Raw genomic sequence first — 110,998 nt, forward strand, 5'->3', positions numbered from 1 at the left:
TCGGTTAATTTTACCTATGGTTCCAAGATGGCAGCTCGTCTCTGATTCCAGCAAATAGAAGAAGGGAAACGGGGATGCACGGGTTCTAACCTAACCTATTCTAATAATTTTGTTGGTGGTAATTATGGTAATTTATTAGAATAGGTTAGGTTAGGTTAGAACGTGCGTCCCCACTGTTTCCTTGCTGGAATCAGACAAGCTGCCATCTTGGAACCATAGGTAACATTATCCCAAAATTCAATTCATCACATTTTTATCAACGGTAGAAATTTTGCTACAGTTAAACTATGGTATGCCGTTAGTTTAACTTTCTAGAAACGAAATAAAATCTCAATATATAACTCAAAATCTATAGAAAATCAGAGTTCCTTTAACATGATAATGGTTTTTTTTTTTAAGTAACCAATTAGGATATACAGCAGAAGGAATCTATTTACATTTTAACTGAAAGTAATAGTGTATGGATAGAATAGCTGTTAATCTTTTGTGTATTATGTTAATGTAATAAAAAGAAATATACAATGGACTATATTTGCAGTTTGTAAGAGATTTGAATTCCAAATAATATATATTAGAATAATTTTTTTGATAATTCAGTCGTTTTAGAATTAGCTTTTAAAAAGACAAAAATAGATGATAAAATTGTTTTGTAAATTTTTTTTATTTAATTATTTCACTTCATAAATTATGTTTTCTAAAATAATAAGTTTTTCTTATTTCAAGTTAGGAAACGCTATTGTCATAAAAAATAGAGGCCAAAGAATTGGAGTTTTTGGCTAATAGTCATATAAGCATTTAGAAGGCGTATAATGTGTTCTCGTCTGTAACAATAAAAATTCCGACAAGTTTTGTTTGATATAAAAATCAATATTACCGAAATTAAGTCTCAATAAATATATCACTGCATTTTATGTTAATATTTCTATTTTAAGTAATTAAAACTTCTGATCATTTGGACAAAAATTCCATTTTAAATTAGAAACAATGAAAAATTACTGATGTGTTTGGTGATATTTCTAATAAAAATTTATCAGCAGTTTAAATAATACATAAGTATGATTTATTATAGATTTGAATTTGATAGAATGTTAGTTTATAATATTTTAGTAAAGCTCAAACATATATTTAGGAATGACAAAAAATACAAATGTATTTTAAAGTAAGGAACATCTATTTATCCAAAAAGATTGAGAGTTACTTATGACAAACATAGTAATTTAATTGACATATTTAGAGTACCACCTTTCTAATTTAGTTTTAAAATATTCCCTTAGAATATATGATACTATTAATAGAATTACGTAATGCCACTAACCTATTATTATTATTAGACATCAACACCTGTAAGCAAATTTATTTTACATTTAATTTCTTAGAATACATAAAAATGCGTGGCTTGTAATAAAGAATAAACTAACTTCGTCTTATCAGTGCTGCAGCAGAGAATGAAATACAAGCATAACAAACACAACAATTGTGATGAAAATACATAAATAAAACTTGAAATTAACAGAATATGTAAAAGTTTAAGTCGCACCTTTTACCTTGTGACGGCACACTGAATAAGCAACCAATGAGAAGAGTTTCTTCTCTATTAGGTAACCTTACCTTCTATGATCTTGGGATGAAAGAATTTACGCAGATTTAACAATAAACGTACGAGTGGCATTGCATTCAACAGTAAAAAATCAAAGAAACCACTGTGAGGATGGCATAATATATAGGAGTCCCTGCCCGGTGGAGACTGGGGACTTAACTCCCAACTTATTGACACCAGTGTGAGGTCACCAATGTGGTTTTGCTCTTCCGACCCTATTTAGATGTCGACCTTAGGTGAAGAAGGTTACGACCTTTGCTTTGCTCACAATCTGGATGACACGATGACATGAGAAAGCCTTTTTAATGTATGGAGGTAGTGGTTTGCTGGACGCAGAGGCAGCGTAAGGCGTGGGCGACATGGGCAACCTTTGAGGCGCGAGGCCATAGGCCTCACGCCTCGAAGATTTATGCATTACTTAAAAGCCGTGAACACGACAAAAAAATTTTACTCGTTTATTCTCAATAGAGGAGTGTATTGCTATTCGCTTGTACTCCGGAAGGACAGGAGGGTGATCGCTCAGCGACTGAAGAGCCGGCCAACACGAGAAGGGGGATAGAATGCCTTCTGGGAGGACTTTGATGGGGAGCTGGCCCCTATTCAGGCGTCATCTGCAAGGAGGAAAACCCGGAAAAAGCTCCTGCTGCCAGCCTGTCCGAGCGAGGCGCAAACCCCCAATCGAACTTGTGTTTAGGGTCTGATCACCGCCACTATGAAAAAATTTTACTCGTCATAAAGCGATAAATATATTGACATACCAAATTTGTTTTTATTTAGTCTAGCAACATTTGCTGGCATTGCGTTGCTATCGTGGGGAATTCCTGCCAGCCAGAGCTGGGAATTTTCCATTCTGTTTGTTTACGTTACTTTCACGCTAGATTCGAAAAATGCTTGTCTGACCCTCGTCAATTTATTGAGAATAGCAGTTATTAACTGCCAAAAGGTTTTAAAAATGAAAGGGTAGCTAAAAAGAAAAAGATGTTCGATTATGAAGGCAACGATCAACCTATACAGTCTCCCAAAAGCCGGTATGAAACAGATTTTTTTAACACCATGATTGATTCTATAATAAGCAATATGAATTCGAGATTTATGTCTTTAAATCAACACTTTGAAAATTTTGGTTTTCTCTATGATCTAAGAAAGTTAAAAATATTCCAAAAGAGCAAATATTAAAAAACTGTTGAGATTTGCACTCAGTCTTGCGAGTGGGTGAGAGCAGTGACTCTTCATATAATTCGTAAGGAATTATATGAAGAATTACAAACAATGATCCCAAATTTGTCCAACTTCATTAAAGATGTGAAACAGCTGTTCCAATACATAACAGTTAATAACTTGAAAGAAATTTACCCAAATATTTACATTGTCATTCAAATTTTGTTAACAATACCGGCAAGTACTGCCTATGCTGAAAGCAGCTTTTCAAAATTAAAACTAATAAAAAATTATTTAAGAAATACAATGGGTAGGCCTGGATGCAGAGAGATCCACAGAGACCATATTTACAAATTTTACCGTGTTTATTTAGACAAAGATATGCTTACAGTGATGGCGATTTGCCAATCTGATGAAGTTGATTGTTTAAGGTTCTTTTTAGAGGAGAAGCTTCCTGTAAGACCGAAGAAAGTTCATCCTCGATCTCAGTGGTTGCTGGAGGCAGGGAGAACAGGGATCCACACTGGGAGATAGGTTCAGTCTGGGTAGAGAAGCATTTTTGGGGGAAGTTGAGTTCCTCACTCTTCCGCGCTTATCCAAGTTTTCGGGTCTTCTCCGTAGTCCCAGTTTTAGTTGCTATGTCGGCCTAACTGGGTCTCGATCTCTCTCTTCAACCTCTCCGTGTCCTCGGGATCGCAGGCTTTTATATTATTTTTACTCGAAATCCCGAGGTTTTGGTTGGTAGATGGTCCCCAGTCTGTTGCCAGGGACGCGAGGTTGCCAAACATCCCCGTCTGGAGTCGGGTCAAGCCCTTCCCCGGATGGCGGTCCCGTAAATTTTACTCTAATGTGTATTTTTCTGTCCCAGAGTAGATGTAGCTGTCCAGGCTGCCACAGGAGTGTCAGCCTGGACAGCTACATCTACTCTGGGACAGAAACATCTACTGTGGAGTGACCCTCCACAGGAGTGTCAGCAGGTCCCGCTTTGAACTCTAAGGTGACCATCCAAAGTTACCCGGGCGGACGATCTCTCAGTCGTTCTCACGATGTACGATCGGGGATCTGTCAATTAGGTCGAGAATGCGACAATTAAATCATCTCGCACCCCGTTCCTCGGCCACAACAGTCCTGTTTATGAAATAAGTCACCGATTTAATGGCTCTAACCCGACAGCCAGTTTCCCGACGGGGGGTTGTGAAGCCCTGGCCTTACAACAATAAGACAAAGCGATTTAACGTTTCCTGTATGCACTTATAAATATTTAAACAATTCAATCCAATAACAATTTCTTTAAACTACACTACACTACACTGGAGAACACCGGGATGTGTAAAATACTGCACTCTTAGAACACCGGTTATAGGTTCTAAGAGTGCAACGATTTCTTTGTATAGTATTTAAAATACAAACCATAAAAAATTGTAAATGTATAAAAAAATAAGTATTAAAAATAAATTTTAAATAATGAATAAAGTAAAAAAGTAGGACACTGTCACAAACCAATTTTTTTCAAATAGATAAATTTAAAAAATCGAGGCCATTACCCTGTGGCAAGTGCTGGATTTCCTGAAAACTGCCAATAATAATGCAACCGAACTGTTACACCAAAGACAACCATGAGCAAACCATTCTAAACATGCTATTTTATTAAATTCTAAAGAGAGAATTTAATTTAAAATATTTATAAAAATATATAATTTTTTTTTTGGATAAATCCCTAAAAACAAAAAATGCAATAATTCTACCTTTTTTATAAAAACATCAGGACTTAACACGTTAACTGCCACCTGTAATATGATATTTTGCGTATTTACCGGCCACAATGAGAAAATTTGATATTTAATATAATATAAAACAGATATAAATAATATATATAATATTGATATATATATATAATATTTAATATAATATAAAACAGATATAAAACAGTTTTTATTTAAAAAACACTACGACCGCCGGCCATCGGATCACTTCGTGAGACCATATGACGACCAGAAGTCCGAGCCAACTTTATAGATGTACACGAGAGGCCGCCACTAGGATGTAAAACAACGTCTTACGAAGCCAGGATAATTTGACCTTAAGTGAAACTACATTGGTTATAGTGACGACGGGTGGTCGGATGGCTCTGTACGGTCCTAATTAGTACGACCGCCGGCGCGTCGGATGGCGATTAACGTGTTAAGATAATTTGCTGAATATACATTAAAAAAAAAAAAAAAAACCCTATTCAAGCAAATTAGGAAAACAGATTATCAAAATTTAAATTTTTATTTAAAAATATATTGAAGCAATAAAATGAAAATGAAATATAATACAAAATTATTTACAAATATTGCCATAAAATTATATGACACAAATTTAAAATTTAATCAGGTATTCGTTAAAAATTCTTCATAAACATGAGCGGTATCACTTTGTTCTTCTGGCATTGCACAATACTTCTGTACATTCATATTAAAAAGAGATTACAATGATCTTCAAATTCAATGAATCTGAAAATTTCCTGGTCATAGTTAAAATGTAACACTAATAACATTAACTTATAAGGTACATATTAATTAAAAAAAGTTAACTCAACAATAAATGCATTTTCTGTGAGCAACTGAAAATGATATATGATAAATGATTATATGCGTTATATGATATATATTGATATTATCAATTCAATTATCTTTTCTTAAATGATTATTAAAACATTTTTCGTGGCTATGAACAATAATTTATCTGACTGAATCGTTGTGAACGTCAGGAGTTCCGTCATTTTTGGTATGCAATGTTGGAACAGACTTTCGGGTAACGAAAATATAAAACTTATTTACAAAAATATATTTTAAAACAATAATCTAATTTTACGAAAGTTTCTGCTGTACAAAATAACAATATGAAAGTTACATATAATTTGGAACTACTCCTGATTTCCTAATTTCATGACACTCAACTGTTTGGCAATACCATTCATGTTTTCTTTGCACAGTGACGTATACAAGGTACCGAACGTGCATTTTTGAGGTTGACGTCCTTTCCATTCTAACAACATTTGATAGGCACATTCTCTAAAGCCGGTGGCTTTATAGGCGTGCTCTATATTTAACAAAACACTTTCTTCCAACCCTAAGGTTCTTCCTAAAGCACGCCAATTCATTGTATTCATTAACGATGAAATGTTCCACATATCTGTGTCGTTCAGTTTATTTTCATTTCTCCTGTTTTCTTCGGTTCCGACGGATTCTTCTGAACTGGACATAGTTTCCGAAACGTCCGAAAAACGCCTTCTTCTCTTTTTGGCACTATTCCCGCTAGATCCGCTCGGATTTGATCTTTTGCGAGAACTGACACTAGTTTCTGTCACTATCAATCGTAAAAATAAAATTAAAAATAACTGTAACATAACTAAATAAATGAAAACTAAAATATAATTAAATTACCAGAAGTGTCAGAATCGTCTTTTTCTCTCCATTTAGTAGGACTAAAATTCCATAACCATTTTCTTGAAGTTGAAGCTCCACTGCTACTTCCTCCAGGTGATCCGCTTCCACTTCTAGTCGAAGTCATCTGCATTCTAATTGATCGACTTACTTCGTATAACGATTGAACAAATTCTTCGGGTGTTCCGCCACGAGTCTGGTACAAATTTACCATAGCAAGAAAGGGATCTGCTGAATAAGCTAATTTTGTCTGTATTTCATTTTTTGTAAAACCAATGTGACGAGCAAACTTCTTCCAATTGTTATCTTCGGTGATGTGCAAAGTTCCTAATTAAAAGAGTTATTTGTAATAAAAATGTTTCATATAAAAACTGTGAAAAAAATGTGTATAAATTAATAAATTGTTTTATAGATTATATATATTTGAATATATCTGATAATTTAATTTTAACTTATACTGTATGTACAGTTTACATATAATTTAATAAAATATGACATCAAATGTAAAAATTTAAATATTTCTTCTAAATTCCTTGAAATTTTTTATGAACTTTACAAGCAGATTCATATACAAAATTAAGCATGAAAAAACGATTAAATCAGGATGCAATGTCAAATGTAAGTTATTTAAAATACAATGAGTAGAAAAAAATACAATAAAATAAACTTTAAATTAAATATTTCACATTTCATTTATTTTTCCATTATGACAACAGAACTGAATTACCACAAATGGACTTATTTTAACTGGAATTAAGATCTTAACATCTCAATAAATTTAATACCACTCATTATGGCATTCCATATATTTTACTCGTACGGGTATCATTTTCACAGTCATTGTTTACAATTACATTAGTGATTAAAAATCTCTTACTTAAATGTTTTTCTGAATTTCAGAATAACTTTAACTTTTCAATCTTAAAAATAACCCAAATCTTAATTCAAAAGTTATCAAATACAATTTACCATTCACAACAGTTTTCTAGACGAGGGCTGTCCAACCCACAGCCCAAGGCAAGTTCCAAAGTGGCCCAACGTAAACAAAACTGACAAATTTTTAAATTTCTTTATTTATTTCAACGGCATAAACTCAAAAAAGAAGTTTCACAAAGCTGTAGACCTCTATACATATTTTATTTTTGAGTGAAAAGGAAATATTTTCAAATGTTTGGAAATGTGTGATTGAGGAAGGAAGACTAAATAAAGCTGGAGTTGTGACTCAAAGGATTATAGACCCAAATTCCATGGTTTTGTTCATGTTATCAATTTTATGATACTGATGCCTCACACCAAATTTACATTTATAAGTACATTTGAAAACGCAACAATATTTGAAATGTATTGATTTCAGTGATATTCAAAAAGCATTAATTCAAAACCTTGACTTAAAGATCTGTGGATAAAATTGAAAACGTTAGTCTTACCATCCATGATTAGTTACTGGTATTATTTATGGTTCTTTAAGGCAAATTTTGCTGCTATATACAATCTAGTTTTGTAAAGCAAATTGTATAACATAATTTTGAAGTTATAATTAAAAAATTAATTTAATATAATAGATTCTTCATAAAATAATTTTCAAAACTAGTTTCTGCCAAAACTGAATAAAAAATCGAGTAAAGCAAGTTTTTGCTTTTTAAACGTAAAAGTATTTTCTATCAAAGTGTAGCCAATAGAAGACACTCATTGTCACATTCGCTCTAGTCGCTAGCTCAATCAAAAAATGGAGGATACTCTTTACCAACAAGTGAAAGAATGAAAAATGTTAAAATCTAAATTTGTTGTAAAATTTAATGAACACATTCAAGATTATTTATTCACTTTATCATTCCATGTCAAGTGTATTAACCGTAATTCTATATTGCTATGTTGTTTAACTTAAATGTAGCTATTTTTTTTTTTTGTAGTTTACTCACATTTATGTTTTGTAAATTTATTGCTATTTGAATGTTCTATAATTTAATTTTAACTAGTTTTTTAATACATTTTTTACAACTGTAACCACTTAAATTATTAATAAATGGGTCTTATAACTTGTGTGTAAGGGCAAGAATGAGAACTAGTATGGTAACTATAAGTTACAGTCAATTTTTCCTGTCTTTTTTAGCAAAAATGAGAAACATAAACAGTACGATCATTTATTACATAACACAATTTATGAACTCTTTATTGTCATTTATATTATTATTTAACTACACTGTTTCCAAAATCTATCAGTTTATAAATAAAATAAATATTGATGGCTTTTATTTCATTCCTGATGTTTATAGTTTTTCAATTCAATACTCGAACAAGTTACTGCCTAAAACAGGATCTAATATGAGTGAACTGATTATGTGTGTTTTGAATACAGAGCCCAAACTTGAGAAGATAGTTTCTGAAAAACTAGAACGTTTCACACTAATTTTTGTTGTAAATATAAAATAAATGTATGTTAACCACACTTTGTAAACTACTGGTATAACACATACAGCTTTCCTTCCATGTCTCACATGTCCTCCTTAAAACGTTTTATGGGAAAAATTTGATGGTAATTCAAAACAACTACAAATTTCTGCTTTCTCACATTTTATCATATAACCATTTCAATAAATATTTCCACTAATATTTTTACAAAGATACAGCATGTTGCATAACTGTTATTTTATTTCATACTAGTTGACATCTATTAAACTTATAGTATAAAGTAAATTTTTTTAAAAGTCAAAAATACCTGCTAGTTCTTTAATAGCCACAACAGACCAACGATCAGTTGAATCAGGAGGAAATGTTTCATTTTCAACACCACTCTAACATAAACATAAAAATTTATTAAAATATCAAAAAATTTATCATCATTATATTTAAAAATTATAATAAATTATTAAAAACATACTTTATGTAAATTAAATTCAAAGAGTGGTTCATTTGGTCCTTCTTTGGGTTTCCTTTCAACTATAACTTTCCCAAATGTTCCTCTTTCAACATTAGGCTTCCCTTGTCTAAACCTAAAAGAATATGTATAGTTAAATTAATGTTTTACTTAAATCAAATAATAAAACAAAATAATAAAATTTTCTTATTGAAATTAAATTACAAAAATAGAACGTAAATAATAATTTTTTTTATTAATAACAAGAATTAAATTAATTCTTATAAACTTCTTCAAATCTGTAGAGGTTTAAACTTCATACAAATATATATATTTTCATTTTTTAACCCTTTTCAGCAATGTACAGGAGTGAAAAGGTATGTACTAAATTCTTAAAAATTATGTACTAAAAGTTGTACTAAATTCTTAAAAATTAGTACAAATCACTATAGTTACTGAAGATATTAATATTGCTACTGTAGATCATTTCTTTTACCACCATGATATAAGTATTGTTTTATAATTATTTTTTCAATGCAGTTTTTTAAATGCATTTATATTAAGAGTGTATAAAAAATAACTATAAAACAATATTCCATACTATAATTTCATGAGCAGATAGTCAAGATAGTAATCTGCTACTTTGGGGAACTGAAGTAAATCCAGTTGGATAATAAATCCTAGAAATGTTTCAATATTTTTATATCGCTATATAAATTAGTTGAAAACTGAAGAATAAATTTCATTGCACTGATACTATTAAACAAATGAGGAAAATTAAATTTTTTTCCCCATGTTTTTAATTTGTAAAATATTTTATACAGATAAAATCATAGACAAAAAAAATTCATATAATTTGTTTATTGGATAATATTCCAGTGTTTGTAACTGTCTTAAATTATGTATAGAGCAATTATGTTCTAGTGTGTAACTGTCTTTAGTCCTCTTCGTGCCTTTACCAACTGTCGTCTCCCATAAGTTTTCTCGTCTTTCAGGCAATTTAAACATATTTCAGGAAATTTAAGCATCACTGCTTTCTCTTCATTCTACTGAAATAATGTCTGTCCATTTCTCTATTAGAGTCAATAAAATAACAAATGAAGATTTTGTTAGATTAAACTGATTGTTTATCTAATTTCCTAAAATATTTAATAATAGAATATTCATTATAATTTGAGTAATTTATTTAAAATTATAATTTTAAATCTACCTCACAGTTTCCATTCATGACAATTATTAGATAGAAAACCTTCTTACTTGAACCAAATAACCGGAATAAGTTGTTTCTTAGGTGCAAACGTTTTCGACGCCCCTTCTGGGTTCTTCATCAGGCATTCCAAATCCGTTGCTAGCTGTTCTTTAAATTTTTAAAGCTACTTACTTGTAGTTGAATAATATACAGCAATGCCAGCTAATATTTATCATAAAGCAGTGACGCATTTAACTAGATCCAGAGCTAAGCTAGATTTTTTAATAAATTGTAAGAAAGAAGCTTTAAAAATTTAAACAGCAGCTAGCAACGAATTTGGAATGCCTGATGAAGAGCCCAAAAGGGGCGTCGAAACGTTTGCACCTAAGAAACAATTTACCCTGGTTATATGGTTCAAGTAAGAAGGTTTTCTACATATACAACCCAGTGTATTCAGTAATTGGACAATTGTTAGTTTTTAACTACTAGAAATCTAAAAAATATGCATGTTTTTCTTTCCAAATAATGATTGCATTGAGGTGTAACGATGGTAATATGCGTTACACATATACTGACTATTACTGTAATTTTATTCAAATGAAATAAGCAAATACATGCTTGTTGCTTAATTTAATAGAATTACTTTATTAAAGTATAAGACTATTGACAAACTACAGTGTTTGGAACACTAGCTATCAGCCATAGTGACATAACACTAAAAGAATCTATTTTACATATTTTCGAGTTTTGTCTGTGATCTTATAAGATGTCATATAGTCTTATTGTCTAGAATGAAAAGATTAAAAACATCAGCACTTCTAGTAGTTTTTTAAATCAATTTAAGCTGAATATAAAAATAGATTAACATAGGAAACAAGTTTTATTTTGTGACTTTATATACAGTAGTGTGTTATTTATTCGAAAGCCGATTGACCGAAAGCTTTCCAGTCGAACTGTGTCGTGCTGAATCAAACGTTTTTGATACTAGATTAACTTCTAAAGTATATATTTTTTGTTTTTATATTTTTCAATATATTCATTTTGTTTGTACAAAATAAAGAAATAATTTTTAACGATACAATAGCCTCGATTATTATTATTAAAATTTTCGTTAGGCTTAAAATCGACAAAAATTCAACACGAAGCGACACACAATGGAGAAAAATTTCAACATCGGATAGGTTAATATATTTTTTTGTACATAATTGGTTATCCGAACCACCCCAGTCCCCAATTGATTTGGATAAACAACGCTCTACTGTATTTTTGAAGCATTAAATTTATAATTAAATATAACTATTGATCATGGAACTTAAGCATCAATAAATAGTGATCAATATTTATTTCTCATTCTCCCTTTTCTCTGGTGACTCTGTTTTACATCAGTATACCATACTTTGAAACAATAAAAGATGTATAGCCATTATAAAATTCCAACTACTTGAACTTTCAAACATTTAAATTCTAGAATAATTACTTTTGATCAAAGGAAATATAATTTTTGTTAGAAAGAAATTTGAAAGAGTTAACTCTTTTAAGTTTGTTTCTAACATTTACACCTATAGAATTGTCTTTTCCAGTTTTGATTCTTTATTTATAGTACAGTAGAGAACCGAAAATCGGAATCAATTGGGGACTGGGGTTGTTCAGATTAGTGATTTGTTCCAATTACCGATTATGTACGAAAAAATATATTAACCTGTCCGATGTTCAAATTTTTCTCCGTTGCGTGTCGCTTCATGCCGAATTTTCGTCGATTTTAAGCCTAACGAAAATTTTTATTATAATAATCGAGGCTATTGTATCGTTAAAAATTATTTCTTTATTTTGTACAAACAAAATAAATATATTGAAGAATATAAAAACATGAAAATTATACTTTAGAAGTAAATCTAGTATCAAAAATGTTCGATTCAGCACGACACAGTCCGACTGAAAATTGTTCCGATTACTGGCAATTCCGATTAACAAGTCTCTACTGTATTAACTTATTTTGTAAACATAAGTACAACATATAAAACAACTATTTTATATTTCTACAAAATAAATATTCAGTTCAAGCTTATATGTAACATTACCTGCAAGCAAACTGTTTTTCAAATTCTCTTCCTCGAAAATCTGGCTCAATCTTCAATAGTGATACATCTTCTCCTGCATCCACATTTGCCTCAAACAATTCTGACTTCAATTTTACAGTAATGCATCCTAAAATTAAAAAAAAAAAAAAAAAACCAATTATTTTATCCTTTTCAATTACAGACTTTTTGCATACATTATAGTATATATTGCAGAATATTTTGTGAGGACCAGCAAAAACCGGCCGATCCGTTGTAAATTTTATTGTTCAAACCCCTCGGGAGATAGCGATCAAGATTCAAAGGATGTGCAGCCTTCCACCGTCAAACACACTTCCCTCCTCTCCGGATCCCACCTCTGAGTCACAGAGCTCGACTCATCACCCTCCGTTGCGATTGGTGATCTTAGCGGATGGGACCGGGAGTATATAAAGGGGGGAGATATCTGAGAACGAGGTGGCTGAATGTACGAAGACGACGAACGTCTTGGCGAAACCGAAACCGTATCGAAGGTCAACCCCGCAGACGCCGGAGCTGCCAATTCCAAGCTGCCAAGCCCGATCCTTCCGCCCACCGCCAGAGCCGAAGAACAACCGATCCACCTTCCCAGCGACAATACGTCATACGATTATTGTCACTACTTCAGAAGACGAGGTATGATTCCCCCAACCATTGTGAACTCTCTCTCTCACGCGATTAGGAACGGGATGCGTAGCTTCTCTGTAGTAAATTCTTTATTCAAATAAATCATTATCTGTGTTGTCCTGTTATTATGGATATTGCCTTTTCTTATCGACGACCCCACACACTTCCTCTACTTGACCTGACAATTCATTACCAATCCCGACAAGTTGGGATATCGCGACAAATTTAGCCATCCGTGACAGTGGGGTGGGTCTTACCGACCTGAACGCCGGCAAGAAGGAGATACGACACCGTTCTACCTCCCAGCGTTCCCACAATTTTATAACTAAATAATACTTAATAAATAGGAATACAGTAGAGCAATCGATTATCCGACCCCCGATTAACCGACTGCGTTCTAGCCAGCAAATTCAAATGACCGCTAGTGATGTGGCGCTACAATATTTGGTTATGTCTTGGCTACTTTAATATTATTTTTGTTAAACTTTTGCATGTTTTAGCTGGCAGCACTAGCTCGACCATGAAAGGGAGGTTAGTATTTAAACCAGGCCTAATACACTATACTAATAATGTATTTTTTCATACTTTTCGGTTATCCGACTTTTCAGTTAGCCGACCAACCCCAGTCCCCAATTAAGTCGGATAATCGATGCTCTACTGTATTTATATTTTCCAATAATTTCATTGCTAGAAATTAAAAATCACTTGCAATGTTATTAATTAACATTAACTTTCTTTTCAAAAACAAAAGTACAAAAAAGGAGTTTCATTAAACTAATTAGGCTTCATCAGCTAGATCCTTAAACATTAAGAACATATACAAAAAAACATTGTTTACATTTCATACTCACTCTGGTTAAATTTAAATTTTTTTTCTGTGTAATTTTGGGTTTCTTTATCTTCAGAATTTTAATATTTTACAAAATAAATATCTTTATTTTTGTGAAATTTTTATCTGGTATTCTGGAAATAAAAAAATTCAAAAATACTTAAAAAAAAAAATGTCCTTTCCACCTTGTATCAGACTGACTTCTGAAAGTAGAATGCAAATTGCTGGCTAAGATCATCAGAGAAAAAAGGAAGGAAGGTTGCTTCTTCAGAACTTTCACTTTATCTTGTCTGTATGGCCTTCATCAAAAGATGTAATCCTATGTTTTTGTTTGAGCAATTAACAAAGGTTTATGCTATCTCGTTCAAATGGACACTTATAACATAAGAAAAAACGAACAAGTTTCTCTGGTTTCTATAGTCCTCCAGTTACAAGACAAACCTCCCACACAAGATAGGCTATCATAACTATTTGGATGTCATAGTCCCGGACAATATCCACCAATTTTTAGAATACAAAACTAAATATATGAGCCATTGTTTTTGAAAATGGTATAAGTCCATTTATTCATACATTGAAATATTTAAGAGTTTGCATTTAAATCAACTAAAAAATATTGGCTAACATTAATAAATTTGGGTAATGTTTTTTAAACTATAAACTTGTTAAATTTTATTATGTAATATTAATAAAATCGTTAAAGAAAATAAACAACATTTTTTTGCTACAAATGGACTTATACCACTTACAATAATAACAAATTATGAAAAATATGAACAGCAATTTTAAATTTATATTGTAATTGAAGTTGGGGAAACTGTTGTTGCACCTGAAGAAAAACTCAGGAGTTAGAAAATGTTTGTACAGAGATCATTTTTTGTTTGTTTTCTTCACATTGGTAATTGGTTCTGTGTTTGTTATTACATATTTTCCGGTATGATGTGTTGTAATTCAGTAACACTACCTCCTTTTCTCCTTTTACTTCATCCACTGTCTGAAAATGGGTGTCCTTGAATGCAGATTTCAATTTTGGAAAAAGGTAAAAGTTACATGGAGCAAAGTCCAGCAAGTAAGGTGGATGTCACACCACTGGGATTTTATCAGCTGGATAACGCTTTATAGACAATGCATTGTGGTGTGAAGCACTGTCCTGATGGAGAATCCAAGCATTGTTCTGCCAGAAACTGGGTTTCTTCATCCTCGTTCTTTCAGTTGACTAGAACCACAAGGTAATAATGCTGATTAACTGTCTGACCTGGTACCCATTCAACCATTGCCATGCCATTGATATATATATATAATCAGCATTGCCTTCACTTTTGACTTACTCATTCTTGCTTTTTTCATTCTCAAAATGTGTGAGTTTTCTAATTCATTGATTGTCTCTTTGTTTATAAACTGTAAAAAAAAATCCACGTCTCATCACGTGATGATTTATTCCTGCAAGTCTGGCTCTGCTATCAGCTGTTTCACAATGTCAGTGCAAATTTGTTTCTGACATCTTTCTGCTCCTGACTCAAGTGATCAATTTGGTGCAGACTTTCTTCATGTTCAATTGGTCACACAAAATTTGTCATGCAGTCTCTATACCAATGCGATCATGTCTGTTATTACCTGAATGTTCAATCAGTAATCATTGTGGACAATTTCATTAATTTTTGTAACATTTTATTTGGTTGTTGCCATGACAAAGCAATCTGGCTGTTCATCAATGTTTTCTCAACCTTCAGCAACTTTATTTCTGTCTGGTTAATATGGAGATTCGAGCCAATAAGGCAATTTTCTCCAAAGTGCTGCCACCTGGTGGCTACTAAAAATGGCCTGTTTGTCATATGTATATTTCTAGAGCTGCCACGTGCTGTCTGGGTGGCACAGCAGCGTGCAGCCAGTAGATGGGCATAAGATCACGAGCGTATGCCATTCAAGCACTCACACATGACATTACATTATCACCATACACCTGCAACAGTTTCCACAGCTGGTCAACAATTTCTTCAATTTCACAAGGAATCTCAGATTAACATTAGACACCATTCCATCAAAGCAACAGCATACATGCTTCTTTTATAATTGCCTACAGTCTAACTATGAGTGAAAATAAACAATGCTCACTCAACTGCTTCTAGAAACTTTGGAGTCATTCATGGTGCAAGCATATTGCACTGATATGAGCGCACAACTTACAGCATGACCCATCTTGTTATTTAATACACCTCCTCATATACAACAATGTCTTAAAACCATTCAAAATTTATCAATCATTTTTAGAGATAAATTATAAAATGACCAAAACACAGTTTAAAATGCCTTTTCAAGATGACATTACAATATAGGGTTAAAAAAATTATTTTAAACACAGAAAAGCATAAAAATAGAGCATGGTATCTATAGTGTTTTTCTAATCTGTTGTATGTAATGATACTTAAAAATCTTTCATTCTGTAAAAAAAATCCAGCAACAAGTTGCTTAACTTTTCCGGCACATTTAAAACTGTGTGTGTGATGCCATCTGTTATAATATTTTATTATTAAAAACTTTTTATATTTTTATTTATTATAAAATGACAGAGAGCTTAATTTTGAGAGTAGGGATGGGTTTTATAAAAAATTGTAAATGCTAATAATGAACAAAATCATCATTAAGTTTGACCCTATTTGAGATAATGACACACACTCCTCTTCATCTCCTTACCCCATCAACCTTCAACCTTTAAAATTTAATAGCATCAATCCCCAATATATATCACAAACCTCCCTGAAAAATTTCAGAAATTTTCAACAAAAAGCACAGAAGTTATTAAGCTTCGAAGAAGGTGAATAAAATATTCACCCTCTTTGAAGCCAGTAACTCTTTGAAGCTTAATAACTCCTGTGCTTTTCCCCCACATACACACATTAACGTTCATACATACAGAAAACATTCTCAACATTTCAAGGTCCCTGAGTCTAAAAATGTAAAAATTTTGGGGAATTCTTTTTTGACCAATCACCTTACTTTCCCTGTTATATATAACAGAGTCGAGAAAATTCAATTTCAATAAATCATAGAATATCTTAGAATTGAGAAATATGGTATTTCAATACTCTTAATTTATAACAATTATAAATTACAAAAGATTATTGATAGCACAACTATTTAAATCGATGCTTACCTGGTCTAATAAGTTTTGGTTTTAAACTGCTTCCAACTTTGTGTTTATAGTTTGTAGCTTCTGGTAGTTTCTTATCACTCCTATAGCAAATCACTTCTAATCCAAAGCTTTGGTTATCTTTATTTTCTTCCATCCAAGCCTGACACATCATTGAAAATGAAATATACGGATAAAAATATGCTACACCCAATTTTGCTTCATATAAAGAGGAAGTTAATACATCCCATAATACTTTAAAGAAACTAAAATGATCAACTGGAAAGGAAATAGTCACACAGCCACCATGATTATAATCAATAACAGTTTCTACATCTAACCTTTCCCAGTACAGAGGTTCATTTTCTGATGTGGCACTTCTCCAAACAGTCAATCGAGCTTTCCTCCCAAAATGGCACTTAATCTGGTGATAATGTGGAATTGGTAAACGAACTGTCACTGGATCAAATAAAGTATTAAACTGGCATCCATGTGGTCCAACCATTATAATGGGCGATGCTAAAGCTTTTGTATTAAATTTGAATGAAGTGAATATTGGTTTCGTGGTTCATTATCATATAATACTCGAACAACAACTGTGACATTTTCACCTAAAGCTCCAGGAGGAATGTTTATCTCTACTCCTGGAACGTCATCTATCTGTAACATGCCACCTAATGTAGTAATTCCCACATGAACTTCTGGAAAAGATCTTTCTGCAACTATTGTAAATAAACTGAAATGATGCGCTTTAATAATAACTCTGCCAGATTTGAAAGTAAAATTTTCTTCTGGAATCCTTTCCCATTGTGGTATGGATTCTCGTGATGTATTACTGCAAAGACATATAATTTTATCTTTGTTACTTATCTTTCCTCTCACTGGCAAATAAATAAGTGCAGGATTTTCTTTAAAAAATCTAGCTCCATGAGGTTCAACTGATACTATCTCACTAATATGATCAGTAAAGCAGCTTGTATGAGGAATAAATAAAGGATCATCTATAAATTCTAGATAAAATTCATCTCTTGTATATCCGGAAATATTATGCTCTGGAATTATTACAATAACATTTTTATGTTTTAACATCCGAGTCCTCCTCGTATCTCGTTTTATTTCCTCGTTAGAATCTAAGTCATCTTCTGATTCAAAATTAAGATCTACGTCACTAAGTCTGTCTCTATCACTACAAACTGATTCAGATCTAACAGTACTACATCCAAGACTAGATTCAGATGAACAGGAGCAGGAACTGTAATCACTTGTATTGATATCACAGAATTTCTCATCAAATGGAAGATTTTGCTTATGATGTAAAAACTTTGATAAATTGAAAGATTTTTTCCACGAAAAACTTTTCAATGAGTGAGTTTTCTTTTTTCTACTCAAGGAGTTCTGATAACTCATGTTTTCAGATTAAGCTAAACTTAGATCTGATTTAATTCATTTGTTTAAAAGTATATTATAGAATATATATGTCATGTCATGTTTTTATTTACTCAAAAATTCTGATTCCTATCCTCATACAATTGGAATACACCAGAGTTAACTTCAATTTGATAATTTTTCACATTTTCTGAAAAATAAATAAATAAATTTAGTAAAACTTATAAAAATTGCATATAAAATGAAATTTTATGCATTACAATTTAAGATTAAATATGAATCAATAAACCAGATTTCAAATATTATGTCATATAATACAATGCTTAAATTTTACTGATTATAATTTTTATTTCATTATAGTCTTTTTATTCACATTTAACTTATATTTCATTCTTAAGAAAAAATTTCATATTAAGGCTGCAGACACACACAAGCATATAAAGTACATCAATTAAAAATAACCAGTGTGTGTTGTAGTGTTGTTATGTTTTCTATTACAGATCATACACATTCAATGTGTATACTTTTTAACAGATGTGGAATGGACATACTGTACATTATCTTATTGACATACTCAAGTTAGAATAGATGTCAAGCATTGTCAACACAAACTGTTGCATACAATAGAAGAGAGTGCAGGTGGCCACACAGATACAAAATTTAATGTCCATTTTGTACAAAAATGTCTAACAGTAGTGAAACGTTAAATATGTGAAGTTGAGAAAATATCATTATTGCAGAATACTGTGCTTGAAAATTACAAGGACAAAAACAAAAAATACAGCATGGATTGCTATAGGTTCAGGGTAATAATTCATCAAATGAAATTTTGGACATTCTGGCTTAATGAAAAAAGTTCTCAGCATCTTCTCTAAGATGCACAAATAAAGGATAAAAATGGACTCTCAAATGTTGTTTACTGTTTTATGAGATAAACCTACCATTTCCTTTCTTTACATTTAGATTTTAAATATTTTTCTGCTAAATAAAAAAAAAATACTTTCTTTCAAATACTGCCTAATAACATGATGTCCAAGAACTTTGGCAAAAGAAAGTACTTTTCTACAGTACATACATCATACAGGCATACATTATACAGTCATGTGTTGTCTAGGCAATGTTGTCATAATGAATGTACTTTATATGCTTGCATGTTCCCAGCCTAAAGACAAACAATGTGACCATCTTATAATAAATTTAATGATTACAATTAATCAATTAAGAAATAATTTAGAAACATCTGGAAGAAAACATTTTAGAATGGGAGTCAAACCTGCAACTCTAGCATGCCAAGCAGGTATGCTACCATTAGACATTTGTGGTACTCAACATCAAAAAGTTATAAATAAGAAGAAACTCTGTCTATAATTGTTAATGAGTTTACTAAACATACGTTAAAACAATCTGAAAACTCTACAAGTACTTTTGATAGTTTGCCTATCTGTCATCCTCAGGAGAATACAGAGGGTAATTTGCTAACTGTGACTCACTTTTTCGCTTAGTTTCTTTCACAAAGCACTCGTTGATGAATTGTTTTTGCCTGCTCAATGTGTTCTCCATCTTATTGGCCCACAGCACATCATCGTTTCCACGATTCAAAAACCTTTTTCTAAGTTTTGATTGATACCGACAACCACTCCTGTTGAATTACTTTCCAAAGACCATCTAATGTTGTAGCCTTATGAAAAAAAGAGACATTGCTTCAGGAAGCCAAATCCAAAGAAATCCATGGGGCTGATGTCAGGTGCTTTGGTAAGTATGTGCTCTGCACGAATGTGGTTCGGTCCACCTTCAGCCTTCAACTTCTGGAGATAAGAGGCTGTATATCTATCTGTGTGACTAGACATTTTGTCATGGTAAAGAGTCACTTTGGTTTCTTCTGCAAGATACAGCTTTGGAATTTCATATTCCAAAGATGGTTTCAAAATGTTCTCCACATAGTAATTAGTGTTAACTTTCACAATTTTTGGCACTCTGATAAGTACCAAAAACTGTGTTTCCAGAAGTGAGGAAGTATTTCCTGCCTGTTATTCTTCCAACAATCATAAATCCTTCAAGCCATCTTTTATGACATTTGACAAGCCATTCTTCTGGCACTTCCTGTCTCGGCTGCACGTACAGAATTTTTCGAGTTCTATCACAGTAATCAAGGTATATATACATTTCATCTAGAGTGATCATGTACTCACTTTTTCCTCCAGCCAGATACCTCCCGTAGAGCTTTTTTGTGCTAGTCTTTCGATTCTGTTTGTGTGCAGATGCTTTTTTCTTGGTAGCTGCTTGCAGATCTTCATGTATAATGGTGTTAACTGTGAACTGAAATATATCCAGACATTTTTCTATGGTCCTTTGGTTAGGTGGATTTTTTTTCCTAATTATTTCCTTATCTTCTCTTTACTTTAAGATTTGTGAGCCTTTGGAAATATTGGGTGTAACTCACCAGAAGCACTCGCTTGTCACTTATTCATTTTGTTACCAAGAACTCTGATAACTGTAGACTGAGAATTCCAATTTCATTTTCTTGAGGGTTTTTATGACAGCACAGGATGAAAGTCCTTCTTTGGAAAGAAGCTTGATGCACACGTCAACTTCGCTCGCAACTGCTGCCTCCATTTTTAGAACAATCAAAATCAAACATTCTTAGAATGCAAAGAAAAGCAACATCTACTAGTTTTCAAAATTTGATTTATATTTAACAAGTAGAACAAAAGAAATCCTATCGTGAATTTGAGTCATAATTAGCAATTCACCCTCTGTATTTAATAAATGTTTAGTAAACTCATTAACATTTATAGGGAGAATTGCTTCATATTTATTAAGTATGTTACCAGTTGCTATATTTAAAAAAGGGCTGAAAAGCATGAAAATATACTAGGACTTAACAGAAATTCTTTACAATGTTTTAAAATAAAATATTTCAAATTTTTATATTGTAAGGAAGCTGTTATTGCAATGCAATACTCTGATAATTATTTAAAAAATCATTTTTTCAAATGATTGTCTTAAGATCTAAATAAAAGGAATCTAAATCTAATAGCAATAAATTAATTTCTAATTATTTATTGTGAGATCATCACAATGCTTGGCTGCAATTTTTAATCATATTTTTAATTTATTTCATTTAAAATATATGCTCTCCCCTCAAATTAGTAAGGGTCTGCCTCTGTACATCATTCTTTTCTGTCAGCAACCAAGTCGTGCCAGTCATCTTCCTAACTCCTTTCAGGGGAAAAGTTTTGAATTAAAATAACACAACTTCAAGTTTGCACCAGAAGTTTGTATATAGTTAATTGGGACCTCCTGTCTCTAAGCTTCCCTATCTAGTCTGGACGTTCATCTATCTAACTCCGTTCTCAAGATTAAGGAAAGACATACAGATGAATGAACTGACAGAAGACAGTGGTAATTTATAGGTCTACAATTTTTTCAAATTGCAACCTAATCATGTATAATTATTTAGATAACTTGCTAATTCTGCAGTGACAATAATTATTTACTTTGCTTACTGAAACAGGCAGTAAATAATAAATATTTCAATCAGCAGTTGTGTGTAAATCACATTGAACATGTAGCGAAACATATATATTTTTAATATTGTCATGCAAACATACACACTAATTATTACAAAATTGATTTTCAAGTCATTGTATTAGTGCATTAAAAATTTTTCTTGGCTAATTAATATTCATTTAATTCACTTAGCTTAACAGTACAGTCTGCAGATAGCATTTAATTAGCACAAAAAATGAAAGAATGTTTTTTGCATACATATTACATGATACATGGTTTATTACACTGCCATTATTGTACGTATTACCATCCGCTTATGCATACAGTGAAAAAATTTCCAGATAATCAAAATTCTCTGGACATACTTAATGAAATAGAAATATCAAATTTTAATATTTCTTCAAAACGACAGATATGTTGTTAATAAATAAATCTAGATCGAAGTAAATAAACAAGAATAACAAACCATTTTATAATAATTTACATTAAATTTTAATAAGCAGACTAATCAAAAACTTTCCAAATAAAATCTTATTATTTTTTAATTAATATATTAAATTATTAAAAAATTATGTACGATATAAATAACGGTCATATCTTACTATAAACATTATAAACCAAAATCTTTTTCTACAAATTAAAAGTAATTATTTCTCTAAGGATCTTTATGCGTATAGAAATATCCGAACGGACAGCCAAAACATCTCAGTTATTTGCAGACAGAGAAAAATACACACATTCATGGGGGGAGTGGAGATAGGGGAAAAAAAACATAAGAATATGTCACATATAGTAATTTTGAGGGGTTATATCTGGCGAAGGGTCACGAGTAGAGGTACGGTTCCTTTGACTTTTTTTGCTGATACGAGTATGCTCTATAGCTCTGTTAAGGTCATTCGGAGCTCGAATCGAGCACTTTTACCTACGCTTAGCACCATTATTAATGATATTTCTATTTCATTAAGTTATGTCCAGAGAATTTTAATCGCATCAAAAACATTTAAGTAATTAAGCTACGTCATTTTTCATGTGCACATCAACGCTGCCAATAATTAAACATTTCAGAAGTAAATCGCCCTAATGACAAATTAGGCTAAACAGAGTTAAGTTCGTAGCCAATCATCTAAGGAATTTTCTCCAAGCAAATACTTATTATAAATACAACAGAGTATCGTATATATTTAATAACTACAGAAATGTTCGTTATTGGGCTAGATTTCTACCAAATAGCAAAAAAAAAATAACGTAAATCTCGGTGGATTACTCATGAATAGTAATCAGCCACTTCCTCCTCTTCGCGTGGCCTAACCCCGATCGATACATCTGTTGTAATTTAGTGCAAGTATATTATTTCATTTTTCGTTACCGTTACGCTCGATTTATAATATTAATTAACTCGAGACTGATCGATTAACAAACGTTTCGTTCGAGAATTACGAAAATACAGAACAAAAACTTACCAAAAGTTGTCTAAACTTATCATACCCGACGGGGGACGCCGCTGTTGTAGTTACTATTCGTCCTCCCCGCGTAAGAAAAATTTCAAGCCATTTCTGAATTGATCAATTATCTAATTAAATTTTGTATTTATTAACGAATAATATAGATTAGAATAATTATATAAATTATTTTGATAATTTTCGCACATTTTTAAAAAAGTTTATATATTAAAATCAAGTATGTAACCGTAAGAGGGCGTGACGACGGTAATCTAAACAGCTTTCTTCGTATAAAATCCCGCGCTGGTAGACCTTTAATAACTTGGAATGAATTTTGTTTATAAAATAAATGGCGTTATCCGTGATTCTTTAATGAATTTATAAATATGATAATTGAATGAAGTCTAATTTCGACACCTTTTGATACGAAATCTCGTATAAGTATACCTGCTGTGTGAACAGTGTTAGTTGATCGAACCGACTTGTTCAAACTCGTCACCAAACTTAAATAAGTTAAATAATACACTGTTATAATATTTAATACAATTTTAATTATTTTATGATTTGAATCTACGTTAATATCACGAAAGAAATCAGATCGTAAACAACTTTATGATCACGTGATAAATTTGGATAATCTTATTGGTTCATACCTAATATTCGTATTACGAAACTTTAGAATGTACTGTACAGTACAGTACCATAGATTATTTATAAGCATAATATATGGAGAAAATTATGGAAATTATTATTATTATTAGAAATATGTTGAAGTTCGAGTATTCGAGTAATAAGCATAATTTTTAAACCGTCGAAAAGTAAAATAAATACATACCTGCAGCTATAAAAACACATAATGTGGTGTGTGTGTGTGTGTTTTTATTTTTACACGAGTAGTTTTTTAAATAATATTTCTACTTAATCTTACAGTAAAAATAATTTTATGTAATTTTTGTATTTTAACCAATTTTTTTTTTTCTTTATAAATAAGATTTTATTAAAAATATGTTTAACAAATGAATAACAAGTCTTTATAAATTGAAACTAAAAACGATTTTATTTGGCACGCTAGTTTTAATACGTTCTCTACTTTAAAAAAACGATATTTAATAAAGATTTAAATGTGTTTTAAAGCAGTAAATTATAAGCGGTTTTTAAGCTAATATGTAATAGATATCGAATAAAAGAAAAGAAAATTTTACGAATTTTTTATGACTTTATAAATTAAATAAATGCTAAATTTTATTTGTAAATTTACTTTAATTGAAAAATAAATAAATTTGGAATAAAATCGGTAAAATGTATTAAATGAATTTAATTACCATTAGTTCATTTGACCTCCCAGAGAGGGCGTTCGCAATTGTTATTTTTTTGCAGAAGAGACATATGAAGATTTTAAATAAATATTTCTATAGATATTAAATTATTTATAATATAGAATAGTTTATAAGGTAAGATTTAAAAAACTCATGCAATTAGCTATTTATATAAGGTAATGTTCGTAATACACAATTGAAAGAATGGAATAACATGTATAATTCTGGAATAAAATTTCAATACTTCTATCAGTTTGTTTACATTTATGGGGTAAATTTAATTGTATTTACATTATCAATACGTTTGTTATATGTACCGGTACTTAATACAGAATATGCACATCTATTTATACACATGCACATGCTATAAAGTGATAAAATGAATATAAACACAATTTTTATTCTGATGAATGAATTTTATTCTGATAAATTCTTATATTAAAGTGAAATTATTGCTTTGTTTTATTTAAAAATAACAAGGTTACATGTATATACACACACATAAATGAAATTAAATGATACTAAGCAACGACGAGATGAAATTATAGTCGGCAAGCAATCGTAAACTTTAAATCAAGTTAAAAAAAATGAAGTATAATTATAGTGTGCTATTATAATTAACAAACAATATTCCTAAAGTCATTACAAATTGTTTCGGACGGTAGTTATTATTTATACGAATATAATTTTGAAAGTTATTTCAAGAAACTATTTGTTGTATGCTAAACCTTTAAAGAAGTCGGTCTTTAACGTCGATGAAACGTTTTACGAGACGATCCGGCGTCTTGTCATCGGACTGACAGATGAGCTTTGTTTCAAACTTATAGCTGCCTTGTCGAATAACCGCGGAGCAATTGATAGGCAGCTAAAGATAGGAGCGGAGTTTGGTGTTTGATCCGACGAGATGCCGATTGTCTCGAAAAATATTTTGTCGTCGTCAAAAGCCGACTTAAAGGTATAGTATATGATGGGTGAAATATGGAATATTGAGTCACTCGTAAGTAGAGATTAAGAGGTTCGTAAGAAACCGAAACGTTTTGAAAGCCAAGAAAGGCCTATTAGTTAGATGTAAATTATAAAAAGAATGTTTAATACAAATATGCAATTTTGGTAACAGATCCATTAGTCTGCTTTTTTTTGTAATTAGATGATTTGGAATTTTAATTTAACTTATATATTTTTTCTATGCGTTTTGAATAAACTATTTTTTTTTAAATTATGAAATTTTTAAGTGAATTAATTTACGGTACAGAAAAAAATTTTCAGTATCACTTATTTTTTGAATTAAAAAAAGGTATTAATATTTTCTCAATTTTCATTTTGTTTAATTTTTTTTACTTTATTTTAATTTAACTAAATACATATTTTCTTCATTATTCAGTGAATATAATCCTAATTTAATTTGCTTTTTTATTTGTGTGTAAACTGTACTGATAATAAGTCAAATTAATAAATTTAAGTTATGAATTATAACAATTAGTCAAGAGTTTTATGTTTTGTCGAAAATGTAAAGAATATGACAAAGGTTAAAGTGAAGAAATGAGATAGAATAAAAAATACAATAAATTTTGTATGAGATACCGATGTTATATTGAAGATAGTGATAGATTAAAAAAATTATTTATTCTTTTCTGACTTCATTTTCAAAGTAGTAATAATTATCTGTTAGTTTTTACTCTAATAAATTATTTTAGCATTTTGCAGTGATCAAATAAGTTTGATTTATTATTGGGTTATGTTTTTGCTAATTAAATTATTTAATTAGCCAAAATGTTGCTTATTAAGAAATCTAGCTTAATTATTTGATTAATAATATGAGTTGGGGTTGATTTATTATGATTACTAGTGTTTCAAATAATTAATATTATTTACTTCTGCCAACTAGATGACTGCATGGTAAATCATCATCATAGCATGTAACACAGTTTAGAGATCCTGGTTGAAATCTAATCCAGATCTTTATGGCTTGTTATGAATATATTGGAACAACTTCATAAATAATAGAGATAGTACGTGTAAAAAGCTTAAAGTACCGTAGTGGAAAAATCTGTGGTAACTATTGTAATTTTAAAATATATTCAGGATATCTTTCACTGCATAATATGCACCTATTCTAATAATTTGGTTGCTAGTAATTATGGTAATTTATTAGAATAGGTTAGGTTTAGGTTAGAACGTGCGTCCCACTGTTTCCTTGCTGGAATCAGAGACGAGCCGCCCATCTTGGCACCAAGGGTAACATTAACCGGTAAGTCTTCTACATTTATTTGACAAGAACTGGAGCTGAGATATGACATATTTTATTGTTCAATTAATTTAATAAATCAATAATTTATCGTTTCAATAAATTAATTGAGTAAAGTTATAGATCTCTGGTTGACTTATTTTGGAAATCTTCAATTGTGTTACTATATGGGTTTATTCTTACTAATTTTGAACAATATATGTATTTAAATCTAAGAAAAAGAAAATTAATTTGTTATATTAAAAAGTTTACCTTGAGAAAATTATATTTTTATGAATCTAGTTTTTTAAGAAGTTTTCATAGTGGAAGCATTGAAGTTAAAATTTTTTTATTAAAGCCAGGTGATATATTTTTCATTTAGTGGCACGTTATAAATCACAAAGACAAATTCTCTCACATCTATTGAAGTAATAAGTCAGATTTATTTACAAAAACAAACATTTTTAAAGGTTTGTTTATTTATTTGTATTTTTTACTTCTCTTGAAGACACAAATTTACTAATGCAGTTTTTGAATATAATGTATTTGTGCGACTTTATCTATTTACTTCTGGCTATGTAGAGGATTTGCTTTTATTGTCTCTTAGTGCTCAAAAGGCAGAAGTGTAGGGAAAAAAAAACTTATTTTCTTCTGTTTTCTCCTTATTATGTTATTTTTATTATTTTAATTTTTGAAAGTATAAATTACAAATTAGTTATTACAGTATTTTAACATTTTAATTGTTCAAAATGTTTCGTAATTTAATGGTTTCTATATCATGTTAATTTTGTTCCAGATTGATTGATTGATTGATTTTTACTATAGATTTATCACTGTCATGTAATACAAATAGTAAAAAATTATCAATGAATAAGCTAAATTACACTGCATAAAATAAAGATATAAATTTATTATTCATATCTATAATTGATTTATATGATTTTAATGAACGAACATACTTATAATTAACTTCAAAAACCAATAATTCAGCAAAAAGTTAAAATTTATTACTGCAACAAACATTTTTGACCATATTTAGCAGTCATATTCTATATTCTCTGTTTGTTCAAAAAACCCGAAGATGACCATTAAATACGGTCGAAAGCATTCATTGCAATAATAAATTTTAACTTTTTGCCAAATTACTAGTTTTTTGAAGTTAATTATAGTATTTACATCTAGTTTTTGGTATAGCTATTGAATATATTTATTAATAACTACTATTAAAACAGTATTAAATTATAAATGACTTTTATTTGACAATGTTATCATATAAATCTCTTCAAACATATAAATGTGTATTAATGTATACCTAGTTTTGAATAGTTGAATTCTTTCATATAAATTATATTCACAGCAGTTGACGTCGAGTGAAATAGTGCTGTGAATATAATTTATATGAAAGAATTCAATTACTCAAAACTGAGTGTACATTAATAAACACTGGACATATAACCAATATCAAGCAAGAAGAAATAACAAGAAAGCAAATGTTTTCATCCATGTTTAATGGCATTGTCAAGCTACTGCTTGTTTTAACAGCTGCATTCAATCTCTAAAGATCAGTTAGCCTGATGATGCCTGTTTATTTCTTCTTGCTGGATATTAGTTATATGTGCAGTGTTTATATGAAAGAATTTTTGGAAATATATACCATATTTTAAGTAATTGGTAACTCTGTTTTTATGTTAAAATAATTCATTATATCAATGACATTATCACTATACAAAGATATTTTAGTGAGGTAGATAACAAAAACTATGACAAGATATTTATTAGAAACATCAAGGTTTAATAAAATTCGACAAGTTAACATAAGTTAAACTTATTAAGAATAATATCATCTCATTAAGCATATTTTATCTATTTTGTTAAGTATTGGATGGATTATAATTAAAGTATCCTTATTAAATATTGTATAGAGCTAAGGTCGCCAAACTTTTTTGATCCTCGACCCCCGAAACCTCGCATCGACCCCACCAAAAAGTTTGTGTTACAAGCAAAAAATAAAAGCACTTACTATTTTAATACATTTCTTTTAATTTTGCAATTTTTTTCATTTATTATACATATGTTAATAATAATTTTTGTAACTGACAATCAGTGAGACGGATAAGCTTGATCCTTAGCTCCCACTTATCCTTAGCTTAAGCTTGATAATCGACCCCCCCAATAATGTTATATCGACCCCTGGGGGTCAATATTGACCACTTTGGCGACTCCTGGTCTAGAGAGATATTCGGTAATCTAAATGTAAAAATTTGGTAAGGTGGCATTTCAGGACGAGGAAGACATTTCTATAAAAAAAAAAACGTAGTACCAAAATTTGTCACTATAGAATTTTTGGCACTGCAAGCAACAAAAAAGAAGTTTTATTTATGGAGATGTAAAACATGTGGTTAATTGGGGATATGCTGCAAATTTGGTAGCATTCAAAAACAGTCACACTGCACATCACACTGCATGCGAGAAGTATCACAGAGGATCAGTTATGATCTGCCATTGAACAGGTTGTTCTTCACCTTTAGGTTTTACACCAGAATGGAGACCACATTGAGCAATATTCAAGGTCTATGTATAACACGAGTGTCTTGTACAAGAAATATGGGCTTGCAGTGTCAAAACTGCCATAGTTATGAGTTATGGTACTAATTTCTTCCTTTTTTTATGATAATGTCTTCCACATATCCTGAAATGATGAAATGTCACAATACTAAATGTTGTTGCATTCAGACCACTAAAAATCTTTTTAGATATCATTAAATAGGATATATTGTTATTTATTATGTTTAATTACCTTGTACTGACTTTTATGTATTATTTATTTTTATTGATTAATATCTAATAGTTATTGTTTGCCATATCAACTATGAAATGCTTAGTGGTGAATATAAGTATGAATAATGAACTGAAATGTTCTTGCATTTTAATAGAGATGTTTTTTTGAAGATAGACACAGAAATTTATTATATCATATTATGAAATAGATAAAATAGTTTGTAAATGACTGTCTTTTTTTAAAAAAACTTTCAATTAGAGATTTAGATCATTTAGAATTTTATTCTTAAGTGAGATGTTCTAAGTATTTGAAGAACATTTTTTGATGAAATTTTAGGCAAAACAGTTTATTTCAGATATTTGATATTAAATGTACTTTTTAATCAACAAAATTTTCATGTGTACATCTAAAAGTGGTTCCAAAACTTGAAGAGTTTGTTGATTTTGTTTTATTAACTAGCATGTTATCTAAATCCAGAAATAATTAAATATAGGTTTATTTCCGGGTTCATCATCCAAACCCAAATAATGTACTCTAAATTATTCTAAGATTGAAAAAGTGGTGTATTTGCAGGTAACTGCAAATACACCACTTTTGCCGCTAATGTCTATTACGGCAGTATGCTGCTCAAGAGTAAAGACAAGATTGAAGCGTTCAAAGTACTCACCAGTGGTCATTTCCACAAATATAGTGATTGTTCGCTCTCAAATGGAATTGGGATTTGTTGCTAAAGACAATATGATTCCAGCCTGTAACAGTTTGTGAATTTTAGCACCACCACAGATGAAACTGATGATGTTGGGATTCTAATGGCAGGATGCATAACAGTTGCTGTGTATGTAAATTTGTCTTTATAGTTACTTGCTATAGTATGGGAGGAGACAGGATTGAATAGCAAGATTTCACCAGTCTCTGATGTGGACCTAGATATCTTTGTAGTTGTGTTTGTCTCATAATCAGATCAGACAGTCATCTTCTCCCCCGCGTTTGTTTATGCAGCATTCGAGAAGCGCTTTACAGTGAACACACCGAAACTGGTTTCTAATTGGCCAACACTGCTCGTGATGTCATTTCCTACACTCTCGTTGCATAAAGAAACGCGGCCCTCCCGACGGTCTGTCTATGTACCTGGTGGTCTCCCACCATGTATGTGTGTCCTGACATATCCATTGTCAGGACACACATATATATTCCATAGCTAAGCATTGAAAATTCTCCAAAACATGATATTGTGTGACATTTCTTATTTTTTTTTTATAATCTTAAATTTCTTGCAAAGATGTCAGAAATTTTAAATAGATTATAACAGTTTAAACTTATAAGCTTTTTTGTGACAAAATGTAAAAAGTTTTGAAAATGATATAACAAAGCTGGAACAATATTCAAATTAGTATCTTTTGCCTCTTACTTTTTTCCAGCATGTTTTCTTGGAATGCAATGGATTCTTCTAAATAAGTTATTTATACTTAATGAGAACCACTTAAGTGGTGAAAACATTTGTTTGAACTAATAAACTATGTGCTGGAAAGAAGTAAGAAGTAAAAGGTACTAAGTTTTTGATATGTTTAAGCATTATCAATTTTATTTTCAAAATAAAATTTTCTGCTGGTAATTGTGAATCAGAACGAAGAAATTTAATTTACGCATAATTTTTATATTAATTTCTTTAAGGTTTAATTTTATATAGAAAATATTTGACAATGTAGTAAAAGTTAAATTAATATAAAATAAAACATATAATTTTATTTTTTTTAATGAATATTTGAATTTATTTGGTTACAGATTTAATACCACAAATGGAAATAACACTGCCATCATCTGTAGACTGCACTTTTCCTCTTTATACATCATGTATTCAAATAAAAGGAAGACCAATTCTACCACCTCTGGTAAACAAAAATAAAAGAACAATTTTTATTTTCATTTAGTTTTATTTTCAGTTAAAGAAAATTTTCATTGATTGAAAAATGATCTAAAATATTTAAAAACGTAAAAAAACTTTTTTTAGATGACATCTCTGAGAAGACAGGAGATGGCAGAGTATCGCAGACAAGCTATGATAGCAGAAACAAGGATTGTTAAAAGAAGATTCGAAAAATCCCGTCAATTATGCAAGAATTTAACTTTAAAAGAGGCATGAAATTTTAAAATTTGCAATTATATAAATTACTTTTGGTTTAAAATATATATATTACATTAATGAGTAAATGAGAAACTGTACAGAGTGCATTATTGTGATAATGATAGTGTATTAACTTTTAGAATCTATTTATTATAATTGATTTACATACAGGGCATCGAAAAACAATTACACAAGTCACCTTATAATGAAAAACAATTAAAAATAGAATAAAAATTCAATATATTCTTACGAAACTTGGTACAAAAGTATTACACAACATACAGAATGAAATTATTCTGTTGATGTGTAGCCTCCGTCAGCTTCCATGACTTTCCCCAGTCTTGATCTGAAACAGCTACAGGCATGCTCGACCTGCTCCTTGTCCGTGTTTGTCATCATCTCCACGATGGAAGTCTTTAGAGCATTCTTGGTATTGTAATGCTTCACATTTATCTTTGCCTTCATCACACCCCATACATAATCAAGGGGATTGCAGTTGGAATTGAACTATCTTTGGATACAGATCATCTGTATCCAAAGATAGTTCAAGATCCTTGAGTACAGTATATAGTACACTATAGATATTCTACTGTACACATAATGACCATACAGCAGTGACAGTTATGAAAATGAGTCCATTTTATTAATATGGAAAATAAGATTTGTTGTATTTCATCTGGCTTCTAAAAGTTTATTATGTAGAAATTAAATTTTATCAAATAGCGATATTTTAAGTATTAAAAGAAATGACATATTTTCAATTTTCAACAGAAAAATTTGTTAAAAAAGAATTTATGATAATTCAAGAACTTTGTAATACAGAGATATAACTATAATTTATTATTAGAGCAGTAAATAAATAATGTCGAGTTATTCTACTAAATTATGAATTTTATTTCAGTTTTTTACTGAAAATACTTTGTTTATTTACATTATAATAAAATTGATAAATCTTCGAAAATAATATAAATATATTACAATAATCAAGAATTATGTATGATTATTTTTTCTTTTTCATAGATGATTGATTCAAAATCAGATGAAATTCTTCCAGAAAGAAAGTATGAAACGTATAAAACAAAAGCAGTAGCTACTCCTTCTGAAGAAAATATAGAGGATAAAGCATGCAAAGTTTCTCCTGATACAGAAAATAATACTCATTTCACTTGTAATGTACCCTCTACAGAAATTTCAAGACAAAATTTACAAACTGGAAAGCAAACTACTGATCAAATTATAGCTGAGATAAAAGATTTTAATAATAAGATGAATAATATGTCTGGAAATAATTGGTTTTCATCATTATCATATGAAGATCAAGAAAACAATCTTATTGCTGAAAAACAATTACATTTTCATCCCTATTGTATCAACGATATTATTTTCAATACAATTAATTCTCAGTTTGATTCAAATATGAATGTGCCAATAAATACCAAGGTAATTAATGAAGATTCAGTTAACGTAGAAGAATTAGATAATCCACATATTGATGTCGATGGAAATTATGCACAGAATTTTTCTACAAATTCTGTTATCGATTCTATTGATGAAAATCAGAAAGAAGCGAAAGTAAATAAATTACAACACGAAATTGATACCGATAGCATCGTTCTTAGTGCAGGACAAAGTACTGATCTTGAAAGATATTTAGATAGTTCTGCAGAGACTCTTAAAACTGATAGCACTCAAAATACTCCATCATCATTTAAATTGACTTTAGCTGATGACTGTAGTTCACAGAGTAATTTATGTCTTTCTTGTACCGACAGCAGTGAAACATTGGTGGCATTAAGTGTTTCAAGTGATAAATGTGTAGAAAATAAATTTGTAAATAAATCATATTCAACGATAGAGGAAAAGAATTTAAATTCGTCGCTTGATAGTAGCCTATCAAGTATGGACGAAAATACCGAAAACACTGTCAGGCAGCATATCCGTAAATCGTCGTATACTTTAGACGAGCCTTCTCCGGCTTTGTTGTTAGCATTAGGTGAACACGAAGTCTCTCATTTTGCATCAACAAACTCTCAAAACAATTCTGTAATTTTTAATTCTGTTAGTGATTTATCAAATAAACATTCAGAGAATTTAAATATTATTGCTTCAGAAGACGAATTGTCTAAAATCTTAACAAATATTTCCCTTAATAGTGTGAAAAATTTATCAACAAGGAACAATAGTGATTTAAATGAATTAATTAGTCATCACAAAGAAACATTTCCTTTTTCAAACAACGATTCTAGTTTTATTGTAAATAATAAAGAAGATAAAACACCATTATTAAATGAGATAGGAGCTATGAAGTAAGTTTAAAACAGTTTTTATTTATTTCTAAGAATAATTTTCTCTTTCTAGTTTTAAAAATAGAAACGTTGATCTTTTTTATATGATACGAGTTATTGTTATTTTGTAATTGACTCTACTAAATTCATATTATTAAAGGTTTTATTTTTAAATTTGAAATGATTCTTTATTCAAGAATACAAGTCTGTATAAAACATGATTATATTGTATATGATTCTTATTTTTTAAATTCTAAGCGTTATATTATAAGAACACAATCTATTGTACCTGTAACATTAAATTAATGCCACAAGTTCAATAGGTGTGATATTAATTTAATGTTACAAGTTCAATAGATGAGAGTACTTCAAACAGAATTGGCAAATATTATGCATGATTTGTAAAAAACAAATAAATACAGGTAGGCCTTCTACAATGCCGTAGATACGTTCCTCGAAATACCGCGTTATGGGAAATCGCGTTATAGGAGACATCAACTTCATACAAAAACTGGGATTCTGTTCTAAAAAGAGAAAAACTGCCTTTTATGGTGTAACATTTTCATCATTTTTTAATTTGTGTACATAAAAAGCTTAAATAAAATTCAACATCATATAAAAACTAAAAAGATTACGATTTCAAGTCAAAATCAAAAAGAAACATAATGTTATGCTCACAAATTCAGTCCTCGTCGTCACTTATTACAGAATGTTTGACTGGCCTTATTTCGAGATCTGAGCTTGTTTCATCAACTTCCGCTGCAGTTATGTGATCTGCTGTGATTTTTCTGTTATGTGAAAGATAATTTGTTTCTAAATACCCTAAACCGCGTTGTAAAAGTACTGCATTGTAAGAAAATTTCCACGTTTTTCCAACCGCGTTGGAGCGAAAATGCGTTGTAAAGCTACCGCGTTATAGGAGGCCTACCTGTATGTAAAAAGTTTAAAATATTTTGATAACTTTTGATTTCTTGAATAATAGAGATTTTTTTTATTAGTGTTTAAGGATAGGATGTCAAAATTAATGATTGAAATGCTGTTTCTACATGGATATCTGTTGCTATATTTTTAAGAGACAATTGATAATAATGATAGAGAGCAATTGTTATTAATATTTTTATATTAAATAAAAGATGAAATATATATATATGTGTGTGTGTGTGTGTGTAACTTTGAACAAAATATTGAAATATACAAGTTTTTATTTAGCAAGACTTTTTAATATTTCTCTAACATTATTTTATTAAATCATTTATTTAAAAAATTTTATTAGGAAAACAATGGAAGATCTTTTACATGTACAAGAAATTAATTTTGAAAATGCAAGACAGAAGCTAGCTAAAATGCAGCAAGAACAAATGGAACTGTTATTGAAGGAACAACGCCAGCAGTGGCAATTTTTAATAGAAGAGCTGAATTTAGAGAACAAACAGAATGAGAAATCAAATGTAACATCACCAGAATTAGTAGAAAAAATTGGTAAGAAATAAGTTGTAGCAAGGATATATACTTAATTTAAAAAATTTAAATACAGTGCTCTCTTGCTAATCTGAACTGATTATTGTAAGGGTCATTTGGATTAGCAGTATTATATATAAAGAAAAGCAAGTCCGAAAGGACTACAGATGAATTCAACTTGTTTTTAAGAGTAATCCAAGTTCTTTTGGTGTTTGTATGAACATTTAGTGGAAAAACAAATAAAATTGGTTTGGATTAATGAGAGTGCACTGTATATTCTAAAATGAATAGAAAATTTTACTTCAATAATGAGTAGAATTCAGTTATAAAAGTTTGACTGATTAATTTTTAATTTATTCTTATGTTTTTATTGGATTTTTTAAAACTATTTATGATTTGAGCATAAAGAAGACCTTTTCATGTCTATCATGGGTTTGTCCAGACTGCCAATGGGGTGACAGCATGGTGAGGGATGATGCCCAAACATATCTGGACTAACTCTTATAATTGACTCTTATTCAATATTGCTTTAACTGACCATATTCTTGTCGAAATTTGTTTTTGCAAATCAAATTTCTGGTGTCAATTCTGGGAATGAGTGCATTACACTGTAATGATCATATAACTTTTACACTTCAGTTAGTCTTTGCTATCTGTCCTGTTCGGATAGCAATCACATTGTGTGTACAATATTTTTGTTTTTAATTACATTAATTTGAAATGATAGATTTGAGCAAGCATAAATGAAATGTGTTAGCTATTGAAACAGAACTAAAAGCATTGGAATTTACTAATAATGGAGAATCCGTAAAATGGATATTTAATGAACTGGGTATTGGAAAAAGTGTGGTGAATGAAACTGAAAACTCCTTCAAGACTTCATTAGCAAATAGAATTAAAATGTTCTCAACATACAAGCCAACAAATGAAGTTATCAATGATCATTACAGATATGATTTATGTGAGAATGAGAAAGAGGAATACTTCTTAATGGGCTGATTTTAGAAGAAAAGGCAATACACAAGAAAGTTAACAGTAAATAATAATTTTTAGTCAGTGAAAGATGGCTTTCATGATGTAAAAAGTCCAGAGTTCTTTATCTATTCGTGGCAAATTATTGTCGGAAGATTCTGCAAGCAAATTTTTCCAAGTTTTTAGACCTTGTACAGAAAAAAAATATTACTATACCTTTATATACATAAATCTATAAACTCCACGAACCTATCTTCTGATGACATTAAAGTTATGTTTTTATTATCTAATATTATTGTCGGTGCAACTTATGAATAAAGATGTGACAGTCTGAAAAGACAGTATAGAAGGAAACTTATTTCAGAAATTCTTGAAAGAACTGCTGATGAAAAAATGGAACTGAAACACTTAGGAAAATTAACATAAGGGATGTGATTTATATATTGGCATCTGCTTTTGAAGAAATGCTGTTATCAACATTTATGAGACTACGGAGAAAACTAGGGCCTTCAATGCATAGCTCCTCGTCTAGATCACAGTTTCCGGATAAAGAACTCTGCACGAAGGTCTGACAAACTACGACAACATTGTTCTTCTCAATGATTTGGAACAATTATCAAAGTTCAAAAAATTGAAAGAAAGAGCTTCAGTTTATAAACGATCACATTTTAGAGAATTAAATGTTAACAGATAATGAAATCATGATTTACATGTTGACATATAAGCTGTTAATCAAGAGAAATGATGGAAAAAAAGGACTAGAGAACTCCTGAATGGAAATAAAAATTACAAAAGAATAATTCATTTGGAAAGCAAGAGAGATCGAAACTGCAACAAGGTGTATTGAACAGCAAGATAATTCATTTGCCATTGATATAATCCTTACGAAAAAGTGGCACGATTTTGCTAGAAAAATGAATTTAAATTCATTTAAGAAATTGTTTAATTTAATTATAAATTGAACAATTTCATATCAATATTTTATATATTTTGTTGCAATTTTAATTATATCTTAATTTTTTCATTTTCATTATTTGATAAATAGTATATGATTATAGATAAATAATAAAAACTTATTCCAATATTAATTTTTAATTGAAAACAAAGATAAAAATGTTTTATTGAGAAAGAAATAAATCCATCGATAAGGTCATTGAATAGTTGGGAGATTTAGTTTTGTTTCATTATTGAAAAATAAAATAAATATGAGAACAGCAATGTTAACATTTGTTTACTGTCGTTACGTTTTGTGTACTAAAAAACATTAGTGGATTAATTTGTTTATAAAATGAGATTTTGTTGGATTACGCAGTTTCTTAAACCATTATTTACTATTTTTTGATAAACATACCATATCATTTTATGTATATTCTTACTCTCTTTTCATTTATTCTTTTGAAGAAAAGTAAGTAACTTATTTTTATAATGTAAATATATCTTTAATATTTATAGTAAGTACAGTTTATGAAATCTTGTAGAAGATTGACTTACGAATTTTTAATTAATTCATTATAACTACAATCAATCCCTTCAATAGTAGATATACTAAAATTATTTAAGGTAATTAGGTATTTGTAAAGTTTCTTAAATTACTTTAATAATTAAGATTAATGTATTAGAAACGTAAACAAGTTTGTCTTTAAAATTTTAATTATTTGAAATATACTTTAAAATGCATTTATTTTTACTATGTTAAAATTATTTGTTTTGGTTATTCTTCCATTTATTTTCATTAATTTATAATAACACCTCTAATTTTTTTTTTTTTAAATCAGTTTTGCTAAGTTTTATATTTTGAACAGTTATTTTGTTACTGTCAATAAATTTTCCTATATACCATATTTTACGGACTATAAGACGCACCTTAATTTTTAAGCAATTTTTTTAAAAAAAATACCTATAAGATGCTACGGACTATAAGACGCACCTGAATTTTGGAGGCAATTTTTCGAAGAAAAAAGTGCGTGTTATAGTTTGTAAAATGCGGTAATTTCAAATATATTTAAAGTACAGTAGACCCCCCTATAACACGGGTTCATATAAGATTCGTATAACACGCTAAAAAAGGCTCGTATAACACGGTAAAAGAACGAGACAGATTGTCACGGTCGACTCGTGTCTCGACAGGATTGGACAGAATAGCGGATGTTGCACAAACCGTTGAGTTTAAACGAGCAGCGGACCTATTAAAAACCATTTATTATTCAATGGCCATAAAAATTATATTTCTATTAATGATGTCTCCAAAGTTCGGCGAATTTTTCGCAGAAAGAATAACTTATCGGGAAACGTGTCCGCCATTCCACGAGCTGCTCCGCGACGAAAATAAGCTTAAGCAATGGCATCTTCAAACGGTGCGCACTCGATAAGTATTCCTACAACTTTGTGTTTATAGCATAGTTTATATGGATTATTTGCAAAAAATTATGTGTTTTGGAAATGTTTGAGTAAAATTAGTCTAGAATTGATTAATCTTATGGAAGAAAACCTTTCAAACAGCAGTACCCCCTAAACTGCACAAGTGCCGGGCTGTGAACGGCTCATGTATTTGTAAAGTCTAAGTGACTCGTACGACATGGAATTCATATAACACGGAACGTATGTACCGTGCCATATGAATTCCGTCTAGGGGGGGTCTACTGTATATTCAGAAAATTTTAATAAAACATACTGCAAATTTAAAAATAACAGATAAAACAAAAGTCAAAATTAAAAATGTTTAAGAGTTTTAATTAAATTGATTTATCGGGATCAAAATGTACCGTCTGGATAACATCAGATGATTGCCATGAATAATTTGGATATTAACATCATTTATTATTCTTCATTCATGTTGGTTTACCTTACTTGGTCTAGTCTGGTCTATCTTTAACGAATAAAATTAAGATTAGTTTTTTGTCTCAGTGTGTTGATGTTTGACATAAACAAATCAATCATTAAAAGACCATTTTTGTCTGATTAAGTTTTAATGTTATATTCTATTGAAATGAAAAGCATTTTTGTTATGTAAATAAGTTAAATAACAACAATAAACTGTTCAGTTAATAAAAATCTATTGTTTAAATAGTTAAAAATAAAATGAGACACTATGAACAATTCCTATAAAAGAAGAACTTTTATAGGAATTGTTTAATGTACATTTCATGTTAGATAGTGCTAAAGCTGGCTTTACATATTCGATATTCATTGAATGCTGAGCAAACATTTGGCCGATACCAAGTAGTGTGGATGATTTATTTGTGACTAATATTCGGTGTTCATTGTTTTTCACTCCTTGTTGGTACGTTGTGCTGAATCAAAGGAGACGAATAAGCAATTTGACAATTGGTGAATACCGAACATATGGAACCAGCTTAAAAATTATTACTAAAACTACTGTAGTATTATTATTATTTGTGTATGTTCATATTTAAATAGAAGTTAAATGAATAGTGTAATAATTAAAAAATCTTTTATTATTTCTTTTTTTGCTATCTAATGTTTACTATGGTAAATGGGCCCATGGAATTAAGAGAAATACAGAAGTAAAAATGGCTGAGAAACACTACCAACACCTATTTTATTTGTAGCTCCTTTAATTTAGATTTTATATTAAAAATGTCTAATAATTTATATTGTTTTTTTTTTATTATTTAAATTATAAATAGAAAATGTAAATTTTGGATATAAAAAATATTTTTCTCTAATTTTTATAGACATTTTATTGTTAATACTAATTAAATTAAAATTCCGAAATTTATATTTTTAGAAGGAAATAATACCGTGAATAATATCTCTCCATTAAGCGACAAAGATGACGTCGGCAAAGTACAAACATTCTCGGAAATAAACAATAGTAACGATAAGAGAGAAGTAAGTTTAATCGAATTATATTATTTTATTTGAAATAACTCTTTCTTTCCGATTCGAAATTAAAGAGAAAATTTCACGATAAAATAGTTTAGCCCAGAAATGTTGGCCAAATTTAACCGAGTGAGTGCCGTCGCCAAAGGATATTTAACTAGACGTCTCATGAAAACGGAACGCGTCCAGAATATAATTCAAACAATTAAGGTTATCATCTTATTTTATTTTTAATTAATTTATTTCCAGTAATAATTGAAAATGATTTTTTTTTTTTTTTTAAGGATACTTTAATATGTGCTTTAAAATTTCATCAAGAAACTCCTATTAAAAAAGGAAAAATTACAGTCAAAGATGCCGAACTTCATAAAAGACTTATTGCACAAGTGAGTGGGTAATATATGATATATTGAATTCTTAAATGTATTTTTATTAAGTAAAGAAAATAATAATATGGTATATATACTTTTGTACTTTTTATTTTTGAAAAGTCTAATGAGGAAGTTTTGTAATAATTAATAATTATGTAAGAAGATTTTTGTAACATATGAACACAAGCATAAAATAAGAAACGGATAAACTATATTTGATACAACATTGGTTTCAATGTACAAAATTCAGTAATATAAAAAACAATTTTCATGAAGGCTGATTGTATCTCTTTGGTTATACATGCAATCTCTAGCAGATGACATTAAAAATGTAATGCTTTTTCTGAGAAAATTATTGAAAATAGAAGCTGATAGAACCAAATGGTTTTTAGCATTAGATTCCTATTTAATTTTTCTATTTGCTTCTGTTTTCAAGAATTTTTAGAAAAGGCTTTTCCCATAGAAAAAGTATTAAAATTTAATGTCATGTGTTGGAGATTATGTGCATAACCAAAGATGTTACAATCATTCTTAAGAAATTTTCATATACAGTAGAGCATCGATTATCCGACTCGATTGGGGACCGGGGTTGGTCGGATAACCGAAAAGTATGAAAAAATACATGATTAGTATAGTATATTAGCATATCCCTATTACCCTACTTCGCGTTGAATTTTCATCGATGTTAAGCCTAACAAAATTTTTTCAAAATAATAATCGTCACTATTGTATCGTTAAAAATGATTTCTTTATTTTGCACAAAATAAATACAAAAATAAAGAAAAAAATAGAAAATTAAGCCTGGTTTAAATACTGGCCTTCCTTTCACGGTCGAGCCAATGTTGCCAGCTAAAACACGCAAAAAATTTAACGGAAATAATATTAAAGTAGCCAAGACATAGCCAAATATTGTAGCGCCGCATCACTAGCGGACATTTGAATTTGCCGACTAGAACGCGGTCGGTTAACCGACGTGACGGTCGATCGGGGGTCGGATAATCGACGCTCTACCGTATTTTACAAACGTAGCACTAAATTCTGTTCAAACATTGTCTTAAGATGCTTGTTACTCTTTCATTCGTCATTTCCAAGAGAGCAGTAATAAACAAGCATTCTTTAAATTGATCATTTATCCTAAAAATGACTTTTTACTTATAAGAGCTGTGGAGTTTTGCAAATGATTTTCAAATTCTCATATTTTTTCTCTTGGTTCAAATAATTTTATTCATATCTAATATTACTACTGACAGAGTTGTATCTGTTTCACATTTTAAATAAGGATAGGAATAACATTGAATAAACTTTAGTTATATGTTGATAGTAAAGTATAACTATATATACCAGACATGGGCAAATGCGGCTTCGAGAGCCACGTGCGGCTCTTGCCGAAAGTGTTAATTTCTGTTTTTTATTACTATTTTTACAATTTTATTTTTATAATTTTGTGAAAATATGTTTATTAAAAAAATTCAATATTTGTTTTATATTATATTTATTTATATATATAAAAACGAATGTATGTCTGTCTGTCCGTCTGTTTGTCCTTCATGCATTACTACACCATTTATCAGATTATTAAACAACTTTCCAAAGTTTCGTGGCACACTCCCGCGAAGGTTTGTGGCATATGTGAAGACCACCATTTCCCCCCTTCCAAAAATATCTTTATATATGGATTAAGGCTTTTATGTCCAACAGGTGGTGCTAACTCTGACGACCTAAGTTTGCTTTTCTGTGAGAATGGACTAAAGCAGATCATTTTCTATCTATCTATCTGTATAAATAAAATATATACGTTCATTTGTTCCTACCGATTCCTTTGAAATTTTGACACAACGTTGTATTCGAATACACACGTGTTTTTATATAATATACATGTCAAAATTCCCCCCACTGGGAGGGAGATGGATGGGATTAAGGCTTACCATGAAGAACTTGGCTTCTATTATACTATTTTAGATGCAGTTTTTTGCGTTTTAATAAGTTACGTCAACAGAATATACACTAAAAAGGGATTTTTCGATATTTCCTTACAGGGGAGAGGGACAGGATTAAGGCTTACTGTGAAGAACTTGGCTTTTATTATACTATTTTAGATGCGTGTTTGATTGCATTTTAATAGGGTACATCAAGAGAATGAACACTAAGAAGGGATTTTTTGAAATTCCCCCCACGGGGGAAGTGTTATACATTTATAATAGATACATTTTGAGTCACGACAACATGTGGCCGGGTCAGCTAGTATTATATAATAAAATTGCATGCCATACCATACTACCCACCACGACAGTACAGAACTCGGCTCCCATGCATTTTGCAAAACCTACATTTCGCCTCCCACTGAACTCTTGCTTGCCCACCCGATATATACTGTATACAGGAATTCAATACATATAATTTGTCTAAAAGTTATATAATGACAAAAAGAAAAAAATAGAAGAAACAACGAACAATTTGCTTTAAGGAAACAAATAGATAAAAAACTTTTTGGTAAAACAAGTACTGAAAAAGTTAATCAGATTAATATTAATGCAAGTAAAATATCAATATTTTCTCAATTCTAAGATGCACCATGAATTTCGAATTGAATTTTAGGATTTATTTTTTATGGAGAGAAAAATTCAGATGTGGGTTAAACGACAACTTTAATTTGCAGTTATAAACTCATCAAGTGGCTATTCTTTTGTCTAAAGTCACCAAGAGCATCTTTAGAGAATGCGAAAAATCCTTTGTGGTGCGGATATCCACTTCTCATCGTGATTTTTTCCAAAACTACCAAAGACGTGTATAGGCATGCCTTGTTTTTAGCTCTATGGCATTTGTTTTTTGTACGTCGGTCTACTTTTTAATTGATATTATTAATCACTTCTATTAGATACTTACTTAAACTTCTATTTTAAAAGCTGATAAGTTTCCAATAATTTCTCTCTTCTACACAGATGATTGATTCATTGTGATGGTAACAAATTAGCAAATTTAAACACAGTAAAACTTCTCTCACTCAAAGAAAATGAAGCACTTGGTAGTCTCATTGGAATAGTATAGGAATTTAATGTCTCCAACTTGGAGAAAATTTGAGTTGAAGAAATCCAAGTTGTAGGTTTTTGTGGTCCCTTGACATTTATTTATTTATGTTACTTTCAACTTCCCTGACTCAAATTTTAATGTTTATTCTATCCAAAGTGATCATAATTATCAGATTTCCATAAAATTTTTAGACAGTTATGTCTATTGTCTCCAACACCCATTTGCAGACAATGTCCCAGTCCAAAGCAAGAGGACCTCATATTTTATTTCAACAAGATGTACCATACCTACAAAACTGTTCAATTCCATTAGTTACATTGAACATTTTGCTGAAAGGTGTTACCTGGGCAGTTTAAAACAAAAAACTATCAAAGGTTCTTTATATGATGCAAATCTATTCAGAATTGGCATTTTTCACTGTATTGTTCTCTAACTTGAATTGGAGCATGCTGCCCCTTAAAGCATCGAGTTAGAGAAATCGTACTGTACATGTTTTACACATTAGCTGCCCAATTAAACATTTCAAATTAATTTTTTGTGCTATTTATAGAAATACCTCCAAAAACATTGCCATTTTGGGACGGTTACAATTGTAACTCTTTCCAACATCAGATCAACTCTTTCCAACTCATATAACAAGATTGTTAAAGTGTAAAGAGAAGGGATTTGCAGTTTCTGATAAAAGAGTGAATGCTGTTCTTAAGCGACACAAACATCTTGACTCGGCAGCTAGTTTGATCTTTGAGCCTTTGGAAGCCTCCACCTAAAGGTAGTATGCCATTTTGATTTTAAAAAAGTCATTTATAATGTGGGAAAACCTACTCACTCAAAGGAACATTGCCAAGCAATTAAAGATTGTCTCAGGCAACAGGCAACAGTTCATCACTTAATATCCAAAAATCTACATTTAGAGGTATGATCACTCTTCCTTCTTTAACTATGAGGGTGTTATGTACTTACAAGACAGGACATACTTATGGGTAGCCCTGTTGGGGAAATTATATGAAATGGTGGTGAGGAAACTTGAGAATGACATTCTACCTTGCCTTTATTACCTAATTACTTTGTGCACAGATATGTTGATGACATTTTAATTCTGTGGCAAAGCAAACCAGATCTCGAAGGCTTCGACCATAGCACCTATGGTCTCTCCCTCCGGGTGGATCAACAGTTACGAATGGGTGCACTTTCCTGGATATATGGATCATCTTCAGGGACAGATGCTTCACCATAAAAGTTAATCATAAAGAAACATATTTTCTTTTCTTCATTCCTAACTAGTCATATGATCTGCACCAGTACAAGATGGCTGCCTTTAGATCTCTGGTTAGGAGGGCTTTCGTGCACTGCTTGTAAAGTACTATTTTTAGTATCTTAGGAAACCGACACTAACTGCGGATGGTAAAACTTCCGTTAACCTAACGGGTACTTTACGTGGATTCGAGAGTAGTTTGCCGGGCCTGGACTTTTACGTGTGCACCGAAAAAATTAGTAAGAATAACGACAAATATCAAGTCAAAGCAAAAGTTTCAAATATATTTAATTAGTAAATCGAATTTAACTATGTGCAATTGTCTATAATCCAAAACAAAATTTATTAACGAAAATCAACAAGTCAACCCGACAATAAAACTCAGCTACTAACTTTATCTTAATTCCCCTTTGAAAATTCGACAAATCAAAAACTTAAGAACTATGAACAAAATCTCTTACGAACTAAACATCTATCCGTCACCTCACTATACTAGGAACCTGTTTCCTCAATCCTTTCGCTTTTGTCAAATCAAATTCCTCTTTAAACACCTTGGACCACCTAATTCTCAATCTGGACTTTGCCTCGAATTTTTCACTCAGTAGTACACCTCAATCAGAAATTGCCTCGACCGTCTTTGGTTAGCGTGCTGGTTTTATGCTGCGAGGTGACATCACAATTCAGCTAGGTTACTCCCCTTATTTACATACTTAGTTTTTCTAACATCAAATTTATTTCTGGCAGCTTCAATTCTCCGACAAAATCTTATAAACCGTTTATAAAGCATTTAGCACAATTTTCTGGGATGTTTTATGACGGTTTAGTAAGTATTTCTTTTCTAGTGAGTGTGGGGATTCCCCCCTCCATTTTTTTCTGTGGACTGTTTATTTCCGCTGGGCAGCGCAAGTGCGCGTGATTTTTCCTACGGCGCTCGTTCTTTCGTGAGTTGGTTTATTATCTTCTTTTTTGGTTACTAATAAGAGAGTGGTGGGAACCTTCGTCCTAACTAAACATAAGCCCCAAACAAAATATAATATAACAAAAAATAATAATAAAATAAAAATAACGCTCAGGCTCAGTTCCTTACATGCTCATCAACACAAGATACAAAAAAAAGGAATTAAAATTCATACATCTGTAGCCATACACCACAACTACCTGGTGGCCCTCATCAACAAACTTGTACAACAATATTGGCATCCTGGAAACCAGATGCAGATGCAGCACAAAGACAGGTTTGTGGATATTACATACAACAGGGAATTGCCATAGCTGCTAACATCAGAGGGACCTATAGAAGAAGCCCCACAGTTTTTATTTATTAGGAATGATACAGAACTGGTGGAAGAATCTTTCTCACCTAGAGTATACACCATCTCTGTCCTGGACTGTAACTTGATATGTTATATGTTGGAGCAGCAGGGTTAGAATCGGAGAACATGAGTACAGCGTCGGAAAAAAGCTTTCTTACACCGCACTCATCGCCTGGGCAGAGGACGATGTGGTACACATAGAGTTTAATTGAGCACAATTGTTATATTGGACAGTGGATCCCAGAGCTCTGAAATATTTAGAGGGTTTGGAAATATACAAGATAATCATGAATTGGAAGGTAGTGAACTGAACTTTAAGGACTCGGATTCCCTCTCAACAGTGTGGTAGACATTGAACTTTTTTAGTACTCAGTTTCAATGTATATATCATTGTTAAAATAGTCACACATTGTCCTTGTCAAAAGATGACACAATCGATTCCACTTAATTGGGAAACATTGTTTAATTGGGCCAAATTGGATTAGTCTCAAACTAATAATAAATTCTAAAAATAAATATGTAATACGTGGGAAAATAAATAAGTAGGTAAAAAAAATAATAATTAGGTACCTATTTTAATTCTTTATTAAACCAGAATACAGAAAATATTTGTACTATAAATTGTGCAGAAAAAATAATATACACATGATAAATTTTAATTCTGCAAAAATGTATCAAGTGTAGTCTGTCTTTTGCTTCCGAAATTTTGCAGTTCTACAAAATCAGCACATATATTCAGTGCAGATGTAGGGCTTCTTTCGTTACCTTCCTGCATAAAATGATGCTGTAACCTGAGTAATCACGAGGCAAAAAAATTTATAGCCACAAGCACAGGTGGGTCATTGTCCTCATCATTGCTTTCTTCATCAAATTTTTGACATTTGGATTTAATGACTTCAACAATTGCATCCTCAAAGTTTTCATTTTTATTGTAACATGGTAAATTGTCATCTATTGTTGAAAATTCTTCATTATTCATGATAGGAACTTTCAGTACGCCTCCATTTTCCTCACTGCTCAAAATTCCAGGAACTTCCAAAGATTTCAAACTACAAACAGCAAAGCAGTTTTGTATTATGCTGCTTTTTTATAGCTTGCAATTGTATTGCTTGCAAAATGGAAATTTTTCCACTGATCTCTCTGGCTGTTGATGAACTTGTTAATAGATTTTCATCAATGGATTTCAGTATGTAATTAACCAATATGTCTTTAAATATTTTATTACCTCCATGTCTATTGGTTGCACTAAGGATGCTGTATTAAGAGAAATTACAGCCTGATATTTTTACGTTATCTAAACGAGTGTGCGGCACAATTATCGAGAAGTAACAAAATTTTCCTTTGCTTATGTTGTAATTCTACGTCCCAACTCATAAGCCAATTCCAAAAAAATTTCAGAAGTTATCCATGCATTACTATTGGCATAGCACAATAATAGAGGCCAGTTTCATCAGTGTTGTAGATATTGTCGGAACAGAAATTCTCTAAAAGAAAAAGTAGAAATTTTAGTTTTTTGCCATTGTTCGGCACTTACATTATCCGCACTGCCCTTTTCGCCGTGCACTTTTTTATACTTGATATTGTGTCTCGCTTTCCATCAAGACAACCAACCACCAGTTGCTTTAATCGTTGTGACAGCTTTTTAGCTGAGTCGCAACGATTAAAGCAACTGACTTTGCCTTCAACACTGGACCACTAACTGTAGAAAACCATTAATCTAATGCTTCTTTGACTTCTGGATCCTTTCCATTACACTTTCTTTAGGATGTTCCTGGAATTTCTTTCTGTAATGCCCACTCCTCACACAGTTGATTTTCTTCTTGTAGGAGATGTGCAATGGTAGATTTTGGTACACCAGTTATATCAACGAGTCTACAATAGCTTGTATTCAATGGTTGGCTTTTAATTTTATTATGTAAATGTCTACTAGGACAGACCGTATTATTAGGAGTTATTGTACTGATGTTCGGTTTCTGCAATTGAGGAAAACTTATTCAGAAAAAAAAAAATCTTTATTGTTCACCTGTTATTTCACCTGTACATACTTTATTTGTGTTTCGGACCTTTGGGTCCCTCTTTATTAGGTTTACAATAACACAGTGCTAAAAACAAAAATTACAATAATACAATACATTAAAAATTCCTGATAATAATATATAAATTTTAGCATAATTTTTAATTTACCTTTTGTTAAGTACTTCGATATGTAAATAAATAAACAGAAGAATTCCCATTATAATATATTTATACCTGTATAAAGGTAAATATGCATTTATAAAAATTACAACGTTTAAAAGGATTTTTTACTCACTTATCCATCGTTTGCCGTTGCATGCATTATTAACATTTCCACTTGGCTTACTCCTTTTATAAATCCCTCAGTCTGTTACTCCTGTTATCGATAATACTGTTCCACGATTGGTAAATTTCTCTACCCAAGTTGTTATTATTCTAACTTATCACAATAAATAATTATTTGTGTCATTTTAACCGTAATAATACACATTTTTATTTTTAAAATTATTGTACCGTACATATTAACTGTGTAATAAATAAAGTCACTAAGAACAAAATTTTTTCATTAATCATAAGATATAAAAAAAGGCTTAAAAGTGATATATAAATCTTCCATATTTATGACTTTTAATCCAAAAAGCACATTAACTTGGATAATTGGGATTCTATTGTATTCATTAAATTATATTTAGATATAATAGTTAACATAAAGAATCGTGGATGGGCACCAACAATAAAACTTAGTTTCTGTTTGTGGCATGTTTAATTTTTCATGTATTTTCATTGTCTGCCATATTGATCTAATATCACAATATTCTTAATTTGTTATATACAGACACTCAAATATCTTTAAATTCAGTTTTCTACACTCTTTCTTTTCGCATTTTCCGTAGTACTTTTGAAAAGTGAGAATTAATGCTTTACGGTTTGAGTATTTCACTCTTGCTCTTAAGTTTGTTTTCTGAGGTAATGAACTCAGTTATAGGACAGTTAAAGATTATAAACTGTTTTGATGTTTGTACCTCGAATACACAATATGCATTTATGTCTGCTACACATAAAAAATTTACAAAGTCTGACATTTTATTAATCACGGTAAAAAGTCTGATTTACCGATTATTTTATCCTCCCGTAAAATCGGAAATGTTTAAGTATGTCGATTTGATTTTCATTTTCAGTTAACGGCTGCCTGTTACGAGCTACACGATATCTTTTTTAAATTAACACCAAAAGAAAGGATGGCCATAATCAGTCAGTCCAGATATTCTTCTAAAGAAAAGATAGAAAAAGAAAAGGTATACATTTTCAAATAATAAACTTTTTTAAAATACTTTTTTACTAAAAAGTGTCATTTTTAGTCTTTCTGTAATGTATCAAATATGGAAAGCAAAAAGCAGTTGTCCAGTGCCACACTAAAAGTGTTAGAAAGGAAGAAAAGGTAGTCTTTTAAAATACACTTATATTATTATTCCAAAGATGTAAAATCTCGTTTAATTTTCCAATAGGAATAGTAATGATAATTTCGATGGGAGAAAGTCTTCAAAATATCACACGAAAGCCATCAGAAGGTTCGTATTAAAAATTCGTACTTAGGAAATTTTTTAAATTTAAACCCCGTACATAATTGAATTGTTTTTAATTTAAGAGGAAATGCAGTTTCCAACCGTCCATCCGTTACGCCTCCGACCCATAAATATGCACATCAGACGTCGCTCAAACAGGAACCTCAAAAAGGTAATTATTTTATAGAGAAAGCATTTTCAATAAAAATTTAATTCTTTTGAAAAAAAATTATTCAGTTTCTCGAAAGAGCACGGTGGTCGGAAATCATTCCTCGGCCCGTAAGAAGCTTTTGGAAAGCGCAAACACAAAGAAGTAAATTTTTATTTTGACAAAATAATTTTTGTACAATTCTGCAGAATAAGTCATGTTGTTAAATATTTTGAATGATTTTTCATGTTTTTTTTCTACTAGTTCATAAATGAAAGTTTTATACATTGAAAAGTTTTTAACTAAAATTTTTTAACAGATTGAAATAAAAATTAAATTTGAATTGCATAGATATTTTTTTTACCAAATGTTTGAATGAATTTTTAACACAAAAGACACGTTCAAACATCAATAACTAAAGTGATATCTTTATTTTCTTTTGTATATTTCATTGAAGTAGCACAACAAATATTACTTTACAAATTATTTTGTACACAAAAAAGACTTTTGACATAGAGTATTTCTAAATGTGTAAGAATAAATAGTTTGGCTATAACATTGTTATCACAAACATTAAATATTGTTAGTGGTTTTTAGAACAGATTTTTTACTAAAAGGATCTATAGCTATTCAAGAATAGGTGAGTGCAAAGATATAACATAAGAGATTCTGTTCTAAAAAACCATGTTAATGAATAAAAAACAACAGAAAACAAAAACAAAAAACATAATATTGCAATTTTTGAGCACCGAAAAACGGTTAAAAAGAAATTAAAAAAAAAAAAACAAATGACAAGACCAAATGTTACCCAAAAGATATCCAGTTGGTATGGTCTCTTCATAACAGAACAAATAAATAAACCATTTTCTTTATATAAATAATATAATCGTGAATTGTATATCATCCGCTGTTATAATGACTTAGTCTTAATATAGCACAATAAACATTGGATTTAAATAACCAACTATTAAAGAAAAATTTTACATAAATCATAACAAATGTGCTATTTTGAATAGTTCTAATTAAGTTAATAACTGTGATAGACTCACTTAAAAATTACAACTCAACAAGACAATGTACTACTTTCAATGCATTGACCAGACAATCGTTTGAAAAACTGGATACGCGCAGCTCGAAGGCAAATTATCGAAATTCGTATATCTGTATGCTGTGTTCAGGTACGTGAGTTAGAGTGAGAGACTGATACCTGAAAATACGAAAAAAAAATAATTATTAAATATAAATTTCGAAAAACGTTTTCGTTTAAAAAATATTTATGCGACTTCTTATTCTCACCATTCCGAACTCCTATGATAATAATAACCTTCTATTGTGGCTGTTGATTTTTGAAAACAAATATAATAAAAACCAGCAAACGAGGCACCATTAATATCTTTGATTGTATGATCTGGGACTAGAAAATGTTCCTGAAATAATTTCATAAATTTTAAATTATGTTCATTTTTTAAAACAAATCTTTGTTGATTCTTTTTTATTTCATGTTTTGAAATATCAGGAAAAGTAATTGCTTATCATCTATTTTCATAGTAAAAAATATTAATACAGTAGAGCATCGTTTATCCGAACACCGGTCAACCGAAAGCTTTCCAGTCGGACCGTGTCGTGCCGAATCGAACGTTTTTGATACTAGATTAACTTCTAAAGTATATATTTTTTTGTTTTATATTTTTCAATATATTCATTTTGTTTGTACAAAATAAAGAAATAATTTTTAACGATACAATAGCCTCGATTATTATTATAAAAATTTTCGTTAGGCTTAAAATCGACGAAAATTAGACACGAAGCGACACGCGATGGAGAAAAATTTCAACATCGGTTAATACGTTTTTTCGTACGTAATCGGTTATCCGAACAACCCCAGTCCCCAATTAGTTCGGATAAACGACGCTCTACTGTACTTTTAGCAAATAATTAATGTAAATTTTCAAAGATTCTGATTTTCAAAACCAGATGAAATTGTTTAACTCAATGTTCAAAAATACCACATAGATCAGTGTTCATGGAACAGTTTTCTTTCTTATTCTATTCTTGTCAATTTCCAAACTGGTCTTTTTTTTCATTCCAATCCCTTATGAGGATTGGAATGAAAAAAAGACCAGTATTTTTGTGAAAATAACAGAATTCAACTGCATTTTTATCTGCATAAGTTTTTATATTGAATAAGAAAAATACAACTAAAACCAAATTTTATCGTCATTTTGAAAAAAATGACGATAACAAAAGTGAAATCTTGTTGTGGTCCAGTAATAAACTGTTTTCTACCACAGTTTGGGTAGCACTTGCATAAATAAATTAACATCTTAATCTTGTTAGATATTTTATTTTCTTGGCTGTTATAGGATGTAACAAATGGAAAACATGACACTTGGTCAAATTTTGACACACCCAGTTGTTTTGCATTTCTTGACATTTTGACACTCCAAGAACCCAAAAACGAAAAAATTATTATAAAATTCTGCACATTTGTGTCAGCATCCTATTTTTGGTAATTAAAGGTTAAGGGGTGGAGAAACAGAAAGGATGTGGGTCATATCTCAAGAGGCTTCATGCTGAATGAAAATATTACTTGCTACTGGCATTTACAATTTTTTAAAAAACTTATCTCTAACCACAAAATTAAGCCCTTTTATAATAAGTCTCATAACAGATGGTGCCACATGCAATTTTAAATTTGAATTTTTTTAATAGAGAAATTTATCATAATTCAACATAATTATTCCTGCTAAAGCTTTTGTTTCTATTTAAATTTTATATCATAGTAGAATAGAAAATTATCAGACTTCCTTCCTGGTCCTTAACCTCATGTTTGAGTGCTGGAAAAGTCAAGCAAGAGCCCTTAAAAACTTCAAGAAAAAGTTGAAAAAATGTAAATAAACAAAATAAATCAGTCTTAATGTGAATTGTAATCTGCCAAAATTTTTAAAAAACATTCCCGTACATAAACCTTGAATATATTGAAGGTATTTTTATCAGCCATATTTTTTTGTCCTTCTGAATTGGTTCTGTGAAAAAGACAAGCACACAAGAAAAGCTCACGTAAATTGTGTACAGGACAAACCATCACTGTTACATGAGCACAAGAAAAATGCCCACACAGTAATTTTCACATAGTGTGAAGATGTGTGCACACTTTCAAGTACCATAGACATTTATAATTGTCCCATTTATGAGAAAGAATAGGCACAAAGTATAATTTACATTTTAAATTATTATCGATATCTTATGATTATAATATTTCTTTCACATTCATACACAACAAATTTGCATTGTGATTCTGCTGAGAATAATTAAATAACAATTTTGCCATGTTATAAGAATATTAATTTATTGCTATATGAAAGAGATCTCTGTATGAAGAAGATTTTAATACTTGATTGTAAATATTTGTAAGGGTAAAAATCAGAAAAAAAACAATAATATTTAATAATTATTTTTTGATAATATTTATTTTGCTTATATATATTGAGTCACATGGAATCCCTCATCCCAGGATTGGCTCCCACTAGTTCTATTATGATTCTACACTCACTGGCCAATGAATTAGAAACTCCCATGCATATTAAGTGTAATTTTGCAACTTATATGCAAAACACTTGAGTCATGTGAGTTACCATGTGTTCATAAACTCCTATTTAAGAATGTTGGTCATTAAGTTTATGAAAAAGGGCTGATTGTGGTTGCCTGTCTCACTGGAGCCACAATATTGAGAACTGTAGAGCTGACTAGTTTTTCAAAGGTGAGATATCCAGTGTGTTCAATTGGTAAAAAAGTAACCTGCAGTTGATGTCTAAAAGAAATAACTGTGGCTCCAAAACAGTTAATCAGGAACACAACTGACATCATCTGAAAAGACTAGTGTAGAAAAAATGGACTTCCTCTGTGCAGAAATTGATGGAAGAATTTAATGAATCCCTGACCCCTATCCACCCAAACTATGCACAGGGAACTGAAAAGAATTTGTATGAACAGTTGCAGGTCAATACAAAAACCATTGATTTCTGTGAAGAACCAGAAAGTTCATCTACAATGGTACCAAGAGCACTGTGATTAGTCATCTGAGGATTGGAAAAAGTGATATGGTCAGACAAATCACGGTACATCTTATTCTGTACCGACAGTAGACAGGGTTTGGAGAGCCCCATGAAGCAACGGGCCCTGCTTGCCTCATTAACTCATCAAGGTTCTGGTGAGGGTGTTATGGTATGGAGCATGTTCTGTTGGGATGGAACTGGTCCGCTGATATTCCTGGAAGGTCAGGTGACTACCAGCAAGTGCCTGAACATTGCTACTGATCAAGTTCACAACCTGCAATGTTGCATTTTTTTCCTGAATGTGACGGCTCTTTCTTTGATGACAATGCTACCATCCATTTTGCAAGAATTGTTTAGCAGTGGTTCAGTGAGCATGAAGACGACTTTTGCCACCCACCCTGGCCACTACACGGCCCAGATCTTAACCCCATCAAGAATGTATGGGACAGGTTAGAATGACAGATCTGTCAGCAAAGTCTACTTCTGTCAAATATAAGCAAACAAAAGGAAAGTCCAGTGAATGCCTGGTGTGCATTGGACTTAGAAGCACTTCAGCACCTTATAGAATCCATGCCAAATTGAGTAAATGATGTAATTCAAGCTAAAGGTGGTCCAATAAAATATTAAACTGCTATTTCTAATTCATTGGCTGGTGAGTGTATAATGATTCAGTTAACTGATGATGTCATCAGTTAATATTTAACTGTTTTACATAAGCTTATTGAGAAAATGTGATAACTAAACTAATTTCACACTGAGAGCAAATAACTAGCAAAAAAAAAAAAAAAAAAAAACACAGTGAATAGCATCATGTCAATATGTCATTTCTGGCAAATTTTACCATTTTGCAAATTACTCAGAAATTTGGAAATTTTTCATTAGCAAAAAATTTTGCCACTTACCATAGTGCTGTTTGTTGTCAGATATCCATAAATTTGGAACCAAGTAGAGAGATAGATCACAAAAAACTCGCACCTTTAAAAACCAGCAATGAATTTAATAAAATAAGAAAGTTTTCAACCAGTTTCACTGACCTTCTTCAGTTACAATAAAATGGAAAATAGAAGAACATAAGCTCAATTGTAAAAGAACAAGAATTCAAATACAGTGGAACCTCGCTTAACGAGCATAATTCGTTCCAGTGTCTTACTCGTTAAGCGAAACAATTTTTCCCATAGAAATTAATGTAAAATACAATAATGCATTCCATGTCAAAAAAATGCTCAAATGTTTTATGTATAACATTTATTCAAAAAAAAAAATTGTACAATATACACTGTTAAGGAGCGTGAATCATCATCATCATCATTTCTTCTAGCACAGAATGAACCATCCTGGAGTTTGTAAAAAAAAAAAAAAAAAAAAAAAAAAAAAATCACAGATAATGTTTGATAAACACTCCAAACAATATGCCAAATTCTTGGGTTATGTAAATGCTACAGTTAAATATTAGAAGTTAATTTATTTTACTACAGGTAGGCAGTTATGTTTCCATCTCGTATTAAATTTAATAATTATAAATAGTTAATTTTTAATTCAGACATTTCTAAAATTTAATTTGGAATCAGTCATTAAATTTAATGACCCAGGAGTTTGGCATATCATTTGGTGTGTTTATTATATAACGGGCTATGGTTATAAGTACGGTTGATGTTTGTAATATGTGTGAACACAAGTTTGGAAAAATGTGTGATCGCAAGCAACACTAAGATGCTAGCGGAACGAGTGCTAAACACAGACTGATGGAGCATGCCGCATGTGCACAATTTGGGATTTCCCCTCTCCTCGTCACTTGTTATGCGAAACATCGCTCGTTAAGCGAGGCAAATTTTTACAATTTGTTTTGCTCGTTATGCGAAATACTCGTTGTGTGAGGTTCTACTGTACAAGGATGTTATTAAAATAAATAAATAAATAAAGAAAGAAATAACTATCCTTTAATAAAATAAAATTTTGTAAATGGACTGCCAATGTAATGCTGTAGACAAGTTGTCTGCATCTCTATAGTTGGTGTACGTGGATTTTTTATGAGCTTTATAAATTTCCAATTTTTGTAGATATCCCCATAGTGTGTATATTAGATGCGAGTCTGATGATGGTTGCTGGCTCTCAGTTTATTTGTATGTCTTGATGTTGCAAGTAAGCTGCCAGTGTCATATTATTGAGATTTTTTTCCAATTGCATACTTATGTTCCTTGAGTCATTGTTGTAAATTACATCCAGTGGCACCCATGTAGACCAGTTTGGATTTGAAATGTTGATCAATTATTGGGATGTAGTAAATCCCCATGGTTGAATTACAGTTATGTGGTTTATCATCATTTCTTAGAATTTTGAAGACCGTTGGGTTGCTAATATACTACCAATATACAAATACATTATTAGCTCTGGCTGCTTTCTTATTTTTTTTTCTGAAAGATGGGATATCATTTAAGACAACCCTTTGTTTCTGGTTCACTGATGCATGTTGACGTTTTGATGTTTGAAAGGTCACGATCAATTTCTGTATTATTTATTTTTAAAATAACGTCCTTGTATTTGAATTCGTGTTCTTTTACAATTGTACTTACATTTTTTAAAGTTTTGTATTCACATTCTTCTATTTTTCCATTCTATTGTAACTAAAGGAGGTCAGTGAAACGGGTCAAAAACATTCTTATTTTATTAAATTCATTGCTCATTTTTAAAGGTTGAGTTTTTTCCGTTGTCAGATGTTTCTAGCAGATTTTAAGATTGTTGTGTGATGATTTTGTAACCAAGTGGACATCAAAATTAGCATGCTATTCTTGCAATTAATACTTTATAAATATTTATTTTACCCAGCATTTTCTTCTTAACATATCTTTCATTTTTTGTAACAAATATGCAACAGTGATTAAAAACAGAATGTCAGAAGTTTTTATTTTTACCAATGACATTTCCCTCTTGCTTGTAAATGATTGGATGTTCAAAAGTCACAATTGCTTTTTGCAGTCCAGACCAGTTTTGCATTTGGTTTTCATTTTTGCTATTCACTCAGTGTACACTAAATTGCTCCAGCTTTGAATTATCCAAAAAAGTCAAATTTACCAAATTTGAATTAATGAAGTTTGACTGTATATATACATATTTAGTAATACAAAACAAAAAAAAGTTGTAGCTTTTAATGTTTTATTACAGATAATTGAATAAATTAAGATATAATAAGATTATACATACCTTCCACCTCATAAAAACATAATCTGTATTTTTCAGTTCATCGTAATCAAAAATATCTGAATTAAAAGTCTTTGCATATTGATAAAATGATAAGAATTTACTCTGAAATAAATGAAAAAAAATTAATGTCTACATAAATACACAGAAATATTTAATAATATAAAAATAATTAGTTTACCATGCCAAAATATTGTCTAATTAAAGAAAAAGATAACTACTGTCTATCAGTTAAACAGTATCATATTAATGTTGCATTTTTTTAAAATTTATCCTGTTCCAAAGCTTTGTTGTTTTCTTTGCCTGAAGATGACATCAAAAATGTTGAAAATGCTTTTCATGATGTTATAATAAAAATTGTTTAACACTGATAGACAGTAGTTATCTCTTTATTTAATAATAATTACTTCCAAATCTTTATCACAGATGCCCAAACTTTCAGAATCTAAAGTCTGCACAAAGGGTTTATAAAAATTTTAAGTTTAATAAACTTTTATCTTAATTATTTACTATTTACAAAAGATACATACAAATTTGATTAGATAATTTGATAGATAGCATTAAATTGCTTTGATAAAAACTATTTACATTTGAAGCTTTATGACAATCGTGATCTTTCAAGTTTATTTTACTATTAAATGAATTACACGAGTCAATGAATAAACTTGTTGAAAGGAAATTGTAAATGTCTGATTCTTTTTTAATTTTGTTGTCAGTTTCAGGAATGTTATTCTTTCCCCCATCAAACCAAGGAATAGTTCAAGTAATTTATCACTAAGGCCCAAATTTTTATGTAAATTCATATTTATCCAACAAACAATATTCCTTGTAAAAACCAAAAAATTTTGGATATCCTAGGACCCTTAATTTATGAGATATAAATGCATATAAAAGTATATTTAAAATGATATAGCATATTTCTACATTTTAGCTTATTTGGTATAACTTGCAAAAATATGCTCTATTTTATTATTTCTATTGATATATAGTCTGAAACTTGTCTGACTGAATATTCAACTTCAATCAAATAACCAGCAATGCTATTGGATGATGGTAATCACTATTCCAATGGAGATGGGCAACCTTCAAGCTTTCAGAAACCCCAACTTTAAAGTTGACCAGATCTGTAGTAACATCTACCACAAAAACTGAAAAATTTCACAGTTCGATGTTTTCGTGTGGAGAATCACTATAAAAAATGTGTATAATGTAAAATCTATTGGTTGTCTTGACTTGAAATTTAATAGACAGATTTAAAACAAATCACTATTATTCAAAACTATTTAAATTTGCATAATATAAACATGTCTAATTTTTCAAGGGGAAGTGAATAAAATGAAGACATCTATAGATGCCAGTAGTAATGGTCAAAATTCAGCTAGTCAGTTGAGTAAAATGCTAAAAGTGAAAAGCAACTTATAAACAAAAATGCAGACAATATGCTGAAGAATCAGCAACAAGATTTCTCCCATTTCAGTTCTCCCATGCTGACTGCAACAAACTTGTTTGTTATGAGAAGAGGTCATAGGTTTTACATCTGGAACCATTAACACACATTTCTGTAGTAGCTTGCTCTGAAAGAAAACAATGCCTACTGAGGTTGAACCAAGAGGAAGAAAATGAACAGTCTCAATTTGTTATGTTGCATTGCCACATAAAAATCATATTTAAACATGAACTGATCTTCATTCCAAACGAAAAAATCTAGCAACGAGTTGTGTAACTTTACTGGCTTTTATGAAATTTTGTTATAAAAACTTTTGCTATTTTATAATAATTAAAAATATATAAAGACTTAATTTTAAATGTAAAGATGAGTTTTTATAAAACACTAAATGCTAACAACAAGTAAATTCTTCATTAAGTCCAACCCTCGTGAGATGACATGTGATCACCTTCTCTCTCTCTCCATCCCCTTTTTCACAACCAAAATTTAATAGCATCAATGCCCCTTATATACAAGCTACCATGTCAAATTTTGTTTATTTTTATCTTCACCCTGTCCTGAGATATTAAGCAAAATAGACACCAACACACACAAACATGTACAAAATTTTTTTGCTTTTTTTTACTTTTTGGGTTCAGGGATCTCAAAACATGGAGATTTGCAAAAAACTCAGAGGGTCAAATTTGACATGATTCAATTACTTTCCCTTGTTATGTATACATAATAGTCAAGAAAGTAATACCACAGGCAACACTAAATTTATCACATTTCTCATGTCTATATTTATGCCTACTGATTGCAGGTAATGTTTATGGTAGAACTGCTATATTAAGAAAGTAGCACATTTTGAGTCCAAAATCAACCAATAAACTACGGTTAATGAAAATTTAATTTACTGCATTATCATCATTGTAGAGAATAGAAAATACTGTGTATTTTACAAGTACAGAAAAAAATATTGCTAAACAGATTTCTTACTGCAGAGGATATTGTTCAATCAAGATAAGTTTTACATTAAGCTAATAGAAATTGTATGTGGAACTATATTACTTATCATTATGGAGGGGACTTATCGTTACATCAATAATCTCTGTATCAAGATTTGACTGTATAAGAATACAGACTACCTACCCAGTGCTTTCTGTCAACTTCTTCATCTGCATCCCATTTTCTTGTTAGAAATGGATACTTTTTGCTTATTATTTCTCCATCAAAAAAAGTTGTCAGAGTTGGATATTCTTCAGTCAAGCCTTTGATTTTCAAATAACCGCATAAATATGAATTTTCTTCATCAACATGCTACAGAGAAGAAGAAAAAATTTTATTTTAAAATTTGATACTTTCTCTTTAAAAATAACAGGCATATTAAAAGAAGTATCAGACAATAAACAATATATTGGTATTAATTAATATACATTCTCAATATGTTTGATATGAAAACTTGGGAATAATAGAAATACAGTAGAGTCCCATAAACTCAACTTATGCCCACTGAGAAAGTGATGAGTCACTGAAAATGACAAGTTTTGCAGAGTCTGGATGGATTATTCATAACAAATAATACATTGCTACAAAGTAATTTATTAAAAAGTCATTTAACAAATTCAGATCAAAAGAAAATCTATAGTACAATCTAACCAAATAATTACTATATTACAAGAGATAAACAAATTTGTTAATTAGGAATAAATTTTTATAACATAGCGGCATAGCAATGGAGCTAGTTTAAATAGCAGAATTTTCATGTATGTATTAACTACATACCAATAATAGCTATTTATACTTGTAGTTAAATTTTAATTTAAAAAATATTGGCTATTTGGTAGCTACTGTCAATTTACTGACATTTGTGTTGTGGTATTTTGCAGTGCACCTCAGAGAAAGGGTAATACAGTGGTACCTCGACTTACGAGTTTAATTCATTCCATGATGGAACTCATAACTCAAATTACTCGTATGTCAAATCAATTTTCTCCATTGAAATGAATTGAAATGCCATTAATCCGTTATAACAATAAATAACCTTTACTTCCGGTGACAAAATTTTAATAATTTGTTAAACGAACACTTTCGACCTTACCCAAGGTTGAAAGCATTCGTTTAACAAATTATTAAAGTTTTGTCACTGGAAGTAAATGTTATTTATTGTTATTATTAGTACCAGTGATCCTTTGAGTCCCAACTCCAGCAACACATTCATCCTCATGTTTTTTCCTTTCTACTTTCTATTAAATATACTACAAAATAGTAAAATATGTTTTTTCTCTAATAATGGCTATGAGGGTGATCACTAACATAAACTATAGGAAGGGAGTTATTAGCAAAAAAATAAGAAAAAATTTTGGATCCATTCTTCATTCAGAAATAATGTATTCTTGTTTCTTCATATTGAACAATAATGATTTTAAATTACCAAAGTTTTAACAGCATTACAACTGTCAATAATTAGATTATGAGTATTGATTAGGTATTTACACAAATAGTGACAATTTATCCCTTTTTAAACTGAACATTTTTAAACTAAATCATGCTTCCCGGGAATAGCAGCATGTTAGATAGTCTTTCCAATGTTGTCATTAAATGACAGGTGTTTTAGTAGTTACATCTGCAGGGGTTGCTCTGGAAAAAAAAAAAAAATCAACTATTTCACCAGTTTTTAATTTTTTCACCACTTCAAATTATTTATCACCACCAGTTTTACTTATTAATTAATGCAAGTACTGGTACTCTTATCAGTTTGGAGTATGGAAAGCAGAAGTGTTAAACTGTCATTTGTTAAAAGTAAAAAATTATTCCTAATGAATAATTCCAAATAACAGATTTGATCATAATGTTTAAACCAGGGATGGGCAACCCGCGGCCCGTAGTAATATTTTTTGCGGCTCGCGTGACATAAAATATGAATAAATATATCAATTTCCCAGCTTAATGTTAGTTTTTGTTGAATATCTATTCAACAAAAACTCAAACGTTATTTTCTACAACTTATATTTGTGAATAGTTTTTTTGCAATGAATTTAGTAAAAATTAAAACAAGAAACCGACTAACAGACACATGGAAACGAATTTAAAACTAGCGGTGACTAATATTTGGCTAAATATTTCCGATATATTACGTTTAGATCAGTGCCAGAAGCTATATTAAGTACACCTATGCTAATTTATAATTATATATGAATAAAGAATTGTGATTTACTGACAGTACCCTCTCTTTTCTCTTGTGTGCGGCCCGCGTCAGTTCAAAATTTTTGAAATGCGGCCCTTACGTAGAAAAAGGTTGCCCATCCCTGGTTTAAACAGTATTTCACATGTTCTGTCATGCCAGAATTTTTATGTTTTAGTCTACTGAAAAAAGATCAAAAGTGAAAAAAAACTATTATCCCAAAAAATTCCCCAAATTTTCTGTCAGTCATTAAAAAATATCCAATCTGGAATTGCTGGGTGGCATAGCATGAAAACAGCCTTCGATCACTCCCTACTTTCCCACTCAAACTTGCCACATGACATCATGAAATCACCAGGTGTGTGGGGCGCTGTATTCCCACACACAGGATTCAACATTCTGCTGTTTTTCCTGAAGCATGCTTTGTGATTCAATTTCATGTTTTATGTCAAAATAAGCAGACAAGGGTTTTTATTGCCATTTTAATGAAACTATTGCCAATGGTAATTTTGGCACTATGCAGCATGACCCCTGCATTTGAAACAAAGTTCTGTCTCTTCTAGTCACCTTATAGACCTTGCAATAATGCAACTTGCTAGTACATGTCATAGAAAAGGCATTTGTGTATCACTGGATAGTGGCCAATGATGTCATCAAAGCAACTAAGATTTCTCTCACTATCCTGCAAACTTTCCTGCTGGCTGTGTTGCATGCAGACCCGAGTCTTGTTAATGGCTCAGTAGACTTCCTTTCATCCACTATTGCCAACATTTCATAACTGCATCACCATATCACAAATGTGAGTGATATGTCATTATGGCCAACTGGTTCCTTGGAATTCAACAATGTACCATCCTTAGAGAAAACAGAAGATAAGCAATTGACAAGCCATCTATACCAGTGATGCACCCAGAGGGGAACCAAGGAGCCTTGGCACTCTCCAAAGAAAAAAGGAAAACAAACACTACACAATTTTCCGTAAGTCTTTTCTTAACTAAAATCCATTATTTTTATTTACTGTATTTACTCGCATATTGGATGAAGTGTGACTTTAAAGATCAAAATAAAGAAAATTAGATTTATTAATACAATTCTAATTTTATTTCATTTAATCGCAAATAAAATATCAAATGCACATGTAAATGCACACGTTGTCTTGCAGAAATTACTGGCATTTTAAACTTTATAGAAAAATGTTGTAAAATCGACAACATAATTTGTTCATGTAAAGCTGGACAATTGGAAAACCTTTTTTGCCAATTCTTAACAGTCAAATCCACACTTAAGAGTATCTCCAAATTCTGATTTCTGAATAATCATCCATTTTCATGCAGGAACAAATTAAAACTTATATTGGGCTCCCAGGTGATTTTGGAATTTCAATTCAGAATTCAATTCAAAAGCTTTGCTTTTCCTATTGCTATTCATGTTTACTCCTGACAATATACAAGAATGATTCAAACAACCCAGATAAAATACTTTTGTTTTTAAACACCAGAAGGTGAAAATCCAGTAAAAAATGCAAATACATAGTTGACAAAAATTATTGCAAAAATGAAAAGAATCCTTTGCTCGCACATATAGGACAACCTAGGTTTTTGAAGCAGTGAAAAATGAATAAAAACCTCGTCTTACATGCGAGTAAATATGGTATATTGTAATAAAACAACTAAAGTTCCTTTGACCGGCGTGCTTCTTCTCTCAGTAAATCAGAGTACTTCGCAGACCCAACTGAGGAAGAACCCAACGAGGTTCGAAAACGTTTGCGAAGTACTCTGATTTACTGAGAGAAGAAGCACACCGGTCAAAGGTACTTTAGTTGTTTTATTTTAATTTCGCTCTGGTGTTTATCCTTTATACTTTATGGTATAGTGTGTCATGTCTTTTATTTCTATACCATTTATGAATTAGTGGTCACATAAGTGAGAATTTTATCGAATTTATATTAACAACTTTTTTATCCGTTCAACTCGGCTCCCCCAAAAATAAATCTCGAGCGCACCACCGATCACAATGGCAATGCAACAAGTCTTATATATCGGGATAGATGGTTCAAATACATACCGGATATATTCTGTATTCTTTCGCAATGCAATTTATATCATACACATACCCAACCACTATTTTTTTTTTAAAAAGCATATCGATTTTGACTGTTATCAGTTAAATTTTCTGGATGCGTTTCCATAGTTTTTCTACCAATTTTTAGTTTAGTGTAAATTTGATGTATATGTATTGCTTGGTTACATATATATATATAAAACATTTTAAAAATTTAATTTAAGCCAGGACAATTTAATTTACAATAAAGAACTTTCTCTAGTAGACAATACAGACATAATGTGTCTTTGTACAATCGGTCCTTTCTCACACAGACGAGGGATAAGACAATTCCACCGCAGAGTTGACCTTTTATTTAAGGCTTCTCGTCCGCCTCAAATGTAAAATAGTCTAACATTTCTCTCTAGCAGTGGCAACACAATTAAATTTTAATTGTGTATAAAGACACATTATGTATGTATTGTCTACTAGAGAAAATTATTTTCTTTATTGTAATTTATCAAAATAAGTTTAACAGACTAATATGAAAAGTACTGCACAACAATTAATTAGCTAACAAGATCTAGTAAATTGTGGAAAACACATTCTCAAATACCATCTTTGTCGACTGGATAATGTAATTCAAAATGACAAAAGAAACTAGCAAGAAATTTCTTGATCATAACATATGGATGACAGCTGTGTAAGAAAACAATTATAGTTTTAATTATAAAAAGATGGGTTAAAGCTATCATTACTAACGTTGAATTCCCGAGAAAAACATTCTTTTATATTATTGAAATACCTTATTTCTGTTAGTGGAGTTATTTAAAGACAATTCTCATATAAATTAAAAAATTAAGTCAAAACCGTTAGTCGATTTTAAAAAATCCGCGAGAGAGCACCACTATATAATAAGCCTAATACTGACCGGCGTTTTATATATAATAGATTCATGTTTTGGGTTTTATTCATAATTTACACAAATACATTTGTAACAATGCTTAGAACGTAGGAAAAAGAGGACATAAACAAAACAAAACAAAACAAAAACAACTGAGTCGGCTTATTTTAAACTCATGCTTTAGGCTTAATCCGTTAGGCTTATTTACCTGTAAGACAACTTCTACGTCGTAACAGTTGCCTTTACTTTTCTGATGACCCTGGAATTTCGAACCGTTATAAAGTAGAGAACGAGTAACTCCGGGCTGACGTGAATTTGCTGGAGGTGGAGGAATTATATCCGCACGAACGGGCATTATTGCAGAAGCGACACAACTTGCCGTCAAACAGACGACATTCGATGTTCGTCATGTGATCGTTTTCCTGCCTGCTCATTGGACTATAACGTACTTTCTCAAACGAATTTTTCATTGGATAAAAAGTGTCACGTGATAAAACGAAAATTCATTCATAAAGTATTGGTGAGTGAATGATTTACGTTCGACTAATTCATGCTTTTTACATGCTTTATATTTTACTATTTGTTTTTGTTTTTCATTTAAAATATGAAATTTTAGTTACTATTACTGTATAATTTAAATATAATGTAATATATATTTTCACATTTGTAATTTTTAACACGAATGTCGTCTACATATTACATACAGATTATATGAATAGATTGTTTTTAATTTGATGATTGAAATATAACTTGAAGATCTAATGAATTTAGTAACACAACCTACTGTTTAATTATATCACAGTGGATAAAATTTGGATTCTTTCACTACGAAACTTTCTATTTAATTACAGTGGAAGACTATTCGAGCCTCGATTAACCGGGATTCCGCATTATTCGAGGCAAACCTGAAAGCGAATACACTACTTTTCTTATACAGTAATACATAAAAAGAAAGTTTAAAACGGTCACATTTATTACAAAATTAGTTGTTTCTGTCCCTTTCTATCATTTAACTTCAATATGGGATATTAAAATGTAATAAAGTTATTGTACTTATTATCTAGGCTGAGTGTACTTACCCCGTTTTTTCTTTTATTCTGGTCAGGGCGTCCCGTTGTTTTAGTAGAATATTCACTTTTGACCCGTTTTTGGAACATCAATAGTTTGTATATTAAACGTATTTGTTTATTGTATTCTGAACTGTCGATTGTTATAAAATGCTTATTCTGCGTTGATAACGGTTGTAAATTTGAAAAAAAGGAAGAAATGGCATAAAATATAGTTTACAAAATAGTTTCAACGAATTTAAGGAACATATTACACGAACAGAAACAGACGAAATTCGACAATTCGATTAATGGGCGCTAATAAAGACAATAATACGCGTGAAAAAATTATTGTCTGACAGATGAGTCAAAATATTTAATGAAATGCACGAAAAGGATCTTAAATTCCAAGATTTTAATAATTTTATAAAATTAGTTCTTTGTTTATTAGGAACTACAGCTGTAGAAAGAATATTTTCACTTACAAATTCCCTGTGGTCAAAAGAGAAGCGGAAATTAAATATTGAAGGCGTGAACGCAATGCTAATTATAAAACAAAACTGCGACTTAACAATGTGATTAGTTTTATTATAAAATTGAGAGTAATCGGAATTTAAAGAAAAAAAATCTTAATTATGTATTGTGACATCGTCACAATGCCGGAGTGAAGATCCTTATGTAATCCGTTACGATCTTTACGATGATCCGTCTCGAGTTGTTTCTTACGACTCGAGAATGTCCGTACGATGGTTCGAGGAAAGCTACACCTCCACACTCAGTCCAGTGAATATGTACAGTTTATTTACAAAACAAATACTTACAGGATGTACAAGTTTGACAACATTACATACACTATGCAATAAAGGTGTGGTGTCTCACGTCAGCTTGTCTGTTGGGACTATTAGACTCCGGGGAAACTCCGGTCGGTTTGCGGAGTTGGCTCAACCGTGTGGCCGTCCGGTCTCTACACTAACCCTTCTCAGAGGAATTCCTAAGAGGAGAACACTCTCTCTACACCTCACGGGCTTCCTAAGTGTCAGAGACTACCACGTATCCGGTCTCTCGCCCTTCTCCCCGTTCCTCTCGCCACTCTTACAATTTAAAGAGTTCCACGGCGACAACTTGCGACCAATCAGGTTCTTCTTTCCCCTGGGAGCTTCCAAAGACGTCCGCCCTCCTCCCGACGACGCAGCTTACCGTGGCGTCCGTTCCTTGTTTACATTTCTCAAACCTAGCAACACGTGGCAAACACATTGACGTGTACCCATAAACGGAGACGCTACCCCTTTGTTCTTCTCGGCCGTTTATAGCCCCAATGCCAAGTGGGACCAATTATCCCGGTCGGTCGCGTGGCTTTTCGACCTGCAACGCTAAAAGCGGACCTTTACAGCCAGGTGCAATTTTTAATGATATTTTAATTTGAAAGTTAACCAGGATCTTAGGCCCCTAAGCTCTCCGTATCTGGTCTCGATTTTCATCTAACTCCGTTCCCGAGGAATTTTGAATTAAAATCACATGACTTCCGGTCCAGATCGGAAGTTCGTATATAGTTACTCGGGACCCCTGGCTCCTAAGCTTTCCACGTCTGGTTTGGATTCTCACCTACCCAACTCCGTTCTCAAGATTAATGAAGGACGGACAACGAACGACGGTGGGAATGTATAACTTTGCAATTTGAAAATTGCAGTCCAATAAGTTCATCTGACAAATGCGATTAATTTGAATGTAGGAAATTTTCTACACCAGCCTAACTATTAAATTTGATATTATATAACCGGTTACTTAAAAAATCAGTCTTTCGTTATTAGAGTTTAGAAGTTTACGTATTGTTTTTTATGACACCAAATCTATATTCTTGAAGAAATTTTAATGAGAGAAGGACTGTATTTATCAGCTGCGGCTTCCCTGTACCGTTTTGGTATCAAGAAATCAGGATAAGCCTAGTATTAGCTGTAAAAGCTTATAAATGACGTAAAACTCCTTATATAGGATTAAATTCAATAAGTTATAAAGAGGATTAAAAGTAATATACCATATAAATCTTCCATATTCGTAACTTTTAATCCGAAATGACCGCGGCCACTTCGTCCAATTTATCCGAGTTTTCGATTATTCGAGGTAGCATCATCCCACATAATCTAGATAATCGGCATTCTACTGTAAGATTACTATTTACTTTTAATATTTACGTCATACTTCATATCTCATTTTTCTTTCTAAATATAATATATATTTATAATATCTGATTAATTATCAGTTATATTCAAACCAATAATTACTGTCATTTAGTAAAAGTTGTTACATCTTTTCATTAAGATGCGTTTACATGATGTGATGTTATCACATTATGTAAATAGTAGTAATGACAGATAATACTGAACAGATAAATCTATCAGTTACAGAGTTTTTGTTATCTTGATGTTTCTTATTTATTAAATGTAATAAATAACATAATTAAAATTGTTATTTTACTTCGTCGTCACATTCCTACAAACAACGATGTTCAACAAACGGACGAACTCTTCTCAAATTTTAATTTATTTTTCTTTAATAAAAGTGACGTGTAAATAGTTATTTAGAACGACAAAAATAAAGAATACTTTCTCCGTTATTAACAATATTTATTGTTGATTTAATACTTTAACTAATAATTACAATTTAGATGTTTACAGTATACTCTCCGCTTACTGCAATCACGGATGATGTTATCAGTCGGTTACTACTATCAAAATTAGCAGGTCCCAAAAGTCATACAAGTATACATATACATTATAAAAATTTCGCCTAGTGTAATCAGAATTCGAATTTTATTGTTATTATCATTTTCTTCGGGTAAATAAACCTTTTTTATACTTTCTTTTCGTGCTAGCAGCCTTAAATATGCGACTGATAAACTCGTTACGACTTATTGTTATCACAGCTTCGATTTAATCACTTTAATCACAATTTTATTTGCTCACAATACAATAGCTTAATATTGCTGGCATCGTATTACCTATTGTTAAAATTTGTAGCTGACAAACAATATTGGATAAATTATTTATTAATTACTAATACAGTACCGGACCAAATATCCGGCAAGCTTGGTACCGGAAGTGGTTCGGATTTCAGAATTTTCCTGCTTCCTAGACACAGGCTAAATATCCATTTAAAATATGAAACAAAAATAAAAATTAAAGAACAAAATTGTACTTAATTAACAGGATGTATACCAGAAATCACAGTGGAATTGGCGTCGTGCAGTACTAATAGAAACTGGCGTTACGATGCATCGATGATTATAAAACATCGATTTAAAGATGGCGTCACATGTACTGCGTGCGTTAGTTAACGATCTTACGCCAGAGTCAGCAACACTGAAATACGAGCGAAATTTGTGCGCAGATAATTTCTTATCGTACTAAATTTCCAGAGATTAAACAGAAAAATTCATCACAAAACGATTATTGCTTCGAATGTATGAAATTCCATTTAATCCATGCAAGTTGTGATTACCAGAGCCCCTTCGGCCGCCAATTTAAAATCTTTTAATCTTTAAAATTGGCGTTTCCACTTCCCGGGACGAGGACCCAGGGGTTGGATTTGTGGGAAGCGAGTGTTCGGGTTGTTTCATTGTGTCGAATTACACAGAACGAGGCGCTTGGCGTATAAGTGCGTCAGTGCGAGGATTCGAGTAAAGGTTAAACGGTGTATATCTTCGTGTGCAGTGATGTTATGTCCGTGCGTGTGTGTGTATGTGTGTGATCGAAGAACATCTTCGGCATGTCTAAAAACAGAAAAACAGTAAATTACGATACGAGAATAAGATGTGTTAAAAAATGAAACGAAAGAGTTCTTACCATCGGAGATTTCGGAAAATATTCACTTGTCCACTTGGTCCTCTTGGTGGTAAAGTTGGGGAGGGAGAAGAATCTCCCCTCCCAAATGTTCCTAGAAAACACAAAGGCAGTGAGAAAACGAGAAGTTCATTCATTTATTACCTAAGGTTACTATTATTACCTTTATCAGACAATCTTTCTTCCCGAACAGTGTTATGAGAAGAGCGAAGGACCTAACCTAGCCTAACCGGAAGCGCAATCCTCATAACAGCTGTTTGGGAAGAAAGGTCGGCCGAATGTCGCGTCCGGTGAGTAAACGTGTCACGTCCGGGTGGTCACAATCGGGTAAGAGAAGTCACGTCCGGGAAAAGGTGTCGAATCCGGTAAGAACGTCGCATCCGGGTGAAGAAGAGGAAATCGACGAGGATCACCGCCTAAGCTAAGGGAACCGCAGCCGTCCGCAGCGACAAAACGGACACGGACAGCACGGTCCCTCAACTTCGGCGGCTCTCTCCTCCGATTCCTCCCCGTTCCGACTTCGGCAAGGCGGTGGCGTCGCCGTCGCGGACGAACGGGCAGAACGCGACCAACCAGAAAATGTCAACTCGGAGAAGTTGTCATTTTCTAAATCCTCCACAGCAAGGTCTGTGGCCGGATGACCCCCGAAGACCTTGGCCAAGTGCACTGGACCCAGGGTGTAGCGTCGCATGATCGCGACTCCGGGAGGATGCCACGCCACGCGCACTTGAGGAAGGTCTTCTTCACCCGCTGCCTCTCGCTCGTCGAGCCCCCGCTCCTCCAACGGCACGGAACGACAGACTCGTTCCGCGTCGTCCGAGGAACCCCCTTCCTCCGGCGCCACCGCCTGCCTCCGCCGGAACCGCCTCCAAAGCCGCACCAACGTCTTCATTCTGTAAAAAAAGAAAATTTGCAATTAGTCCAGTGAAAACAAAAGCTTAAATTAATGCTTAAATTCTTCCGAGAAAAGCAAAATGTTCGCCGCAGCTGCCTTTTTAAATCTAAAAGATTCGAATTCGAAGCGCAAACGGTCGACCATCGAACGATGTGCCGACATGTCTTCTGGGACCGATCCACCAAGTAATATTAAATAAATTCTTACGTCTAGGATCAATATGGACTAAGACTTACCTGAAAAATCTTTAATCTTCTCTGCAAAAGTCTTCAAACCGCAAAAAACAGCACGCAATCTAAGAGCACAACAAAAGCACGTCCGACCACAACCAGAAACAGAATCGAACTGCGAATCGTCATGCGTGACGAATTTCGAACAAACGTTAAAGACGCGTCAACAATGTTCGAAATACGTAAAAATTCGAATTAAAAAAAATCAATTTAATTTTTTTTATTAATTTATAATTTTTTTTTCTCTTTTAAATTTTGCTTCAATCATTTTCTCGTGTTCGGAATTTGATAAATTAATTATCTTCTGCATTTACACGGTGCAGAATGTCTAACGTGGAGAGGTAAAAGACGATCATCTTAAATTCCACGTCTCGAGGCTTGACCATCTCCGAAAATCGTTTGAATAAATATCTTTTTCGTCCATTTTCGGCCATCAAATTCTTAAGATTTCGATTTATTTCGCCCAATATTATTTGCTTTTCGGAGAGATTGGTCGGTGGCCGCCGGGGTTGCACGTATTGCGTATTAACGCAACATCAAACTGGATAAAGTTAATATTAAAAATACCGAAAAACCTTTATAATAGGCGGAACGAAAACCAAGTCCGGGGAAACGACACAGAGGATAAACAGATTGAGCCGGGAAGAAGTCACCGTTGTTTCTCCTTGAATTTCTGGCTTTTTAAAGGATCTCTCCCCTAAATTCATAAATTGATGGGTTAATCAATTTGACACTTGTGTTCGACTTGGTCCACGAGTTCAACACTCGCGGACTCCAACTTTGAAATTTTCGCTCCTTTCTCCCGCCATGATATTTTCTTTTCTAAGAATTTTTCTGTGTGTCTTCATTACTTACAACGCGACAATTTTGCTTTCAAAGGAACGCTACATTTATTTCCAAATTTTGTCATGTCAGAGTCAGAGCTGGATTTTTCGATTGACATTCCGAACTTTCCTGTCTATGACCTGACAGGGATGCAATTTGGAAAAAATTGTAGACCTATAAATTCGCACTGTCGTCCGTCTCCGTCTGTCTTAATCTCGAGAACGAAGTTAGATATATGAAAATCAAGACCAAATACAGAAAGCTTAAAGGCGGTTAACTATGCACAATTTAAAAAGTTTTTTCAAAAATATATAAAAAATATAATTTTTTATACTGGTGCCGCCTTTTTTATATTTTATCGGCCGTCCTGTACCGACAAACTTTGTCAGCATTTTGAAGGCCTTATGCTGCATTCGAGTTGTCGCGTTAAGACTGAAGTTGGTCATATGGACTTTGTTGAAATTACGACAGGAGTCAGGTAGGGTTGTGTCCTGTCCCCTTTCTTCTTCCTCATAGCCCTTGATTACGTCATGCAGCGGGCAGAAGAGTCCGGTGCGTGCCACGGACTTGTTTGACCGGGACCGTCTTGGAGATTTGGTTTTTGCTGACGATATCACCCTATTAGAGGAAAGCGAGACAATGCTACAGCAAGCCACGTCTGCATTGGGTCGGGAGACACACAAAATTGGCCTCGGGATAAACGCCGTGAAGTCAAAAATTATGCATGTATGTAACAGTGCCCAAACGCGGGGAGTAATTGTTGGAGGAGGTGGAGAGAGATTTACCTACTTGGATAGTGTTATTTCCCAAAATGGTGACACGGAAAGTGCTGCATCGGAAAAGCGTCGACAGTCTTCTGGCGGATGAACAAGATCTGATCTTCACCATCCATCTCATTGAGAATCAAATTTTGCCTGTTCACCTCCATCGTGATTCCGATAGCTGTTTATGCTAGTGAGTCATGGAAGACATCGGGAAACGTCGATGGAAGGCTCGATGTCTTTCAACAGAGATGCCTACGACGAATCCTAAAGATCCGATATTTAGATCATATCATCAATGAAGAGGTTCTCCGAAAGAGTGGAATGTGCAAACTTCATAACATTGTCGCTCGTAGAAGTCCAACTGGCCGGCTACATTCGTCGGAGAACAATAGGATCCCTAAGACAGCCATGAAATGGGTTCCCCAGGCGCCAAACGACCACGAGGATTCCCCAGGAATACTTAGCGTAAAACTTTTCTTCAAGATTTGAAGATGCTCAATATGACTTGGGCTGAAGCTCTCGCCCATGATCGAAATTGATGGAAGATAATTGCCACCTAGCATTGGAACAACAACTACTACTACTACTACTACTACTACTACTATCTGCCGCCCTAAGAATTTGGCCACCACACTGCAAACCAAAACCAGCCCTGCTGGCCAATACTGGTCGTGTTGCAAAAAATCGAGGATCAGGTCTTCATTATTTTGTTCAAAAATCACACGTTCTTATAGAGATATAGAGCTATAATTTAATTAATTTACATATACATAAAATTGCAACATCGAACAAGAAGAAAAACAGAACGAACGTAAATTAAAATTACTACTAGGACATCACGCGACTTTGTCATATCATGATAGAATTTTGGCAGAGCCGGAAAGAAGCGATTTCTGCACCTGTTAGGCATAGAAGAGGCGATCCTTGTATCTGACAACCTGGAGATGAACTTTGCACTTGCCGCTATACAAGAAGCTATTCTTGTATGTGACGGCCATGGGAGACACGATCTTTGCACTTGCCGACACAGAGAGGCGATTCAAGAACAAAGCAAATCGCCACCGATTGCTTTGTTCGTTTTTCGCACCTATTTTCTGTTAAACGCACGCAATGCTGTTTTTATTTTGACTCCTAGACCTAAATTCTGTTAGGCGTGTTCAGCCGCATCAGAGAGCACAGACATTGTTTTCGATATACAAGGATATTAAAGTGACAAAGTCACGGACCTCTTATTTTTTTTTTTACATTTAAATGGACCCTCATTACATTTTTGGCCTCCTCATCGCAATTAGTGGAAAATAGTAAAGTTTAATCAAAATGATCTAACAGATTTGAGAACGAATACAATTCTGTAAGCCATATAAAACAGGCTTTGCTAATTCTCCGCCTCAAAAATACCTTACCAGCAGTGGTAAATGTATGCACATACTATGATAACTTGTCATAAACGATAAGAAAAGCAGAACAGTTTGTTTAGTAAAAAGTTTTCTTACAGATTACGAAGTCTCCATTTAAGCTTTACAATAAAAGTGTACTGTACCTACACTAACTAGCATCTCCATATATGGACTGCTGCTTAACTATATCTGGCCAGCATTTTATGCTAAAGGTTTTGCCTTCCTTCGGGAACATTCAAACATTCGTCCATTATGTTTCAATTTCAAACATTAAGTGAAAGCTGTTGAGTTACACTTTGACTGAAAATTGTAAGAATAAAAAATATTTTCAGTTTTTATAAATTAACATAAATTGGCAGCTTTAAAAATGAATATATTTTTATTATAAAAAATTTTAATATTTTACAAAATTTTGTAGAACTTCATCTACACCCAAATAATCTTTTTATTACAAAATGTCTTCCTAATTTCTGTGGCTTCGTTTTCCTGTGGCTCTTCGTCGATAGTGGGATAGGATAATCTGATAACCTTTAGACTTTCAATTAACTGGAGATAATTTAATTGCTCGTTTATTTCTCGACAGGCTATTAGTTTTTGTCTTGCATAATTGAGATAACTTAAATAAATAAAGAAATATGTTTTACTTTGTAAAATAGATAATGAAAATCATTTTAAATATTAATATAATAATTTTACCTAAGATTAGAAAATGTCGATAAAATCTTTGTAAGTCCTAGTAATTGTTCCGAACTAAAACGACATCCTTCCATTTCTAATATATAAATGGTGTTTTTCAAAGCCTTTAGAAGTTTTTCAATGCTTCAAAAATAAATTATAAAGCAGCTTAATATATAAAATGTAAAAAATAACTTATTAATTATTTTGACATTAACCTTTTTATTGAATGATTAAAGTTATTATCACTGATATCCAATTCCTTTAGTGTAGAAATGTGATGACTTTCTGCAAGATATTCTATATCTTCCCTGTTCAATCTGCAACCCGATACATTCAAATAATGTAAACCCTGAGAATAGCATCGATGTCTTTTTGAATGTTTGTTTTCTTCATCATTATGAATCACTACAAAATCAGTTTCTTTAACTCTTGAATCACCAATATGGAATAAAATTGTTTTCAGATAACCGGTTAATCTGTTGTTACTTAAATTTAAACGTTCGAGATATTGAAATGATTTGAAAGTGTCACGTAGCAACCATTGCATATTTGAACTGGACGATAAATTAATACTATTATATGACAAATCCAGTGACGTCAAATTAAAAAAAAGAACGAGATTATGACTGACCATCTTGATACCTTCGTTTGTTAAAGAACCGTATGATAATGATAATCCTTTTAAAATCTGAAAGATTAAAATTTTTTACTTCATTTTAAACAGTAATATAAAATGTGCAATTGGTATCAAAATATCTTATTTCAATTAAATGTAAAAATTCTATTTACTATTGAATTTATCACATAATAATTGTAATTCATTTATTTTATATTAACCTATGCATTTTATTTTTTTCCAATTCATTTTATTTGAGAAATTAATTAAATACAGGACATCAAAAAATTCTTTAAGAATCCAATAACTTATAGAAAAGTACAAAATCATTAATGAGAATATCTATGTAATGTTGCTAAATCTAATAATGTTCGTCTCAATAATTATGGCCCAATTTTGGAGTCAAATAATAATTAAGTTTTTAATTATTGAGGATAACAAAAAATTCAAATTATGAAGTTATAGTACAAAACTATTAGGCATAAGAACAAATCTCGCTTCAATATTGATCAAACTTTCCAAGAAATGCTTTGATCTTCTATAATGAACGCAATGCCAACACAAATGATGCATTGTTTCCAAATTCCATGCATTTCCTGTGTCTATTAATGCAAAACGTAGTCCAAAACTAAATGAACTGATATATATATATATATATATATACACACACACAAAAATTACTAGAATTGTTAAAACCAGTTTGGACCAACTCTATGTCATTACTTGTGATTCAATTGCTTCCAATGAATGTAAATAATAGTAATAATCATTGTGACAATGCTGGGCTGCAATTTTTCATCATATTTTTGATTTGTTTAATTTAAAATATACTGTCTTGATTTTAAGTGTCTTGCCCCTGTACATCATACTTTTCCTGGTAACAACAGGGTGATAACTAACTCTGTTCTGGAGAAAATTTTTGAATTGAAATAATTGAATTGAATTGAAATCGGAAGTTCGTATGTAGTTAATTAGAGCATCTTGTCCCTAAGCTTTCCATATCTGGTCTTGACTTTCATCTAACATTGTTCTCTAGATTAAGAAAGGACAGATAGAAAACAGTGGGAATTGATAGATCTACAACTTGCAGCCCAATAATTATTATGTACTAACTATTCAACATGGGGGGGAAAAATTGACAAAAATACAGTAATTTGCTAAATAAGCAAGATTTTCTTTTAAATGGTCAAGCTATGGACGAGTAAATTATTGATATCAAACAGATAAATATTTCAATAAATTAATTTAATAGGCAAATATTTAAAATCTACAATTACAAAATATTTGAAATTCTAAATAAAGTAAATTTAAACACTTTTTGAATTGCTCCCTAGGAAAACAAGTTTATAGATTTATTATTTATAAACTTAAATAAGTCATTTTAAAGTTATTATTTCTGTACTCAAAAATATAATTTTTTCAATGATAATACTTACGTAAGTTTGTAAAGAGTTTAACAGAGATTGAAGTGAGTCAATGAAAAGTCCGGATAATCCTACTTTACAGAATTCCAATTTCAAAGGTGAAGCACGAACTTCGGTCGACTGAAGCATATACAATACAAGTTCGGATGTTTTGGAAATGATGCCATCTATTTTTATTTTATCTGAAATAATGACATTTAAAAATAAATACAGTAAAAACTTGTCCAAAACAGAACCTGAAGAAGAAAAATAGAAAAATAAGACTTTGGATCCGAGTACTTTTCTATATTATAAAGGGTGTTCCATTAACGTGTGCACTAATGGTGTTCTGTGTGGTTGATGAATATGAAAATGGCATTAGATTATCGGTGATTGAGCCTTTTTGAAAAAAGATTGAGGCCATGTTATCTCATAATGCTAAACAGAAATGGCCACTGAGGTTGTGTGAATGTTCTTGTATACCTTGTAGAGATACCTTGCAACTCTTTTCTGTGGGAGTTTGTCAAATCTTGTATCTATGCTAACACCCATAAACAATTCCTGACCTCAAAGTGGAGATTTAACATGCTATTGCTAACATGAATTGGACAAAATTATGCAGCACTGTTGTGAAAAATTTTGTGAAAAGAGCCTGTGTGTGCCACAAGATCAGTGGGAAACATTTGTTGAACACTGTCTTCCACATGTAAAAATGATTTAGCACTGAAATGGGTTGTAATCGGGGCCAATCAGACGGGGCCAGGAGGGGCAATGGCTGGACAATAAAGCCTTTTCAGTGTCTGGTGCCAGTAATACAACAACAATATATAGGCCTTTCTGAAATCCCTTTTACTGCTTCTGAAGGCCCTCTGAAATCATTCTGAATGTAAAAAAATTGCAACTGAAAATGAAATCACTCCAGAATTTGAAATAAATTGTCGATTAAAAGACCACAAATCTGCTGAAGAATATTTTCATTTAAATGTTTTTAACAAAATTATCAATTCAATAATAGATGGACTGAAGCATCAATTTCAAGCCATTTCTTCAGTTTGCAGTTTTTTGAAGTTTTATGGAAATTTAATGAAATAGATCAAGAGAATATAGTTTCAAAGGCAAAATTATTGCTAGAGAAATATAAAAATGAAATAAGTGACGAAATTGTAGAACTAATACTGCTGAAGCGTGTTTACAAATCCAATTTTAAACTAAGCACGAAACCGGCAGAATTACTTAAGGAAATTATCGACATAGGATTTGTAAACATACTTCCCAATATAACAAATTGTGATTAGAATTTTTTTAACCTTGCCTGTGAATGTAGCAGAAAATGAGAGATCATTTAGTGTTCTGAAAAGAATTAAAAAACTACCTGCAACATGACAATGTGTCAGGAACGATTAAATGGACTAGCAACACTCAACGTTAATTACCAGATAGTGCATATTTTAGACTATTCTGAAATAATCAGTGAATTTGCTAATGTTAAAGTGTGCAAAGCTTCTGTAAAATAATTAAATGTAGTAATCTGAAAAGTATTAAATACCATTGACTTTATTTTCTTATCCACAATTTTATTTTAATTTTTAAAGGGCCTCTGAAATATTAGTTGCCCCAGGCCTTGCATTCTCTCTGAAAGGCACTGGTTGTAATGTTATTTTATATTGAAATAAAAATATCCACAGTTGTTCAATAAATGATGCATTTTATTCCACAAGTAAATCCAGCACAACTATTGGAAAACCCTATATATTTTACTGTATATCTTAAACCTATTCAACTCAGAAATGGAAGAGAATTTTGGGTGCAAAAAATATATTTTAATTTGAATAAAGCAGAAAATTAAGATTCCACTTGGATAGAGAAAACTGTCTCCATGTATAATAGTCACAGGTAACATGACAAACTGTATTTTAAGTACCAGTTTGAACCTTTTTACAGAAGCAAAAGTCATGTGATGAGGAATAGCTAGACACAAGGTCTTTGTAAATATTAACGTTTGTTGAAATTAACCAAGGATGAAATCAGATACATTTTGAGAATCAAAAACTTTCAAGATTCAAATAAGTTTCTGAGAATTAAATCCTCAAGAACAAACAATGAATGAACAAGTTGATTAATAGTATTCGTATTTATAAAGGTTGAAAAGTACATGATAAACTAGGATATTAAAATTCTCTGAAACGCTAGATTACAGAATAACTTGGTCTCTCTATTACTATAATGAAATTAAACTTCCTTACAACAGAGGAAGACACTTCTTTTATTACATTTTTTTAAAACTTTCTACCCTGTGGGCAGTAAGAGGCCTTTTTTCATGCCTACAGTGGAATCAACCAGACCCATAATGGGAGTGACTGAATGGCAAAGGATTGAGACCTGCAAAAAATTCCTGGGGAAATGCTTACCCAGATCCAATCCCGAGTTTCCCAGAGCAGTAGACTCATGTCTTATAACCACCTTGGCTATGCAGTAATTCCAAGAGCAGGGTACCAGTTTTTGGTTCTCAAATTGGCTTGTTCACTGTTTTGTGAGCTCATAAGGTGCTGTCCATAAATTACGTCCACATTTTTCTCGAAATTTTTACTCCCCCCTCTCATCCCAGTTTGTCCAAATTTCTGTAACCCCTCCTCTCTCTTTAGATGTCCGACAAAACTCAACTCTTCTTATAACTTTTATCACTTTATGAATGGTAGATACCCCAAGTAAAAATGAAACACAAAAAATTTTGAAATAAATGTAATAAAATTCATTAACTATATAACATTTAATGAAATAAATAGACATCTATTGAAGCTCAATCCCCCTTTCCCCTTGTTCGACTTGTCTTAATCCCTCCCTCCCAGTATGGACATCATTTATGGACTGCCCCCAAGGACCACATACAAAAACTCGATATTCAAATATCTAGTACAAGTTCTCAAGAACAATGAAAACTTTAAAATCAAATACTTCTTGATTTTTGCATTTGAACACTTCCATCTCTAGTTGAAATCATTTTGAATTAATTTGGATTAAGCACAGTGATAAAATGTTTTTACATGTATAAAAGTGATTTTACTATAAAAAATGAATATAATTGTGAAAGACTTGTGCACTGTAGTTTATAGATTAAAAAATAAAAATGAAAAAAATATTTAGTATCACACAATTCCAGTTACAGATTTTACTGTATTATTGTCCAGTGTCCTTTTAGCTATAGCAATATAAAAGCCATACCCAATACTATTAAAAACTGACTTTATTTTATTATTACTTCTGGATTCTATTAATTTATAAAACATTTTATAGTTATACCGATTTTTCTGTAATGAATATTCTTGTTTAAAATTAATCATCGTACTTTCATATGAAGCTTATTTAATGTAGATTAGGGCTATCGCATCTATTTTACTATTTAAATTAATTTAAAATAATTAGAAGTGAAAATATGTTCAATCTCAATATTGCCATGGTGGTGCTCTTCCCTATTCTGCCTATTGAATTTACCTGTCCAGTACAAAAATTCTTCTGAAAGTAACTTCTCAAGTTGACATTATTTCATTCATTTCCAATTATTTTTTAATTTTATGTTATCAATGGAAACATTGCAAATTAAATTTTAGTCAGTGGCTGACTAAAATTTAATTTACAATAATGTTTTTCTTAGACACCAGTAAGTAAAATGGCACTTAAACAAAGAACTTTTACAGCTAGATAAGAAAGAAACAAAAAAATATGTTCAATTAATTGTCGTTGACTTGATTTGCATGCAAAAATGAATACATAACTGAAAATATTTACACGCCAGAAAAAAAAATTATTGCTTATTGAGAAATTTTACATCTTATATTAATTTAATAAATTTATTTGCTGGGTAAAACTAATTACAGTCAAACCTGTTTTTATGCGGGGGATAGGGACCGCATTAAAAAAGACGCATTAAAAAAAAAATCGCACGAAACTTCACGAATGGCTGTAAAAAATAGTTTTCGCAACACAATTAAAAAATATTTTTTTTATGCGGTCAACAGGGACCGCATAAAAAAAGTCTCACATAGAAAATAACTCAAAACCGTACGAAATAGAATTTATTGACAACAGATGTCAGCACTTGACTGCATCGTCTGGTCTATCGTCTGTTTTACATATTTTTGTCCAGGTGGTGTTTTGTTGACTTAAAAAGTAAATTATTTCATTTTTCGCATATTCATGCAATAATATTACTATAATAAGTGCATTTATGCTATAATAAGTTTATTTAGCTATAATAAGTCAACGTGAGACATGACGAATCGCACGAGACTAGTCGCCAACTATACCGCACAAATAAAAAATCGCACAAAAAAAACCGCATAAATTAAAAATTCGCATTAAAAAAATCGCACAAATAAAAATTGCACATAAAAAGAGTGCATAAAAACAGGTTTGACTGTATATCATATTTTATCTTTTGAAGAAAATAGGTACGAAAAAAAAGAAAGTATTATTATAAACCATTTAGTATAACTTTGGTTTCAAAAATTAACTTTTTATATCAATAACAAATAAACACATTACTGATATATTAATAATCTAACATTTCATGTAAACAGTAAATAAATTCAGAATCATAGATAATAAAATATATATTTGTTAATTCAAATTTATACTTGCATTATCACAAAAATCTTTAATAAACATGTTTTTGAAAATTAAATTTCTTGTCACTACTTTTTAAGGTTATTTATCAACTCTACTTTTAAAGAAGTAAAAGGAAAAAAATACTTTATTATTTATATATTAGTTTGATGTCTCTAACACTGATAATTATCTAATTTTTATTGTAAATATAATAAAATCAGATAAAAATATAAATACACAGAAAAATGAAGCTTCTAAATAAAAATCTTCATATTTAAACCTAAAAGTATTGTTCTTTTTCAAGAAATCATTTTTGTTTATTGTCGATCAAGATCCTTCAGGATCTTCAGAATTCAGCTTCAGAACTCTAACAGAAACTTAAAATTTAATATGCAATAATAAGACTTTCAATAGTCTTTAAACTTTTGTAAAAATTTGATGTACATTATGTGGTGGTTGCTGCACCACTTAACTTGAGTGTTCGTTAAAAATTTGAAACATCTGAAGCCAGATATCTCTCCGTGGAATTTATTTACAACTATATACAAAACTCGTTTTACACTTTTTGAGTAAAGGTCGATTGGTTACAAGATCCACGTAAGCATAGTACAGTACATCCGTAAAGTAGCAAAGAAGCGGGAAAAAGAGAGTGGCAGACAGCCCGCACGAGTTTTTATATCCTCGTGCCCGTACCACCTGGATTTTTGTATGCAGCGCCAGGTTACAATTATTCGGCCGCCACACATTCTAAGTCCTGACATAGTTTTAAAAAACTCGAAAGATCTTGATAGACAATAAACAGAAATGACTCCTTGAAAGACAATGTACAGTCCCGACCATAATTCTAGTCTATCAGTCGATCGACAGCGCAGCTCCGGAAATTGATCACTTGATAAGCCAGGACGTCCTACCTGTTAGCAAAGGCGTTTCAGGTGGACTGACCCGATTTGCGCCGTAATAGGGGTGAGGAAATCGAGCTGGAGGGACTAATTGTGCAGTCAAGCGTGCTGCAGGTTGACATTACTAATCGCTCATCGCTTGCCTAATGCTGGGTTCGAACCATCGGTCGTTTGTTTTTTTTATTGTAAATTTCCGCCATCGATTAGCAGAAATTATGATTTTATCTGTTATTTTTATACTTTTCTTTCTTTATAACGTTTTATTTACGTTTATTTTCCTGTAATTTGAGACGATACAGCTTTAAAATAAACAGATCACGTTTCACTTGCCAATAGACTATCTTTATTGACATCGGTTTCTTTGTAATCAGAGAGGACTAGATCCTGGGTCAATTTCAAGTGTGTATTGCTTTTGCAGTAATCTGAGTAGAGCGGGAGAAGTCACTTAATAAACCGCCAAGTGTTTTATTACCCTTTAAACAACTCCTTTCCCCTTAGTAATCGGAGAGGGTAGATCGTGTGTCAAGGTCAGTAAAAGTTTATTACTTTAGCAACAGGGTGTCATATGAGCTGCCACCCACTCCCCACCCTTAATGACAACAACGCGCTAAGTGTTTTATTACTATGTAAACAAAAACTCCTTTCCCTGTCAGAAGTGGGTCAGATGTCAAGGCTACTGTTTGATTGTATTGAACAGAATGCTGTCCTTGATATTTACGAATCATTTTGTCAGAACTGTTTACTTTTAATACCTTTCTTGTAATTTATTTCCGCCTCGGTTATAAAATTGTTTTTATCATGTTTTAAATCTGCGCGTTTTATAATACGCTTGTATAAAGTAACGAATTAAAATTGAAATGCACATTTCGTTGTTTCATAAAATATTTATTGATTATACAGAGTTCAAGTTTGCAAAAATGTTTCCATATCTCTACATCTTCGTTATTACATATATATGAATAAAATATATTGCCATTTTATAAACAGATCTTATTGAATTCAATTTGTTTTATTTTATTGTATTTATATTCATATTATATTCGAATTCACCTTTTTATAATTTGTAAATATGCACGTATCACATTATATTTCATTCGTTTAATTCTATACTACTTATGTAAAACTATTTTTATATCATTTAATTTCCTTTTATATGTTTTTAATTAGTTTTTTAAGCTAATGCGACCTAATCTACGAATGGCAGCTTCCCACGCATCACATAGAATTCTACGGGAAAGCCATCATTGCAGGCGTAAAGTTGCCTCTGTAAAGTTGTTTATCCGGGTAACATGCCGATCAGGAATCCTTTTCGACATTTTAAAAGAAAATAAATATACACACTTGTTTAAATTTTTAATGAATACTTTTTTATTTAAACAAAGCTATACATTTTTCTGAGCACGATTTCGATAGAAGCCTTCTAATGAAGAAGTTAACATATTGGAAACAATCTGAAGATGTTTTGAACTACAATGAAAATAATTTTTCTAAATTGCATAATTAAGAGCGATACATCGCATTATCGTCATCATCAATTTTCGGGTTCTGAGTAGACTCGACAAACACACGATTTGTAATGCTACGAATGTCAAACCAGGTAATGAAACTTTTATTCTTACAATTCGGTTGATGAATATCGAACATTGTCCTTTCTCTACAACTGATCTAGTCTGCCGTTACCTGGATATAGAAAAGAAATTAATTGGAGAGCAACGACAGGAAATTGGGACTCATGTGTTACTTCGAAGACCCACTCTTTAAGATTCCAATTTGTTTTTCTAAGTAAACAGGTTCAACTATAAAGGTGACATGCTTTTGTTTTTTTCCACATCTACGTTTCTTTCCTAATCGCTTTTTCCTTCTGAATTTTATTTCCCCTCCCCTTTTCGCAAACTCACCACTGTATTGCTTACTGATTAAGTTTTGAAAGTTGACAGACAAAACACGAAGTGTATTGGTTTGTTATTATCCAATAAAACATTGGAAAATTTCCTTGAACATGATTTGTTAAATGGTTTTAGCCACACCTTCTTCTAATTGCTTGATTGGTCATTATTGTTGGTCACACCCTGCATAAAGCGTATTGGCCGTAAATCATTACCGACCTATATCAGAATCGCCAATCAGAGGTCACAAATATATGTAAGCGACCAATCTGCCAGCAATGCACATTAATATCAAGTAACAGTTATAATAACTATTATAACATTTAATTCTGCAACGATTTTATGACTTCTTTGCAAAACAATCAGATTAGAAATGAGTAAATACATTTATTAACTGTAGTTACAAACAACTCGTTAACAAAACATAGCAATTAATCACGGCCTTGATGGCTCGTTAACAAAACATAGCAATTAATCACGGCCTTGATGGCTCGTTAACAAAACATAGCAAAACAAAACATAACTATGTTAGCATCCGCTAACACAAAACAAAACGCAGATGGAGGGGAGAGGTTTAGAACCTCGACCACAATCCAACTCTTTCGACGACCTCATTCAGTCGCTCGGGCATGCTTTCCACAAGAGTGTGGCAAAGCATGCCCTCGCGAAGCTTCTCCCAACGACCAGAGACAATGTCCCAAAGGTCGTTGGGATTGGCAGCCTGAATGGGTTCGTCTTTGAGCTTGGCCCAAAGATGTTCGATTGGGTTGAGGTCCGCCCCTCTCCCCGGCCATCCCAGATCCACTACTTGTGGATGGTCGTCTAACCAGCTTGAGACGATTCGTGATGTGTGGACTGGGGAGCGGTCCTGAACGAAAAAAAACCACTCATCGCCATAGACGGCCCTCACCGTCGGCAGTAATACCTGATCCAAGATCTCGATATACTGCACGGCGGTGAGATGACAGTCTATGCGAACCAACTCCCCGGGACCCGCATCACTCATCCATCCCCAGACGCCTGTAAACAAAAAAAGCAGATAAGTTGTCATGTTTAAAGAGGTAATGACATATATACACGAAAACACCACATTAAAAACACTCACCTAGCGAAAAACGCCCACTTCTTTGGGTGGGCCACACATATTTAGGATCATGGCAAGTAGCTGGTGGCCGCCGAACCACAACCGGCCCACTGCTACATGAGCAGAATACTGCTTTATCGGAAAAGATGACCTTTGCCCAATCTGTCTTTGTCCATTGCGCATATTGTTGGGCAAACCCAACTCTGTCCATTTGATTGGCAATACTCAATGTTTGCTTCTTAGCAGCAATCCGTCCAAACAGGTTTGCTTCTCGCAACCTATAAATAAAATAAAACATATGTATTATCCTGCTTCCTACATTTCTGTATATGCAAGAGCACGTTAATAGAAATGTCTGGCGGTTCATCTTATGGATAAAAATATATTTCGATGCCAGGTTGGAATATTATACTACAAATGTTACTTACCTTCGCTTGACAGTGTTTACAGACACGTCCAGATTCACCGCAGATCTCAGTGTTGACGCGGTGGCAAACGGATTCGCCTGGCTTTCCGCCCTCAGTTGCTCGTCTTGAGCGGGAGTCGTGAGGCGCGGTCGGCCAGACGAGTGTCCAGGCGACACTGACCTAGTGTCCCTGTGCAAGCGTAAAATATGTGCGACACTTCTCGTAGAAATGCGTAGGCATTCAGCGATGTCGGAGATGGTCATTCCATCTTCTGTATGTCTAATTACGAGTTCTCGAATTTCCTTCGCTATCGGCTTAGGCATGTTGAAACGATTAATCTAGTTTTTCAGCAAAGGCTTTATATACTATCGCTTCCCTCGACAATTGTATTTAATTTCAGGGTAACAGACATAAATAATATAGAAGAAAATGTGTCCTTATTTACTGTGTATGTCTCCTTTTAATTACTGAAGGTTTTTACCTCGAATTTTCTGATAAATGCAGCACATTATGCTAATACGCATTATGAACCCATGACTGCACATAACACCTGATCGGCATGTTACCCGGATAAACAACTTTACAGAGGCAACTTTACGCCTGCAATGATGGCTTTCCCGTAGAATTATATGTGATGCGTGGGATGGCTGCCATTCGTAGATTAGGTCGCATTATTTTAAAGAACTAATTAAGAACATATAAAAGGAAATTAAATGATATAAAAATAGTTTTACATAAGTAGTATAGAATTAAACGAACGAAATATAATGTGATACGTGCATATTTACAAATTATAAAAAAGGTGAATTCGAATATAATATGAATATAAATACAATAAAATAAAACAAATTGAATTCAATAAGATCTGTTTATAAAATGACAATATATTTTATTCATATATATGTAATAACGAAGATGTAGAGATATGGAAACATTTTTGCAAACTTGAACTCTGTATAATCAATAAATATTTTATGAAACAATGAAATGTGCATTTCAATTTTAATTCGTTACTTTATACAAGCGTATTATAAAACACGCAGATTTAAAACATGATAAAAACAATTTTATAACCGAGGCGGAAATAAATTACAAGAAAGGTATTAAAAGTAAACAGTTCTGACAAAATGATTCGTAAATATCAAGGACAGCATTCTGTTCAATACAATCAAACAGTAGCCTTGACATCTGACCCACTTCTGACAGGGAAAGGAGTTTTTGTTTACATAGTAATAAAACACTTAGCGCGTTGTTGTCATTAAGGGTGGGGAGTGGGTGGCAGCTCATATGACACCCTGTTGCTAAAGTAATAAACTTTTACTGACCTTGACACACGATCTATCCTCTCCGATTACTAAGGGGAAAGGAGTTGTTTAAAGGGTAATAAAACACTTAGCGGTTTATTAAGTGACTTCTCCCGCTCTACTCAGATTACTGCAAAAGCAATACACACTTGAAATTGACCCAGGATCTAGTCCTCTCTGATTACAAAGAAACCGATGTCAATAAAGATAGTCTATTGGCAAGTGAAACGTGATCTGTTTATTTTAAAGCTGTATCGTCTCAAATTACAGGAAAATAAACGTAAATAAAACGTTATAAAGAAAGAAAAGTATAAAAATAACAGATAAAATCATAATTTCTGCTAATCGATGGCAGAAATTTACAATAAAAAAAACAAACGACCGATGCTTTGAACCCAGCATTAGGCAAGCGATGAGCGATTAGTAATGTCAACCTGCAGCACGCTTGACTGCACAATTAGTCCCTCCAGCTCGATTTCCTCACCCCTATTACGGCGCAAATCGGGTCAGTCCACCTGAAACGCCTTTGCTAACAGGTAGGACGTCCTGGCTTATCAAGTGATCAATTTCCGGAGCTGCGCTGTCGATCGACTGATAGACTAGAATTATGGTCAGGACTGTACTTTTTGTTTTCAGCCTAATACATGAAGAATAAAGGATGAATCCAGAAGATATCTTTAATAAAATTTTTCTTTAGATTAAAAAGTTTAAATAGCATCATTGTTAATAAATTATTTTGCATCAGAAAACAGTAAAGACATAACTTACATGGAAATGAGGGAATTTTTGGCTGATTATCTAAAATTGAATTAAAATCCAATATTGTTTTACATCTCACATTAAAAGGACAATCATTCTGATAATAATAATTTCTGCTTTCACCATAATGTAATAGATTTTCTTTTCCCATAAAAAAGTTTATTTTTTCTTCTCTTATACCACAACTTAGTAAGATAACTTTAATAATATAATATATTTTATCATCACCTGAAATATGTAAAATATCAAGTAATTAATAAGACTAACACTTAGATAAATTTTTTTTATAAATTAACAGAGTATATATACACTGGACCCCCGATATAACGCGCATGTCAGGCAGGAAACAACACCCGCGTTATACCGAGCGGCGCGGTGTAACGCGGTTCACCTCTTTACTTTAGCAATAATGTCAAGCTTTTCTTTCACGCTGTAAGCTTTTCTTTTACTCGTCATGCATACAATAATTAAACACTATTCAAAATATGTTCAGGAACTCAATACATACACAATTACCCAATATGCAGCAACAATAAAACGCACTACTCACTAACCTGTATAAATGTGTTTGAGCTTATCGTGTCGCGAACATCATCTGTGCTATAACCAAGTGCACAGTATAGTGAGCAGCGCTATAACGAAGGTCCACTGTATTTATTAATAAGTATTATGAGTTTTTCTAATTAATAACTTTATATTTAATTACTATTTCTTATGTATATTTTCATCAATGCTTTTAAGATAAAGACTTAGTTCAAACTTAGTAATGCTATCAGCCAAGCAGTGCAGTAAAAGTCTGACTCTTAATATCACAAAACTCTTCTACTGGTATTCATTGGGTTCTATTTTTATTTTAGTACTCCATATTATATTTTGTGTGTATACATGTTTGTGTATATAAAATGCAAAATAATTATTCTTAGTAATCTTATACCTTCCATTCAATTGAATATTCCATTTCAACTAATTAGAAAATTCCCATTCTTGTGTCAAAATACTCTCTTCTTCCTAATTACATCAACCTTACACATAATTTCTGATAGAAGTTAATTTTAAAACATACCTATTGGAAATCCTTGAAGATCCAAAATTCTCAGTTTTGATTTTGATAATTTTGAATAATTACTTAGATAATTCATAAAACTATTAATAAGAGCAGAGGTATACATTTGCTGTTGCTGTAAATATAAGTGGTTTGTTTCATCGTAGATACCCCTAATATGGGGATAAACTGGTTTCACTAATGATGAAAGGCAAAAAATTGGATCTGACCATACATTTAGCAAGATATGAATAGATGGAAGATTTCCTGAAAGAAAAATAATTTTAAGTTAACAGGAAGATAACACTAATTTATATTCCTAAATATTAAATTATGTGTCACTGGATTAATATATAAAAAACTGTTTATATACAATATTCACATAACCATACTTAAAAGAAAAATAATCTGAATAATTAAATTTTTATTTCTGAAAATTGTGCATGACATTCAAAACAACTAGATTTTTCATTTACAAGCATGTTTTGGATTGATGTGAATGCATTCCAAATGACTAACATAATTTTCTTATAAATGAATATTTTTTATAATGTACCAGATGCAGACCATCTACATTTTGAAGAATCAATTATTGTTATTATTTTGTCCTACATGGCATTTATATGGGTGCCTAGTATTCTGCTGGACAAAAGTCAAGGCATAACTATGGCAAAGTGTTTTGTTTATGCGCTGTTTGTATCTGCGTTTAAGAATTTCCTATGTGACATGTCTAGAAAAAATATACGTGTGACAGCCTTCTGCATTATGTATGTGTTTTTGTGAAGTCCTGATCTTTCAAGACATTTGTGTAGTGTATGAGGTATGACATACCATTGGCACAATAAGTACTTTATCTATTCTCTACAGATACTTATTTCTTAAACAATTCTAAGTATTTAATAATTTTTTCAGTCTATGTATTTTGTATGTTGTAGGTGTTTGACATAACTATGTCTATAATGTGATTTTGTTTTGTTTGTCAATGAATGTAATGTTGTGATGTATTGTTTCGTCTATGAGTATGGCTCAGTTACAGTGTGTTTTGTGTGTGTTGTTTTCTATAACTGACTGAAATGTGTATTTTTAGTGTGGTTCCTGGATTTTAGTAGTTTGTGTTTGCATGCAAACTTTTAATATACTATATTTGCTATTTGGTTATGTTGATACAGTAATCAGTTTGTGTTAAAAGCTTACAACCTAATGTGATATGTTGTACAGTTTCATGCATAATACAGCCTTTCCTACAAGTGTCATCTGTGAGTGTTATGTCTTTTAAAATGTGCTTCCTGTAGTTCTTTGTATTTAGGAGCCAGTCTTTTTTGGCAAATATAAACCCTTCCTTATCTCCAAAGATACAATTCATGAGTCAGACAGCAGTTTGAAACAGTTCTGTCGACGTTCTTATTACTGTTGTTATGTATATTTAATACACAAAAAATTTTAAAAGAATGTTTAGTTCATTTAATTCTTTATGTATTACATTATAATATATACAAGATTACACAATACAACTTTATAGTCATATGGAAATATTCCTTTCTTAAAATAAACATACCAAATCAATATACATGTTGACAATCTTTTAAGATAGTTCTCCATATTTAAGTATTATTTTATATATTAACAACTGACTATAATGAACTGACATTAGTTCAATCAAATCTTTCATACTACTATTCATTGTAGTAATTTGTGAGCCTGTAGTTAATGTTAAAGATTTGAATTTTATAAATAACTGCATTTGTATTGTTTAATTGATCTATAAAAAATATGTTAATTAAATATGTTATATTTTATTTTGATATTAATTATTATTGAATAAGTTAAAATTTGATGTATTAACTAATGTATATTGTATTTATGAAGAAGGTATATGATGTATTTTTGTCATATGATGTACAAATATTTAGGCATGGTTTGTTAAATCATTAAATACTTATGAAATATTCTTGAAATACAGTATGTGGCAAAAAATCTCCATACAGTGCTTTTCGTCACAGGTGAATGAATGGAGAAGAGTCCATTTTTGAAGAAGATTATTCTCCTAGTTAAGAAGTTCACTGCTGAACTGTTCAAGAACTGGCACCCTGAATATGCAATGGTATCATGCATGATACCATTGCAAAAGTAATCAACAAATTCAAAGCCAATGGTAGTATTGAGTACCAATGAAATGAACAGTAAAACACTAAAGTTGAAGCAACATCACCATTTGTTACATACCCATTGTGAAAAACTGGCAGAAAAGTCTTCAATATCTATCAGCCAACACTGGTGTGAGTATGAGAAGCATTTGGGTGCATTCCAAAGACAAACAATTGGCATCATACATGTTACAATTGCTTTATCATATAGAAGAGAATAATCCAGATTTATGCCTCAAGTTTTCTGAATGGGCAGCAGTCCAAATTAAAATCTGACAGCAAAGATATACTTGGAGATGTTGAAAAATACTGTCATGCTATTAGTCCTGGATGAGGATGTGATTTTTCACAACATTTTCAATACAATGGTATATACCTTCATTATGATACTCCTTTGTTAGATGTTGGTGAATCAATTTCCTGGATCACAGATATGTCATTGTGGGCTAATCGAATGGCCCATGTAATTCCATATCTCTCTTTGTTGGATTTCTTTTTTTGAAGATACTCAAAGATCATTGTTTATCAGCAGAAAATTAATGATATCAATAACACGAAAAGGAGAATGATCGAGGCCTGTGATATCACCATATATATTGTCATAAGAGTGGAAAGATGTATAAACATGTATAATACATACTGGTAAACATATGAAACTTTGTACATTTTGCTATGCATGAAGACTTTTGCTACACACTATATAAATACATATATGATCTATATAAACAAGTTGAGTTTCAGTTTTGCTTACTTTATTACAAAAAAATAACATATATTAAAAGTTTGAATGTAATAATAAAGTAAAGGGAAAAGAAACTCAAACCAATGTTTTACAACTTTATTTATTAATAAATAAATATATTTTATCTTGAGGAAACCATGTTTTATGTTTTCTTTCTTGCATAGACACAATGCAGTGACAGTTGATTTAAAACACTGGGCAAATTTTCATATAGAAGAGAATAATCCAGATATGAACCCTTCCTTATCTCTGCTGAAGAGCTGATTCAAGAAATAAAGAAGAAATAACTGATAATTTACAAAAATATGATATAAATAGATACCAGATAAATAAGCATAACAAGCTAGTTAAGCGATTTCAATATCCAACTATGGAGGAAATAATAGAATGGAGAACATCCTTGGTGTTAAATAAAACACAAATTATGATCCCTGATCATATTCTAGAAACAATAAGGAAAGGACTAGACTTTAACGGCCCTAACACTTGGGAGGTACTGGATATAATACCTAATCTAGATCATATGTGTAATGAACGCAAAGACATGGAATCAAAAAATCCTGAAAATGAATTTAAGTAATAAAATTAAAAAAATATATTGTAAAGAAAAATTATTATAAATATAAAAATGAGATAGAAACATTACATAAATTTCTAAGAGATAATAAGCTAGATCTCATTAAAGCCGATAAATCTAAACAAATTATTATAGTAACCCAAAATTGGGTTAAGTTAAAACGACTAGAAATAGTGGGAAGCAACAAATTTCGAAAATTACCAATTAATTCGAAAGAAATTCTATATGAGGAATTAAAAAAGAGAGTTACAAAACTGCAAAAACTTAATAAAATCACAAAAGCAGAAAAAGAGTTTATCCTCAACCAAGATAATGACAGAACACCCAAACTGAATGTGCAACTCAAGACTCACAAAATGGGAGAAAAAGTAAAACCCATAGTTGATTTTAAATTTGCTATATTATATAATCTTGAAAAATTCCTAAAACAAAAACTTAAAAAATATCAAAATTCGAAACACTCTATTCAAAACACAGAAGAACTTTTGGATAGTCTAAGAAACATTAAAATAGAAAAAACATCAAAAATGGCTAGCTTAGACGTGATTGATATGTACCCGTCGATAAAATGGGAACTAATTGAGGATAAACTTAAAAAAATAGAAGTAGAACCAGATATCATAGAATTAATAGAATTCACATATATGAGCAATTATTTCGAAGTAGATGAGGAATATTACACACAGAATAATGGTATTAGCATGGGGTCTGTCATAATTCCGAAACTAGCCGAAATAACAATGATAGATATTGATGAAGAGATCAATAACATATCGGGCATAAAATATTATAAAAGATACGTAGATGATGTTTTAACTATATATAATGATACAGAAGTAAAACTTAGCACAATCCAAAACATAATAAATAATATAGATAAAGATATTCAATTTAAAATAGAAGAAGAAAATGTAGCCGATAATAGTATAAGATATCTAGACGTCATGATAACAAGGAAAACGAATTAGACTTCGAACCTTTTAAAAAACCATGTTCGATTGACACTACAATAAAGTATATTTCAAATATACCGTTATATATAAAACAAAATATTTTTAACATGGAATACCAGAAAATAGAGAGCAGAACCAGTAAAGAAACTAATAAACCTAAACATATTAAAGAATTAAAGAAAAAGTTTGCTCTAGACGGGTACCCAACCAGATTGATTAATAAATGGGAAAATAAAATTAATAATAAGATTAAAACAAAGAATAAAAAAACTGAACCGAGAATAAAATATGCCAGTTTCCCATACATCAGGAATCTGTATGAGGAAATCGATATAGAGATGAGGAAAAATAATATAAAGTTTGCCCCTAAATACGAAAATTTGTTCTCCAGACTTAAAGCTAAACAAAGAAAAAAGAAACAGAAGATAGAGAAAGATGATATGAAAAACATAGTTTATAAGATACCACTACTTGTGAAAACACTAACTTCTATATAGGAGAAACGAAATGCGAACTTAAAATAAGAGTAAAAGAACATATAGCCGACTTAAAGTACAATAGGCTAAATTCTGTATTTCATGATCATTGTGTATTAAACGATTGTAAAATCGATGATAATACAATAAGTATTCTACACAGAGAAAAGAAGACATATAACAGGAAATTCAAAGAAAGTGTAGAAATCAATAAAAATAAAAACAAAAATAAGAATTGTATAAATACTAATCTAAGTATAAAAATCAACGAAAATTGGATAAAAATGTTATAAAATATATAAAAAACGGTTTCAAAATTCAATATTACATCATTTGCATAGTGATAGATATTAAAATCTAAAAATGAAATAAAAAATTGGCAATGGGCACCTATTGTATATTAATAGGCCCTAAAAATGTTAAGTTCCGAAATAATTTTGTTGGAAGGAAAAATTCCTTAGAAGTAATACCTGCCCTATCGGTACTTAGCCAAATGTATGCAAATTAAAAACCAAATTATGCAGTTGAAGCGGCGGCGTGTGAGATTTGTATACGGAAACAACTCTAGTCACTATACAAGGGAATTCCCAGATAACATGTCGGTAGACGAATTTCAGGTATATTTTTTGTAAATACGATTTGTAGAGAATAATTTGATGTATTTAGATAGATTGATATTGAAAAATTTTACAAAAATTTTATAAAGATTCATGCTGTTGGACTACTCGTATTCTGTCTAAACTTTTTCGAGCGAGGTGTGGTCCATTTTTTAATGGGTAATGTTACTTTGAACTTTTAAAGGAAAAAAACTCACCTTTTTAGTTAATTATATAATTGTATATTTGTCATTAATTCCAGTATACAAGCTCTTAACACCAACACTCAGGAGGTAACAACCCCCAACAAATGCTGTGCTGTTTGTACACATGTATTTGTAACATGTACAGACAATTTTAAGGAACGTCTTATGGAGTGTCATGTTTATATTTGTGTCGTATACCTCCCTTGTATGCTGTTGTATTGTTTAATTTAAGTATCTGTTTGTACTCTTTTCTTATGTAAAAAACATCTTTTGTTGTTTAGTTGGCTGAAGAGGGGCATCGGCCTGAAACGCATAATGTAAAAAGCATTCCAACCAAATATAGGATGAAAATTTGCCCAGTGTTTTAAATCAACTGTCACTGCATTGTGTCTATGCGAGAGAGAGAGGAAAAAAATAAATATATGTTTTTACTTTCCCAACTCAGTTATATATAACAGAAAGAAACTATGGTGATCAGTTAAAAAATGACCCACCCTCAAAATTTTTACGTTTGGACTCAAGGAACCTTGAAATGTCAAGAAATGCAAAAAAAATTTGGGGTTTTTTCTGTATTTATGGATGTTAGTGTATGTATGTGTGTGGCACAATTTTGTTCACCCTCCTTGAAGCTTAATAACTCCTGTGCCTTTTGTCAAAAATTTCTGAAATTTCATAAGAAGGTTTGTGTTTTAGGGGATTGACGCTATTAAATTTTGGTGGTTAAAAGTTGATGGGGTGGGGAGATAAAGGGAGTTGTGTGTTATATCTCGAGTAGGGTCAAACTTGATGGTGATTTTACTCGTTCTTAGCATTTAAAATTTTTCATAAAACCCATCCTTACCCTCAAAATTAAGCTTTTTGCCATTTTATAATAATTAAAAATATAAAAAGTTTTTAAAATAAAATGTAACAGATGGCACCACAAAATTTTAAATTTTCCAGGAAAGTTAAGAAACTCGTTGCTGGAGTTTTTAACTTGTTATGTACATGATGTCTGTGATAAATCATCAAGTTTATTTTGCAGTATATCTTCACTTAAATATGAATCTGTACCATGAGTTGGGTCCAATTTTTGGTCATCCTTGTTATGACACCTTGAGAGATTTTTGTTTCCCATTCATCAGTTTGATAGACAAGAAAATTATGGTAATCCCAAAACTTTTCAATTGGATGGAGCTGGAAAACATTGGAGAGGATATTTTCTTTAACCACAAAATAAATTCTGAATTCTCTTTAACTTAACCTCCATTAGTTTCTGTCTAATTTTAACTTTGCTTGTTCCTGAGTAATCTGAACTGACTAAGTCTAAAAAGACGTATCCAGTCATGTTAGGATAACGTTAACGTATGTAAGAAACAAACTTTTCAATACACTCTTGAATGTGGACTTCAGAGTTAATGAACCTCTCAATTCCATGAAAAATAGGTCAATGTGTCCCTTTACACTAATTACCATCCATGCCAACATCTTTTTGAATTTCTTGGTTGGAAGTGATTTGGTCAATTTCTTTACAAAATATCCTGTTGGATGAAGTGTGAATGAGTAATATAACTCATTGTTCACGATAACATCGGTTAAATGATCTCTGTTTTGTCCCTTTGAAAGGGCTGGTCAGACCTGACAATTTTCTTGATCTGGATTTACTTTAGGGGCTGTCCTCTGGTTCCTCTGCTCCCATTCCATGTCTTTCACTATTCATTTCATGCTTTTTTAGATCCACTTCAAACTTTTCACTAGTGACCTGTAGCCCAGTCCAACTTTTTACTTCAAATCTCTAGAGTGACTTCCATTAGTTTCTGTCTAATTGCACAGTACATTGGGTCATCTTTCAATTGCTGTCTATGATTTTCCTCCACTCTCAAGCTGTTCTGAAGTCTTTTCAAAGTATCATGAATCCAGCTTTGAGCATATCCTTGGGCAGTAAAGTGACTGATATAGCTATCATCATACTTCCCCATACATATATAAGCGTTATAAAAACAAACAGGTTTTATAATGCTTATATATTTAATTTTAATTTTAACAAAAAATCTATGAAAGATAAATTTTTAACAGTATAAAAAAATTAATAAATTTCTAAAACTAGATAAATCATAAATAAATAAATGATTAAGTAATTATTATATATATGTAATCATTCATGATTTATTTAAATGCATAAATTTTTAATATTAATTATTTTTTGTTTTTGTAATGAAGTAAGCAAAACTGAAAAAGCATGTTTTTGCAGTTCATACAGCACAGTTATCATTATTTGACAATTACTTAATGTTTTTATTAATACAAATATGACGTTCAATAGTGGATTTCTATCGATATAAAATTTTAATTATTTCTTGTTAACTCTATATCAAATGTCCCGACGAAACCTTTCACCTAAATGTCTGGTTGTACCTTGTTTGAGTAGTTTACTTGATGTTCTTTTTGTTACGTTAGACACTGTTATTATTCACACGTATGTGGTATCTGTTACATAGAGTTAAAAAAAAAACTGGATACAATTAGATAATTCTTAATTTTTGTATTACTACAAATCATTTAATCATCTATGATCTGCACAAGTTGATATTCCTAATTAACTGATAAATTTTTAATGTTTTAAATACATATCAATCAAATTACATTGAGACAAACATTTCAAATATAGTTATAATTTCATATTTATAAAGTAAGTTTTACCATTCTTTAAAGCGGACTTCATGAGAGCTGGATAAAAAGAAATTGGAATATACGGAAACATTTTCTTAAAAAACTGTCCGTCACTGACTGCTGCATCACAGCAACATTCGAATAAAGATAAAAAAGATGAATGGCAATCGACATTAAGTAGTTTATAATCTACTTCTTGAAGAACTTGATTCCAGGAATGGATGTGTGAACTGTTTAGCAAACTCATTTTCTTTCATAATCAAATCAATTGCACTGTGTGAAAAATAATCAATATCAAAATTCTGTATATAGTATTATTATTATTATTATTATTATAAAACTATAATATAAATTTTTGATATTATATCAATTTTAGCTTTATTACAATTAATAAGTTATATAAAACTATATGAAGCACACATTATATGAATAAAAAGTTAATTATTTGTTTTATCATTTTAAAATAAAATTTTTAAAATTTTAATTACAATCTTTCTAATAAAATTTAACCTACAATTATAATTTAAAAATCTTTCTAGCATATATTGAAATACAGGTATTCCTTGTACGACACTACTTCTGGTTTTGCTCTAACAGAGTTTTGGAAATCCTCCGTACAAAATTTCACAATTTTTAAGCGTAAACTTCGTTATTCGATATACAGTAGAGTCCCGTACAACGTGGGGGATTCGTTATGCATTATAGCAAATCACGTTATCGAAACCTGCATTATCACACGATTTATGAAAGTTTAAACCTTGGCCTATAAGTTGAAAGAAAAACGTATACCTCTGATCGACAACATTCAAGGGTTGTTGCTTGCTTTATTTGCACGTTGTATGGGACTCTACTGTATATATACAGTCGACTCCGCATAAGTCGACACTCGTCAGTTACATAGTCAGTTTTCTGTGGTCTCGGCCGACTTACATAGGCATTAATGTTATTAATGTTAAAGAACTCAGTTTACTCGACATCGTTTAACTCGTCACCACTGGATAAATCAACATACTTTTTCTGTTTCACACTTTTTAGAATTCTGATAAGTCAACTCTCTCCCCTGAAAAATGAGTTCACACCACACAGCTTATTGTACGGTGTGAACTCGTTTTTTCAGGAGGGGAGTCGACTTATCGGACGTCTAAAAAGTGTGAAACAGAAAAAGTATGTTAATTTATCCAGGGGTGACGAGTTAAACGATGTCGAGTAAACTGAGTTCTTTAACATTAATAACATTAATGCCTATGTAAGTCGGCCGAGACCACAGAAAATTGACTAATTAACCTACGGTGTCGAGTTATCCGGGTGTCGGCTTATGCGGAGTCGACTGTATTTTTTTTATTTATACAAGTAAGCATGCATGTTGTCTTAAATTTGCCCATGGACGTTAAAATATTGAAATTTTCAAATTATTTTGTGCTTTTCATCAGGTTAACTTTAATGAAAACTGATAGGACAAGAAAGAAAAAAATTGCATTAACTTTCTATCAACCAGAGTCATTGTCATTGCTTTCAGACTTTAGCACTTAAGATTGTCACTGTGTTTTCTTTTTATAGATTAATCTTCTAAAGTTTATTTAAATATTTCTAGGTAAGTGTTATTAAACTTATTTTTAACTATAGATAAGCAATCATTTGTAAAATGACAAACAAAATACATCAGTATCTTGGTACTTGAATAATTTGGTATTTGAACACAAATTCTGGGAAAAAGTTGTTTGGTACTCAACTAAACAAATGCAACCCTCTAGAACAGATTTTTGATTAACAACATATTTTTATTTTGTCATCCGTAAAAATTTTATAAGATAAAAATGAAAAAATATGAAAATGTTGCCGATACTTCTGATCAAGATCAACAAAAAAGCTCAGATGACGACAATATTTTGTAAAAAGAAAACACCCTCGTTTAAAATTAATATTAATGTGTAATACAGTTCTTTTACTTGTGATTGTTAATTATTAATTGGAAATAAATTATCGATTGCTTTAATAAGCATATTTCTTAGTAATGAGAAAGAATAGTATACTTTTGCTAACTTCTGGAATGTAACCCTCTGTTTTGCATTATACCTTTGTTTCGTATGGCACAAATTTTCATAAAACAGTACTTTTTTGGAATGTAACTACCATGTTATACAAGGGATACCTGTATATAGATTTAGGGGTAACTTGAGTTGTAGACATCTGTAACAAATACAATTCGAATAAACATGTGTAAATTGTGAAAAATTTATTTTTTCATCCAATCTCATAAAACAGAAAAGAAATATTTTCAGAGCATTTGTATAAGCAATAGACAGCAGTAGAAAAGCGGTAAGACTATATCCTGTCAACGATGGAAAACTTGTGGCATATGGAAAAATAAGATAGTCTCGTTGAGTTCCGACTTTTGCATGTTTTATTGAATTAAATTTATTCTTCTTTACCCTGTGACTGTTCATGTAGCCCATTTTTTGAGTCTGTATGCCTATTTTCTGCTTCACAAAGTGACAACTGTATATGACTTTTTTTTTTATGTTGCTTACTTTTAAACCTATCTGGGACAGCTGAGATTAAGGGGTAAAAAAGCATTGATGTGGAAGATGCTATCTCTTGCAGCTACATCTCTGCAGTAAGTTGAAACCCTTTTTACCTATTAAAGAAAATGCCATTGTAATACCTGCATTGCATTAGATTATTAGATGACATCTAACAATCTACACAACAAGGGTATTAGAAATGTTATGTAGTTGTAGGTAGAACACGTATAACAAAAGACTAATCTGAAACATTCTTTTTTAAATTCTAGGAACAGTTCAGTTATTAAACTTCAGTTATTAAACTCAATGTCATCTTTATTGTACTTTCTCACCAAACCAGGCTGTATCAATTCAACACACAGAACGCACAACCAATAACCGGCGTGAAAATTTCAAAATGGTTATTGGTCGTGCATTCTGTGTTGAATTGATACAGGGCATCAAAAATGTTTACCGTTTTGAAATTTTCACGCCGATTATTGGTTGTGCATTCTGTATGTTGTCATCTTTTATATTTTATGTGTCAGCTTATTTATTTCAAGGAGTTTCACGTTCCTGACAGTATAGGAAAGGCATTGTCTGCAAAGGCTTAAGACACTGATGCCAATATTACAGTGATGTTACTACTATTAAGCACAGCAATGCTTATGGGCCCATGACATAAGGGAGCCCACTGTTTCTACAGAAAAGTATAAATGTGAGATTATTTTTAATTACATAAGAAAAACATTAGTAAATTTTTAGTATTTGTTCTGATTAGGAACAGTTAATTTTAAATAAACAAATACTATTTATTTTAGACAGATTTTAGTTTATTTTTTCCTGTTACACTTATCATTTTTCAACAGTGTAAAATGACAACACTTTACACTAGGCCTATATAGTATTATAACTAGGGATTGCAATCCAGCAGTGTTTTGAATCCAGCTGGATTTTTGCTGGATTGAAATCATTCCAGCTGGATCCAGCACGGATGTATTTTTGGTGCAATAAAGTGTTATCTGTCTATCTATCTATCCTGCAATTTATGTTTTTTTTTAATGAAATAAAACATTTTTAAAAAATACTTAAGAAGCTTTTATTATTTAGACTGGTCACTATAAATCTTCTTACACATTTAGGTAGTAAACTTAACTTTGGTTCGGTTTAACACTTGAGATAGAGATAATTAACTTTAAATGTTTAGTTAAAGATTACAATATAATTATAATCTAAGTTAAATAACAGCAAAGATAATTCTACTGATTAATTTATATTAATATATTATAATAATGTAAGGACGGATAATGAGTGGCTAAGTGGCTATCAGTCTTACCAGTTTTCATATCTGTAGTTATTTATAAGTATATAAAACTATGTACTGGAAGTAGAATAAGTTAAATAAACTACACCTTTATCAATCCAACAAAATTGAATAAAATAATAACGTATTCAATTGCTTTTAACGATCTTTATCAGTTACAAAAAAAATACAACATTAACTATAGAACATAAAATGTGTTCGGAATAAATATAAAAATTAACGGAAAACGCCCAAACGGACAAAATATAGATAGATAAACAAAATAAATAGCGGAAAAAATATATACAGGGTGTTTTTTTAAACTGACAGTACTCAGAAACATATGTATAGCAATCTAACAGCCGGACTGTCACCAAATTTGGGAGAGTGACTAAGGATGACATGGAAAAGAGATTCCGCGAAGAAAAAAGTAGTACCTAAATTCGCCTGTAGATGAGGATTTGGCACTGTTATAGCTAGCAACACTTCACTGAAGAAAGGGTCACCAGTCGCTTTTTTCCACTTGCATGGCCGCCTCGCTCCCCGGATCTAACCCCATGTTACTTTTTCCTGTGGGGTTACTTAAAGTCCAAGGTCTATCTTGGTAGTGTGCCAAACTTGATGACTTTGAAAGACAACATTTCTCGAACTGTGATGAACATTCCTGCGGACATGTTACATTCGGCCATAGAGAACACGGTGTTCAGGATGCAATGCGTTTTCCAGCAGGACGGTGATCACATTGAAGAAGGAGAAAGTTATTTGCTGATTAATTAAACTTTCGTTATTACACTGAAACCTCTGTCTGATTATTCATTCGTGTGTTTGTTAATTGCAGCTGGATTTTATGCAGATTCTTAGCTGTTTTGCTATAACAGCGCCAAATCCACCCCTACTGGCAAATTTGGGTACTACTTTTTTCTTCGCGGAACCTCTTTCCCATGTCGTCCTTAGTCACTCTCCCAAATTTGGCGACAGTCTGACTGTTAGATTTCTGTACAGATGTCTCTGAGTACCGTCAGATTCAAAACAAAACACCCTGTATAAAAGATCCAATGAAACCAGCATTGTCCGTTAATAACATTAATTAATGTAAAAGGATCTCCACATGGTAGACAATGAGTCGGCATCTCTATGGTTTATACAACCAGATGTCATGCGTGCCTTGCAGATTTCCAATCTCTCAAGATGTTTGACCATTTGTCTATTCGTCGTCGTTTTTATAATTGCTGCTTGATCCCACTGGACGTTAACATCCTTCTGTCTTGCATATGATGCCAGCGCAGTGTTGTCAAGGTTCTTACTGATTGTATATTTGTGCTCTTGAGCCTTTGTTTTAAACTGCGCATCGTTGCACCCACATAAACAAGCTTATAATTAAAACGTTGGTTGTGTAAAGGCACCGAATATATACCCGTTGTTGAATTCCGATCCTCTTTCTTTTTATTGTTTCTTAAAACTTTGAAAACAGTCGGATTACGTCGAATACGAATTACAATACGAAAATTATCAGACCTGACAGTACATATATGTAACTTGTTCAAAAAATATTCTATTTCTTCTTTGAAACCGTGTTTTGTTAATTGTTGTACTATGTGATGTAATTAAGTACTATTCTTTTTATATTTATTCCGAACACATTTTATGTTCTATAGTTAATGTTGTGTGAGGACCAGGTTAAACTGGCCCAACAGATTTTAAAATTTTATTGTTCAAATCCCCTCGGGAGATAGCGATCAAGATTAAAAAATATGTGCAGCCTTCCGCCATCAAACATGCTTCCCTCCTCTCCAGATCCGACCTCTGAGTCACGGAGATCGACTCATCACCCACCGTTGCGATTGGTGATCGCAGCGGACGAGACCTGGAGTATATAAAGGGGGGAGATATCTGAGAACGGGGTCGCTGAAGATCCGCATACGACGCCCGACCCATAGGATCAGTCCCGAGAATCGAGGGCCAAACCCCCGAAGCCACCGACGACGAGCCGCCCCGACCGATCCTCCTGCTTACCTCCACGACCGGAGAACCGAGATGATTTCACCTTTGATTCCAACCAAGATATCAGAAGACGAGGTATGATCCCCCAACATGTGTAAACTCTCTCTCTCCCGCGATTACAGACGGGACGCGTTAGATTTCTGTATTTTGTTTGTCTGTCTAGATAAATCGTCATGTGTTTTCATCCTGGGTCCGTTTATTCGAATATCGCCGTAAACTTATCGACAAACCCACACACTTCCTCCACTCGACCTGACAATTAATTACCCGATCCCAACGAGTCAGGATATCATAAAAATTTAGCCATCCTTGACAGTGGGGTGGGTCTTGCCGACCTGTTCGCCGGAGAAAAAGGAGGTACGACGTCGTCCTAGCTGCAGGCGTTCGAACAGTTGTATTTTTTTGTAACTGAGGAAGATCGTTAAAAGCATTTGAATATGTTATTATTTTATAAAATTTTGCTGGATTGATTAAGGTATAGCTTATTTATAAGTAATTTAATTATTAGTGTTAGTAAAGTAGTGAGTAAGTAATTAGTAGCAGTCTAGTAGTTAGCAAAGCGGTAATGCGACAACGTAGACTTTTGCGTAATTATTTAGAAAGTTAATTGAGTATTTGCGGATCCAGCAGGCCGAAAAATGCGCTGGATCCAGCTGGATTGCTGGATGAGGGATCCAGCAATTGCAATCCCTAATTATAACAGTATATTACAAATAATACTAATAATAACAACAAAAAATTTACAAATAGCTGTTTAAACTTGTAGCTGTTTTGTTTCTGGAACTGTTTTATTGTTTTTCTCAGAAATGTTGCACTCTGCTGTTTTGAAAAAACAATGCGGTCTGATTGTATTTAGCTAATAATACAATACGAGAAAGTATGCCGTCCAATGGCACCACTTATAAATTTAACAAAAACATAGCCCACCCGTTTTGGTACTATTTCAGGATCAATGTGCCAATTAGATTTTAATTCATTGTTAGTTCAATAGGTGTTTCACGTATCTCCAATGCAGTGTATTGTACCTGTATATGTTAACACGTCGATAAAAAACATTAATATATGTATTCATCAAACAAACTCAAATTTATCATCATAAAGGTAAATATTAATATGAAATTTAAATAAATTAGTTATCGATTCCAAGTACTTCAGGCTTGTTCCACGAAAGCAAAATGTCCCAGAATTATTTAGATTCAAAACCTAAAAACAAATGAACTTTCTGTGATCAGTATCAGTACATTGCTTTACTTGTTCAGTGTTTTCTTTTTTTCATATATTTTTTTATATTTCAAAATACTGAATATAATCCTTATACAATTGCTGTGATTAGTCTACTAATTCTCTTGTTATTTTTATCTTTGTACTTTTTGTTACATTAATGAACTAATCATTTTTATTTTGTTTATAAATCTTTTTATAGATTATTTTTTGATTTTTTTTTCTTTTTTTGTTTGATATTAAATTTGCTTACAAAAGAATTTTTAATATATCTACTTATAATATTTTCTAACAATTTAAAAATTTTTTTTAAATTCCTACACCAGTGATTTTCAACCACTGTGCCGCGAAATTTTTGAAGTGTGCCGCCACTGCTAATAATCATACATAAGCGACGTCAGACAAGTAGTTCAATCGGTCCTACCTTCCTAGGGCGCATTTGGAAATTGTAACTGGTGTTACCGGTAGCTGCCTGTAGTTACCGAGGCGTTTAGAAAACGTGACCTAAATAATCAACCGGTTGTGCTGCGGTATTTACCGAAGTAACCGCACGTGCCGCCAAATTTTTAAATTATTAAAAGTGTACCGTGACGAAAAAAAGGTCGAGAATCACTGTCATACACCATCAAGAATTTGGAGGGGATACACCCAAGTATTGGAGGGCTCTTTGCAATATTTCGTTCGAGCAACTAAAATTTCTAATTACGTCATCGTCGACTCGCATCGGCTATTTTAATTTTACGTCGGAGAATCAATTGGAATTAAACCCAAACGTCGGATCTACCTCATCGGCAAAGTTATTTTTATTGTATTAAATGATAATAACCGCACGTCGACGTGACAAACGTCTCAGTCATTTTGCAACAGCCGGTAGAGTGGCGATTTTATAATTTAAAAAATTTAATTCTAAATTGCTATATTTAGTAAAACAATAGGATTTTGATAATTGTTTCTAATAAAATGTAAGTAAGGTTTAATTTATTTATAAATTTTCAGTAGATAAGTTTTGTAATTATTTTTCTATCTTTAATATTTCAGCAATCTGATTTCATGCTAGAAGCGATTTTCCTGCAAAGGTGTAAGGCTCTAGAGCCTTAATGGTACAGTACATGTTATCAGGAATATATTTTTGACTATTGTAGCAAAAATTTACGCCTGTCAATTTCCAAATGAACCGAATCATTAGTAATGTCTTGCATGCAAATTGTAATTTGAATACTATTATTTTATACTTCATCACATGTTTATTCCACGATTCATTCTTTTGACAGTCGCATGTTCGATTACAAATTTTGAAAAAAAGAAAAAAATGTATCTTGTCAATTTATGTAGAATAAACCGGAAAAAAGAATAACTATAAATATACACGAATTTCGACATTTGTAATATACATTGAAATTATTTTAAAAAACTAACCTTTTATAATTTTACATTAATGACAAACATTGCGACCTTTTCGTACTTTCCATGTGAATCAGTGTTGCCAACTGCCTTGTTTATATTTCGTAAGTTGCGTTCGTATTGGAGCACCGGTGCACCCTACACTACTCTACCCGCTCTATAAACCAAACCGAAATAAAAATCGTCAGCGCCCTCTAGGTGACAATAGAGGCTAAACTCCGCCCGTCCGCCATTAAGAACCTAGGGCTATTTGAAAACTTCATGTGATAATTCGCACTAACAACGTGCTTTAAAAAATTAAAACACATATCATTTAGAATATCTTATTACGGTACGCAGTATATACCGTTCAATTCAATTAGCAATCTGTATTGTAACAAAGTATTTTATCACAAAATACAGTACAGATTTTTCAAATAGAGAAGACTTATAACTGATTTTCTCATTCATCTCTCAGAGAAAAGGCACATTTCAATCTTTAAAGAGTAATAAATAATAATAACCGTTTAAAAATTCTAAAAATGCCAGACACCCGGTGGAACCTGCTTTAATAAAAAAAATTTTAAACGAATTTGTATGAATTACAACGAAATTTAAACTGTTTTAGAAAATCAACTTTCTTTCTGTTGAAATCTGTTGAAAATTAAATAATTTCTTGGGTTGCAATTTTTAATTAATCATATTTTTTTTTTTTTTTTTTGGTAACTCTTTCCGCCCTGTGGGCACTAAGAGGGCCTCTTAAAGCAAGCCCATTATGGGTTCGGCCAGGCCCACAATGGGGCGGCCGGGTGGTGAGGGACGGGGACCGACATATCCGGACGGACCACCCCCCGAAAAATTCCTGGGAATTTTTCGACCCGTCCGGATTCGATCCCGGGTCCCCCAGAGCGGTAGGCTGCCACCTTGACCGCTCGGCCATCCGGCCGTCAATCATATTATGTTACCTTAGGTCAGTGTTTCTCAAACTTTTTTGTCTGGTGGCGCACTGAAATTATTAAATAAAATTCACGGCACCCCTATTATTATTATTTGCTTTTTTACGGTTAGTAAAGATATGAAGGATAAAAAGTCTTTGAAAAAAAATAAAAGTTTTTAAAAGTAAGTTTATTTCCAAACAACACAAAAATATTCAAAACAAAAGTTATTATTATATCTGGTGATAAAATGAGCTCTGAATTTTTGATGATTTACTAGTGCTAATTGATTCCTTAGCTTTGCTACCAGCAACCACTTCTTGATCATTTTTTTTTTTTTTTTTTTTTTAAACTATTTCCGCCCTGTAGGCACTAAGAGGGCCTCTTATAGTAGGCCCATTATGGGTTCGGCCAGGCCCACAATGGGGCGACCGGGTGGTGAGGGACGGGGCCCGACATATCCGAACGGACCACCCCCCGAAAAATTCCTGGGGATTTTTCGACCCGTTCGGATTCGATCCCGGGTCCCCCAGAGCGGTAGGCTGCCACCTTGACCGCTCGGCCATCCGGCCGCTTACTTCTTGATCATTAGAATCTTCACGTTTTCTTTTTTTAATGAAAAAAATTATTCATAATATTGAACGACATAATTCACTTCAATATTTTATTATAAAATTTAATTACAAGTTAATAATTTATTTGTTCTTGTTGTAAAGAAGAAAAATATTTGTATATGATGCTTTCTCGTTATTGTCTGAACATATAACAATAATAAAAACAACTACTTACTGCATTCAACGCATTTATATTGCACTTCTACTCGCTGCAGGAACAGAAGAACAGACAACTAGTAACTAGTTCGGTTTTTTTTTTTAATAGTATTTACGTATTGCCAATTACCGAGTCATTGAGACAAGTGGCGACGTAACAAGATTAGTAGAAAAAACCAATATTCATTTTTTATAATTGTTTTAATTATTTATTTAATTTAATACTTTAATTCCATTATTTTAAGTAATTTTAATTTAATTATTTAAAAATTTCGCGGCACCCTTGTGGCGTACTTGCGGCACCCTAAGGTGCCGCGGCACCCGCTTTGAGAACCACTGCCTTAGGTTGCCAAGATGGTGCCTCGTCTCTGAAACAGTGGGGACGTACTGTACGTGTACTAACCTAACCTAACCTATTGTAATAAATTACCATAATTATTGCCAACCAAAATATTAGAATAGGGGTAATTTATTAGAATAGGTTAGATTAAGTTAGTACACGTGCGTCCCCACTGTTTCAGAGACGAGCCACCATCTTGGCTACAGGGCCGGATTATCGAATAGGCAAAGTAGACAAATGTCTAGGGCCCGTAATTTCTCTGTCTCGATTTCGAAACTCGATAGGACAGAAAGGGCTGTATTTAACAATTCTTACCAAGCTCCGCTCGACTAGCCATTATATAAAAAAAAAAAAAAAAAAGGTCAACAGCCACCCATGCGTCAGAAGTAATGTACGCCATGGGAACTCTCGCACCATCTAGAAATATTCCTAGGGCCGCATCTCGTGGTAGTACTGATGTATGGATGATTTATTTTCTAAATCTACACTTATACGTCGCGACATCGCATATTCGATATAGCGTTCAAGTTGCTCGAGTCAGTGGCGTAGCGTAGTGGGGGCGGCAGGGGCGGCAAAATTTCACAATAAATAATAATATCTTGTAAAAATACCTAAATAAGGGGGCGGCGAAATTTTCCTCCGTCCCGGGCGGCTGATACCCACGCTACGCCGCTGGTTCGAGTGCAAAGATATTACAATTCAATAGCGTTTTATAAAAGAGTTAAAAAGTTATGGGTTACACCACGATATTCGCACCGGGTGTCACCCATGCTAGCTACGCTAATGTCACATTATATAAGATTTGTTTAGATGCAACTTATTTAAATGGGGCTCCAATTTAAATTTTGTCTAGGGCCCGCTAGAGGCTTAATCCGGCGCTGCTTGGCTACCGAAGGTAACATTAACCCACATTTTTAATTCATTTAATTTAAAGTATATGCATTCCACCTCAAATTAATAGTGGCCCCTGTATACATCATACTTTCTCTTTAACAATAGAGTCGTGCCGGTCATCTAACTCCTTTTAGGGGGAAATTTTTGAATTGAAAAAAATAACGTGAAGTTCGTGTATAGTTAATCTGGGTCTCCTGCCTCTAATCTTTCCATGTCTGGTTTTCTGAGTATAAATTGGGAACAAGAAGCCGTCGAATGTTTTCGATACTTTAACGAATCATGCCAATTTCTATGCCATTAGTCGATTGCAGTTTTATTTACATCAACGTCGTATCCAATTCGTGTCAACACGCTGTTGGAATGATCGATCCCAAGTTGTTGTTGTTACTCCTACGGTACAGAGCGCTCTTGGACGATCACGAACAATATGAAACCTATTAACCGCTTCAGGCCGATCCGATTAGATTCAAACTGTATTTAGATAAAATAAGAACATAACGGGTGTGAAATATTGTGTGTAACCATTGGCCTACTAAGACAGAACAATGCTGTAGATAAAAAATGTTTAATTACGCGGTGAACTTTATAGCAAACACATTAATGAATGCCAATTCTAGGATAATCTTTCCAGTTACCCAAAATACCCGACCGTCGGCATAAACAATTACAATTTTTTTATACACACAAAAATTGAGATATGGCTTAAAATTTGAAAAACTCAGACTGGAATTTTAATACCCACAAAACATTGAATATTCAACATCTATTACTTTCAAAAACTTGTCATTTTGTTCTAACTGGGCGATTTTCTCAAAATTGTTTAGCATTTTAGGAAGCAAATTATTTCAAATCCTCTTCAAGTTAAAGATAAACTTATATGCGTATCACAATATTTAAAATGTCCTAAAAATTCCAATCAAGACGCTAATGTCGAGAATTTCTTTCGGGGTTTTTTTTTTTAAAACGTTGCCGAATCAAAAACAGAACCCACGTATAATAAATTTCAATTACCAGAAAACATTCATCATTTTTTCTTCAATTACAGAGAAATTAATTCACTGTATAATACAGCTGGATGTATTACAAGTATTAAAAGAAATTCTAAAACTTGTATGAAGTCAAGATCCATTGCAAATGGTTTTCACAAAATTTGTAAACACAAATCCATAAAACAAAAACATTATTTTTCTGGGTTAGATTTACCTATGCTATACAAAATGGCGGCTTGTCTCTAATTCCAGCAAACAGAAGAAGGGAAACAGTGGGGACGCACGTTCTAACCTAACCTATTCTAATAATTTGGTTGGTAATAATTATAGTAAATTATTAGAATAGGCTAGGTTAGGTTAGAACGTGCGTCCTCACTGTTTCCCTTCTGTTTGCTGGAATTAGAGACGAGCCGCCATTTTGTATACCATAGGTAAATTTAACCTTTTTCTGTTCTGAAGTTACATTTAATTTCTTTATTGAAATTTCCATTTCAATAAAGAAAAGTATGTTTACAAAGTATTATGACATTGTAAGTTCTCAAAATATAAATTTGAATTTTTTTATTGAGAAAATGGAAGAAATTGATGTAGAAATTACTGATTGGTTATATTTTTTGGACTCTTTTTTTAATGTTCAAATAAATTTGCCAATATGTATACAGCAGTGAATAAAACTTTAAAGACAAGCAAAAATTCCACCAAAACAACTGACTTAATTAAAATTATTGGTTTGATGCTTTTAAAAAAGTAAATTAATGGTTTTATACAATAATGAAAGAATAGTGTTAGAAATTCTTCAAAAAGTAGAAAACCAGGTAATTTATGTTGACAAAACTCTAAATATAACTGAAAAAATAACTGCAAGTAATAGATCTAAAATCTCGCGGACATTTGAGTATGGAAGCTGGTATAGCATGAAATGCTTTCTCCATTGCAACTTTTAAGTCTTTTACTGAACTGTACTTATTTGCCATTAGCTGATACAGTTCTTGACAGCCCACCCTAGATACTGTCTATTGGGTTTAGATCTGGAGATCAAGGTGGATGATCCAACAGTTAGACTTGTGTTTTGCTAAAGCCAATTTTTTGTATTGCAAGATGAATAAACAGGTGCATAAAATAAAACTTTCTGCCAACTAATTTTCGTACATTTGGGAATAAAGTAGTTTCGATTGGCTCCTGATATTTTTTTTTGAATCCATTCGTCCATTTATGAATTTAATAGGTGATTTTCCCTTGCAAGAAACAACACCCCACACTATAATGAACCACCACCCATCTGTTGTCGAGATAAAATCCTCTTTTCTTTGTGCAAATCATGAAAATAATAGTTCGGACTGTCTCGTCCATCCAGACTGAACTTTTTACATCTGAAAAAATAACCTGTCATCATTCTATATCCCAGGACATGAGATCTAAAGCATAAGTCAATCTTATTTTATGTTCTTTAGTTATGAGAGGTTTCCTTTTCAATTATTTTAAGTCGTCCCGATGATTTTGAACCATACGAGGATAAACTTGTAACTCTAATTGATTCACAATTTTTGATGCTGATGTCGTACTGTTGCTTGCAACCATCAAAATTTGCCTGCTATCTTTTGGATTAAACTTAGGTCTTCCACCATTGTTTTTCAAGTTGTATTTATCACCATTTTTACACCACCTCCTTCCTATTTGGGCAGCTACAGCATGATAGTTGGCCAGTTACAAAACTATGGCCATAAAATATCAATTTGTTCTTGTTTTTTCTGTCAGTTTTACACCTTTTTCCAAGTTTGACAGATGATTTTTTTTGTACACAGATATATGCAAATCTCTATACATGTACGCATTGTTACTTATTTACATTTATATGAAAATTTGCAGTTATTTTTTCAGTTGTATTTAAAGCTTTGTCAACATAAATTACCCGGTTTTCT

The 110,998-nt window shown here is 31.8% G+C and overlaps 4 protein-coding genes and 2 long non-coding RNA genes across 8 annotated transcripts; 2 read left to right on the forward strand and 4 right to left on the reverse strand.

The window, feature by feature from the left end:
- Positions 1 to 5,007: 5,007 nt before the first annotated feature.
- On the reverse strand, positions 5,008 to 23,291 carry LOC136968479 (uncharacterized). Its single transcript, XM_067262458.1, is given in 8 exon segments — positions 5,008 to 6,106; positions 6,184 to 6,510; positions 8,900 to 8,975; positions 9,062 to 9,173; positions 12,305 to 12,431; positions 16,927 to 17,436; positions 17,439 to 18,478; positions 23,259 to 23,291. Coding segments are annotated over 7 exon segments (2,466 nt in total). The 5' UTR covers positions 18,310 to 18,478; positions 23,259 to 23,291; the 3' UTR covers positions 5,008 to 5,663.
- Positions 23,292 to 24,566: 1,275 nt separating this feature from the next.
- LOC136968481 (uncharacterized) lies at positions 24,567 to 32,231 on the forward strand. 2 transcript variants are annotated; one of them, XR_010879656.1, is made up of 3 exons: positions 24,567 to 24,688; positions 31,339 to 31,445; positions 31,565 to 32,231. It is a non-coding gene; the product is annotated as an uncharacterized lncRNA (long non-coding RNA). The 2 variants fall into 2 exon arrangements; XR_010879657.1 differs by lacking the exon at positions 24,567 to 24,688 and adding an exon at positions 24,701 to 24,824.
- A 467-nt stretch (positions 32,232 to 32,698) lies between these two features.
- LOC136968504 (uncharacterized) lies at positions 32,699 to 50,273 on the forward strand. The gene is made up of 10 exons (XM_067262484.1): positions 32,699 to 33,984; positions 35,237 to 35,442; positions 40,142 to 40,245; positions 40,333 to 40,446; positions 40,521 to 40,622; positions 49,394 to 49,510; positions 49,574 to 49,653; positions 49,721 to 49,783; positions 49,861 to 49,949; positions 50,015 to 50,273. The coding sequence occupies exons 1-10, from the start codon at positions 32,699 to 32,701 to the stop codon at positions 50,092 to 50,094; spliced, it is 2,241 nt and encodes a 746-aa protein (XP_067118585.1). The 3' UTR covers positions 50,095 to 50,273.
- Positions 50,274 to 50,333: 60 nt separating this feature from the next.
- LOC136968482 (glucose-induced degradation protein 4 homolog) lies at positions 50,334 to 65,155 on the reverse strand. Its single transcript, XM_067262459.1, has 5 exons — positions 64,938 to 65,155; positions 59,754 to 59,921; positions 57,179 to 57,280; positions 51,222 to 51,352; positions 50,334 to 51,132 (listed from the first exon to the last, which is right to left on the reverse strand). The coding sequence occupies exons 1-5, from the start codon at positions 65,082 to 65,084 to the stop codon at positions 51,069 to 51,071; spliced, it is 612 nt and encodes a 203-aa protein (XP_067118560.1). The 5' UTR covers positions 65,085 to 65,155; the 3' UTR covers positions 50,334 to 51,068.
- A 3,955-nt stretch (positions 65,156 to 69,110) lies between these two features.
- Positions 69,111 to 70,859, reverse strand: LOC136968496 (uncharacterized). Its single transcript, XR_010879660.1, has 3 exons — positions 70,077 to 70,859; positions 69,615 to 70,032; positions 69,111 to 69,541 (listed from the first exon to the last, which is right to left on the reverse strand). It is a non-coding gene; the product is annotated as an uncharacterized lncRNA (long non-coding RNA).
- Positions 70,860 to 74,082: 3,223 nt separating this feature from the next.
- Positions 74,083 to 105,276, reverse strand: LOC136968487 (leucine-rich repeat-containing protein 14-like). Of its 2 annotated transcripts, none has more exons than XM_067262467.1 (8): positions 105,188 to 105,276; positions 96,776 to 97,018; positions 88,424 to 88,669; positions 87,370 to 87,588; positions 76,453 to 76,622; positions 74,616 to 75,088; positions 74,419 to 74,541; positions 74,083 to 74,338 (listed from the first exon to the last, which is right to left on the reverse strand). In XM_067262467.1, exons 2-8 carry the CDS (start codon positions 96,990 to 96,992, stop codon positions 74,149 to 74,151), a joined length of 1,638 nt encoding a protein of 545 aa, XP_067118568.1. In that variant the 5' UTR covers positions 96,993 to 97,018; positions 105,188 to 105,276; the 3' UTR covers positions 74,083 to 74,148. The 2 variants fall into 2 exon arrangements, with proteins under 2 accessions (XP_067118568.1, XP_067118569.1); XM_067262468.1 differs by lacking the exon at positions 105,188 to 105,276 and adding an exon at positions 104,925 to 105,024.
- Between the last annotated feature and the right edge of the window lie 5,722 nt (positions 105,277 to 110,998).

The sequence above is a fragment of the Centruroides vittatus genome, unplaced genomic scaffold (genome assembly GCF_030686945.1).
Source record: "Centruroides vittatus isolate TY-2023 unplaced genomic scaffold, ASM3068694v2 contig_1477, whole genome shotgun sequence".
NCBI lineage: Eukaryota > Metazoa > Arthropoda > Arachnida > Scorpiones > Buthidae > Centruroides > Centruroides vittatus.

What these genes read in the sequence shown, in the direction of transcription:
- LOC136968482 (XM_067262459.1), bottom strand. Translation starts at nt 65,084, where the DNA reads ATGCCCGTTCGTGCGGATATAATTCCTCCACCTCCAGCAAATTCACGT. An exon ending in AAGTTGACAGAAAGCACTGG is followed by an intron (nt 57,281 to 59,753) that starts GTAGGTAGTCTG and finishes CATTTATTTCAG; the next exon opens with AGTAAATTCTTATCATTTTA. An exon ending in TATCATAGGAGTTCGGAATG is followed by an intron (nt 51,133 to 51,221) that starts GTGAGAATAAGA and finishes TCGTATTTTCAG; the next exon opens with GTATCAGTCTCTCACTCTAA.
- LOC136968504 (XM_067262484.1), top strand. Translation starts at nt 32,699, where the DNA reads ATGATTGATTCAAAATCAGATGAAATTCTTCCAGAAAGAAAGTATGAA. An exon ending in AATGAGATAGGAGCTATGAA is followed by an intron (nt 33,985 to 35,236) that starts GTAAGTTTAAAA and finishes AAATTTTATTAG; the next exon opens with GAAAACAATGGAAGATCTTT. An exon ending in ATAAAAGACTTATTGCACAA is followed by an intron (nt 40,623 to 49,393) that starts GTGAGTGGGTAA and finishes TTTCATTTTCAG; the next exon opens with TTAACGGCTGCCTGTTACGA.
- LOC136968487 (XM_067262467.1), bottom strand. Translation starts at nt 96,992, where the DNA reads ATGAGTTTGCTAAACAGTTCACACATCCATTCCTGGAATCAAGTTCTT. An exon ending in GAAGTCCGCTTTAAAGAATG is followed by an intron (nt 88,670 to 96,775) that starts GTAAAACTTACT and finishes TTTTTCTTTCAG; the next exon opens with GAAATCTTCCATCTATTCAT. An exon ending in TAAACTCTTTACAAACTTAC is followed by an intron (nt 75,089 to 76,452) that starts GTAAGTATTATC and finishes TTAATCTTTCAG; the next exon opens with ATTTTAAAAGGATTATCATT.